Source organism: Columba livia, chromosome W (assembly GCF_036013475.1).
Source record: "Columba livia isolate bColLiv1 breed racing homer chromosome W, bColLiv1.pat.W.v2, whole genome shotgun sequence".
Taxonomy (NCBI): domain Eukaryota; kingdom Metazoa; phylum Chordata; class Aves; order Columbiformes; family Columbidae; genus Columba; species Columba livia.
The window spans coordinates 6,078,795-6,221,312 of record NC_088641.1 but is presented as its reverse complement, the minus strand read 5'-3'; the positions used below and the strand labels follow the sequence as shown (position 1 = coordinate 6,221,312).

General features: G+C 48.6%; 1 protein-coding gene and 1 long non-coding RNA gene across 15 annotated transcripts; one reads left to right on the top strand and one right to left on the bottom strand.

The window, feature by feature from the left end:
• The first annotated feature begins 82,955 nt into the window (after positions 1-82,955).
• LOC135577070 (uncharacterized) lies at positions 82,956-119,215 on the top strand. 12 transcript variants are annotated; one of them, XR_010468667.1, is made up of 3 exons: positions 83,164-83,483; positions 85,836-85,933; positions 89,435-119,215. It is a non-coding gene; the product is annotated as an uncharacterized LOC135577070 (long non-coding RNA). The 12 variants fall into 12 exon arrangements; XR_010468672.1 differs by lacking the exon at positions 85,836-85,933 and having other exon boundaries at positions 83,168-83,483; positions 89,435-89,522; positions 90,138-119,215; XR_010468666.1 differs by having other exon boundaries at positions 83,168-83,483; positions 85,836-85,947.
• LOC135577069 (dnaJ homolog subfamily A member 1-like) lies at positions 90,871-123,579 on the bottom strand. 3 transcript variants are annotated; one of them, XR_010468664.1, is made up of 3 exons: positions 123,047-123,214; positions 122,815-122,948; positions 90,871-91,257 (listed from the first exon to the last, which is right to left on the bottom strand). XR_010468664.1 is itself a non-coding variant. In XM_065044730.1 (3 exons), exons 2-3 carry the CDS (start codon positions 122,936-122,938, stop codon positions 122,147-122,149), a joined length of 366 nt encoding a protein of 121 aa, XP_064900802.1. In that variant the 5' UTR covers positions 122,939-122,948; positions 123,047-123,579; the 3' UTR covers positions 119,440-122,146. The 3 variants fall into 3 exon arrangements, 2 of the variants coding, with proteins under 2 accessions (XP_064900802.1, XP_064900801.1); XM_065044730.1 differs by lacking the exon at positions 90,871-91,257 and adding an exon at positions 119,440-122,388 and having other exon boundaries at positions 123,047-123,579; XM_065044729.1 differs by lacking the exon at positions 90,871-91,257 and adding an exon at positions 119,440-122,388 and having other exon boundaries at positions 123,212-123,349.
• Positions 123,580-142,518: the final 18,939 nt, after the last annotated feature.

The following is a 142,518-nucleotide window of genomic DNA, read 5'->3' as shown; positions in this document are numbered from 1 at the left end:
TACTCAAGGGGAGATCGCCGCCGCGCAGCCAGCTGCTGCGGAGGGAGAGCTCAAGGGAGCCTGATGGCTGCACGCATTTATAGCATAAAGCGGTTGACTCGTAGTCGGATGTTTCTGCCACGCTCACGCGGGTTCAGCCGCTTATCAGCCCGGTCTCCAGCCACACGGTTTTGTTGGATTTGGTGCTGGGTTCTCGCTGATAGCCTCACACAATAGGATTAACGTGTCCGGGCTTTGGCTTCTATGGTCACGGATCTACCTTTGAGAAGCCGGGTCTGTTGGGAGCTGATGGCTTCACCTGACCAGGTGGGGCAAGAGGGTCTTTGCCAACAAGCTGGCCAGACTGACAAGGAGGGCTTTAAACTAGACTCAGTGGGGGAAGAGGAGGGAGTTTTGAGCAACAGGGGCTGCTGACGCATTAGGAACCAACAGGGGAACAGCTGCGAAACGCCGCAAAGGAATTGGGGCTTGAAAGGTGAGAGGGTCGACAGCCCAACTGAAGCGCCTCCATACCCGTGCACGCAGCACAGGTAACGAACAGGAGGAGCTGGAAGCCACTGTGCAGCTGGAAAGCTATGGCCTAATCGCTATCACTGAAACTTGGTGGGATGACTCACGGGACTGGAGCGCTGCAGTCGACGGCTAGAAACTGTTCAGAAGGAAGCGGAGGTGGCGGGGAGATGCCCTCTGTGTAAAAAGAAAAAGAGAGAGCAGAAAAAAGGATTGATTCCACAGAGCTGGCTTGGAAAGACACGCGCTTTGGATTTGATTTTCTCCCAGGAGGCATGCAGCTTAGAGACATCTGCAGCTGAAGTGGGGCTTTCAGGGAACAGTTTAGAGCAAGCCCTGTTGGTTCTGCAAAATGCTCTGAAAAGTCAAGGCCTGCCCTGCCCTGGCAAAAGCAGTCCTTTGACTGGAGGGAAAAGCAGCACCAAAACGAGCCGCGAGCACGCTTGGGGTGGACTTGCTGCGGTAATAAACAACAGTAAAGAGTACTTGTAGCTACAGCAGCCTCTTCTGAGACCTCGTTGCCCGTCCTCCCGCCCACAGGGTCGCAGCACTACACGGCCCAGATCCCTCCGCGGCCCGAGCCCCCATGAGCACCAGGTCGACTAGGGCGGACCCGCCAAGGGGGGCGGGGACGAGGGCAAACGACAGACGAGACAGCCAATCGAGACGCGGGATCGGCCGGCGGCGATCTGACGGCCCAATGGGAGCCGCGGAGGGCCTGGCCGAGTGGAGGAAGCGACAACGGGCGTTGTCGTGGCTGCCGAGATTATTGGGGCGCTGGCGGCGTGGCGGCGCCATTACTGTCTTCGGCAAGGTCCCGGGCAAGGCGCTTCCCCGCCAACGTCGTCTACGAGGACGAGAAGGTAGCCGCGGCTTTGCTCTGTGCGCGTTTCTTCTTCGCTTCCCCCCCCGCGCTCGCAGGCCCCCTGAGCCGAGGACCCGTTGCGCGCTGCCCGGGAGCGCGGCGGGGCGGGTGGCGGCATTGCTGCGGGTGGGCGGAGGGACGGGCGACGGACGGGGCCTCTCTGGGTTGTGGCGCTCTCTACCGCACCATCCCTAAAACCTCGCGCTTCGTCGGTGTCCCGTCCCGTCCCCCGGCTGCCGCGGCGCCTACCGGGTTGCTGGTACTGTCCGGTTCGCCTCGGTTTCCAGCCCCCCCCACCCCCTCGCTCCGTGTCGTGTATGCGCGCGCGCAGAGAAGGGCCTCTGACGGTTACGCGCTGGGTGGCAGCCGCAGACGTTTGCCGCGTGATATCCCTTTGGCACTGCAAGTCGAGCAAAGTTTGCTGCCGAGGGACGGGAGCGGCCCTACCTCGTGTAGGATGGTAGTCTTGAAACCTTAGGTTAAGTACACGCAGTCAGTGTCCTCGGCGATTCCCGGTGTATGTACGTGAACAGTGAAGGTCCGCGAGGAGTTAGTTCCGCGTAGGAGAAAGGCAGGTCTTGATGTGCCTCGTAAGAGCATTATAGAGATTTTGCAGCTCTGCTGTGCTAGGTTTTGGTTCTGAACCCCCAAACTGGATTATTAAAGCAAAGAAGTACAACTGTTCTTGTTTTTCTTAAAAATAAAAACCAACTAAAACCACCAGTCTAGAAACGGGTCATCCCGCAGGCTGCCAAAGCTTCCCAGATCTTGTTTCTGTGGTGAAGTGGGACCACGATAACAGCATGCTTGCAACGTTCACGGGTGCTGGTGCGCCACAGTGTGCTAGTAACTAGAGTGAGCTGCTTAGACTGCGGGGAAAAAAAAACCTGCGGCCGTTACCTACATGATGTTAACTTTCAGTTAGTATCCTGTATAATTTTGTTATTAAAATGCTGAAGGTTAACGGTTAGGGACGTCTTCTGCTTTGGAAGGTAGGGTTTCGGTGCGGCATAGAAGGCGGACTCGCGCTATGCCCTTGCAGGCTTCCTGTGATCATGCTTTTGTTCAGTACTTGAGCTCCCTGTATGGCGGCAAACGAACGGCTGCTGATCTTGCGCTCTGCTGAATTCTTTGCCGATTCAGTTAAGCCGTTTGCCTCCCACCTCTGTGTGGACCGCATTGAATAGAAAAACTGCTTAGGAAATGATCAACCCAAATTAAACCATACTGGAGGTCGCTAATCTGAAGTACTGGCCCGTCTCGTTGCCCCTGTCATCTTGCGTGCTGAATCCCGCTTCTGGAGGGGGCTCTGTAAACATGTTGTATTTCGAGTACAGAAAGTATTAATATCGCGTGAGAAAAAAAAAAGAAAATAAACGTCTCGGCTTGCGTTTGGGGTCTCGGGTGATCTGCTTCTGTACGAGTCCAGCGGGGCGTATTGATTTGCTTAAGCTCTTACCTTTCTCTGAAGCCCGTTACGTTTCAGCTGTTTACTCTTCCTCCAGTGCCTTGCGTTCCGTGATCTTTCACCCCAAGCTGCGACGCTTTTCCTAGTCATGCCTAAGGAGCCGATTATCAGGTTATCTGAAGCTGAAGATTCCGGTGACTCTGTAAGTACTGTGGAAGCTTTCTGTACGCTGAAGAGTACCTGTAATTAGTTCCTAATTTAGTGGACTCTTTCCCAGCCCCTCTTTTCCTCTTGATAGGGCACAAGAGGCTATTCTGGGTTTTCTGGCGTGTAATCTGATAGCCTCTAGCTTGTAATGGAATTGAGCTTTTTGACTAACAGCGGCGATGTGAAGCAATGCTTGTCCCTGGGTATGTACTTCTGGTGCAAAATGCAGGGCTGTTTTGCTTTGGAGTGCGGTCTGATGCCTGTTGTCATGGTTTATAGAGTAAGAGGAGGAGTAGTAGTACTAGTTCTCCTTCTGATATGGAGAAGAGGGCTTGGGTTTTTGGCAGGTCGGGGCGAGGAAGGGCAAAGCTGGTTGAGAGGTGCTGGATGCTTCACTTTTAGCTATAAAAGTCGAGTTCAGAGACTCCGTAAAGCCACGCAAAAGGCAGCCTAAAGCTTATTTTGCACCAGAATTGCTTATGTTGCCTGGAGATATAAGGGGCTTTAACCCAGAGACAAACTTGCTTCCGTGGCCGTTTTGTAGTCGGGCAGTGTCTTGCTTGAAACTAATTGCATAGCTGCTTCCCCCCCTCCCCCATGGTGGTGTGCATAATAGGTCTTTGTAGCTTTGCCTGGCAAATGTCAGTTTCAGGCGGGCGGCAGACAGACGGTATTTGTAGCCCAGTGGTTGAATTGCTAGGAGTTGGCACGCTGGTTTCTCTGGGGGGTGGTCCTCTGCTCTCAGTCCTGCCCTTCCTGCCCTCTCCCCTCTTTGTATGTGGCTTTTTATTTTATTAATTTATGGGTTTGTACTTCCTTCTTCAGCTTCCCGGGCATTTAATGCTCGTTGGCCAAGAAGCGTGCTGCTCGCCTGGGTCTGACCAACGGATTCCGGATGGTTGTGGATGATGGGCCCGAGGGTGGGCAGTCTGTCTGTCACGTACGTCTACCTATTCGGGGTGGCCGTGAGTTGGGCTGTCCGCCCGGCTAAGATTTGTTTGCACCGCAAGAGTCGCTGGACGGGCACGAACCGCCTCTGAATGGATTTTTGTCTGTTGCCCGTCAGTCTAGCCACTGTTGAAGTCTAATTTTGTGTGACGTGTGTCTGTGGAAGGTACTAAAAGCTTTGAGCAGCAGTTGCACAATAAAGATTTAGCATGGGGATATCACCTCTGTCTTGTGCGTCTTACTCTGAGGGGAAAGAGTTGTGCAGGGCAAAAATGGTGTCTCCCCGGAGTGCAAGTATGTGGAACGTTTCAGTCCGTTCACAGCCTTCTCTAGACAGACAATGATTTGCCCAGTCATTTGAAGCGTGGCGCTGAAGCGCTTGGCAGTAGTCTCCCATGTGTGTGGCACGAAGCGAACTCGTAGCTTTTTGGAAGTGGTACGCAAATGTACGTAAAGCCAGCGTAGGCTGCTGCTGAAACTTGAGACGATACCGTACGTGACGCTACAGGCATGCCGTACGAGGGTGGTTTCGGCACAGTGCAACGTGTTGGAAGCGTCCAACTCCTGTTGGAGCGCTTGATCAATGGCTGTGTGCGTAAGGCCCCGTTGACGTCCCTTTTCTGGTGAGGAGGGATACGGCAGGAGAAAACGGTCGGCCTGAATGGCAGCTGCGGCGCTTCCGTAGCAGAGTGGAAATATCTCTTTTTGTCAGTTTGGGTCAGCTGTCCTGGCTCTGTCCCCTCCCAACCTCTTGCCCACCCCCAGCTCACTGGCCGGTGGGGGTGGTTGGAGAGACAGCCTCTGTGCCGTGGGAAGCACTGCTCAGCAGTAGCCAAAGCATCGGTGTGTTCTCAACACCCTTCTAGCTAGAGCTACAAAGCACAGCACTACGAGGGCTGCTGTGGGGAAAGTTCCCTCCGTCCCAGCCAGACCCAAACCAAAAGTACATCACAGGGAGACGGCCAACTTCATCTTTCTTTAACAGCTATTAAAAAAGGGAGATGGGTGTGGGAAAGCCAGGCCATCCTTTGTTGCCCTTGAACGCTATGTTACTGAGGCAGAGGCACCTGAGACGCCCGCTGGAAGGCGTCTATCATCTCTTCTGTATCCCCAAGCCATCAGGTGAAGTTTGGTGACACCCGAGGGCTTCACCTTTGTTTCATCTTCCCTGGGGAGGAGATGGAAATGATTTACCTGAAGTAGGTGAAACTGACAGGTGATGTTGCCTTGAAACTGCACTGGTGCAGTGTTTGCTTACTGACTGACTGAGCCAGGTAAGGTCTATTGTTCTGTCTGTGTAAACTCCCTAAGCATCTAGGAGGTGTTCCCGCTTCTGGGGGCAGGGGATTGTGAAGAAGCTAGGTATGGCTTATCCATTCAGAGAGACTTGGGTGAGTGATTACCAGAGGTTTTGGAGGTCTGTGGCGCCTGGTGGAACGTTGCGCCTCACCTCGCAGGCAAGGTTGCCGAAACTTTGCTCCAAACCGGAGAGAGGGTTATTAAAACAGTGATCCGCTGAAGAATTGTAGAATCCTAGAGCAGCCCGGGTGGGAAGGGACCTCAAAAGATGTCTGGTCCAACCTTTATCTAGCACCCTGTCCAATGGCCATCTTGAAAACCTCCAGCGATGGGGACCCTACCATGTCCCTGGGGAGGCTGTTCCGGTGGATGATTGGTCTCACTGGAAAAGAGGAGAGAGGGGGAAAAACAAAAAAAAAGAAAAAAGAGTCTGTCTTGTATCACCGTGAAACCCCTCTCCTGGTGCAAGTTGTCTGGGCGAAGGCCAGCTAGGCACCGGACTCACCGCGGGCCAAAGCTGAGCAACTCAGCGACGCTGGTGGCGCCCCTGTGAAAACACATTTAAGGAAGGGCAAAACGCTGTCCGGGGCAGGTAGTTCCCTGCTGCCCGCGGATCCGGCTGGTGGCTATTTCCCAGAGGAACTTCTTGTCCTGGTTTTTTTAAAACAAGACCGGTTCTCTTTTAGTGATTTTTTTTTTTTTCCTTTCAGCTCAGTTCTTCTCGGTGGCTGTACTTTCTGAGTTTTAGCCTGCATATTTTTCCTAGGATGCTGTACTCGGTGCTGATAAGAGACCAACGGAATGCTGAAGAAGCTCGTGTTTAGATTTATTACTATGGTAGCTAAGAAGACTGATAAGTTTTCCACGTTCCGTTTTGAGAGGGGAGGGGCGTGTTTGCGGAGGGGTGGATGGAACAGGTGACTAGAACTGACCAACGGAAGTATTCCATCCCATAATCGTCATACCCCCTATATAAGAGGGTGATCACGAGGGTCCGAGCTCTCGTGACCACGGCTGGCATCTAGAGAGGACCCCTGCTGTCTGCCTGTGATCTACAGGCCTCAGGCCCTGCATCCCTGCAACCAGGTTCGGTTTGCTTGTGAAGTCCCGCCCATGACCTTCCGGGGCCTGGCCTGCACCTGCTGGAGCCACCAGCTCGGCACACCCAGCTCCGCCGCTGCTGAGTGACGCCAGCTCACATCGAGCGCTTTGAGATTGGTTTTGTATAGTTTGTATCTATTCTCTATTTATTAGTAGCATAGTAAAACCCTTTAAAACTTTTCAACTTGAAGTCTCTCTTCCTTTCCCCTTATCTTTTTTATCATCTTTCCGATCTAAAGGAAAGGGGTGGCGTGAAATTGAGGGGATAACAGGAGCGTCTGCCACGGTTTATTGCCGCCTTGCCTTAAACCTTGACGCTTCTTCATCCTGTTTTCTTTCCCCCTGTCCTCTTGAGGGGGGGCAGTGAGAGAGAGGGCAGCTGGCTGGGCCCCTGGCAGCTGGCCAAGGTCAACCCATCACCAAGCCTAAAAGGCAGATTCCTCTGCGCAGAAGTTGAAGGGGGCTGGTGGTTTAAAGAACAACAGTGACTGGGGTAGGAACAGGACGTTTTGGAGATAAAAAACGTTGGGAAACGTCTGGAGAGCCTGTCACTTTGAGGGGGCAAATTCATGAGGAAAAGCCTTCTTTCTGAGCAATAAGAGGTTCGTGTGAGAAAAAAGGACCCGGTCTCCGTTTTTTCCTCGCTTGGTAATACAAGTGACAAAGAATACTGGAGGCCCTGCGCGCAAAGGGATGAAAATGTACGGGGCCCGTCGGATGCTCTTTGTGCGGGCGTTGGAAACCCGGGAACAGCTACAAAGAGGTCATGGAGTAGACTGTGAGCTTGGTTAACTCGGTCTCGCTAAACTCGATTAAAACAGAGCTTTAGAGAAGGCAACGCCCTGAGGATGCGAGGGAGAAAAGGACAATAAGAAAGGCTGAAGATGTAGTTCCTGACCCTTTTGTCAGGAAGGATTAGGACTGAATGTTGATTTGACTGAAGCGCAGGTAGCCATCGGTCTTCTGTAACTGAAATTTCAGTAGCAAAGGAGACCCAAAGCTGAGAATTGGGCACCAGTGATGCTTCTGATAGCGGCCGGGTGTCACAGGAGAAGAGTCAAGAGATCACTCAGATCTGATCTGGTCTAGTAGTTAGTTTACTGAGGTCTGATCAGTAATTTAGGTGCGTAAAATATTTAATAAGTACAGCTGGATGCTATTTACGACACCTAAAGTTAGTATGGGATACAAAGATTCTCGCGTAAGCTTACTATAGGCATCTTAAATGTCACACGCGTGCAAAAACGTGTCGCTTACCAGCCCGTCGATGCCTGGTGTCAGGTAAGGGATCTCTCAGCCTCAAGGGGAAACCTCGAGAGGCGTCCCTACTCAAGGGGAGATCGCCGCCGCGCAGCCAGCTGCTGCGGAGGGAGAGCTCAAGGGAGCCTGATGGCTGCACGCATTTATAGCATAAAGCGGTTGACTCGTAGTCGGATGTTTCTGCCACGCTCACGCGGGTTCAGCCGCTTATCAGCCCGGTCTCCAGCCACACGGTTTTGTTGGATTTGGTGCTGGGTTCTCGCTGATAGCCTCACACAATAGGATTAACGTGTCCGGGCTTTGGCTTCTATGGTCACGGATCTACCTTTGAGAAGCCGGGTCTGTTGGGAGCTGATGGCTTCACCTGACCAGGTGGGGCAAGAGGGTCTTTGCCAACAAGCTGGCCAGACTGACAAGGAGGGCTTTAAACTAGACTCAGTGGGGGAAGAGGAGGGAGTTTTGAGCAACAGGGGCTGCTGACGCATTAGGAACCAACAGGGGAACAGCTGCGAAACGCCGCAAAGGAATTGGGGCTTGAAAGGTGAGAGGGTCGACAGCCCAACTGAAGCGCCTCCATACCCGTGCACGCAGCACAGGTAACGAACAGGAGGAGCTGGAAGCCACTGTGCAGCTGGAAAGCTATGGCCTAATCGCTATCACTGAAACTTGGTGGGATGACTCACGGGACTGGAGCGCTGCAGTCGACGGCTAGAAACTGTTCAGAAGGAAGCGGAGGTGGCGGGGAGATGCCCTCTGTGTAAAAAGAAAAAGAGAGAGCAGAAAAAAGGATTGATTCCACAGAGCTGGCTTGGAAAGACACGCGCTTTGGATTTGATTTTCTCCCAGGAGGCATGCAGCTTAGAGACATCTGCAGCTGAAGTGGGGCTTTCAGGGAACAGTTTAGAGCAAGCCCTGTTGGTTCTGCAAAATGCTCTGAAAAGTCAAGGCCTGCCCTGCCCTGGCAAAAGCAGTCCTTTGACTGGAGGGAAAAGCAGCACCAAAACGAGCCGCGAGCACGCTTGGGGTGGACTTGCTGCGGTAATAAACAACAGTAAAGAGTACTTGTAGCTACAGCAGCCTCTTCTGAGACCTCGTTGCCCGTCCTCCCGCCCACAGGGTCGCAGCACTACACGGCCCAGATCCCTCCGCGGCCCGAGCCCCCATGAGCACCAGGTCGACTAGGGCGGACCCGCCAAGGGGGGCGGGGACGAGGGCAAACGACAGACGAGACAGCCAATCGAGACGCGGGATCGGCCGGCGGCGATCTGACGGCCCAATGGGAGCCGCGGAGGGCCTGGCCGAGTGGAGGAAGCGACAACGGGCGTTGTCGTGGCTGCCGAGATTATTGGGGCGCTGGCGGCGTGGCGGCGCCATTACTGTCTTCGGCAAGGTCCCGGGCAAGGCGCTTCCCCGCCAACGTCGTCTACGAGGACGAGAAGGTAGCCGCGGCTTTGCTCTGTGCGCGTTTCTTCTTCGCTTCCCCCCCCGCGCTCGCAGGCCCCCTGAGCCGAGGACCCGTTGCGCGCTGCCCGGGAGCGCGGCGGGGCGGGTGGCGGCATTGCTGCGGGTGGGCGGAGGGACGGGCGACGGACGGGGCCTCTCTGGGTTGTGGCGCTCTCTACCGCACCATCCCTAAAACCTCGCGCTTCGTCGGTGTCCCGTCCCGTCCCCCGGCTGCCGCGGCGCCTACCGGGTTGCTGGTACTGTCCGGTTCGCCTCGGTTTCCAGCCCCCCCCACCCCCTCGCTCCGTGTCGTGTATGCGCGCGCGCAGAGAAGGGCCTCTGACGGTTACGCGCTGGGCGGCAGCCGCAGACGTTTGCCGCGTGATATCCCTTTGGCACTGCAAGTCGAGCAAAGTTTGCTGCCGAGGGACGGGAGCGGCCCTACCTCGTGTAGGATGGTAGTCTTGAAACCTTAGGTTAAGTACACGCAGTCAGTGTCCTCGGCGATTCCCGGTGTATGTACGTGAACAGTGAAGGTCCGCGAGGAGTTAGTTCCGCGTAGGAGAAAGGCAGGTCTTGATGTGCCTCGTAAGAGCATTATAGAGATTTTGCAGCTCTGCTGTGCTAGGTTTTGGTTCTGAACCCCCAAACTGGATTATTAAAGCAAAGAAGTACAACTGTTCTTGTTTTTCTTAAAAATAAAAACCAACTAAAACCACCAGTCTAGAAACGGGTCATCCCGCAGGCTGCCAAAGCTTCCCAGATCTTGTTTCTGTGGTGAAGTGGGACCACGATAACAGCATGCTTGCAACGTTCACGGGTGCTGGTGCGCCACAGTGTGCTAGTAACTAGAGTGAGCTGCTTAGACTGCGGGGAAAAAAAAACCTGCGGCCGTTACCTACATGATGTTAACTTTCAGTTAGTATCCTGTATAATTTTGTTATTAAAATGCTGAAGGTTAACGGTTAGGGACGTCTTCTGCTTTGGAAGGTAGGGTTTCGGTGCGGCATAGAAGGCGGACTCGCGCTATGCCCTTGCAGGCTTCCTGTGATCATGCTTTTGTTCAGTACTTGAGCTCCCTGTATGGCGGCAAACGAACGGCTGCTGATCTTGCGCTCCGCTGAATTCTTTGCCGATTCAGTTAAGCCGTTTGCCTCCCACCTCTGTGTGGACCGCATTGAATAGAAAAACTGCTTAGGAAATGATCAACCCAAATTAAACCATACTGGAGGTCGCTAATCTGAAGTACTGGCCCGTCTCGTTGCCCCTGTCATCTTGCGTGCTGAATCCCGCTTCTGGAGGGGGCTCTGTAAACATGTTGTATTTCGAGTACAGAAAGTATTAATATCGCGTGAGAAAAAAAAAAGAAAATCAACGTCTCGGCTTGCGTTTGGGGTCTCGGGTGATCTGCTTCTGTACGAGTCCAGCGGGGCGTATTGATTTGCTTAAGCTCTTACCTTTCTCTGAAGCCCGTTACGTTTCAGCTGTTTACTCTTCCTCCAGTGCCTTGCGTTCCGTGATCTTTCACCCCAAGCTGCGACGCTTTTCCTAGTCATGCCTAAGGAGCCGATTATCAGGTTATCTGAAGCTGAAGATTCCGGTGACTCTGTAAGTACTGTGGAAGCTTTCTGTACGCTGAAGAGTACCTGTAATTAGTTCCTAATTTAGTGGACTCTTTCCCAGCCCCTCTTTTCCTCTTGATAGGGCACAAGAGGCTATTCTGGGTTTTCTGGCGCTGTAATCTTTTGCCTCTGGCTTGTAATGGAATTGAGCTTTTTGACTAACAGCGGCGATGTGAAGCAATGCTTGTCCCTGGGTATGTACTTCTGGTGCAAAATGCAGGGCTGTTTTGCTTTGGAGTGCGGTCTGATGCCCGTTGTCATGGTTTATAGAGTAAGAGGAGGAGTAGTAGTACTAGTTCTCCTTCTGATATGGAGAAGAGGGCTTGGGGTTTTTGGCAGGTCGGGGCGAGGAAGGGCAAAGCTGGTTGAGAGGTGCTGGATGCTTCACTTTTAGCTATAAAAGTCGAGTTCAGAGACTCCGTAAAGCCACGCAAAAGGCAGCCTAAAGCTTATTTTGCACCAGAATTGCTTATGTTGCCTGGAGATATAAGGGGGCTTTAACCCAGAGACAAACTTGGCTTCCGTGGCCGTTTTGTAGTCGGGCAGTGTCTTGCTTGAAACAAATTGCATAGCTGCTTCCCCCCCCTCCCCCATGGTGGTGTGCATAATAGGTCTTTGTAGCTTTGCCTGGCAAATGTCAGTTTCAGGCGGGCGGGCAGACAGACGGTAATTTGTAGCCCAGTGGTTGAATTGCTAGGAATTGGCACGCTGGTTTCTCTGGGGGGTGGTCCTCTGCTCTCAGTCCTGCCCTTCCTGCCCTCTCCCCTCTTTGTATGTGGCTTTTTATTTTATTAATTTATGGGTTTGTACTTCCTTCTCCAGCTTCCCGGGCATTTAATGCTTGTTGGCAAGAAGCGTGCTGCTCGCCTGGGTCTGACCAACGGATTCCGGATGGTTGTGGATGAAGGGCCCGAGGGTGGGCAGTCTGTCTGTCACGTACGTCTACCTATTCGGGGTGGCCGTGAGTTGGGCTGTCCGCCCGGCTAAGATTTGTTTGCACCGCAAGAGTCGCTGGACGGGCACGAACCGCCTCTGAATGGATTTTTGTCTGTTGCCCGTCAGTCTAGCCACTGTTGAAGTCTAATTTTGTGTGACGTGTGTCTGTGGAAGGTACTAAAAGCTTTGAGCAGCAGTTGCACAATAAAGATTTAGCATGGGGATATCACCTCTGTCTTGTGCGTCTTACTCTGAGGGGAAAGAGTTGTGCAGGGCAAAATGGTGTCTCCCCGGAGTGCAAGTATGTGGAACGTTTCAGTCCGTTCACAGCCTTCTCTAGACAGACAATGATTTGCCCAGTCATTTGAAGCGTGGCGCTGGAACCGCTTGGCAGTAGTCTCCCATGTGTGTGTCACGAAGCGAACTCGTAGCTTTTTGGAAGTGGTACGCAAATGTACGTAAAGCCAGCGTAGGCTGCTGCTGAAACTTGAGAAGATACCGTACGTGACGCTACAGGCATGCCGTACGAGGGTGGTTTCGGCACAGTGCAACGTGTTGGAAGCGTCCAACTCCTGTTGGAGCGCTTGATCAATGGCTGTGTGCGAAGGCCCCGTTGACGTCCCTTTTCTGGTGAGGAGGGATACGGCAGGAGAAAACGGTTGGCCTGAATGGCAGCTGCGGCGCTTCCGTAGCAGAGTGGAATATCTCTTTTTGTCAGTTTGGGTCAGCTGTCCTGGCTCTGTCCCCTCCCAACCTCTTGCCCACCCCCAGCTCACTGGCCGGTGGGGGTGGTTGGAGAGACAGCCTCTGTGCCGTGGGAGCACTGCTCAGCAGTAGCCAAAGCATCGGTGTGTTCTCAACACCCTTCTAGCTAGAGCTACAAAGCACAGCACTACGAGGGCTGCTGTGGGGAAAGTTCCCTCCGTCCCAGCCAGACCCAAACCAAAAGTACATCACAGGGAGACGGCCAACTTCATCTTTCTTTAACAGCTATTAAAAAAGGGAGATGGGTGTGGGAAAGCAGGGCCATCCTTTGTTGCCCTTGAACGCTATGTTACTGAGGCAGAGGCACCTGAGACGCCCGCTGGAAGGCGTCTATCATCTCTTCTGTATCCCCAAGCCATCAGGTGAAGTTTGGTGACACCCGAGGGCTTCACCTTTGTTTCATCTTCCCTGGGGAGGAGATGGAAATGATTTACCTGAAGTAGGTGGAAACTGACAGGTGATGTTGCCTTGAAACTGCACTGGTGCAGTGTTTGCTTACTGACTGACTGAGCCAGGTAAGGTCTATTGTTCTGTCTGTGTAAACTCCCTAAGGCATCTAGGAGGTGTTCCCGCTTCTGGGGGCAGGGGGATTGTGAAGAAGCTAGGTATGGCTTATCCATTCAGAGAGACTTGGGTGAGTGATTACCAGAGGTTTTGGAGGTCTGTGGCGCCTGGTGGAACGTTGCGCCTCACCTCGCAGGCAAGGTTGCCGATACTTTGCTCCAAACCGGAGAGAGGGTTATTAAACAGTGATCCGCTGAAGAATTGTAGAATCCTAGAGCAGCCCGGGTGGGAAGGGACCTCAAAAGATCGTCTGGTCCAACCTTTATCTAGCACCCTGTCCAATGGCATCTTGAAAACCTCCAGCGATGGGGACCCTACCATGTCCCTGGGGAGGCTGTTCCGGTGGATGATTGGTCTCACTGGAAAAGAGGAGAGAGGGGGGAAAAACAAAAAAAAAGAAAAAAGAGTCTGTCTTGTATCACCGTGAAACCCCTCTCCTGGTGCAAGTTGTCTGGGCAAGGCAGCTAGGCACCGGACTCACCGCGGGCCAAAGCTGAGCAACTCAGCGACGCTGGTGGCGCCCCTGTGAAAACACATTTAAGGAAGGGCAAAACGCTGTCCGGGGCAGGTAGTTCCCTGCTGCCCGCGGATCCGGCTGGTGGCTATTTCCCAGAGGAACTTCTTGTCCTGGTTTTGTTAAAAACAAGACCGGTTCTCTTTTAGTGATTTTTTTTTTTTTCCTTTCAGCTCAGTTCTTCTCGGTGGCTGTACTTTTCTGAGTTTTAGCCTGCATATTTTTCCTAGGATGCTGTACTCGGTGCTGATAAGAGACCAACGGAATGCTGAAGAAGCTCGTGTTTAGATTTATTACTATGGTAGCTAAGAAAGACTGATAAGTTTTCCCACGTTCCGTTTTGAGAGGGGAGGGGCGTGTTTGCGGAGGGGTGGATGGAACAGGTGACTAGAACTGACCAACGGAAGTATTCCATCCCATAATCGTCATACCCCCTATATAAGAGGGTGATCACGAGGGTCGAGCTCTCGTTGACCACGGCTGGCATCTAGAGAGGACCCTGCCTGTCTGCCTGTGATCTACAGGCCTCAGGCCCTGCATCCCTGCAACCAGGTTCCGGTTTGCTGTGAAGTCCCGCCCATGACTTCCGGGGGCCTGGCCTGCACCTGCTGGAGCCACCAGCTCGGCACACCCAGCTCCGCCGCTGCTGGAGTGACGCCAGCTCCACATCGAGCGCTTGAGATTGGTTTTGTATAGTTTGTATCTATTCTCTATTTATTAGTAGCATTAGTAAAACCCTTTAAAACTTTCCAACTTGAAGTCTCTCTTCCTTTCCCCTTATCTTTTTTATCATCTTTCCGATCTAAAGGAAAGGGGTGGCGTGAAAATGAGGGGATAACAGGGAGCGTCTGCCACGGTTTATTGCCGCCTTGCCTTAAACCTTGACGCTTCTTCATCCTGTTTTCTTTCCCCCTGTCCTCTTGAGGGGGGGCAGTGAGAGAGAGCAGCTGGCTGGGCCCCTGGCAGCTGGCCAAGGTCAACCCATCACCAAGCCTAAAAGGCAGATTCCTCTGCGCAGAAGTTGAAGGGGGCTGGTGGTTTAAAGAACAACAGTGACTGGGGTAGGAACAGGACGTTTTGGAGATAAAAAAAGTTGGGAAACGTCTGGAGAGCCTGTCACTTTGAGGGGGGCAAATTTCATGAGGAAAAGCCTTCTTTCTGAGCAATAAGAGGTTCGTGTGAGAAAAAAGGACCCGGTCTCCGTTTTTTCCTCGCTTGGTAATACAAGTGACAAAGAACTGGAGGCCCTGCGCGCAAAGGGATGAAAATGTACGGGGCCCGTCGGATGCTCTTTGTGCGGGCGTTGGAAACCCGGGAACAGCTACAAAGAGGTCATGGAGTAGACTGTGAGCTTGGTTAACTCGGTCTCGCTAAACTCGATTAAAACAGAGCTTTAGAGAAGGCAACGCCCTGAGGATGCGAGGGAGAAAAGGACAATAAGAAAGGCTGAAGATGTAGTTCCTGACCCTTTTGTCAGGAAGGATTAGGACTGAATGTTGATTTGACTGAAGCGCAGGTAGCCATCGGTCTTCTGTAACTGAAATTTCAGTAGCAAAGGAGACCCAAAGCTGAGAATTGGGCACCAGTGATGCTTCTGATAGCGGCCGGGTGTCACAGGAGAAGAGTCAAGAGATCACTCAGATCTGATCTGGTCTAGTAGTTAGTTTACTGAGGTCTGATCAGTAAATTTAGGTGCGTAAAATATTTAATAAGTACAGCTGGATGCTATTTACGACACCTAAAGTTAGTATGGGATACAAAGATTCTCGCGTAAGCTTACTATAGGCATCTTAAATGTCACACGCGTGCAAAAACGTGTCGCTTACCAGCCCGTCGATGCCTGGTGTCAGGTAAGGGATCTCTCAGCCTCAAGGGGAAACCTCGAGAGGCGTCCCTACTCAAGGGGAGATCGCCGCCGCGCAGCCAGCTGCTGCGGAGGGAGAGCTCAAGGGAGCCTGATGGCTGCACGCATTTATAGCATAAAGCGGTTGACTCGTAGTCGGATGTTTCTGCCACGCTCACGCGGGTTCGGCCGCTTATCAGCCCGGTCTCCAGCCACACGGTTTTGTTGGATTTGGTGCTGGGTTCTCGCTGATAGCCTCACACAATAGGATTAACGTGTCCGGGCTTTGGCTTCTATGGTCACGGATCTACCTTTGAGAAGCCGGGTCTGTTGGGAGCTGATGGCTTCACCTGACCAGGTGGGGCAAGAGGGTCTTTGCCAACAAGCTGGCCAGACTGACAAGGAGGGCTTTAAACTAGACTCAGTGGGGGAAGAGGAGGGAGTTTTGAGCAACAGGGGCTGCTGACGCATTAGGAACCAACAGGGGAACAGCTGCGAAACGCCGCAAAGGAATTGGGGCTTGAAAGGTGAGAGGGTCGACAGCCCAACTGAAGCGCCTCCATACCCGTGCACGCAGCACAGGTAACGAACAGGAGGAGCTGGAAGCCACTGTGCAGCTGGAAAGCTATGGCCTAATCGCTATCACTGAAACTTGGTGGGATGACTCACGGGACTGGAGCGCTGCAGTCGACGGCTAGAAACTGTTCAGAAGGAAGCGGAGGTGGCGGGGAGATGCCCTCTGTGTAAAAAGAAAAAGAGAGAGCAGAAAAAAGGATTGATTCCACAGAGCTGGCTTGGAAAGACACGCGCTTTGGATTTGATTTTCTCCCAGGAGGCATGCAGCTTAGAGACATCTGCAGCTGAAGTGGGGCTTTCAGGGAACAGTTTAGAGCAAGCCCTGTTGGTTCTGCAAAATGCTCTGAAAAGTCAAGGCCTGCCCTGCCCTGGCAAAAGCAGTCCTTTGACTGGAGGGAAAAGCAGCACCAAAACGAGCCGCGAGCACGCTTGGGGTGGACTTGCTGCGGTAATAAACAACAGTAAAGAGTACTTGTAGCTACAGCAGCCTCTTCTGAGACCTCGTTGCCCGTCCTCCCGCCCACAGGGTCGCAGCACTACACGGCCCAGATCCCTCCGCGGCCCGAGCCCCCATGAGCACCAGGTCGACTAGGGCGGACCCGCCAAGGGGGGCGGGGACGAGGGCAAACGACAGACGAGACAGCCAATCGAGACGCGGGATCGGCCGGCGGCGATCTGACGGCCCAATGGGAGCCGCGGAGGGCCTGGCCGAGTGGAGGAAGCGACAACGGGCGTTGTCGTGGCTGCCGAGATTATTGGGGCGCTGGCGGCGTGGCGGCGCCATTACTGTCTTCGGCAAGGTCCCGGGCAAGGCGCTTCCCCGCCAACGTCGTCTACGAGGACGAGAAGGTAGCCGCGGCTTTGCTCTGTGCGCGTTTCTTCTTCGCTTCCCCCCCCGCGCTCGCAGGCCCCCTGAGCCGAGGACCCGTTGCGCGCTGCCCGGGAGCGCGGCGGGGCGGGTGGCGGCATTGCTGCGGGTGGGCGGAGGGACGGGCGACGGACGGGGCCTCTCTGGGTTGTGGCGCTCTCTACCGCACCATCCCTAAAACCTCGCGCTTCGTCGGTGTCCCGTCCCGTCCCCCGGCTGCCGCGGCGCCTACCGGGTTGCTGGTACTGTCCGGTTCGCCTCGGTTTCCAGCCCCCCCCACCCCCTCGCTCCGTGTCGTGTATGCGCGCGCGCAGAGAAGGGCCTCTGACGGTTACGCGCTGGGTGGCAGCCGCAGACGTTTGCCGCGTGATATCCCTTTGGCACTGCAAGTCGAGCAAAGTTTGCTGCCGAGGGACGGGAGCGGCCCTACCTCGTGTAGGATGGTAGTCTTGAAACCTTAGGTTAAGTACACGCAGTCAGTGTCCTCGGCGATTCCCGGTGTATGTACGTGAACAGTGAAGGTCCGCGAGGAGTTAGTTCCGCGTAGGAGAAAGGCAGGTCTTGATGTGCCTCGTAAGAGCATTATAGAGATTTTGCAGCTCTGCTGTGCTAGGTTTTGGTTCTGAACCCCCAAACTGGATTATTAAAGCAAAGAAGTACAACTGTTCTTGTTTTTCTTAAAAATAAAAACCAACTAAAACCACCAGTCTAGAAACGGGTCATCCCGCAGGCTGCCAAAGCTTCCCAGATCTTGTTTCTGTGGTGAAGTGGGACCACGATAACAGCATGCTTGCAACGTTCACGGGTGCTGGTGCGCCACAGTGTGCTAGTAACTAGAGTGAGCTGCTTAGACTGCGGGGAAAAAAAAACCTGCGGCCGTTACCTACATGATGTTAACTTTCAGTTAGTATCCTGTATAATTTTGTTATTAAAATGCTGAAGGTTAACGGTTAGGGACGTCTTCTGCTTTGGAAGGTAGGGTTTCGGTGCGGCATAGAAGGCGGACTCGCGCTATGCCCTTGCAGGCTTCCTGTGATCATGCTTTTGTTCAGTACTTGAGCTCCCTGTATGGCGGCAAACGAACGGCTGCTGATCTTGCGCTCTGCTGAATTCTTTGCCGATTCAGTTAAGCCGTTTGCCTCCCACCTCTGTGTGGACCGCATTGAATAGAAAAACTGCTTAGGAAATGATCAACCCAAATTAAACCATACTGGAGGTCGCTAATCTGAAGTACTGGCCCGTCTCGTTGCCCCTGTCATCTTGCGTGCTGAATCCCGCTTCTGGAGGGGGCTCTGTAAACATGTTGTATTTCGAGTACAGAAAGTATTAATATCGCGTGAGAAAAAAAAAAGAAAATAAACGTCTCGGCTTGCGTTTGGGGTCTCGGGTGATCTGCTTCTGTACGAGTCCAGCGGGGCGTATTGATTTGCTTAAGCTCTTACCTTTCTCTGAAGCCCGTTACGTTTCAGCTGTTTACTCTTCCTCCAGTGCCTTGCGTTCCGTGATCTTTCACCCCAAGCTGCGACGCTTTTCCTAGTCATGCCTAAGGAGCCGATTATCAGGTTATCTGAAGCTGAAGATTCCGGTGACTCTGTAAGTACTGTGGAAGCTTTCTGTACGCTGAAGAGTACCTGTAATTAGTTCCTAATTTAGTGGACTCTTTCCCAGCCCCTCTTTTCCTCTTGATAGGGCACAAGAGGCTATTCTGGGTTTTCTGGCGCTGTAATCTTTTGCCTCTAGCTTGTAATGGAATTGAGCTTTTTGACTAACAGCGGCGATGTGAAGCAATGCTTGTCCCTGGGTATGTACTTCTGGTGCAAAATGCAGGGCTGTTTTGCTTTGGAGTGCGGTCTGATGCCTGTTGTCATGGTTTATAGAGTAAGAGGAGGAGTAGTAGTACTAGTTCTCCTTCTGATATGGAGAAGAGGGCTTGGGGTTTTTGGCAGGTCGGGGCGAGGAAGGGCAAAGCTGGTTGAGAGGTGCTGGATGCTTCACTTTTAGCTATAAAAGTCGAGTTCAGAGACTCCGTAAAGCCACGCAAAAGGCAGCCTAAAGCTTATTTTGCACCAGAATTGCTTATGTTGCCTGGAGATATAAGGGGGCTTTAACCCAGAGACAAACTTGGCTTCCGTGGCCATTTTGTAGTCGGGCAGTGTCTTGCTTGAAACAAATTGCATAGCTGCTTCCCCCCCCTCCCCCATGGTGGTGTGCATAATAGGTCTTTGTAGCTTTGCCTGGCAAATGTCAGTTTCAGGCGGGCGGGCAGACAGACGGTAATTTGTAGCCCAGTGGTTGAATTGCTAGGAGTTGGCACGCTGGTTTCTCTGGGGGGTGGTCCTCTGCTCTCAGTCCTGCCCTTCCTGCCCTCTCCCCTCTTTGTATGTGGCTTTTTATTTTATTAATTTATGGGTTTGTACTTCCTTCTTCAGCTTCCCGGGCATTTAATGCTCGTTGGCAAGAAGCGTGCTGCTCGCCTGGGTCTGACCAACGGATTCCGGATGGTTGTGGATGAAGGGCCCGAGGGTGGGCAGTCTGTCTGTCACGTACGTCTACCTATTCGGGGTGGCCGTGAGTTGGGCTGTCCGCCCGGCTAAGATTTGTTTGCACCGCAAGAGTCGCTGGACGGGCACGAACCGCCTCTGAATGGATTTTTGTCTGTTGCCCGTCAGTCTAGCCACTGTTGAAGTCTAATTTTGTGTGACGTGTGTCTGTGGAAGGTACTAAAAGCTTTGAGCAGCAGTTGCACAATAAAGATTTAGCATGGGGATATCACCTCTGTCTTGTGCGTCTTACTCTGAGGGGAAAGAGTTGTGCAGGGCAAAATGGTGTCTCCCCGGAGTGCAAGTATGTGGAACGTTTCAGTCCGTTCACAGCCTTCTCTAGACAGACAATGATTTGCCCAGTCATTTGAAGCGTGGCGCTGGAAGCGCTTGGCAGTAGTCTCCCATGTGTGTGTCACGAAGCGAACTCGTAGCTTTTTGGAAGTGGTACGCAAATGTACGTAAAGCCAGCGTAGGCTGCTGCTGAAACTTGAGACGATACCGTACGTGACGCTACAGGCATGCCGTACGAGGGTGGTTTCGGCACAGTGCAACGTGTTGGAAGCGTCCAACTCCTGTTGGAGCGCTTGATCAATGGCTGTGTGCGAAGGCCCCGTTGACGTCCCTTTTCTGGTGAGGAGGGATACGGCAGGAGAAAACGGTCGGCCTGAATGGCAGCTGCGGCGCTTCCGTAGCAGAGTGGAATATCTCTTTTTGTCAGTTTGGGTCAGCTGTCCTGGCTCTGTCCCCTCCCAACCTCTTGCCCACCCCCAGCTCACTGGCCGGTGGGGGTGGTTGGAGAGACAGCCTCTGTGCCGTGGGAGCACTGCTCAGCAGTAGCCAAAGCATCGGTGTGTTCTCAACACCCTTCTAGCTAGAGCTACAAAGCACAGCACTACGAGGGCTGCTGTGGGGAAAGTTCCCTCCGTCCCAGCCAGACCCAAACCAAAAGTACATCACAGGGAGACGGCCAACTTCATCTTTCTTTAACAGCTATTAAAAAAGGGAGATGGGTGTGGGAAAGCAGGGCCATCCTTTGTTGCCCTTGAACGCTATGTTACTGAGGCAGAGGCACCTGAGACGCCCGCTGGAAGGCGTCTATCATCTCTTCTGTATCCCCAAGCCATCAGGTGAAGTTTGGTGACACCCGAGGGCTTCACCTTTGTTTCATCTTCCCTGGGGAGGAGATGGAAATGATTTACCTGAAGTAGGTGGAAACTGACAGGTGATGTTGCCTTGAAACTGCACTGGTGCAGTGTTTGCTTACTGACTGACTGAGCCAGGTAAGGTCTATTGTTCTGTCTGTGTAAACTCCCTAAGGCATCTAGGAGGTGTTCCCGCTTCTGGGGGCAGGGGATTGTGAAGAAGCTAGGTATGGCTTATCCATTCAGAGAGACTTGGGTGAGTGATTACCAGAGGTTTTGGAGGTCTGTGGCGCCTGGTGGAACGTTGCGCCTCACCTCGCAGGCAAGGTTGCCGATACTTTGCTCCAAACCGGAGAGAGGGTTATTAAACAGTGATCCGCTGAAGAATTGTAGAATCCTAGAGCAGCCCGGGTGGGAAGGGACCTCAAAAGATCGTCTGGTCCAACCTTTATCTAGCACCCTGTCCAATGGCATCTTGAAAACCTCCAGCGATGGGGACCCTACCATGTCCCTGGGGAGGCTGTTCCGGTGGATGATTGGTCTCACTGGAAAAGAGGAGAGAGGGGGGAAAAACAAAAAAAAAAGAAAAAAGAGTTTGTCTTGTATCACCATGAAACCCCTCTCCTGGTGCGAGTTGTCTGGGCAAGGCAGCTAGGCACCGGACTCACCGCGGGCCAAAGCTGAGCAACTCAGCGATGCTGGTGGCGCCCCTGTGAAAACACATATAAGGAAGGGCAAAACGCTGTCCGGGGCAGGTAGTTCCCTGCTGCCCGCGGATCCGGCTGGTGGCTATTTCCCGGAGGAACTTCTTGTCCTGGTTTTGTTAAAAACAAGACCGGTTCTCTTTTAGTGATTTTTTTTTTTTTCTTTCAGCTCAGTTCTTCTCGGTGGCTGTACTTTTCTGAGTTTTAGCCTGCATATTTTTCCTAGGATGCTGTACTCGGTGCTGATAAGAGACCAACGGAATGCTGAAGAAGCTCGTGTTTAGATTTATTACTATGGTAGCTAAGAAAGACTGATAAGTTTTCCCACGTTCCGTTTTGAGAGGGGAGGGGCGTGTTTGAGGAGGGGTGGATGGAACAGGTGACTAGAACTGACCAACGGAAGTATTCCATCCCATAATCGTCATACCCCCTATATAAGAGGGTGATCACGAGGGTCGAGCTCTCGTTGACCACGGCTGGCATCTAGAGAGGACCCTGTCTGTCTGCCTGTGATCTACAGGCCTCGGGCCCTGCATCCCTGCAACCAGGTTCCGGTTTGCTGTGAAGTCCCGCCCATGACTTCCGGGGGCCTGGCCTGCACCTGCTGGAGCCACCAGCTCGGCACACCCAGCTCCGCCGCTGCTGGAGTGACGCCAGCTCCACATCGAGCGCTTGAGATTGGTTTTGTATAGTTTGTATCTATTCTCTATTTATTAGTAGCATTAGTAAAACCCTTTAAAACTTTTCAACTTGAAGTCTCTCTTCCTTTCCCCTTATCTTTTTTATCATCTTTCCGATCTAAAGGAAAGGGGTGGCGTGAAAATGAGGGGATAACAGGGAGCGTCTGCCACGGTTTATTGCCGCCTTGCCTTAAACCTTGACGCTTCTTCATCCTGTTTTCTTTCCCCCTGTCCTCTTGAGGGGGGGCAGTGAGAGAGAGCAGCTGGCTGGGCCCCTGGCAGCTGGCCAAGGTCAACCCATCACCAAGCCTAAAAGGCAGATTCCTCTGCGCAGAAGTTGAAGGGGGCTGGTGGTTTAAAGAACAACAGTGACTGGGGTAGGAACAGGACGTTTTGGAGATAAAAAAAGTTGGGAAACGTCTGGAGAGCCTGTCACTTTGAGGGGGGCAAATTTCATGAGGAAAAGCCTTCTTTCTGAGCAATAAGAGGTTCGTGTGAGAAAAAAGGACCCGGTCTCCGTTTTTTCCTCGCTTGGTAATACAAGTGACAAAGAACTGGAGGCCCTGCGCGCAAAGGGATGAAAATGTACGGGGCCCGTCGGATGCTCTTTGTGCGGGCGTTGGAAACCCGGGAACAGCTACAAAGAGGTCATGGAGTAGACTGTGAGCTTGGTTAACTCGGTCTCGCTAAACTCGATTAAAACAGAGCTTTAGAGAAGGCAACGCCCTGAGGATGCGAGGGAGAAAAGGACAATAAGAAAGGCTGAAGATGTAGTTCCTGACCCTTTTGTCAGGAAGGATTAGGACTGAATGTTGATTTGACTGAAGCGCAGGTAGCCATCGGTCTTCTGTAACTGAAATTTCAGTAGCAAAGGAGACCCAAAGCTGAGAATTGGGCACCAGTGATGCTTCTGATAGCGGCCGGGTGTCACAGGAGAAGAGTCAAGAGATCACTCAGATCTGATCTGGTCTAGTAGTTAGTTTACTGAGGTCTGATCAGTAAATTTAGGTGCGTAAAATATTTAATAAGTACAGCTGGATGCTATTTACGACACCTAAAGTTAGTATGGGATACAAAGATTCTCGCGTAAGCTTACTATAGGCATCTTAAATGTCACACGCGTGCAAAAACGTGTCGCTTACCAGCCCGTCGATGCCTGGTGTCAGGTAAGGGATCTCTCAGCCTCAAGGGGAAACCTCGAGAGGCGTCCCTACTCAAGGGGAGATCGCCGCCGCGCAGCCAGCTGCTGCGGAGGGAGAGCTCAAGGGAGCCTGATGGCTGCACGCATTTATAGCATAAAGCGGTTGACTCGTAGTCGGATGTTTCTGCCACGCTCACGCGGGTTCAGCCGCTTATCAGCCCGGTCTCCAGCCACACGGTTTTGTTGGATTTGGTGCTGGGTTCTCGCTGATAGCCTCACACAATAGGATTAACGTGTCCGGGCTTTGGCTTCTATGGTCACGGATCTACCTTTGAGAAGCCGGGTCTGTTGGGAGCTGATGGCTTCACCTGACCAGGTGGGGCAAGAGGGTCTTTGCCAACAAGCTGGCCAGACTGACAAGGAGGGCTTTAAACTAGACTCAGTGGGGGAAGAGGAGGGAGTTTTGAGCAACAGGGGCTGCTGACGCATTAGGAACCAACAGGGGAACAGCTGCGAAACGCCGCAAAGGAATTGGGGCTTGAAAGGTGAGAGGGTCGACAGCCCAACTGAAGCGCCTCCATACCCGTGCACGCAGCACAGGTAACGAACAGGAGGAGCTGGAAGCCACTGTGCAGCTGGAAAGCTATGGCCTAATCGCTATCACTGAAACTTGGTGGGATGACTCACGGGACTGGAGCGCTGCAGTCGACGGCTAGAAACTGTTCAGAAGGAAGCGGAGGTGGCGGGGAGATGCCCTCTGTGTAAAAAGAAAAAGAGAGAGCAGAAAAAAGGATTGATTCCACAGAGCTGGCTTGGAAAGACACGCGCTTTGGATTTGATTTTCTCCCAGGAGGCATGCAGCTTAGAGACATCTGCAGCTGAAGTGGGGCTTTCAGGGAACAGTTTAGAGCAAGCCCTGTTGGTTCTGCAAAATGCTCTGAAAAGTCAAGGCCTGCCCTGCCCTGGCAAAAGCAGTCCTTTGACTGGAGGGAAAAGCAGCACCAAAACGAGCCGCGAGCACGCTTGGGGTGGACTTGCTGCGGTAATAAACAACAGTAAAGAGTACTTGTAGCTACAGCAGCCTCTTCTGAGACCTCGTTGCCCGTCCTCCCGCCCACAGGGTCGCAGCACTACACGGCCCAGATCCCTCCGCGGCCCGAGCCCCCATGAGCACCAGGTCGACTAGGGCGGACCCGCCAAGGGGGGCGGGGACGAGGGCAAACGACAGACGAGACAGCCAATCGAGACGCGGGATCGGCCGGCGGCGATCTGACGGCCCAATGGGAGCCGCGGAGGGCCTGGCCGAGTGGAGGAAGCGACAACGGGCGTTGTCGTGGCTGCCGAGATTATTGGGGCGCTGGCGGCGTGGCGGCGCCATTACTGTCTTCGGCAAGGTCCCGGGCAAGGCGCTTCCCCGCCAACGTCGTCTACGAGGACGAGAAGGTAGCCGCGGCTTTGCTCTGTGCGCGTTTCTTCTTCGCTTCCCCCCCCGCGCTCGCAGGCCCCCTGAGCCGAGGACCCGTTGCGCGCTGCCCGGGAGCGCGGCGGGGCGGGTGGCGGCATTGCTGCGGGTGGGCGGAGGGACGGGCGACGGACGGGGCCTCTCTGGGTTGTGGCGCTCTCTACCGCACCATCCCTAAAACCTCGCGCTTCGTCGGTGTCCCGTCCCGTCCCCCGGCTGCCGCGGCGCCTACCGGGTTGCTGGTACTGTCCGGTTCGCCTCGGTTTCCAGCCCCCCCCACCCCCTCGCTCCGTGTCGTGTATGCGCGCGCGCAGAGAAGGGCCTCTGACGGTTACGCGCTGGGCGGCAGCCGCAGACGTTTGCCGCGTGATATCCCTTTGGCACTGCAAGTCGAGCAAAGTTTGCTGCCGAGGGACGGGAGCGGCCCTACCTCGTGTAGGATGGTAGTCTTGAAACCTTAGGTTAAGTACACGCAGTCAGTGTCCTCGGCGATTCCCGGTGTATGTACGTGAACAGTGAAGGTCCGCGAGGAGTTAGTTCCGCGTAGGAGAAAGGCAGGTCTTGATGTGCCTCGTAAGAGCATTATAGAGATTTTGCAGCTCTGCTGTGCTAGGTTTTGGTTCTGAACCCCCAAACTGGATTATTAAAGCAAAGAAGTACAACTGTTCTTGTTTTTCTTAAAAATAAAAACCAACTAAAACCACCAGTCTAGAAACGGGTCATCCCGCAGGCTGCCAAAGCTTCCCAGATCTTGTTTCTGTGGTGAAGTGGGACCACGATAACAGCATGCTTGCAACGTTCACGGGTGCTGGTGCGCCACAGTGTGCTAGTAACTAGAGTGAGCTGCTTAGACTGCGGGGAAAAAAAAACCTGCGGCCGTTACCTACATGATGTTAACTTTCAGTTAGTATCCTGTATAATTTTGTTATTAAAATGCTGAAGGTTAACGGTTAGGGACGTCTTCTGCTTTGGAAGGTAGGGTTTCGGTGCGGCATAGAAGGCGGACTCGCGCTATGCCCTTGCAGGCTTCCTGTGATCATGCTTTTGTTCAGTACTTGAGCTCCCTGTATGGCGGCAAACGAACGGCTGCTGATCTTGCGCTCCGCTGAATTCTTTGCCGATTCAGTTAAGCCGTTTGCCTCCCACCTCTGTGTGGACCGCATTGAATAGAAAAACTGCTTAGGAAATGATCAACCCAAATTAAACCATACTGGAGGTCGCTAATCTGAAGTACTGGCCCGTCTCGTTGCCCCTGTCATCTTGCGTGCTGAATCCCGCTTCTGGAGGGGGCTCTGTAAACATGTTGTATTTCGAGTACAGAAAGTATTAATATCGCGTGAGAAAAAAAAAAGAAAATCAACGTCTCGGCTTGCGTTTGGGGTCTCGGGTGATCTGCTTCTGTACGAGTCCAGCGGGGCGTATTGATTTGCTTAAGCTCTTACCTTTCTCTGAAGCCCGTTACGTTTCAGCTGTTTACTCTTCCTCCAGTGCCTTGCGTTCCGTGATCTTTCACCCCAAGCTGCGACGCTTTTCCTAGTCATGCCTAAGGAGCCGATTATCAGGTTATCTGAAGCTGAAGATTCCGGTGACTCTGTAAGTACTGTGGAAGCTTTCTGTACGCTGAAGAGTACCTGTAATTAGTTCCTAATTTAGTGGACTCTTTCCCAGCCCCTCTTTTCCTCTTGATAGGGCACAAGAGGCTATTCTGGGTTTTCTGGCGCTGTAATCTTTTGCCTCTGGCTTGTAATGGAATTGAGCTTTTTGACTAACAGCGGCGATGTGAAGCAATGCTTGTCCCTGGGTATGTACTTCTGGTGCAAAATGCAGGGCTGTTTTGCTTTGGAGTGCGGTCTGATGCCCGTTGTCATGGTTTATAGAGTAAGAGGAGGAGTAGTAGTACTAGTTCTCCTTCTGATATGGAGAAGAGGGCTTGGGGTTTTTGGCAGGTCGGGGCGAGGAAGGGCAAAGCTGGTTGAGAGGTGCTGGATGCTTCACTTTTAGCTATAAAAGTCGAGTTCAGAGACTCCGTAAAGCCACGCAAAAGGCAGCCTAAAGCTTATTTTGCACCAGAATTGCTTATGTTGCCTGGAGATATAAGGGGGCTTTAACCCAGAGACAAACTTGGCTTCCGTGGCCGTTTTGTAGTCGGGCAGTGTCTTGCTTGAAACAAATTGCATAGCTGCTTCCCCCCCCTCCCCCATGGTGGTGTGCATAATAGGTCTTTGTAGCTTTGCCTGGCAAATGTCAGTTTCAGGCGGGCGGGCAGACAGACGGTAATTTGTAGCCCAGTGGTTGAATTGCTAGGAATTGGCACGCTGGTTTCTCTGGGGGGTGGTCCTCTGCTCTCAGTCCTGCCCTTCCTGCCCTCTCCCCTCTTTGTATGTGGCTTTTTATTTTATTAATTTATGGGTTTGTACTTCCTTCTCCAGCTTCCCGGGCATTTAATGCTTGTTGGCAAGAAGCGTGCTGCTCGCCTGGGTCTGACCAACGGATTCCGGATGGTTGTGGATGAAGGGCCCGAGGGTGGGCAGTCTGTCTGTCACGTACGTCTACCTATTCGGGGTGGCCGTGAGTTGGGCTGTCCGCCCGGCTAAGATTTGTTTGCACCGCAAGAGTCGCTGGACGGGCACGAACCGCCTCTGAATGGATTTTTGTCTGTTGCCCGTCAGTCTAGCCACTGTTGAAGTCTAATTTTGTGTGACGTGTGTCTGTGGAAGGTACTAAAAGCTTTGAGCAGCAGTTGCACAATAAAGATTTAGCATGGGGATATCACCTCTGTCTTGTGCGTCTTACTCTGAGGGGAAAGAGTTGTGCAGGGCAAAATGGTGTCTCCCCGGAGTGCAAGTATGTGGAACGTTTCAGTCCGTTCACAGCCTTCTCTAGACAGACAATGATTTGCCCAGTCATTTGAAGCGTGGCGCTGGAACCGCTTGGCAGTAGTCTCCCATGTGTGTGTCACGAAGCGAACTCGTAGCTTTTTGGAAGTGGTACGCAAATGTACGTAAAGCCAGCGTAGGCTGCTGCTGAAACTTGAGAAGATACCGTACGTGACGCTACAGGCATGCCGTACGAGGGTGGTTTCGGCACAGTGCAACGTGTTGGAAGCGTCCAACTCCTGTTGGAGCGCTTGATCAATGGCTGTGTGCGAAGGCCCCGTTGACGTCCCTTTTCTGGTGAGGAGGGATACGGCAGGAGAAAACGGTTGGCCTGAATGGCAGCTGCGGCGCTTCCGTAGCAGAGTGGAATATCTCATTTTGTCAGTTTGGGTCAGCTGTCCTGGCTCTGTCCCCTCCCAACCTCTTGCCCACCCCCAGCTCACTGGCCGGTGGGGGTGGTTGGAGAGACAGCCTCTGTGCCGTGGGAGCACTGCTCAGCAGTAGCCAAAGCATCGGTGTGTTCTCAACACCCTTCTAGCTAGAGCTACAAAGCACAGCACTACGAGGGCTGCTGTGGGGAAAGTTCCCTCCGTCCCAGCCAGACCCAAACCAAAAGTACATCACAGGGAGACGGCCAACTTCATCTTTCTTTAACAGCTATTAAAAAAGGGAGATGGGTGTGGGAAAGCAGGGCCATCCTTTGTTGCCCTTGAACGCTATGTTACTGAGGCAGAGGCACCTGAGACGCCCGCTGGAAGGCGTCTATCATCTCTTCTGTATCCCCAAGCCATCAGGTGAAGTTTGGTGACACCCGAGGGCTTCACCTTTGTTTCATCTTCCCTGGGGAGGAGATGGAAATGATTTACCTGAAGTAGGTGGAAACTGACAGGTGATGTTGCCTTGAAACTGCACTGGTGCAGTGTTTGCTTACTGACTGACTGAGCCAGGTAAGGTCTATTGTTCTGTCTGTGTAAACTCCCTAAGGCATCTAGGAGGTGTTCCCGCTTCTGGGGGCAGGGGGATTGTGAAGAAGCTAGGTATGGCTTATCCATTCAGAGAGACTTGGGTGAGTGATTACCAGAGGTTTTGGAGGTCTGTGGCGCCTGGTGGAACGTTGCGCCTCACCTCGCAGGCAAGGTTGCCGATACTTTGCTCCAAACCGGAGAGAGGGTTATTAAACAGTGATCCGCTGAAGAATTGTAGAATCCTAGAGCAGCCCGGGTGGGAAGGGACCTCAAAAGATCGTCTGGTCCAACCTTTATCTAGCACCCTGTCCAATGGCATCTTGAAAACCTCCAGCGATGGGGACCCTACCATGTCCCTGGGGAGGCTGTTCCGGTGGATGATTGGTCTCACTGGAAAAGAGGAGAGAGGGGGGAAAAACAAAAAAAAAGAAAAAAGAGTCTGTCTTGTATCACCGTGAAACCCCTCTCCTGGTGCGAGTTGTCTGGGCAAGGCAGCTAGGCACCGGACTCACCGCGGGCCAAAGCTGAGCAACTCAGCGACGCTGGTGGCGCCCCTGTGAAAACACATTTAAGGAAGGGCAAAACGCTGTCCGGGGCAGGTAGTTCCCTGCTGCCCGCGGATCCGGCTGGTGGCTATTTCCCAGAGGAACTTCTTGTCCTGGTTTTGTTAAAAACAAGACCGGTTCTCTTTTAGTGATTTTTTTTTTTTTCCTTTCAGCTCAGTTCTTCTCGGTGGCTGTACTTTTCTGAGTTTTAGCCTGCATATTTTTCCTAGGATGCTGTACTCGGTGCTGATAAGAGACCAACGGAATGCTGAAGAAGCTCGTGTTTAGATTTATTACTATGGTAGCTAAGAAAGACTGATAAGTTTTCCCACGTTCCGTTTTGAGAGGGGAGGGGCGTGTTTGCGGAGGGGTGGATGGAACAGGTGACTAGAACTGACCAACGGAAGTATTCCATCCCATAATCGTCATACCCCCTATATAAGAGGGTGATCACGAGGGTCGAGCTCTCGTTGACCACGGCTGGCATCTAGAGAGGACCCTGCCTGTCTGCCTGTGATCTACAGGCCTCAGGCCCTGCATCCCTGCAACCAGGTTCCGGTTTGCTGTGAAGTCCCGCCCATGACTTCCGGGGGCCTGGCCTGCACCTGCTGGAGCCACCAGCTCGGCACACCCAGCTCCGCCGCTGCTGGAGTGACGCCAGCTCCACATCGAGCGCTTGAGATTGGTTTTGTATAGTTTGTATCTATTCTCTATTTATTAGTAGCATTAGTAAAACCCTTTAAAACTTTCCAACTTGAAGTCTCTCTTCCTTTCCCCTTATCTTTTTTATCATCTTTCCGATCTAAAGGAAAGGGGTGGCGTGAAAATGAGGGGATAACAGGGAGCGTCTGCCACGGTTTATTGCCGCCTTGCCTTAAACCTTGACGCTTCTTCATCCTGTTTTCTTTCCCCCTGTCCTCTTGAGGGGGGGCAGTGAGAGAGAGCAGCTGGCTGGGCCCCTGGCAGCTGGCCAAGGTCAACCCATCACCAAGCCTAAAAGGCAGATTCCTCTGCGCAGAAGTTGAAGGGGGCTGGTGGTTTAAAGAACAACAGTGACTGGGGTAGGAACAGGACGTTTTGGAGATAAAAAAAGTTGGGAAACGTCTGGAGAGCCTGTCACTTTGAGGGGGGCAAATTTCATGAGGAAAAGCCTTCTTTCTGAGCAATAAGAGGTTCGTGTGAGAAAAAAGGACCCGGTCTCCGTTTTTTCCTCGCTTGGTAATACAAGTGACAAAGAACTGGAGGCCCTGCGCGCAAAGGGATGAAAATGTACGGGGCCCGTCGGATGCTCTTTGTGCGGGCGTTGGAAACCCGGGAACAGCTACAAAGAGGTCATGGAGTAGACTGTGAGCTTGGTTAACTCGGTCTCGCTAAACTCGATTAAAACAGAGCTTTAGAGAAGGCAACGCCCTGAGGATGCGAGGGAGAAAAGGACAATAAGAAAGGCTGAAGATGTAGTTCCTGACCCTTTTGTCAGGAAGGATTAGGACTGAATGTTGATTTGACTGAAGCGCAGGTAGCCATCGGTCTTCTGTAACTGAAATTTCAGTAGCAAAGGAGACCCAAAGCTGAGAATTGGGCACCAGTGATGCTTCTGATAGCGGCCGGGTGTCACAGGAGAAGAGTCAAGAGATCACTCAGATCTGATCTGGTCTAGTAGTTAGTTTACTGAGGTCTGATCAGTAAATTTAGGTGCGTAAAATATTTAATAAGTACAGCTGGATGCTATTTACGACACCTAAAGTTAGTATGGGATACAAAGATTCTCGCGTAAGCTTACTATAGGCATCTTAAATGTCACACGCGTGCAAAAACGTGTCGCTTACCAGCCCGTCGATGCCTGGTGTCAGGTAAGGGATCTCTCAGCCTCAAGGGGAAACCTCGAGAGGCGTCCCTACTCAAGGGGAGATCGCCGCCGCGCAGCCAGCTGCTGCGGAGGGAGAGCTCAAGGGAGCCTGATGGCTGCACGCATTTATAGCATAAAGCGGTTGACTCGTAGTCGGATGTTTCTGCCACGCTCACGCGGGTTCGGCCGCTTATCAGCCCGGTCTCCAGCCACACGGTTTTGTTGGATTTGGTGCTGGGTTCTCGCTGATAGCCTCACACAATAGGATTAACGTGTCCGGGCTTTGGCTTCTATGGTCACGGATCTACCTTTGAGAAGCCGGGTCTGTTGGGAGCTGATGGCTTCACCTGACCAGGTGGGGCAAGAGGGTCTTTGCCAACAAGCTGGCCAGACTGACAAGGAGGGCTTTAAACTAGACTCAGTGGGGGAAGAGGAGGGAGTTTTGAGCAACAGGGGCTGCTGACGCATTAGGAACCAACAGGGGAACAGCTGCGAAACGCCGCAAAGGAATTGGGGCTTGAAAGGTGAGAGGGTCGACAGCCCAACTGAAGCGCCTCCATACCCGTGCACGCAGCACAGGTAACGAACAGGAGGAGCTGGAAGCCACTGTGCAGCTGGAAAGCTATGGCCTAATCGCTATCACTGAAACTTGGTGGGATGACTCACGGGACTGGAGCGCTGCAGTCGACGGCTAGAAACTGTTCAGAAGGAAGCGGAGGTGGCGGGGAGATGCCCTCTGTGTAAAAAGAAAAAGAGAGAGCAGAAAAAAGGATTGATTCCACAGAGCTGGCTTGGAAAGACACGCGCTTTGGATTTGATTTTCTCCCAGGAGGCATGCAGCTTAGAGACATCTGCAGCTGAAGTGGGGCTTTCAGGGAACAGTTTAGAGCAAGCCCTGTTGGTTCTGCAAAATGCTCTGAAAAGTCAAGGCCTGCCCTGCCCTGGCAAAAGCAGTCCTTTGACTGGAGGGAAAAGCAGCACCAAAACGAGCCGCGAGCACGCTTGGGGTGGACTTGCTGCGGTAATAAACAACAGTAAAGAGTACTTGTAGCTACAGCAGCCTCTTCTGAGACCTCGTTGCCCGTCCTCCCGCCCACAGGGTCGCAGCACTACACGGCCCAGATCCCTCCGCGGCCCGAGCCCCCATGAGCACCAGGTCGACTAGGGCGGACCCGCCAAGGGGGGCGGGGACGAGGGCAAACGACAGACGAGACAGCCAATCGAGACGCGGGATCGGCCGGCGGCGATCTGACGGCCCAATGGGAGCCGCGGAGGGCCTGGCCGAGTGGAGGAAGCGACAACGGGCGTTGTCGTGGCTGCCGAGATTATTGGGGCGCTGGCGGCGTGGCGGCGCCATTACTGTCTTCGGCAAGGTCCCGGGCAAGGCGCTTCCCCGCCAACGTCGTCTACGAGGACGAGAAGGTAGCCGCGGCTTTGCTCTGTGCGCGTTTCTTCTTCGCTTCCCCCCCCGCGCTCGCAGGCCCCCTGAGCCGAGGACCCGTTGCGCGCTGCCCGGGAGCGCGGCGGGGCGGGTGGCGGCATTGCTGCGGGTGGGCGGAGGGACGGGCGACGGACGGGGCCTCTCTGGGTTGTGGCGCTCTCTACCGCACCATCCCTAAAACCTCGCGCTTCGTCGGTGTCCCGTCCCGTCCCCCGGCTGCCGCGGCGCCTACCGGGTTGCTGGTACTGTCCGGTTCGCCTCGGTTTCCAGCCCCCCCCACCCCCTCGCTCCGTGTCGTGTATGCGCGCGCGCAGAGAAGGGCCTCTGACGGTTACGCGCTGGGCGGCAGCCGCAGACGTTTGCCGCGTGATATCCCTTTGGCACTGCAAGTCGAGCAAAGTTTGCTGCCGAGGGACGGGAGCGGCCCTACCTCGTGTAGGATGGTAGTCTTGAAACCTTAGGTTAAGTACACGCAGTCAGTGTCCTCGGCGATTCCCGGTGTATGTACGTGAACAGTGAAGGTCCGCGAGGAGTTAGTTCCGCGTAGGAGAAAGGCAGGTCTTGATGTGCCTCGTAAGAGCATTATAGAGATTTTGCAGCTCTGCTGTGCTAGGTTTTGGTTCTGAACCCCCAAACTGGATTATTAAAGCAAAGAAGTACACCTGTTCTTGTTTTTCTTAAAAATAAAAACCAACTAAAACCACCAGTCTAGAAACGGGTCATCCCGCAGGCTGCCAAAGCTTCCCAGATCTTGTTTCTGTGGTGAAGTGGGACCACGATAACAGCATGCTTGCAACGTTCACGGGTGCTGGTGCGCCACAGTGTGCTAGTAACTAGAGTGAGCTGCTTAGACTGCGGGGAAAAAAAAACCTGCGGCCGTTACCTACATGATGTTAACTTTCAGTTAGTATCCTGTATAATTTTGTTATTAAAATGCTGAAGGTTAACGGTTAGGGACGTCTTCTGCTTTGGAAGGTAGGGTTTCGGTGCGGCATAGAAGGCGGACTCGCGCTATGCCCTTGCAGGCTTCCTGTGATCATGCTTTTGTTCAGTACTTGAGCTCCCTGTATGGCGGCAAACGAACGGCCGCTGATCTTGCGCTCCGCTGAATTCTTTGCCGATTCAGTTAAGCCGTTTGCCTCCCACCTCTGTGTGGACCGCATTGAATAGAAAAACTGCTTAGGAAATGATCAACCCAAATTAAACCATACTGGAGGTCGCTAATCTGAAGTACTGGCCCGTCTCGTTGCCCCTGTCATCTTGCGTGCTGAATCCCGCTTCTGGAGGGGGCTCTGTAAACATGTTGTATTTCGAGTACAGAAAGTATTAATATCGCGTGAGAAAAAAAAAAGAAAATAAACGTCTCGGCTTGCGTTTGGGGTCTCGGGTGATCTGCTTCTGTACGAGTCCAGCGGGGCGTATTGATTTGCTTAAGCTCTTACCTTTCTCTGAAGCCCGTTACGTTTCAGCTGTTTACTCTTCCTCCAGTGCCTTGCGTTCCGTGATCTTTCACCCCAAGCTGCGACGCTTTTCCTAGTCATGCCTAAGGAGCCGATTATCAGGTTATCTGAAGCTGAAGATTCCGGTGACTCTGTAAGTACTGTGGAAGCTTTCTGTACGCTGAAGAGTACCTGTAATTAGTTCCTAATTTAGTGGACTCTTTCCCAGCCCCTCTTTTCCTCTTGATAGGGCACAAGAGGCTATTCTGGGTTTTCTGGCGCTGTAATCTTTTGCCTCTAGCTTGTAATGGAATTGAGCTTTTTGACTAACAGCGGCGATGTGAAGCAATGCTTGTCCCTGGGTATGTACTTCTGGTGCAAAATGCAGGGCTGTTTTGCTTTGGAGTGCGGTCTGATGCCCGTTGTCATGGTTTATAGAGTAAGAGGAGGAGTAGTAGTACTAGTTCTCCTTCTGATATGGAGAAGAGGGCTTGGGGTTTTTGGCAGGTCGGGGCGAGGAAGGGCAAAGCTGGTTGAGAGGTGCTGGATGCTTCACTTTTAGCTATAAAAGTCGAGTTCAGAGACTCCGTAAAGCCACGCAAAAGGCAGCCTAAAGCTTATTTTGCACCAGAATTGCTTATGTTGCCTGGAGATATAAGGGGGCTTTAACCCAGAGACAAACTTGGCTTCCGTGGCCGTTTTGTAGTCGGGCAGTGTCTTGCTTGAAACAAATTGCATAGCTGCTTCCCCCCCCTCCCCCATGGTGGTGTGCATAATAGGTCTTTGTAGCTTTGCCTGGCAAATGTCAGTTTCAGGCGGGCGGGCAGACAGACGGTAATTTGTAGCCCAGTGGTTGAATTGCTAGGAGTTGGCACGCTGGTTTCTCTGGGGGGTGGTCCTCTGCTCTCAGTCCTGCCCTTCCTGCCCTCTCCCCTCTTTGTATGTGGCTTTTTATTTTATTAATTTATGGGTTTGTACTTCCTTCTTCAGCTTCCCGGGCATTTAATGCTCGTTGGCAAGAAGCGTGCTGCTCGCCTGGGTCTGACCAACGGATTCCGGATGGTTGTGGATGAAGGGCCCGAGGGTGGGCAGTCTGTCTGTCACGTACGTCTACCTATTCGGGGTGGCCGTGAGTTGGGCTGTCCGCCCGGCTAAGATTTGTTTGCACCGCAAGAGTCGCTGGACGGGCACGAACCGCCTCTGAATGGATTTTTGTCTGTTGCCCGTCAGTCTAGCCACTGTTGAAGTCTAATTTTGTGTGACGTGTGTCTGTGGAAGGTACTAAAAGCTTTGAGCAGCAGTTGCACAATAAAGATTTAGCATGGGGATATCACCTCTGTCTTGTGCGTCTTACTCTGAGGGGAAAGAGTTGTGCAGGGCAAAATGGTGTCTCCCCGGAGTGCAAGTATGTGGAACGTTTCAGTCCGTTCACAGCCTTCTCTAGACAGACAATGATTTGCCCAGTCATTTGAAGCGTGGCGCTGGAAGCGCTTGGCAGTAGTCTCCCATGTGTGTGGCACGAAGCGAACTCGTAGCTTTTTGGAAGTGGTACGCAAATGTACGTAAAGCCAGCGTAGGCTGCTGCTGAAACTTGAGACGATACCGTACGTGACGCTACAGGCATGCCGTACGAGGGTGGTTTCGGCACAGTGCAACGTGTTGGAAGCGTCCAACTCCTGTTGGAGCGCTTGATCAATGGCTGTGTGCGAAGGCCCCGTTGACGTCCCTTTTCTGGTGAGGAGGGATACGGCAGGAGAAAACGGTCGGCCTGAATGGCAGCTGCGGCGCTTCCGTAGCAGAGTGGAATATCTCTTTTTGTCAGTTTGGGTCAGCTGTCCTGGCTCTGTCCCCTCCCAACCTCTTGCCCACCCCCAGCTCACTGGCCGGTGGGGGTGGTTGGAGAGACAGCCTCTGTGCCGTGGGAGCACTGCTCAGCAGTAGCCAAAGCATCGGTGTGTTCTCAACACCCTTCTAGCTAGAGCTACAAAGCACAGCACTACGAGGGCTGCTGTGGGGAAAGTTCCCTCCGTCCCAGCCAGACCCAAACCAAAAGTACATCACAGGGAGACGGCCAACTTCATCTTTCTTTAACAGCTATTAAAAAAGGGAGATGGGTGTGGGAAAGCAGGGCCATCCTTTGTTGCCCTTGAACGCTATGTTACTGAGGCAGAGGCACCTGAGACGCCCGCTGGAAGGCGTCTATCATCTCTTCTGTATCCCCAAGCCATCAGGTGAAGTTTGGTGACACCCGAGGGCTTCACCTTTGTTTCATCTTCCCTGGGGAGGAGATGGAAATGATTTACCTGAAGTAGGTGGAAACTGACAGGTGATGTTGCCTTGAAACTGCACTGGTGCAGTGTTTGCTTACTGACTGACTGAGCCAGGTAAGGTCTATTGTTCTGTCTGTGTAAACTCCCTAAGGCATCTAGGAGGTGTTCCCGCTTCTGGGGGCAGGGGATTGTGAAGAAGCTAGGTATGGCTTATCCATTCAGAGAGACTTGGGTGAGTGATTACCAGAGGTTTTGGAGGTCTGTGGCGCCTGGTGGAACGTTGCGCCTCACCTCGCAGGCAAGGTTGCCGATACTTTGCTCCAAACCGGAGAGAGGGTTATTAAACAGTGATCCGCTGAAGAATTGTAGAATCCTAGAGCAGCCCGGGTGGGAAGGGACCTCAAAAGATCGTCTGGTCCAACCTTTATCTAGCACCCTGTCCAATGGCATCTTGAAAACCTCCAGCGATGGGGACCCTACCATGTCCCTGGGGAGGCTGTTCCGGTGGATGATTGGTCTCACTGGAAAAGAGGAGAGAGGGGGGAAAAACAAAAAAAAAAGAAAAAAGAGTTTGTCTTGTATCACCATGAAACCCCTCTCCTGGTGCGAGTTGTCTGGGCAAGGCAGCTAGGCACCGGACTCACCGCGGGCCAAAGCTGAGCAACTCAGCGATGCTGGTGGCGCCCCTGTGAAAACACATATAAGGAAGGGCAAAACGCTGTCCGGGGCAGGTAGTTCCCTGCTGCCCGCGGATCCGGCTGGTGGCTATTTCCCGGAGGAACTTCTTGTCCTGGTTTTGTTAAAAACAAGACCGGTTCTCTTTTAGTGATTTTTTTTTTTTTCTTTCAGCTCAGTTCTTCTCGGTGGCTGTACTTTTCTGAGTTTTAGCCTGCATATTTTTCCTAGGATGCTGTACTCGGTGCTGATAAGAGACCAACGGAATGCTGAAGAAGCTCGTGTTTAGATTTATTACTATGGTAGCTAAGAAAGACTGATAAGTTTTCCCACGTTCCGTTTTGAGAGGGGAGGGGCGTGTTTGAGGAGGGGTGGATGGAACAGGTGACTAGAACTGACCAACGGAAGTATTCCATCCCATAATCGTCATACCCCCTATATAAGAGGGTGATCACGAGGGTCGAGCTCTCGTTGACCACGGCTGGCATCTAGAGAGGACCCTGTCTGTCTGCCTGTGATCTACAGGCCTCGGGCCCTGCATCCCTGCAACCAGGTTCCGGTTTGCTGTGAAGTCCCGCCCATGACTTCCGGGGGCCTGGCCTGCACCTGCTGGAGCCACCAGCTCGGCACACCCAGCTCCGCCGCTGCTGGAGTGACGCCAGCTCCACATCGAGCGCTTGAGATTGGTTTTGTATAGTTTGTATCTATTCTCTATTTATTAGTAGCATTAGTAAAACCCTTTAAAACTTTCCAACTTGAAGTCTCTCTTCCTTTCCCCTTATCTTTTTTATCATCTTTCCGATCTAAAGGAAAGGGGTGGCATGAAAATGAGGGGATAACAGGGAGCGTCTGCCACGGTTTATTGCCGCCTTGCCTTAAACCTTGACGCTTCTTCATCCTGTTTTCTTTCCCCCTGTCCTCTTGAGGGGGGGCAGTGAGAGAGAGCAGCTGGCTGGGCCCCTGGCAGCTGGCCAAGGTCAACCCATCACCAAGCCTAAAAGGCAGATTCCTCTGCGCAGAAGTTGAAGGGGGCTGGTGGTTTAAAGAACAACAGTGACTGGGGTAGGAACAGGACGTTTTGGAGATAAAAAAAGTTGGGAAACGTCTGGAGAGCCTGTCACTTTGAGGGGGGCAAATTTCATGAGGAAAAGCCTTCTTTCTGAGCAATAAGAGGTTCGTGTGAGAAAAAAGGACCCGGTCTCCGTTTTTTCCTCGCTTGGTAATACAAGTGACAAAGAACTGGAGGCCCTGCGCGCAAAGGGATGAAAATGTACGGGGCCCGTCGGATGCTCTTTGTGCGGGCGTTGGAAACCCGGGAACAGCTACAAAGAGGTCATGGAGTAGACTGTGAGCTTGGTTAACTCGGTCTCGCTAAACTCGATTAAAACAGAGCTTTAGAGAAGGCAACGCCCTGAGGATGCGAGGGAGGAAAGGACAATAAGAAAGGCTGAAGATGTAGTTCCTGACCCTTTTGTCAGGAAGGATTAGGACTGAATGTTGATTTGACTGAAGCGCAGGTAGCCATCGGTCTTCTGTAACTGAAATTTCAGTAGCAAAGGAGACCCAAAGCTGAGAATTGGGCACCAGTGATGCTTCTGATAGCGGCCGGGTGTCACAGGAGAAGAGTCAAGAGATCACTCAGATCTGATCTGGTCTAGTAGTTAGTTTACTGAGGTCTGATCAGTAAATTTAGGTGCGTAAAATATTTAATAAGTACAGCTGGATGCTATTTACGACACCTAAAGTTAGTATGGGATACAAAGATTCTCGCGTAAGCTTACTATAGGCATCTTAAATGTCACACGCGTGCAAAAACGTGTCGCTTACCAGCCCGTCGATGCCTGGTGTCAGGTAAGGGATCTCTCAGCCTCAAGGGGAAACCTCGAGAGGCGTCCCTACTCAAGGGGAGATCGCCGCCGCGCAGCCAGCTGCTGCGGAGGGAGAGCTCAAGGGAGCCTGATGGCTGCACGCATTTATAGCATAAAGCGGTTGACTCGTAGTCGGATGTTTCTGCCACGCTCACGTGGGTTCGGCCGCTTATCAGCCCGGTCTCCAGCCACACGGTTTTGTTGGATTTGGTGCTGGGTTCTCGCTGATAGCCTCACACAATAGGATTAACGTGTCCGGGCTTTGGCTTCTATGGTCACGGATCTACCTTTGAGAAGCCGGGTCTGTTGGGAGCTGATGGCTTCACCTGACCAGGTGGGGCAAGAGGGTCTTTGCCAACAAGCTGGCCAGACTGACAAGGAGGGCTTTAAACTAGACTCAGTGGGGGAAGAGGAGGGAGTTTTGAGCAACAGGGGCTGCTGACGCATTAGGAACCAACAGGGGAACAGCTGCGAAACGCCGCAAAGGAATTGGGGCTTGAAAGGTGAGAGGGTCGACAGCCCAACTGAAGCGCCTCCATACCCGTGCACGCAGCACAGGTAACGAACAGGAGGAGCTGGAAGCCACTGTGCAGCTGGAAAGCTATGGCCTAATCGCTATCACTGAAACTTGGTGGGATGACTCACGGGACTGGAGCGCTGCAGTCGACGGCTAGAAACTGTTCAGAAGGAAGCGGAGGTGGCGGGGAGATGCCCTCTGTGTAAAAAGAAAAAGAGAGAGCAGAAAAAAGGATTGATTCCACAGAGCTGGCTTGGAAAGACACGCGCTTTGGATTTGATTTTCTCCCAGGAGGCATGCAGCTTAGAGACATCTGCAGCTGAAGTGGGGCTTTCAGGGAACAGTTTAGAGCAAGCCCTGTTGGTTCTGCAAAATGCTCTGAAAAGTCAAGGCCTGCCCTGCCCTGGCAAAAGCAGTCCTTTGACTGGAGCAAAAGCAGCACCAAAACGAGCCGCGAGCACGCTTGGGGTGGACTTGCTGCGGTAATAAACAACAGTAAAGAGTACTTGTAGCTACAGCAGCCTCTTCTGAGACCTCGTTGCCCGCCCTCCCGCCCACAGGGTCGCAGCACTACACGGCCCAGATCCCTCCGCGGCCCGAGCCCCCATGAGCACCAGGTCGACTAGGGCGGACCCGCCAAGGGGGGCGGGGACGAGGGCAAACGACAGACGAGACAGCCAATCGAGACGCGGGGTCGGCCGGCGGCGATCTGACGGCCCAATGGGAGCCGCGGAGGGCCTGGCCGAGTGGAGGAAGCGACAACGGGCGTTGTCGTGGCTGCCGAGATTATTGGGGCGCGGGCGGCGTGGCGGCGCCATTACTGTCTTCGGCAAGGTCCCTGGCAAGGCGCTTCCCCGCCAACGTCGTCTACGAGGACGAGAAGGTAGCCGCGGCTTTGCTCTGTGCGCGTTTCTTCTTCGCTTCCCCCCCCGCGCTCGCAGGCCCCCTGAGCCGAGGACCCGTTGCGCGCTGCCCGGGAGCGCGGCGGGGTGGGTGGCGGCATTGCTGCGGGTGGGCGGAGGGACGGGCGACGGACGGGGCCTCTCTGGGTTGTGGCGCTCTCTACCGCACCATCCCTAAAACCTCGCGCTTCGTCGGTGTCCCGTCCCGTCCCCCGGCTGCCGCGGCGCCTACCGGGTTGCTGGTACTGTCCGGTTCGCCTCGGTTTCCAGCCCCCCCCACCCCCTCGCTCCGTGTCGTGTATGCGCGCGCGCAGAGAAGGGCCTCTGACGGTTACGCGCTGGGCGGCAGCCGCAGACGTTTGCCGCGTGATATCCCTTTGGCACTGCAAGTCGAGCAAAGTTTGCTGCCGAGGGACGGGAGCGGCCCTACCTCGTGTAGGATGGTAGTCTTGAAACCTTAGGTTAAGTACACGCAGTCAGTGTCCTCGGCGATTCCCGGTGTATGTACGTGAACAGTGAAGGTCCGCGAGGAGTTAGTTCCACGTAGGAGAAAGGCAGGTCTTGATGTGCCTCGTAAGAGCATTATAGAGATTTTGCAGCTCTGCTGTGCTAGGTTTTGGTTCTGAACCCCCAAACTGGATTATTAAAGCAAAGAAGTACACCTGTTCTTGTTTTTCTTAAAAATAAAAACCAACTAAAACCACCAGTCTAGAAACGGGTCATCCCGCAGGCTGCCAAAGCTTCCCAGATCTTGTTTCTGTGGTGAAGTGGGACCACGATAACAGCATGCTTGCAACGTTCACGGGTGCTGGTGCGCCACAGTGTGCTAGTAACTAGAGTGAGCTGCTTAGACTGCGGGGAAAAAAAAACCTGCGGCCGTTACCTACATGATGTTAACTTTCAGTTAGTATCCTGTATAATTTTGTTATTAAAATGCTGAAGGTTAACGGTTAGGGACGTCTTCTGCTTTGGAAGGTAGGGTTTCGGTGCGGCATAGAAGGCGGACTTGCGCTATGCCCTTGCAGGCTTCCTGTGATCATGCTTTTGTTCAGTACTTGAGCTCCCTGTATGGCGGCAAACGAACGGCTGCTGATCTTGCGCTCCGCTGAATTCTTTGCCAATTCAGTTAAGCCGTTTGCCTCCCACCTCTGTGTGGACCGCATTGAATAGAAAAACTGCTTAGGAAATGATCAACCCAAATTAAACCATACTGGAGGTCGCTAATCTGAAGTACTGGCCCGTCTCGTTGCCCCTGTCATCTTGCGTGCTGAATCCCGCTTCTGGAGGGGGCTCTGTAAACATGTTGTATTTCGAGTACAGAAAGTATTAATATCGCGTGAGAAAAAAAAAAGAAAATCAACGTCTCGGCTTGCGTTTGGGGTCTCGGGTGATCTGCTTCTGTACGAGTCCAGCGGGGCGTATTGATTTGCTTAAGCTCTTACCTTTCTCTGAAGCCCGTTACGTTTCAGCTGTTTACTCTTCCTCCAGTGCCTTGCGTTCCGTGATCTTTCACCCCAAGCTGCGACGCTTTTCCTAGTCATGCCTAAGGAGCCGATTATCAGGTTATCTGAAGCTGAAGATTCCGGTGACTCTGTAAGTACTGTGGAAGCTTTCTGTACGCTGAAGAGTACCTGTAATTAGTTCCTAATTTAGTGGACTCTTTCCCAGCCCCTCTTTTCCTCTTGATAGGGCACAAGAGGCTATTCTGGGTTTTCTGGCGCTGTAATCTTTTGCCTCTGGCTTGTAATGGAATTGAGCTTTTTGACTAACAGCGGCGATGTGAAGCAATGCTTGTCCCTGGGTATGTACTTCTGGTGCAAAATGCAGGGCTGTTTTGCTTTGGAGTGCGGTCTGATGCCCGTTGTCATGGTTTATAGAGTAAGAGGAGGAGTAGTAGTACTAGTTCTCCTTCTGATATGGAGAAGAGGGCTTGGGGTTTTTGGCAGGTCGGGGCGAGGAAGGGCAAAGCTGGTTGAGAGGTGCTGGATGCTTCACTTTTAGCTATAAAAGTCGAGTTCAGAGACTCCGTAAAGCCACGCAAAAGGCAGCCTAAAGCTTATTTTGCACCAGAATTGCTTATGTTGCCTGGAGATATAAGGGGGCTTTAACCCAGAGACAAACTTGGCTTCCGTGGCCGTTTTGTAGTCGGGCAGTGTCTTGCTTGAAACAAATTGCATAGCTGCTTCCCCCCCCTCCCCCATGGTGGTGTGCATAATAGGTCTTTGTAGCTTTGCCTGGCAAATGTCAGTTTCAGGCGGGCGGGCAGACAGACGGTAATTTGTAGCCCAGTGGTTGAATTGCTAGGAATTGGCACGCTGGTTTCTCTGGGGGGTGGTCCTCTGCTCTCAGTCCTGCCCTTCCTGCCCTCTCCCCTCTTTGTATGTGGCTTTTTATTTTATTAATTTATGGGTTTGTACTTCCTTCTCCAGCTTCCCGGGCATTTAATGCTTGTTGGCAAGAAGCGTGCTGCTCGCCTGGGTCTGACCAACGGATTCCGGATGGTTGTGGATGAAGGGCCCGAGGGTGGGCAGTCTGTCTGTCACGTACGTCTACCTATTCGGGGTGGCCGTGAGTTGGGCTGTCCGCCCGGCTAAGATTTGTTTGCACCGCAAGAGTCGCTGGACGGGCACGAACCGCCTCTGAATGGATTTTTGTCTGTTGCCCGTCAGTCTAGCCACTGTTGAAGTCTAATTTTGTGTGACGTGTGTCTGTGGAAGGTACTAAAAGCTTTGAGCAGCAGTTGCACAATAAAGATTTAGCATGGGGATATCACCTCTGTCTTGTGCGTCTTACTCTGAGGGGAAAGAGTTGTGCAGGGCAAAATGGTGTCTCCCCGGAGTGCAAGTATGTGGAACGTTTCAGTCCGTTCACAGCCTTCTCTAGACAGACAATGATTTGCCCAGTCATTTGAAGCGTGGCGCTGGAAGCGCTTGGCAGTAGTCTCCCATGTGTGTGTCACGAAGCGAACTCGTAGCTTTTTGGAAGTGGTACGCAAATGTACGTAAAGCCAGCGTAGGCTGCTGCTGAAACTTGAGAAGATACCGTACGTGACGCTACAGGCATGCCGTACGAGGGTGGTTTCGGCACAGTGCAACGTGTTGGAAGCGTCCAACTCCTGTTGGAGCGCTTGATCAATGGCTGTGTGCGAAGGCCCCGTTGACGTCCCTTTTCTGGTGAGGAGGGATACGGCAGGAGAAAACGGTTGGCCTGAATGGCAGCTGCGGCGCTTCCGTAGCAGAGTGGAATATCTCTTTTTGTCAGTTTGGGTCAGCTGTCCTGGCTCTGTCCCCTCCCAACCTCTTGCCCACCCCCAGCTCACTGGCCGGTGGGGGTGGTTGGAGAGACAGCCTCTGTGCCGTGGGAGCACTGCTCAGCAGTAGCCAAAGCATCGGTGTGTTCTCAACACCCTTCTAGCTAGAGCTACAAAGCACAGCACTACGAGGGCTGCTGTGGGGAAAGTTCCCTCCGTCCCAGCCAGACCCAAACCAAAAGTACATCACAGGGAGACGGCCAACTTCATCTTTCTTTAACAGCTATTAAAAAAGGGAGATGGGTGTGGGAAAGCAGGGCCATCCTTTGTTGCCCTTGAACGCTATGTTACTGAGGCAGAGGCACCTGAGACGCCCGCTGGAAGGCGTCTATCATCTCTTCTGTATCCCCAAGCCATCAGGTGAAGTTTGGTGACACCCGAGGGCTTCACCTTTGTTTCATCTTCCCTGGGGAGGAGATGGAAATGATTTACCTGAAGTAGGTGGAAACTGACAGGTGATGTTGCCTTGAAACTGCACTGGTGCAGTGTTTGCTTACTGACTGACTGAGCCAGGTAAGGTCTATTGTTCTGTCTGTGTAAACTCCCTAAGGCATCTAGGAGGTGTTCCCGCTTCTGGGGGCAGGGGGATTGTGAAGAAGCTAGGTATGGCTTATCCATTCAGAGAGACTTGGGTGAGTGATTACCAGAGGTTTTGGAGGTCTGTGGCGCCTGGTGGAACGTTGCGCCTCACCTCGCAGGCAAGGTTGCCGATACTTTGCTCCAAACCGGAGAGAGGGTTATTAAACAGTGATCCGCTGAAGAATTGTAGAATCCTAGAGCAGCCCGGGTGGGAAGGGACCTCAAAAGATCGTCTGGTCCAACCTTTATCTAGCACCCTGTCCAATGGCATCTTGAAAACCTCCAGCGATGGGGACCCTACCATGTCCCTGGGGAGGCTGTTCCGGTGGATGATTGGTCTCACTGGAAAAGAGGAGAGAGGGGGGAAAAACAAAAAAAAAAGAAAAAAGAGTTTGTCTTGTATCACCATGAAACCCCTCTCCTGGTGCGAGTTGTCTGGGCAAGGCAGCTAGGCACCGGACTCACCGCGGGCCAAAGCTGAGCAACTCAGCGATGCTGGTGGCGCCCCTGTGAAAACACATATAAGGAAGGGCAAAACGCTGTCCGGGGCAGGTAGTTCCCTGCTGCCCGCGGATCCGGCTGGTGGCTATTTCCCGGAGGAACTTCTTGTCCTGGTTTTGTTAAAAACAAGACCGGTTCTCTTTTAGTGATTTTTTTTTTTTTTTCTTTCAGCTCAGTTCTTCTCGGTGGCTGTACTTTTCTGAGTTTTAGCCTGCATATTTTTCCTAGGATGCTGTACTCGGTGCTGATAAGAGACCAACGGAATGCTGAAGAAGCTCGTGTTTAGATTTATTACTATGGTAGCTAAGAAAGACTGATAAGTTTTCCCACGTTCCGTTTTGAGAGGGGAGGGGCGTGTTTGCGGAGGGGTGGATGGAACAGGTGACTAGAACTGACCAACGGAAGTATTCCATCCCATAATCGTCATACCCCCTATATAAGAGGGTGATCACGAGGGTCGAGCTCTCGTTGACCACGGCTGGCATCTAGAGAGGACCCTGCCTGTCTGCCTGTGATCTACAGGCCTCAGGCCCTGCATCCCTGCAACCAGGTTCCGGTTTGCTGTGAAGTCCCGCCCATGACTTCCGGGGGCCTGGCCTGCACCTGCTGGAGCCACCAGCTCGGCACACCCAGCTCCGCCGCTGCTGGAGTGACGCCAGCTCCACATCGAGCGCTTGAGATTGGTTTTGTATAGTTTGTATCTATTCTCTATTTATTAGTAGCATTAGTAAAACCCTTTAAAACTTTCCAACTTGAAGTCTCTCTTCCTTTCCCCTTATCTTTTTTATCATCTTTCCGATCTAAAGGAAAGGGGTGGCGTGAAAATGAGGGGATAACAGGGAGCGTCTGCCACGGTTTATTGCCGCCTTGCCTTAAACCTTGACGCTTCTTCATCCTGTTTTCTTTCCCCCTGTCCTCTTGAGGGGGGGCAGTGAGAGAGAGCAGCTGGCTGGGCCCCTGGCAGCTGGCCAAGGTCAACCCATCACCAAGCCTAAAAGGCAGATTCCTCTGCGCAGAAGTTGAAGGGGGCTGGTGGTTTAAAGAACAACAGTGACTGGGGTAGGAACAGGACGTTTTGGAGATAAAAAAAGTTGGGAAACGTCTGGAGAGCCTGTCACTTTGAGGGGGGCAAATTTCATGAGGAAAAGCCTTCTTTCTGAGCAATAAGAGGTTCGTGTGAGAAAAAAGGACCCGGTCTCCGTTTTTTCCTCGCTTGGTAATACAAGTGACAAAGAACTGGAGGCCCTGCGCGCAAAGGGATGAAAATGTACGGGGCCCGTCGGATGCTCTTTGTGCGGGCGTTGGAAACCCGGGAACAGCTACAAAGAGGTCATGGAGTAGACTGTGAGCTTGGTTAACTCGGTCTCGCTAAACTCGATTAAAACAGAGCTTTAGAGAAGGCAACGCCCTGAGGATGCGAGGGAGAAAAGGACAATAAGAAAGGCTGAAGATGTAGTTCCTGACCCTTTTGTCAGGAAGGATTAGGACTGAATGTTGATTTGACTGAAGCGCAGGTAGCCATCGGTCTTCTGTAACTGAAATTTCAGTAGCAAAGGAGACCCAAAGCTGAGAATTGGGCACCAGTGATGCTTCTGATAGCGGCCGGGTGTCACAGGAGAAGAGTCAAGAGATCACTCAGATCTGATCTGGTCTAGTAGTTAGTTTACTGAGGTCTGATCAGTAAATTTAGGTGCGTAAAATATTTAATAAGTACAGCTGGATGCTATTTACGACACCTAAAGTTAGTATGGGATACAAAGATTCTCGCGTAAGCTTACTATAGGCATCTTAAATGTCACACGCGTGCAAAAACGTGTCGCTTACCAGCCCGTCGATGCCTGGTGTCAGGTAAGGGATCTCTCAGCCTCAAGGGGAAACCTCGAGAGGCGTCCCTACTCAAGGGGAGATCGCCGCCGCGCAGCCAGCTGCTGCGGAGGGAGAGCTCAAGGGAGCCTGATGGCTGCACGCATTTATAGCATAAAGCGGTTGACTCGTAGTCGGATGTTTCTGCCACGCTCACGCGGGTTCGGCCGCTTATCAGCCCGGTCTCCAGCCACACGGTTTTGTTGGATTTGGTGCTGGGTTCTCGCTGATAGCCTCACACAATAGGATTAACGTGTCCGGGCTTTGGCTTCTATGGTCACGGATCTACCTTTGAGAAGCCGGGTCTGTTGGGAGCTGATGGCTTCACCTGACCAGGTGGGGCAAGAGGGTCTTTGCCAACAAGCTGGCCAGACTGACAAGGAGGGCTTTAAACTAGACTCAGTGGGGGAAGAGGAGGGAGTTTTGAGCAACAGGGGCTGCTGACGCATTAGGAACCAACAGGGGAACAGCTGCGAAACGCCGCAAAGGAATTGGGGCTTGAAAGGTGAGAGGGTCGACAGCCCAACTGAAGCGCCTCCATACCCGTGCACGCAGCACAGGTAACGAACAGGAGGAGCTGGAAGCCACTGTGCAGCTGGAAAGCTATGGCCTAATCGCTATCACTGAAACTTGGTGGGATGACTCACGGGACTGGAGCGCTGCAGTCGACGGCTAGAAACTGTTCAGAAGGAAGCGGAGGTGGCGGGGAGATGCCCTCTGTGTAAAAAGAAAAAGAGAGAGCAGAAAAAAGGATTGATTCCACAGAGCTGGCTTGGAAAGACACGCGCTTTGGATTTGATTTTCTCCCAGGAGGCATGCAGCTTAGAGACATCTGCAGCTGAAGTGGGGCTTTCAGGGAACAGTTTAGAGCAAGCCCTGTTGGTTCTGCAAAATGCTCTGAAAAGTCAAGGCCTGCCCTGCCCTGGCAAAAGCAGTCCTTTGACTGGAGGGAAAAGCAGCACCAAAACGAGCCGCGAGCACGCTTGGGGTGGACTTGCTGCGGTAATAAACAACAGTAAAGAGTACTTGTAGCTACAGCAGCCTCTTCTGAGACCTCGTTGCCCGCCCTCCCGCCCACAGGGTCGCAGCACTACACGGCCCAGATCCCTCCGCGGCCCGAGCCCCCATGAGCACCAGGTCGACTAGGGCGGACCCGCCAAGGGGGGCGGGGACGAGGGCAAACGACAGACGAGACAGCCAATCGAGACGCGGGATCGGCCGGCGGCGATCTGACGGCCCAATGGGAGCCGCGGAGGGCCTGGCCGAGTGGAGGAAGCGACAACGGGCGTTGTCGTGGCTGCCGAGATTATTGGGGCGCTGGCGGCGTGGCGGCGCCATTACTGTCTTCGGCAAGGTCCCGGGCAAGGCGCTTCCCCGCCAACGTCGTCTACGAGGACGAGAAGGTAGCCGCGGCTTTGCTCTGTGCGCGTTTCTTCTTCGCTTCCCCCCACGCGCTCGCAGGCCCCCTGAGCCGAGGACCCGTTGCGCGCTGCCCGGGAGCGCGGCGGGGCGGGTGGCGGCATTGCTGCGGGTGGGCGGAGGGACGGGCGACGGACGGGGCCTCTCTGGGTTGTGGCGCTCTCTACCGCACCATCCCTAAAACCTCGCGCTTCGTCGGTGTCCCGTCCCGTCCCCCGGCTGCCGCGGCGCCTACCGGGTTGCTGGTACTGTCCGGTTCGCCTCGGTTTCCAGCCCCCCCCACCCCCTCGCTCCGTGTCGTGTATGCGCGCGCGCAGAGAAGGGCCTCTGACGGTTACGCGCTGGGCGGCAGCCGCAGACGTTTGCCGCGTGATATCCCTTTGGCACTGCAAGTCGAGCAAAGTTTGCTGCCGAGGGACGGGAGCGGCCCTACCTCGTGTAGGATGGTAGTCTTGAAACCTTAGGTTAAGTACACGCAGTCAGTGTCCTCGGCGATTCCCGGTGTATGTACGTGAACAGTGAAGGTCCGCGAGGAGTTAGTTCCGCGTAGGAGAAAGGCAGGTCTTGATGTGCCTCGTAAGAGCATTATAGAGATTTTGCAGCTCTGCTGTGCTAGGTTTTGGTTCTGAACCCCCAAACTGGATTATTAAAGCAAAGAAGTACACCTGTTCTTGTTTTTCTTAAAAATAAAAACCAACTAAAACCACCAGTCTAGAAACGGGTCATCCCGCAGGCTGCCAAAGCTTCCCAGATCTTGTTTCTGTGGTGAAGTGGGACCACGATAACAGCATGCTTGCAACGTTCACGGGTGCTGGTGCGCCACAGTGTGCTAGTAACTAGAGTGAGCTGCTTAGACTGCGGGGAAAAAAAAACCTGCGGCCGTTACCTACATGATGTTAACTTTCAGTTAGTATCCTGTATAATTTTGTTATTAAAATGCTGAAGGTTAACGGTTAGGGACGTCTTCTGCTTTGGAAGGTAGGGTTTCGGTGCGGCATAGAAGGCGGACTTGCGCTATGCCCTTGCAGGCTTCCTGTGATCATGCTTTTGTTCAGTACTTGAGCTCCCTGTATGGCGGCAAACGAACGGCTGCTGATCTTGCGCTCCGCTGAATTCTTTGCCGATTCAGTTAAGCCGTTTGCCTCCCACCTCTGTGTGGACCGCATTGAATAGAAAAACTGCTTAGGAAATGATCAACCCAAATTAAACCATACTGGAGGTCGCTAATCTGAAGTACTGGCCCGTCTCGTTGCCCCTGTCATCTTGCGTGCTGAATCCCGCTTCTGGAGGGGGCTCTGTAAACATGTTGTATTTCGAGTACAGAAAGTATTAATATCGCGTGAGAAAAAAAAAAGAAAATCAACGTCTCGGCTTGCGTTTGGGGTCTCGGGTGATCTGCTTCTGTACGAGTCCAGCGGGGCGTATTGATTTGCTTAAGCTCTTACCTTTCTCTGAAGCCCGTTACGTTTCAGCTGTTTACTCTTCCTCCAGTGCCTTGCGTTCCGTGATCTTTCACCCCAAGCTGCGACGCTTTTCCTAGTCATGCCTAAGGAGCCGATTATCAGGTTATCTGAAGCTGAAGATTCCGGTGACTCTGTAAGTACTGTGGAAGCTTTCTGTACGCTGAAGAGTACCTGTAATTAGTTCCTAATTTAGTGGACTCTTTCCCAGCCCCTCTTTTCCTCTTGATAGGGCACAGGAGGCTATTCTGGGTTTTCTGGCGCTGTAGTCTTTTGCCTCTGGCTTGTAATGGAATTGAGCTTTTTGACTAACAGCGGCGATGTGAAGCAATGCTTGTCCCTGGGTATGTACTTCTGGTGCAAAATGCAGGGCTGTTTTGCTTTGGAGTGCGGTCTGATGCCCGTTGTCATGGTTTATAGAGTAAGAGGAGGAGTAGTAGTACTAGTTCTCCTTCTGATATGGAGAAGAGGGCTTGGGGTTTTTGGCAGGTCGGGGCGAGGAAGGGCAAAGCTGGTTGAGAGGTGCTGGATGCTTCACTTTTAGCTATAAAAGTCGAGTTCAGAGACTCCGTAAAGCCACGCAAAAGGCAGCCTAAAGCTTATTTTGCACCAGAATTGCTTATGTTGCCTGGAGATATAAGGGGGCTTTAACCCAGAGACAAACTTGGCTTCCGTGGCCGTTTTGTAGTCGGGCAGTGTCTTGCTTGAAACAAATTGCATAGCTGCTTCCCCCCCCTCCCCCATGGTGGTGTGCATAATAGGTCTTTGTAGCTTTGCCTGGCAAATGTCAGTTTCAGGCGGGCGGGCAGACAGACGGTAATTTGTAGCCCAGTGGTTGAATTGCTAGGAATTGGCACGCTGGTTTCTCTGGGGGGTGGTCCTCTGCTCTCAGTCCTGCCCTTCCTGCCCTCTCCCCTCTTTGTATGTGGCTTTTTATTTTATTAATTTATGGGTTTGTACTTCCTTCTCCAGCTTCCCGGGCATTTAATGCTTGTTGGCAAGAAGCGTGCTGCTCGCCTGGGTCTGACCAACGGATTCCGGATGGTTGTGGATGAAGGGCCCGAGGGTGGGCAGTCTGTCTGTCACGTACGTCTACCTATTCGGGGTGGCCGTGAGTTGGGCTGTCCGCCCGGCTAAGATTTGTTTGCACCGCAAGAGTCGCTGGACGGGCACGAACCGCCTCTGAATGGATTTTTGTCTGTTGCCCGTCAGTCTAGCCACTGTTGAAGTCTAATTTTGTGTGACGTGTGTCTGTGGAAGGTACTAAAAGCTTTGAGCAGCAGTTGCACAATAAAGATTTAGCATGGGGATATCACCTCTGTCTTGTGCGTCTTACTCTGAGGGGAAAGAGTTGTGCAGGGCAAAATGGTGTCTCCCTGGAGTGCAAGTATGTGGAACGTTTCAGTCCGTTCACAGCCTTCTCTAGACAGACAATGATTTGCCCAGTCATTTGAAGCGTGGCGCTGGAAGCGCTTGGCAGTAGTCTCCCATGTGTGTGGCACGAAGCGAACTCGTAGCTTTTTGGAAGTGGTACGCAAATGTACGTAAAGCCAGCGTAGGCTGCTGCTGAAACTTGAGAAGATACCGTACGTGACGCTACAGGCATGCCGTACGAGGGTGGTTTCGGCACAGTGCAACGTGTTGGAAGCGTCCAACTCCTGTTGGAGCGCTTGATCAATGGCTGTGTGCGAAGGCCCCGTTGACGTCCCTTTTCTGGTGAGGAGGGATACGGCAGGAGAAAACGGTCGGCCTGAATGGCAGCTGCGGCGCTTCCGTAGCAGAGTGGAATATCTCATTTTGTCAGTTTGGGTCAGCTGTCCTGGCTCTGTCCCCTCCCAACCTCTTGCCCACCCCCAGCTCACTGGCCGGTGGGGGTGGTTGGAGAGACAGCCTCTGTGCCGTGGGAGCACTGCTCAGCAGTAGCCAAAGCATCGGTGTGTTCTCAACACCCTTCTAGCTAGAGCTACAAAGCACAGCACTACGAGGGCTGCTGTGGGGAAAGTTCCCTCCGTCCCAGCCAGACCCAAACCAAAAGTACATCACAGGGAGACGGCCAACTTCATCTTTCTTTAACAGCTATTAAAAAAGGGAGATGGGTGTGGGAAAGCAGGGCCATCCTTTGTTGCCCTTGAACGCTATGTTACTGAGGCAGAGGCACCTGAGACGCCCGCTGGAAGGCGTCTATCATCTCTTCTGTATCCCCAAGCCATCAGGTGAAGTTTGGTGACACCCGAGGGCTTCACCTTTGTTTCATCTTCCCTGGGGAGGAGATGGAAATGATTTACCTGAAGTAGGTGGAAACTGACAGGTGATGTTGCCTTGAAACTGCACTGGTGCAGTGTTTGCTTACTGACTGACTGAGCCAGGTAAGGTCTATTGTTCTGTCTGTGTAAACTCCCTAAGGCATCTAGGAGGTGTTCCCGCTTCTGGGGGCAGGGGGATTGTGAAGAAGCTAGGTATGGCTTATCCATTCAGAGAGACTTGGGTGAGTGATTACCAGAGGTTTTGGAGGTCTGTGGCGCCTGGTGGAACGTTGCGCCTCACCTCGCAGGCAAGGTTGCCGATACTTTGCTCCAAACCGGAGAGAGGGTTATTAAACAGTGATCCGCTGAAGAATTGTAGAATCCTAGAGCAGCCCGGGTGGGAAGGGACCTCAAAAGATCGTCTGGTCCAACCTTTATCTAGCACCCTGTCCAATGGCATCTTGAAAACCTCCAGCGATGGGGACCCTACCATGTCCCTGGGGAGGCTGTTCCGGTGGATGATTGGTCTCACTGGAAAAGAGGAGAGAGGGGGGAAAAACAAAAAAAAAAGAAAAAAGAGTTTGTCTTGTATCACCATGAAACCCCTCTCCTGGTGCGAGTTGTCTGGGCAAGGCAGCTAGGCACCGGACTCACCGCGGGCCAAAGCTGAGCAACTCAGCGATGCTGGTGGCGCCCCTGTGAAAACACATATAAGGAAGGGCAAAACGCTGTCCGGGGCAGGTAGTTCCCTGCTGCCCGCGGATCCGGCTGGTGGCTATTTCCCGGAGGAACTTCTTGTCCTGGTTTTGTTAAAAACAAGACCGGTTCTCTTTTAGTGATTTTTTTTTTTTTCTTTCAGCTCAGTTCTTCTCGGTGGCTGTACTTTTCTGAGTTTTAGCCTGCATATTTTTCCTAGGATGCTGTACTCGGTGCTGATAAGAGACCAACGGAATGCTGAAGAAGCTCGTGTTTAGATTTATTACTATGGTAGCTAAGAAAGACTGATAAGTTTTCCCACGTTCCGTTTTGAGAGGGGAGGGGCGTGTTTGCGGAGGGGTGGATGGAACAGGTGACTAGAACTGACCAACGGAAGTATTCCATCCCATAATCGTCATACCCCCTATATAAGAGGGTGATCACGAGGGTCGAGCTCTCGTTGACCACGGCTGGCATCTAGAGAGGACCCTGCCTGTCTGCCTGTGATCTACAGGCCTCAGGCCCTGCATCCCTGCAACCAGGTTCCGGTTTGCTGTGAAGTCCCGCCCATGACTTCCGGGGGCCTGGCCTGCACCTGCTGGAGCCACCAGCTCGGCACACCCAGCTCCGCCGCTGCTGGAGTGACGCCAGCTCCACATCGAGCGCTTGAGATTGGTTTTGTATAGTTTGTATCTATTCTCTATTTATTAGTAGCATTAGTAAAACCCTTTAAAACTTTCCAACTTGAAGTCTCTCTTCCTTTCCCCTTATCTTTTTTATCATCTTTCCGATCTAAAGGAAAGGGGTGGCGTGAAAATGAGGGGATAACAGGGAGCGTCTGCCACGGTTTATTGCCGCCTTGCCTTAAACCTTGACGCTTCTTCATCCTGTTTTCTTTCCCCCTGTCCTCTTGAGGGGGGGCAGTGAGAGAGAGCAGCTGGCTGGGCCCCTGGCAGCTGGCCAAGGTCAACCCATCACCAAGCCTAAAAGGCAGATTCCTCTGCGCAGAAGTTGAAGGGGGCTGGTGGTTTAAAGAACAACAGTGACTGGGGTAGGAACAGGACGTTTTGGAGATAAAAAAAGTTGGGAAACGTCTGGAGAGCCTGTCACTTTGAGGGGGGCAAATTTCATGAGGAAAAGCCTTCTTTCTGAGCAATAAGAGGTTCGTGTGAGAAAAAAGGACCCGGTCTCCGTTTTTTCCTCGCTTGGTAATACAAGTGACAAAGAACTGGAGGCCCTGCGCGCAAAGGGATGAAAATGTACGGGGCCCGTCGGATGCTCTTTGTGCGGGCGTTGGAAACCCGGGAACAGCTACAAAGAGGTCATGGAGTAGACTGTGAGCTTGGTTAACTCGGTCTCGCTAAACTCGATTAAAACAGAGCTTTAGAGAAGGCAACGCCCTGAGGATGCGAGGGAGAAAAGGACAATAAGAAAGGCTGAAGATGTAGTTCCTGACCCTTTTGTCAGGAAGGATTAGGACTGAATGTTGATTTGACTGAAGCGCAGGTAGCCATCGGTCTTCTGTAACTGAAATTTCAGTAGCAAAGGAGACCCAAAGCTGAGAATTGGGCACCAGTGATGCTTCTGATAGCGGCCGGGTGTCACAGGAGAAGAGTCAAGAGATCACTCAGATCTGATCTGGTCTAGTAGTTAGTTTACTGAGGTCTGATCAGTAAATTTAGGTGCGTAAAATATTTAATAAGTACAGCTGGATGCTATTTACGACACCTAAAGTTAGTATGGGATACAAAGATTCTCGCGTAAGCTTACTATAGGCATCTTAAATGTCACACGCGTGCAAAAACGTGTCGCTTACCAGCCCGTCGATGCCTGGTGTCAGGTAAGGGATCTCTCAGCCTCAAGGGGAAACCTCGAGAGGCGTCCCTACTCAAGGGGAGATCGCCGCCGCGCAGCCAGCTGCTGCGGAGGGAGAGCTCAAGGGAGCCTGATGGCTGCACGCATTTATAGCATAAAGCGGTTGACTCGTAGTCGGATGTTTCTGCCACGCTCACGCGGGTTCGGCCGCTTATCAGCCCGGTCTCCAGCCACACGGTTTTGTTGGATTTGGTGCTGGGTTCTCGCTGATAGCCTCACACAATAGGATTAACGTGTCCGGGCTTTGGCTTCTATGGTCACGGATCTACCTTTGAGAAGCCGGGTCTGTTGGGAGCTGATGGCTTCACCTGACCAGGTGGGGCAAGAGGGTCTTTGCCAACAAGCTGGCCAGACTGACAAGGAGGGCTTTAAACTAGACTCAGTGGGGGAAGAGGAGGGAGTTTTGAGCAACAGGGGCTGCTGACGCATTAGGAACCAACAGGGGAACAGCTGCGAAACGCCGCAAAGGAATTGGGGCTTGAAAGGTGAGAGGGTCGACAGCCCAACTGAAGCGCCTCTATACCCGTGCACGCAGCACAGGTAACGAACAGGAGGAGCTGGAAGCCACTGTGCAGCTGGAAAGCTATGGCCTAATCGCTATCACTGAAACTTGGTGGGATGACTCACGGGACTGGAGCGCTGCAGTCGACGGCTAGAAACTGTTCAGAAGGAAGCGGAGGTGGCGGGGAGATGCCCTCTGTGTAAAAAGAAAAAGAGAGAGCAGAAAAAAGGATTGATTCCACAGAGCTGGCTTGGAAAGACACGCGCTTTGGATTTGATTTTCTCCCAGGAGGCATGCAGCTTAGAGACATCTGCAGCTGAAGTGGGGCTTTCAGGGAACAGTTTAGAGCAAGCCCTGTTGGTTCTGCAAAATGCTCTGAAAAGTCAAGGCCTGCCCTGCCCTGGCAAAAGCAGTCCTTTGACTGGAGGGAAAAGCAGCACCAAAACGAGCCGCGAGCACGCTTGGGGTGGACTTGCTGCGGTAATAAACAACAGTAAAGAGTACTTGTAGCTACAGCAGCCTCTTCTGAGACCTCGTTGCCCGCCCTCCCGCCCACAGGGTCGCAGCACTACACGGCCCAGATCCCTCCGCGGCCCGAGCCCCCATGAGCACCAGGTCGACTAGGGCGGACCCGCCAAGGGGGGCGGGGACGAGGGCAAACGACAGACGAGACAGCCAATCGAGACGCGGGATCGGCCGGCGGCGATCTGACGGCCCAATGGGAGCCGCGGAGGGCCTGGCCGAGTGGAGGAAGCGACAACGGGCATTGTCGTGGCTGCCGAGATTATTGGGGCGCGGGCGGCGTAGCGGCGCCATTACTGTCTTCGGCAAGGTCCCTGGCAAGGCGCTTCCCCGCCAACGTCGTCTACGAGGACGAGAAGGTAGCCGCGGCTTTGCTCTGTGCGCGTTTCTTCTTCGCTTCCCCCCACGCGCTCGCAGGCCCCCTGAGCCGAGGACCCGTTGCGCGCTGCCCGGGAGCGCGGCGGGGCGGGTGGCGGCATTGCTGCGGGTGGGCGGAGGGACGGGCGACGGACGGGGCCTCTCTGGGTTGTGGCGCTCTCTACCGCACCATCCCTAAAACCTCGCGCTTCGTCGGTGTCCCGTCCCGTCCCCCGGCTGCCGCGGCGCCTACCGGGTTGCTGGTACTGTCCGGTTCGCCTCGGTTTCCAGCCCCCCCCACCCCCTCGCTCCGTGTCGTGTATGCGCGCGCGCAGAGAAGGGCCTCTGACGGTTACGCGCTGGGCGGCAGCCGCAGACGTTTGCCGCGTGATATCCCTTTGGCACTGCAAGTCGAGCAAAGTTTGCTGCCGAGGGACGGGAGCGGCCCTACCTCGTGTAGGATGGTAGTCTTGAAACCTTAGGTTAAGTACACGCAGTCAGTGTCCTCGGCGATTCCCGGTGTATGTACGTGAACAGTGAAGGTCCGCGAGGAGTTAGTTCCGCGTAGGAGAAAGGCAGGTCTTGATGTGCCTCGTAAGAGCATTATAGAGATTTTGCAGCTCTGCTGTGCTAGGTTTTGGTTCTGAACCCCCAAACTGGATTATTAAAGCAAAGAAGTACACCTGTTCTTGTTTTTCTTAAAAATAAAAACCAACTAAAACCACCAGTCTAGAAACGGGTCATCCCGCAGGCTGCCAAAGCTTCCCAGATCTTGTTTCTGTGGTGAAGTGGGACCACGATAACAGCATGCTTGCAACGTTCACGGGTGCTGGTGCGCCACAGTGTGCTAGTAACTAGAGTGAGCTGCTTAGACTGCGGGGAAAAAAAAACCTGCGGCCGTTACCTACATGATGTTAACTTTCAGTTAGTATCCTGTATAATTTTGTTATTAAAATGCTGAAGGTTAACGGTTAGGGACGTCTTCTGCTTTGGAAGGTAGGGTTTCGGTGCGGCATAGAAGGCGGACTTGCGCTATGCCCTTGCAGGCTTCCTGTGATCATGCTTTTGTTCAGTACTTGAGCTCCCTGTATGGCGGCAAACGAACGGCTGCTGATCTTGCGCTCCGCTGAATTCTTTGCCGATTCAGTTAAGCCGTTTGCCTCCCACCTCTGTGTGGACCGCATTGAATAGAAAAACTGCTTAGGAAATGATCAACCCAAATTAAACCATACTGGAGGTCGCTAATCTGAAGTACTGGCCCGTCTCGTTGCCCCTGTCATCTTGCGTGCTGAATCCCGCTTCTGGAGGGGGCTCTGTAAACATGTTGTATTTCGAGTACAGAAAGTATTAATATCGCGTGAGAAAAAAAAAAGAAAATCAACGTCTCGGCTTGCGTTTGGGGTCTCGGGTGATCTGCTTCTGTACGAGTCCAGCGGGGCGTATTGATTTGCTTAAGCTCTTACCTTTCTCTGAAGCCCGTTACGTTTCAGCTGTTTACTCTTCCTCCAGTGCCTTGCGTTCCGTGATCTTTCACCCCAAGCTGCGACGCTTTTCCTAGTCATGCCTAAGGAGCCGATTATCAGGTTATCTGAAGCTGAAGATTCCGGTGACTCTGTAAGTACTGTGGAAGCTTTCTGTACGCTGAAGAGTACCTGTAATTAGTTCCTAATTTAGTGGACTCTTTCCCAGCCCCTCTTTTCCTCTTGATAGGGCACAGGAGGCTATTCTGGGTTTTCTGGCGCTGTAGTCTTTTGCCTCTGGCTTGTAATGGAATTGAGCTTTTTGACTAACAGCGGCGATGTGAAGCAATGCTTGTCCCTGGGTATGTACTTCTGGTGCAAAATGCAGGGCTGTTTTGCTTTGGAGTGCGGTCTGATGCCCGTTGTCATGGTTTATAGAGTAAGAGGAGGAGTAGTAGTACTAGTTCTCCTTCTGATATGGAGAAGAGGGCTTGGGGTTTTTGGCAGGTCGGGGCGAGGAAGGGCAAAGCTGGTTGAGAGGTGCTGGATGCTTCACTTTTAGCTATAAAAGTCGAGTTCAGAGACTCCGTAAAGCCACGCAAAAGGCAGCCTAAAGCTTATTTTGCACCAGAATTGCTTATGTTGCCTGGAGATATAAGGGGGCTTTAACCCAGAGACAAACTTGGCTTCCGTGGCCGTTTTGTAGTCGGGCAGTGTCTTGCTTGAAACAAATTGCATAGCTGCTTCCCCCCCCTCCCCCATGGTGGTGTGCATAATAGGTCTTTGTAGCTTTGCCTGGCAAATGTCAGTTTCAGGCGGGCGGGCAGACAGACGGTAATTTGTAGCCCAGTGGTTGAATTGCTAGGAATTGGCACGCTGGTTTCTCTGGGGGGTGGTCCTCTGCTCTCAGTCCTGCCCTTCCTGCCCTCTCCCCTCTTTGTATGTGGCTTTTTATTTTATTAATTTATGGGTTTGTACTTCCTTCTCCAGCTTCCCGGGCATTTAATGCTTGTTGGCAAGAAGCGTGCTGCTCGCCTGGGTCTGACCAACGGATTCCGGATGGTTGTGGATGAAGGGCCCGAGGGTGGGCAGTCTGTCTGTCACGTACGTCTACCTATTCGGGGTGGCCGTGAGTTGGGCTGTCCGCCCGGCTAAGATTTGTTTGCACCGCAAGAGTCGCTGGACGGGCACGAACCGCCTCTGAATGGATTTTTGTCTGTTGCCCGTCAGTCTAGCCACTGTTGAAGTCTAATTTTGTGTGACGTGTGTCTGTGGAAGGTACTAAAAGCTTTGAGCAGCAGTTGCACAATAAAGATTTAGCATGGGGATATCACCTCTGTCTTGTGCGTCTTACTCTGAGGGGAAAGAGTTGTGCAGGGCAAAATGGTGTCTCCCCGGAGTGCAAGTATGTGGAACGTTTCAGTCCGTTCACAGCCTTCTCTAGACAGACAATGATTTGCCCAGTCATTTGAAGCGTGGCGCTGGAACCGCTTGGCAGTAGTCTCCCATGTGTGTGTCACGAGGCGAACTCGTAGCTTTTTGGAAGTGGTACGCAAATGTACGTAAAGCCAGCGTAGGCTGCTGCTGAAACTTGAGAAGATACCGTACGTGACGCTACAGGCATGCCGTACGAGGGTGGTTTCGTCACAGTGCAACGTGTTGGAAGCGTCCAACTCCTGTTGGAGCGCTTGATCAATGGCTGTGTGCGAAGGCCCCGTTGACGTCCCTTTTCTGGTGAGGAGGGATACGGCAGGAGAAAACGGTCGGCCTGAATGGCAGCTGCGGCGCTTCCGTAGCAGAGTGGAATATCTCATTTTGTCAGTTTGGGTCAGCTGTCCTGGCTCTGTCCCCTCCCAACCTCTTGCCCACCCCCAGCTCACTGGCCGGTGGGGGTGGTTGGAGAGACAGCCTCTGTGCCGTGGGAGCACTGCTCAGCAGTAGCCAAAGCATCGGTGTGTTCTCAACACCCTTCTAGCTAGAGCTACAAAGCACAGCACTACGAGGGCTGCTGTGGGGAAAGTTCCCTCCGTCCCAGCCAGACCCAAACCAAAAGTACATCACAGGGAGACGGCCAACTTCATCTTTCTTTAACAGCTATTAAAAAAGGGAGATGGGTGTGGGAAAGCAGGGCCATCCTTTGTTGCCCTTGAACGCTATGTTACTGAGGCAGAGGCACCTGAGACGCCCGCTGGAAGGCGTCTATCATCTCTTCTGTATCCCCAAGCCATCAGGTGAAGTTTGGTGACACCCGAGGGCTTCACCTTTGTTTCATCTTCCCTGGGGAGGAGATGGAAATGATTTACCTGAAGTAGGTGGAAACTGACAGGTGATGTTGCCTTGAAACTGCACTGGTGCAGTGTTTGCTTACTGACTGACTGAGCCAGGTAAGGTCTATTGTTCTGTCTGTGTAAACTCCCTAAGGCATCTAGGAGGTGTTCCCGCTTCTGGGAGCAGGGGATTGTGAAGAAGCTAGGTATGGCTTATCCATTCAGAGAGACTTGGGTGAGTGATTACCAGAGGTTTTGGAGGTCTGTGGCGCCTGGTGGAACGTTGCGCCTCACCTCGCAGGCAAGGTTGCCGATACTTTGCTCCAAACCGGAGAGAGGGTTATTAAACAGTGATCCGCTGAAGAATTGTAGAATCCTAGAGCAGCCCGGGTGGGAAGGGACCTCAAAAGATCGTCTGGTCCAACCTTTATCTAGCACCCTGTCCAATGGCATCTTGAAAACCTCCAGCGATGGGGACCCTACCATGTCCCTGGGGAGGCTGTTCCGGTGGATGATTGGTCTCACTGGAAAAGAGGAGAGAGGGGGGAAAAACAAAAAAAAAGAAAAAAGAGTCTGTCTTGTATCACCGTGAAACCCCTCTCCTGGTGCGAGTTGTCTGGGCAAGGCAGCTAGGCACCGGACTCACCGCGGGCCAAAGCTGAGCAACTCAGTGACGCTGGTGGCGCCCCTGTGAAAACACATTTAAGGAAGGGCAAAACGCTGTCCGGGGCAGGTAGTTCCCTGCTGCCCGCGGATCCGGCTGGTGGCTATTTCCCAGAGGAACTTCTTGTCCTGGTTTTGTTAAAAACAAGACCGGTTCTCTTTTAGTGATTTTTTTTTTTTTCTTTCAGCTCAGTTCTTCTCGGTGGCTGTACTTTTCTGAGTTTTAGCCTGCATATTTTTCCTAGGATGCTGTACTCGGTGCTGATAAGAGACCAACGGAATGCTGAAGAAGCTCGTGTTTAGATTTATTACTATGGTAGCTAAGAAAGACTGATAAGTTTTCCCACGTTCCGTTTTGAGAGGGGAGGGGCGTGTTTGAGGAGGGGTGGATGGAACAGGTGACTAGAACTGACCAACGGAAGTATTCCATCCCATAATCGTCATACCCCCTATATAAGAGGGTGATCACGAGGGTCGAGCTCTCGTTGACCACGGCTGGCATCTAGAGAGGACCCTGCCTGTCTGCCTGTGATCTACAGGCCTCAGGCCCTGCATCCCTGCAACCAGGTTCCGGTTTGCTGTGAAGTCCCGCCCATGACTTCCGGGGGCCTGGCCTGCACCTGCTGGAGCCACCAGCTCGGCACACCCAGCTCCGCCGCTGCTGGAGTGACGCCAGCTCCACATCGAGCGCTTGAGATTGGTTTTGTATAGTTTGTATCTATTCTCTATTTATTAGTAGCATTAGTAAAACCCTTTAAAACTTTCCAACTTGAAGTCTCTCTTCCTTTCCCCTTATCTTTTTTATCATCTTTCCGATCTAAAGGAAAGGGGTGGCGTGAAAATGAGGGGATAACAGGGAGCGTCTGCCACGGTTTATTGCCGCCTTGCCTTAAACCTTGACGCTTCTTCATCCTGTTTTCTTTCCCCCTGTCCTCTTGAGGGGGGGCAGTGAGAGAGAGCAGCTGGCTGGGTCCCTGGCAGCTGGCCAAGGTCAACCCATCACCAAGCCTAAAAGGCAGATTCCTCTGCGCAGAAGTTGAAGGGGGCTGGTGGTTTAAAGAACAACAGTGACTGGGGTAGGAACAGGACGTTTTGGAGATAAAAAAAGGCGGGAAACGTCTGGAGAGCCTGTCACTTTGAGGGGGGCAAATTTCATGAGGAAAAGCCTTCTTTCTGAGCAATAAGAGGTTCGTGTGAGAAAAAAGGACCCGGTCTCCGTTTTTTCCTCGCTTGGTAATACAAGTGACAAAGAACTGGAGGCCCTGCGCGCAAAGGGATGAAAATGTACGGGGCCCGTCGGATGCTCTTTGTGCGGGCGTTGGAAACCCGGGAACAGCTACAAAGAGGTCATGGAGTAGACTGTGAGCTTGGTTAACTCGGTCTCGCTAAACTCGATTAAAACAGAGCTTTAGAGAAGGCAACGCCCTGAGGATGCGAGGGAGAAAAGGACAATAAGAAAGGCTGAAGATGTAGTTCCTGACCCTTTTGTCAGGAAGGATTAGGACTGAATGTTGATTTGACTGAAGCGCAGGTAGCCATCGGTCTTCTGTAACTGAAATTTCAGTAGCAAAGGAGACCCAAAGCTGAGAATTGGGCACCAGTGATGCTTCTGATAGCGGCCGGGTGTCACAGGAGAAGAGTCAAGAGATCACTCAGATCTGATCTGGTCTAGTAGTTAGTTTACTGAGGTCTGATCAGTAAATTTAGGTGCGTAAAATATTTAATAAGTACAGCTGGATGCTATTTACGACACCTAAAGTTAGTATGGGATACAAAGATTCTCGCGTAAGCTTACTATAGGCATCTTAAATGTCACACGCGTGCAAAAACGTGTCGCTTACCAGCCCGTCGATGCCTGGTGTCAGGTAAGGGATCTCTCAGCCTCAAGGGGAAACCTCGAGAGGCGTCCCTACTCAAGGGGAGATCGCCGCCGCGCAGCCAGCTGCTGCGGAGGGAGAGCTCAAGGGAGCCTGATGGCTGCACGCATTTATAGCATAAAGCGGTTGACTCGTAGTCGGATGTTTCTGCCACGCTCACGCGGGTTCGGCCGCTTATCAGCCCGGTCTCCAGCCACACGGTTTTGTTGGATTTGGTGCTGGGTTCTCGCTGATAGCCTCACACAATAGGATTAACGTGTCCGGGCTTTGGCTTCTATGGTCACGGATCTACCTTTGAGAAGCCGGGTCTGTTGGGAGCTGATGGCTTCACCTGACCAGGTGGGGCAAGAGGGTCTTTGCCAACAAGCTGGCCAGACTGACAAGGAGGGCTTTAAACTAGACTCAGTGGGGGAAGAGGAGGGAGTTTTGAGCAACAGGGGCTGCTGACGCATTAGGAACCAACAGGGGAACAGCTGCGAAACGCCGCAAAGGAATTGGGGCTTGAAAGGTGAGAGGGTCGACAGCCCAACTGAAGCGCCTCCATACCCGTGCACGCAGCACAGGTAACGAACAGGAGGAGCTGGAAGCCACTGTGCAGCTGGAAAGCTATGGCCTAATCGCTATCACTGAAACTTGGTGGGATGACTCACGGGACTGGAGCGCTGCAGTCGACGGCTAGAAACTGTTCAGAAGGAAGCGGAGGTGGCGGGGAGATGCCCTCTGTGTAAAAAGAAAAAGAGAGAGCAGAAAAAAGGATTGATTCCACAGAGCTGGCTTGGAAAGACACGCGCTTTGGATTTGATTTTCTCCCAGGAGGCATGCAGCTTAGAGACATCTGCAGCTGAAGTGGGGCTTTCAGGGAACAGTTTAGAGCAAGCCCTGTTGGTTCTGCAAAATGCTCTGAAAAGTCAAGGCCTGCCCTGCCCTGGCAAAAGCAGTCCTTTGACTGGAGGGAAAAGCAGCACCAAAACGAGCCGCGAGCACGCTTGGGGTGGACTTGCTGCGGTAATAAACAACAGTAAAGAGTACTTGTAGCTACAGCAGCCTCTTCTGAGACCTCGTTGCCCGTCCTCCCGCCCACAGGGTCGCAGCACTACACGGCCCAGATCCCTCCGCGGCCCGAGCCCCCATGAGCACCAGGTCGACTAGGGCGGACCCGCCAAGGGGGGCGGGGACGAGGGCAAACGACAGACGAGACAGCCAATCGAGACGCGGGATCGGCCGGCGGCGATCTGACGGCCCAATGGGAGCCGCGGAGGGCCTGGCCGAGTGGAGGAAGCGACAACGGGCGTTGTCGTGGCTGCCGAGATTATTGGGGCGCGGGCGGCGTGGCGGCGCCATTACTGTCTTCGGCAAGGTCCCTGGCAAGGCGCTTCCCCGCCAACGTCGTCTACGAGGACGAGAAGGTAGCCGCGGCTTTGCTCTGTGCGCGTTTCTTCTTCGCTTCCCCCCCCGCGCTCGCAGGCCCCCTGAGCCGAGGACCCGTTGCGCGCTGCCCGGGAGCGCGGCGGGGCGGGTGGCGGCATTGCTGCGGGTGGGCGGAGGGACGGGCGACGGACGGGGCCTCTCTGGGTTGTGGCGCTCTCTACCGCACCATCCCTAAAACCTCGCGCTTCGTCGGTGTCCCGTCCCGTCCCCCGGCTGCCGCGGCGCCTACCGGGTTGCTGGTACTGTCCGGTTCGCCTCGGTTTCCAGCCCCCCCCACCCCCTCGCTCCGTGTCGTGTATGCGCGCGCGCAGAGAAGGGCCTCTGACGGTTACGCGCTGGGCGGCAGCCGCAGACGTTTGCCGCGTGATATCCCTTTGGCACTGCAAGTCGAGCAAAGTTTGCTGCCGAGGGACGGGAGCGGCCCTACCTCGTGTAGGATGGTAGTCTTGAAACCTTAGGTTAAGTACACGCAGTCAGTGTCCTCGGCGATTCCCGGTGTATGTACGTGAACAGTGAAGGTCCGCGAGGAGTTAGTTCCGCGTAGGAGAAAGGCAGGTCTTGATGTGCCTCGTAAGAGCATTATAGAGATTTTGCAGCTCTGCTGTGCTAGGTTTTGGTTCTGAACCCCCAAACTGGATTATTAAAGCAAAGAAGTACACCTGTTCTTGTTTTTCTTAAAAATAAAAACCAACTAAAACCACCAGTCTAGAAACGGGTCATCCCGCAGGCTGCCAAAGCTTCCCAGATCTTGTTTCTGTGGTGAAGTGGGACCACGATAACAGCATGCTTGCAACGTTCACGGGTGCTGGTGCGCCACAGTGTGCTAGTAACTAGAGTGAGCTGCTTAGACTGCGGGGAAAAAAAAACCTGCGGCCGTTACCTACATGATGTTAACTTTCAGTTAGTATCCTGTATAATTTTGTTATTAAAATGCTGAAGGTTAACGGTTAGGGACGTCTTCTGCTTTGGAAGGTAGGGTTTCGGTGCGGCATAGAAGGCGGACTTGCGCTATGCCCTTGCAGGCTTCCTGTGATCATGCTTTTGTTCAGTACTTGAGCTCCCTGTATGGCGGCAAACGAACGGCTGCTGATCTTGCGCTCCGCTGAATTCTTTGCCGATTCAGTTAAGCCGTTTGCCTCCCACCTCTGTGTGGACCGCATTGAATAGAAAAACTGCTTAGGAAATGATCAACCCAAATTAAACCATACTGGAGGTCGCTAATCTGAAGTACTGGCCCGTCTCGTTGCCCCTGTCATCTTGCGTGCTGAATCCCGCTTCTGGAGGGGGCTCTGTAAACATGTTGTATTTCGAGTACAGAAAGTATTAATATCGCGTGAGAAAAAAAAAAGAAAATCAACGTCTCGGCTTGCGTTTGGGGTCTCGGGTGATCTGCTTCTGTACGAGTCCAGCGGGGCGTATTGATTTGCTTAAGCTCTTACCTTTCTCTGAAGCCCGTTACGTTTCAGCTGTTTACTCTTCCTCCAGTGCCTTGCGTTCCGTGATCTTTCACCCCAAGCTGCGACGCTTTTCCTAGTCATGCCTAAGGAGCCGATTATCAGGTTATCTGAAGCTGAAGATTCCGGTGACTCTGTAAGTACTGTGGAAGCTTTCTGTACGCTGAAGAGTACCTGTAATTAGTTCCTAATTTAGTGGACTCTTTCCCAGCCCCTCTTTTCCTCTTGATAGGGCACAGGAGGCTATTCTGGGTTTTCTGGCGCTGTAGTCTTTTGCCTCTGGCTTGTAATGGAATTGAGCTTTTTGACTAACAGCGGCGATGTGAAGCAATGCTTGTCCCTGGGTATGTACTTCTGGTGCAAAATGCAGGGCTGTTTTGCTTTGGAGTGCGGTCTGATGCCCGTTGTCATGGTTTATAGAGTAAGAGGAGGAGTAGTAGTACTAGTTCTCCTTCTGATATGGAGAAGAGGGCTTGGGGTTTTTGGCAGGTCGGGGCGAGGAAGGGCAAAGCTGGTTGAGAGGTGCTGGATGCTTCACTTTTAGCTATAAAAGTCGAGTTCAGAGACTCCGTAAAGCCACGCAAAAGGCAGCCTAAAGCTTATTTTGCACCAGAATTGCTTATGTTGCCTGGAGATATAAGGGGGCTTTAACCCAGAGACAAACTTGGCTTCCGTGGCCGTTTTGTAGTCGGGCAGTGTCTTGCTTGAAACAAATTGCATAGCTGCTTCCCCCCCCTCCCCCATGGTGGTGTGCATAATAGGTCTTTGTAGCTTTGCCTGGCAAATGTCAGTTTCAGGCGGGCGGGCAGACAGACGGTAATTTGTAGCCCAGTGGTTGAATTGCTAGGAATTGGCACGCTGGTTTCTCTGGGGGGTGGTCCTCTGCTCTCAGTCCTGCCCTTCCTGCCCTCTCCCCTCTTTGTATGTGGCTTTTTATTTTATTAATTTATGGGTTTGTACTTCCTTCTCCAGCTTCCCGGGCATTTAATGCTTGTTGGCAAGAAGCGTGCTGCTCGCCTGGGTCTGACCAACGGATTCCGGATGGTTGTGGATGAAGGGCCCGAGGGTGGGCAGTCTGTCTGTCACGTACGTCTACCTATTCGGGGTGGCCGTGAGTTGGGCTGTCCGCCCGGCTAAGATTTGTTTGCACCGCAAGAGTCGCTGGACGGGCACGAACCGCCTCTGAATGGATTTTTGTCTGTTGCCCGTCAGTCTAGCCACTGTTGAAGTCTAATTTTGTGTGACGTGTGTCTGTGGAAGGTACTAAAAGCTTTGAGCAGCAGTTGCACAATAAAGATTTAGCATGGGGATATCACCTCTGTCTTGTGCGTGTTACTCTGAGGGGAAAGAGTTGTGCAGGGCAAAATGGTGTCTCCCCGGAGTGCAAGTATGTGGAACGTTTCAGTCCGTTCACAGCCTTCTCTAGACAGACAATGATTTGCCCAGTCATTTGAAGCGTGGCGCTGGAACCGCTTGGCAGTAGTCTCCCATGTGTGTGTCACGAAGCGAACTCGTAGCTTTTTGGAAGTGGTACGCAAATGTACGTAAAGCCAGCGTAGGCTGCTGCTGAAACTTGAGAAGATACCGTACGTGACGCTACAGGCATGCCGTACGAGGGTGGTTTCGGCACAGTGCAACGTGTTGGAAGCGTCCAACTCCTGTTGGAGCGCTTGATCAATGGCTGTGTGCGAAGGCCCCGTTGACGTCCCTTTTCTGGTGAGGAGGGATACGGCAGGAGAAAACGGTCGGCCTGAATGGCAGCTGCGGCGCTTCCGTAGCAGAGTGGAATATCTCTTTTTGTCAGTTTGGGTCAGCTGTCCTGGCTCTGTCCCCTCCCAACCTCTTGCCCACCCCCAGCTCACTGGCCGGTGGGGGTGGTTGGAGAGACAGCCTCTGTGCCGTGGGAGCACTGCTCAGCAGTAGCCAAAGCATCGGTGTGTTCTCAACACCCTTCTAGCTAGAGCTACAAAGCACAGCACTACGAGGGCTGCTGTGGGGAAAGTTCCCTCCGTCCCAGCCAGACCCAAACCAAAAGTACATCACAGGGAGACGGCCAACTTCATCTTTCTTTAACAGCTATTAAAAAAGGGAGATGGGTGTGGGAAAGCAGGGCCATCCTTTGTTGCCCTTGAACGCTATGTTACTGAGGCAGAGGCACCTGAGACGCCCGCTGGAAGGCGTCTATCATCTCTTCTGTATCCCCAAGCCATCAGGTGAAGTTTGGTGACACCCGAGGGCTTCACCTTTGTTTCATCTTCCCTGGGGAGGAGATGGAAATGATTTACCTGAAGTAGGTGGAAACTGACAGGTGATGTTGCCTTGAAACTGCACTGGTGCAGTGTTTGCTTACTGACTGACTGAGCCAGGTAAGGTCTATTGTTCTGTCTGTGTAAACTCCCTAAGGCATCTAGGAGGTGTTCCCGCTTCTGGGGGCAGGGGATTGTGAAGAAGCTAGGTATGGCTTATCCATTCAGAGAGACTTGGGTGAGTGATTACCAGAGGTTTTGGAGGTCTGTGGCGCCTGGTGGAACGTTGCGCCTCACCTCGCAGGCAAGGTTGCCGATACTTTGCTCCAAACCGGAGAGAGGGTTATTAAACAGTGATCCGCTGAAGAATTGTAGAATCCTAGAGCAGCCCGGGTGGGAAGGGACCTCAAAAGATCGTCTGGTCCAACCTTTATCTAGCACCCTGTCCAATGGCATCTTGAAAACCTCCAGCGATGGGGACCCTACCATGTCCCTGGGGAGGCTGTTCCGGTGGATGATTGGTCTCACTGGAAAAGAGGAGAGAGGGGGGAAAAACAAAAAAAAAGAAAAAAGAGTCTGTCTTGTATCACCGTGAAACCCCTCTCCTGGTGCGAGTTGTCTGGGCAAGGCAGCTAGGCACCGGACTCACCGCGGGCCAAAGCTGAGCAACTCAGCGATGCTGGTGGCGCCCATGTGAAAACACATTTAAGGAAGGGCAAAACGCTGTCCGGGGCAGGTAGTTCCCTGCTGCCCGCGGATCCGGCTGGTGGCTATTTCCCAGAGGAACTTCTTGTCCTGGTTTTGTTAAAAACAAGACCGGTTCTCTTTTAGTGATTTTTTTTTTTTTCTTTCAGCTCAGTTCTTCTCGGTGGCTGTACTTTTCTGAGTTTTAGCCTGCATATTTTTCCTAGGATGCTGTACTCGGTGCTGATAAGAGACCAACGGAATGCTGAAGAAGCTCGTGTTTAGATTTATTACTATGGTAGCTAAGAAAGACTGATAAGTTTTCCCACGTTCCGTTTTGAGAGGGGAGGGGCGTGTTTGAGGAGGGGTGGATGGAACAGGTGACTAGAACTGACCAACGGAAGTATTCCATCCCATAATCGTCATACCCCCTATATAAGAGGGTGATCACGAGGGTCGAGCTCTCGTTGACCACGGCTGGCATCTAGAGAGGACCCTGCCTGTCTGCCTGTGATCTACAGGCCTCAGGCCCTGCATCCCTGCAACCAGGTTCCGGTTTGCTGTGAAGTCCCGCCCATGACTTCCGGGGGCCTGGCCTGCACCTGCTGGAGCCACCAGCTCGGCACACCCAGCTCCGCCGCTGCTGGAGTGACGCCAGCTCCACATCGAGCGCTTGAGATTGGTTTTGTATAGTTTGTATCTATTCTCTATTTATTAGTAGCATTAGTAAAACCCTTTAAAACTTTCCAAATTGAAGTCTCTCTTCCTTTCCCCTTATCTTTTTTATCATCTTTCCGATCTAAAGGAAAGGGGTGGCGTGAAAATGAGGGGATAACAGGGAGCGTCTGCCACGGTTTATTGCCGCCTTGCCTTAAACCTTGACGCTTCTTCATCCTGTTTTCTTTCCCCCTGTCCTCTTGAGGGGGGGCAGTGAGAGAGAGCAGCTGGCTGGGCCCCTGGCAGCTGGCCAAGGTCAACCCATCACCAAGCCTAAAAGGCAGATTCCTCTGCGCAGAAGTTGAAGGGGGCTGGTGGTTTAAAGAACAACAGTGACTGGGGTAGGAACAGGACGTTTTGGAGATAAAAAAAGTTGGGAAACGTCTGGAGAGCCTGTCACTTTGAGGGGGGCAAATTTCATGAGGAAAAGCCTTCTTTCTGAGCAATAAGAGGTTCATGTGAGAAAAAAGGACCCGGTCTCCGTTTTTTCCTCGCTTGGTAATACAAGTGACAAAGAACTGGAGGCCCTGCGCGCAAAGGGATGAAAATGTACGGGGCCCGTCGGATGCTCTTTGTGCGGGCGTTGGAAACCCGGGAACAGCTACAAAGAGGTCATGGAGTAGACTGTGAGCTTGGTTAACTCGGTCTCGCTAAACTCGATTAAAACAGAGCTTTAGAGAAGGCAACGCCCTGAGGATGCGAGGGAGAAAAGGACAATAAGAAAGGCTGAAGATGTAGTTCCTGACCCTTTTGTCAGGAAGGATTAGGACTGAATGTTGATTTGACTGAAGCGCAGGTAGCCATCGGTCTTCTGTAACTGAAATTTCAGTAGCAAAGGAGACCCAAAGCTGAGAATTGGGCACCAGTGATGCTTCTGATAGCGGCCGGGTGTCACAGGAGAAGAGTCAAGAGATCACTCAGATCTGATCTGGTCTAGTAGTTAGTTTACTGAGGTCTGATCAGTAAATTTAGGTGCGTAAAATATTTAATAAGTACAGCTGGATGCTATTTACGACACCTAAAGTTAGTATGGGATACAAAGATTCTCGCGTAAGCTTACTATAGGCATCTTAAATGTCACACGCGTGCAAAAACGTGTCGCTTACCAGCCCGTCGATGCCTGGTGTCAGGTAAGGGATCTCTCAGCCTCAAGGGGAAACCTCGAGAGGCGTCCCTACTCAAGGGGAGATCGCCGCCGCGCAGCCAGCTGCTGCGGAGGGAGAGCTCAAGGGAGCCTGATGGCTGCACGCATTTATAGCATAAAGCGGTTGACTCGTAGTCGGATGTTTCTGCCACGCTCACGCGGGTTCGGCCGCTTATCAGCCCGGTCTCCAGCCACACGGTTTTGTTGGATTTGGTGCTGGGTTCTCGCTGATAGCCTCACACAATAGGATTAACGTGTCCGGGCTTTGGCTTCTATGGTCACGGATCTACCTTTGAGAAGCCGGGTCTGTTGGGAGCTGATGGCTTCACCTGACCAGGTGGGGCAAGAGGGTCTTTGCCAACAAGCTGGCCAGACTGACAAGGAGGGCTTTAAACTAGACTCAGTGGGGGAAGAGGAGGGAGTTTTGAGCAACAGGGGCTGCTGACGCATTAGGAACCAACAGGGGAACAGCTGCGAAACGCCGCAAAGGAATTGGGGCTTGAAAGGTGAGAGGGTCGACAGCCCAACTGAAGCGCCTCTATACCCGTGCACGCAGCACAGGTAACGAACAGGAGGAGCTGGAAGCCACTGTGCAGCTGGAAAGCTATGGCCTAATTGCTATCACTGAAACTTGGTGGGATGACTCACGGGACTGGAGCGCTGCAGTCGACGGCTAGAAACTGTTCAGAAGGAAGCGGAGGTGGCGGGGAGATGCCCTCTGTGTAAAAAGAAAAAGAGAGAGCAGAAAAAAGGATTGATTCCACAGAGCTGGCTTGGAAAGACACGCGCTTTGGATTTGATTTTCTCCCAGGAGGCATGCAGCTTAGAGACATCTGCAGCTGAAGTGGGGCTTTCAGGGAACAGTTTAGAGCAAGCCCTGTTGGTTCTGCAAAATGCTCTGAAAAGTCAAGGCCTGCCCTGCCCTGGCAAAAGCAGTCCTTTGACTGGAGGGAAAAGCAGCACCAAAACGAGCCGCGAGCACGCTTGGGGTGGACTTGCTGCGGTAATAAACAACAGTAAAGAGTACTTGTAGCTACAGCAGCCTCTTCTGAGACCTCGTTGCCCGCCCTCCCGCCCACAGGGTCGCAGCATTACACGGCCCAGATCCCTCCGCGGCCCGAGCCCCCATGAGCACCAGGTCGACTAGGGCGGACCCGCCAAGGGGGGCGGGGACGAGGGCAAACGACAGACGAGACAGCCAATCGAGACGCGGGATCGGCCGGCGGCGATCTGACGGCCCAATGGGAGCCGCGGAGGGCCTGGCCGAGTGGAGGAAGCGACAACGGGCATTGTCGTGGCTGCCGAGATTATTGGGGCGCGGGCGGCGTAGCGGCGCCATTACTGTCTTCGGCAAGGTCCCTGGCAAGGCGCTTCCCCGCCAACGTCGTCTACGAGGACGAGAAGGTAGCCGCGGCTTTGCTCTGTGCGCGTTTCTTCTTCGCTTCCCCCCACGCGCTCGCAGGCCCCCTGAGCCGAGGACCCGTTGCGCGCTGCCCGGGAGCGCGGCGGGGCGGGTGGCGGCATTGCTGCGGGTGGGCGGAGGGACGGGCGACGGACGGGGCCTCTCTGGGTTGTGGCGCTCTCTACCGCACCATCCCTAAAACCTCGCGCTTCGTCGGTGTCCCGTCCCGTCCCCCGGCTGCCGCGGCGCCTACCGGGTTGCTGGTACTGTCCGGTTCGCCTCGGTTTCCAGCCCCCCCCACCCCCTCGCTCCGTGTCGTGTATGCGCGCGCGCAGAGAAGGGCCTCTGACGGTTACGCGCTGGGCGGCAGCCGCAGACGTTTGCCGCGTGATATCCCTTTGGCACTGCAAGTCGAGCAAAGTTTGCTGCCGAGGGACGGGAGCGGCCCTACCTCGTGTAGGATGGTAGTCTTGAAACCTTAGGTTAAGTACACGCAGTCAGTGTCCTCGGCGATTCCCGGTGTATGTACGTGAACAGTGAAGGTCCGCGAGGAGTTAGTTCCGCGTAGGAGAAAGGCAGGTCTTGATGTGCCTCGTAAGAGCATTATAGAGATTTTGCAGCTCTGCTGTGCTAGGTTTTGGTTCTGAACCCCCAAACTGGATTATTAAAGCAAAGAAGTACACCTGTTCTTGTTTTTCTTAAAAATAAAAACCAACTAAAACCACCAGTCTAGAAACGGGTCATCCCGCAGGCTGCCAAAGCTTCCCAGATCTTGTTTCTGTGGTGAAGTGGGACCACGATAACAGCATGCTTGCAACGTTCACGGGTGCTGGTGCGCCACAGTGTGCTAGTAACTAGAGTGAGCTGCTTAGACTGCGGGGAAAAAAAAACCTGCGGCCGTTACCTACATGATGTTAACTTTCAGTTAGTATCCTGTATAATTTTGTTATTAAAATGCTGAAGGTTAACGGTTAGGGACGTCTTCTGCTTTGGAAGGTAGGGTTTCGGTGCGGCATAGAAGGCGGACTTGCGCTATGCCCTTGCAGGCTTCCTGTGATCATGCTTTTGTTCAGTACTTGAGCTCCCTGTATGGCGGCAAACGAACGGCTGCTGATCTTGCGCTCCGCTGAATTCTTTGCCGATTCAGTTAAGCCGTTTGCCTCCCACCTCTGTGTGGACCGCATTGAATAGAAAAACTGCTTAGGAAATGATCAACCCAAATTAAACCATACTGGAGGTCGCTAATCTGAAGTACTGGCCCGTCTCGTTGCCCCTGTCATCTTGCGTGCTGAATCCCGCTTCTGGAGGGGGCTCTGTAAACATGTTGTATTTCGAGTACAGAAAGTATTAATATCGCGTGAGAAAAAAAAAAGAAAATCAACGTCTCGGCTTGCGTTTGGGGTCTCGGGTGATCTGCTTCTGTACGAGTCCAGCGGGGCGTATTGATTTGCTTAAGCTCTTACCTTTCTCTGAAGCCCGTTACGTTTCAGCTGTTTACTCTTCCTCCAGTGCCTTGCGTTCCGTGATCTTTCACCCCAAGCTGCGACGCTTTTCCTAGTCATGCCTAAGGAGCCGATTATCAGGTTATCTGAAGCTGAAGATTCCGGTGACTCTGTAAGTACTGTGGAAGCTTTCTGTACGCTGAAGAGTACCTGTAATTAGTTCCTAATTTAGTGGACTCTTTCCCAGCCCCTCTTTTCCTCTTGATAGGGCACAGGAGGCTATTCTGGGTTTTCTGGCGCTGTAGTCTTTTGCCTCTGGCTTGTAATGGAATTGAGCTTTTTGACTAACAGCGGCGATGTGAAGCAATGCTTGTCCCTGGGTATGTACTTCTGGTGCAAAATGCAGGGCTGTTTTGCTTTGGAGTGCGGTCTGATGCCCGTTGTCATGGTTTATAGAGTAAGAGGAGGAGTAGTAGTACTAGTTCTCCTTCTGATATGGAGAAGAGGGCTTGGGGTTTTTGGCAGGTCGGGGCGAGGAAGGGCAAAGCTGGTTGAGAGGTGCTGGATGCTTCACTTTTAGCTATAAAAGTCGAGTTCAGAGACTCCGTAAAGCCACGCAAAAGGCAGCCTAAAGCTTATTTTGCACCAGAATTGCTTATGTTGCCTGGAGATATAAGGGGGCTTTAACCCAGAGACAAACTTGGCTTCCGTGGCCGTTTTGTAGTCGGGCAGTGTCTTGCTTGAAACAAATTGCATAGCTGCTTCCCCCCCCTCCCCCATGGTGGTGTGCATAATAGGTCTTTGTAGCTTTGCCTGGCAAATGTCAGTTTCAGGCGGGCGGGCAGACAGACGGTAATTTGTAGCCCAGTGGTTGAATTGCTAGGAATTGGCACGCTGGTTTCTCTGGGGGGTGGTCCTCTGCTCTCAGTCCTGCCCTTCCTGCCCTCTCCCCTCTTTGTATGTGGCTTTTTATTTTATTAATTTATGGGTTTGTACTTCCTTCTCCAGCTTCCCGGGCATTTAATGCTTGTTGGCAAGAAGCGTGCTGCTCGCCTGGGTCTGACCAACGGATTCCGGATGGTTGTGGATGAAGGGCCCGAGGGTGGGCAGTCTGTCTGTCACGTACGTCTACCTATTCGGGGTGGCCGTGAGTTGGGCTGTCCGCCCGGCTAAGATTTGTTTGCACCGCAAGAGTCGCTGGACGGGCACGAACCGCCTCTGAATGGATTTTTGTCTGTTGCCCGTCAGTCTAGCCACTGTTGAAGTCTAATTTTGTGTGACGTGTGTCTGTGGAAGGTACTAAAAGCTTTGAGCAGCAGTTGCACAATAAAGATTTAGCATGGGGATATCACCTCTGTCTTGTGCGTCTTACTCTGAGGGGAAAGAGTTGTGCAGGGCAAAATGGTGTCTCCCCGGAGTGCAAGTATGTGGAACGTTTCAGTCCGTTCACAGCCTTCTCTAGACAGACAATGATTTGCCCAGTCATTTGAAGCGTGGCGCTGGAAGCGCTTGGCAGTAGTCTCCCATGTGTGTGGCACGAAGCGAACTCGTAGCTTTTTGGAAGTGGTACGCAAATGTACGTAAAGCCAGCGTAGGTTGCTGCTGAAACTTGAGAAGATACCGTACGTGACGCTACAGGCATGCCGTACGAGGGTGGTTTCGGCACAGTGCAACGTGTTGGAAGCGTCCAACTCCTGTTGGAGCGCTTGATCAATGGCTGTGTGCGAAGGCCCCGTTGACGTCCCTTTTCTGGTGAGGAGGGATACGGCAGGAGAAAACGGTCGGCCTGAATGGCAGCTGCGGCGCTTCCGTAGCAGAGTGGAATATCTCATTTTGTCAGTTTGGGTCAGCTGTCCTGGCTCTGTCCCCTCCCAACCTCTTGCCCACCCCCAGCTCACTGGCCGGTGGGGGTGGTTGGAGAGACAGCCTCTGTGCCGTGGGAGCACTGCTCAGCAGTAGCCAAAGCATCGGTGTGTTCTCAACACCCTTCTAGCTAGAGCTACAAAGCACAGCACTACGAGGGCTGCTGTGGGGAAAGTTCCCTCCGTCCCAGCCAGACCCAAACCAAAAGTACATCACAGGGAGACGGCCAACTTCATCTTTCTTTAACAGCTATTAAAAAAGGGAGATGGGTGTGGGAAAGCAGGGCCATCCTTTGTTGCCCTTGAACGCTATGTTACTGAGGCAGAGGCACCTGAGACGCCCGCTGGAAGGCGTCTATCATCTCTTCTGTATCCCCAAGCCATCAGGTGAAGTTTGGTGACACCCGAGGGCTTCACCTTTGTTTCATCTTCCCTGGGGAGGAGATGGAAATGATTTACCTGAAGTAGGTGGAAACTGACAGGTGATGTTGCCTTGAAACTGCACTGGTGCAGTGTTTGCTTACTGACTGACTGAGCCAGGTAAGGTCTATTGTTCTGTCTGTGTAAACTCCCTAAGGCATCTAGGAGGTGTTCCCGCTTCTGGGGGCAGGGGGATTGTGAAGAAGCTAGGTATGGCTTATCCATTCAGAGAGACTTGGGTGAGTGATTACCAGAGGTTTTGGAGGTCTGTGGCGCCTGGTGGAACGTTGCGCCTCACCTCGCAGGCAAGGTTGCCGATACTTTGCTCCAAACCGGAGAGAGGGTTATTAAACAGTGATCCGCTGAAGAATTGTAGAATCCTAGAGCAGCCCGGGTGGGAAGGGACCTCAAAAGATCGTCTGGTCCAACCTTTATCTAGCACCCTGTCCAATGGCATCTTGAAAACCTCCAGCGATGGGGACCCTACCATGTCCCTGGGGAGGCTGTTCCGGTGGATGATTGGTCTCACTGGAAAAGAGGAGAGAGGGGGGAAAAACAAAAAAAAAAGAAAAAAGAGTTTGTCTTGTATCACCATGAAACCCCTCTCCTGGTGCGAGTTGTCTGGGCAAGGCAGCTAGGCACCGGACTCACCGCGGGCCAAAGCTGAGCAACTCAGCGATGCTGGTGGCGCCCCTGTGAAAACACATATAGGGAAGGGCAAAACGCTGTCCGGGGCAGGTAGTTCCCTGCTGCCCGCGGATCCGGCTGGTGGCTATTTCCCGGAGGAACTTCTTGTCCTGGTTTTGTTAAAAACAAGACCGGTTCTCTTTTAGTGATTTTTTTTTTTTTTCTTTCAGCTCAGTTCTTCTCGGTGGCTGTACTTTTCTGAGTTTTAGCCTGCATATTTTTCCTAGGATGCTGTACTCGGTGCTGATAAGAGACCAACGGAATGCTGAAGAAGCTCGTGTTTAGATTTATTACTATGGTAGCTAAGAAAGACTGATAAGTTTTCCCACGTTCCGTTTTGAGAGGGGAGGGGCGTGTTTGAGGAGGGGTGGATGGAACAGGTGACTAGAACTGACCAACGGAAGTATTCCATCCCATAATCGTCATACCCCCTATATAAGAGGGTGATCACGAGGGTCGAGCTCTCGTTGACCACGGCTGGCATCTAGAGAGGACCCTGTCTGTCTGCCTGTGATCTACAGGCCTCAGGCCCTGCATCCCTGCAACCAGGTTCCGGTTTGCTGTGAAGTCCCGCCCATGACTTCCGGGGGCCTGGCCTGCACCTGCTGGAGCCACCAGCTCGGCACACCCAGCTCCGCCGCTGCTGGAGTGACGCCAGCTCCACATCGAGCGCTTGAGATTGGTTTTGTATAGTTTGTATCTATTCTCTATTTATTAGTAGCATTAGTAAAACCCTTTAAAACTTTCCAACTTGAAGTCTCTCTTCCTTTCCCCTTATCTTTTTTATCATCTTTCCGATCTAAAGGAAAGGGGTGGCATGAAAATGAGGGGATAACAGGGAGCGTCTGCCACGGTTTATTGCCGCCTTGCCTTAAACCTTGACGCTTCTTCATCCTGTTTTCTTTCCCCCTGTCCTCTTGAGGGGGGGCAGTGAGAGAGAGCAGCTGGCTGGGCCCCTGGCAGCTGGCCAAGGTCAACCCATCACCAAGCCTAAAAGGCAGATTCCTCTGCGCAGAAGTTGAAGGGGGCTGGTGGTTTAAAGAACAACAGTGACTGGGGTAGGAACAGGACGTTTTGGAGATAAAAAAAGTTGGGAAACGTCTGGAGAGCCTGTCACTTTGAGGGGGGCAAATTTCATGAGGAAAAGCCTTCTTTCTGAGCAATAAGAGGTTCGTGTGAGAAAAAAGGACCCGGTCTCCGTTTTTTCCTCGCTTGGTAATACAAGTGACAAAGAACTGGAGGCCCTGCGCGCAAAGGGATGAAAATGTACGGGGCCCGTCGGATGCTCTTTGTGCGGGCGTTGGAAACCCGGGAACAGCTACAAAGAGGTCATGGAGTAGACTGTGAGCTTGGTTAACTCGGTCTCGCTAAACTCGATTAAAACAGAGCTTTAGAGAAGGCAACGCCCTGAGGATGCGAGGGAGGAAAGGACAATAAGAAAGGCTGAAGATGTAGTTCCTGACCCTTTTGTCAGGAAGGATTAGGACTGAATGTTGATTTGACTGAAGCGCAGGTAGCCATCGGTCTTCTGTAACTGAAATTTCAGTAGCAAAGGAGACCCAAAGCTGAGAATTGGGCACCAGTGATGCTTCTGATAGCGGCCGGGTGTCACAGGAGAAGAGTCAAGAGATCACTCAGATCTGATCTGGTCTAGTAGTTAGTTTACTGAGGTCTGATCAGTAAATTTAGGTGCGTAAAATATTTAATAAGTACAGCTGGATGCTATTTACGACACCTAAAGTTAGTATGGGATACAAAGATTCTCGCGTAAGCTTACTATAGGCATCTTAAATGTCACACGCGTGCAAAAACGTGTCGCTTACCAGCCCGTCGATGCCTGGTGTCAGGTAAGGGATCTCTCAGCCTCAAGGGGAAACCTCGAGAGGCGTCCCTACTCAAGGGGAGATCGCCGCCGCGCAGCCAGCTGCTGCGGAGGGAGAGCTCAAGGGAGCCTGATGGCTGCACGCATTTATAGCATAAAGCGGTTGACTCGTAGTCGGATGTTTCTGCCACGCTCACGCGGGTTCGGCCGCTTATCAGCCCGGTCTCCAGCCACACGGTTTTGTTGGATTTGGTGCTGGGTTCTCGCTGATAGCCTCACACAATAGGATTAACGTGTCCGGGCTTTGGCTTCTATGGTCACGGATCTACCTTTGAGAAGCCGGGTCTGTTGGGAGCTGATGGCTTCACCTGACCAGGTGGGGCAAGAGGGTCTTTGCCAACAAGCTGGCCAGACTGACAAGGAGGGCTTTAAACTAGACTCAGTGGGGGAAGAGGAGGGAGTTTTGAGCAACAGGGGCTGCTGACGCATTAGGAACCAACAGGGGAACAGCTGCGAAACGCCGCAAAGGAATTGGGGCTTGAAAGGTGAGAGGGTCGACAGCCCAACTGAAGCGCCTCCATACCCGTGCACGCAGCACAGGTAACGAACAGGAGGAGCTGGAAGCCACTGTGCAGCTGGAAAGCTATGGCCTAATCGCTATCACTGAAACTTGGTGGGATGACTCACGGGACTGGAGCGCTGCAGTCGACGGCTAGAAACTGTTCAGAAGGAAGCGGAGGTGGCGGGGAGATGCCCTCTGTGTAAAAAGAAAAAGAGAGAGCAGAAAAAAGGATTGATTCCACAGAGCTGGCTTGGAAAGACACGCGCTTTGGATTTGATTTTCTCCCAGGAGGCATGCAGCTTAGAGACATCTGCAGCTGAAGTGGGGCTTTCAGGGAACAGTTTAGAGCAAGCCCTGTTGGTTCTGCAAAATGCTCTGAAAAGTCAAGGCCTGCCCTGCCCTGGCAAAAGCAGTCCTTTGACTGGAGGGAAAAGCAGCACCAAAACGAGCCGCGAGCACGCTTGGGGTGGACTTGCTGCGGTAATAAACAACAGTAAAGAGTACTTGTAGCTACAGCAGCCTCTTCTGAGACCTCGTTGCCCGTCCTCCCGCCCACAGGGTCGCAGCACTACACGGCCCAGATCCCTCCGCGGCCCGAGCCCCCATGAGCAGCAGTTCGACTAGGGCGGACCCGCCAAGGGGGGCGGGGACGAGGGCAAACGACAGACGAGACAGCCAATCGAGACGCGGGGTCGGCCGGCGGCGATCTGACGGCCCAATGGGAGCCGCGGAGGGCCTGGCCGAGTGGAGGAAGCGACAACGGGCGTTGTCGTGGCTGCCGAGATTATTGGGGCGCTGGCGGCGTGGCGGCGCCATTACTGTCTTCGGCAAGGTCCCTGGCAAGGCGCTTCCCCGCCAACGTCGTCTACGAGGACGAGAAGGTAGCCGCGGCTTTGCTCTGTGCGCGTTTCTTCTTCGCTTCCCCCCCCGCGCTCGCAGGCCCCCTGAGCCGAGGACCCGTTGCGCGCTGCCCGGGAGCGCGGCGGGGCGGGTGGCGGCATTGCTGCGGGTGGGCGGAGGGACGGGCGACGGACGGGGCCTCTCTGGGTTGTGGCGCTCTCTACCGCACCATCCCTAAAACCTCGCGCTTAGTCGGTGTCCCGTCCCGTCCCCCGGCTGCCGCGGCGCCTACCGGGTTGCTGGTACTGTCCGGTTCGCCTCGGTTTCCAGCCCCCCCCACCCCCTCGCTCCGTGTCGTGTATGCGCGCGCGCAGAGAAGGGCCTCTGACGGTTACGCGCTGGGCGGCAGCCGCAGACGTTTGCCGCGTGATATCCCTTTGGCACTGCAAGTCGAGCAAAGTTTGCTGCCGAGGGACGGGAGCGGCCCTACCTCGTGTAGGATGGTAGTCTTGAAACCTTAGGTTAAGTACACGCAGTCAGTGTCCTCGGCGATTCCCGGTGTATGTACGTGAACAGTGAAGGTCCGCGAGGAGTTAGTTCCGCGTAGGAGAAAGGCAGGTCTTGATGTGCCTCGTAAGAGCATTATAGAGATTTTGCAGCTCTGCTGTGCTAGGTTTTGGTTCTGAACCCCCAAACTGGATTATTAAAGCAAAGAAGTACACCTGTTCTTGTTTTTCTTAAAAATAAAAACCAACTAAAACCACCAGTCTAGAAACGGGTCATCCCGCAGGCTGCCAAAGCTTCCCAGATCTTGTTTCTGTGGTGAAGTGGGACCACGATAACAGCATGCTTGCAACGTTCACGGGTGCTGGTGCGCCACAGTGTGCTAGTAACTAGAGTGAGCTGCTTAGACTGCGGGGAAAAAAAAACCTGCGGCCGTTACCTACATGATGTTAACTTTCAGTTAGTATCCTGTATAATTTTGTTATTAAAATGCTGAAGGTTAACGGTTAGGGACGTCTTCTGCTTTGGAAGGTAGGGTTTCGGTGCGGCATAGAAGGCGGACTTGCGCTATGCCCTTGCAGGCTTCCTGTGATCATGCTTTTGTTCAGTACTTGAGCTCCCTGTATGGCGGCAAACGAACGGCTGCTGATCTTGCGCTCCGCTGAATTCTTTGCCGATTCAGTTAAGCCGTTTGCCTCCCGCCTCTGTGTGGACCGCATTGAATAGAAAAACTGCTTAGGAAATGATCAACCCAAATTAAACCATACTGGAGGTCGCTAATCTGAAGTACTGGCCCGTCTCGTTGCCCCTGTCATCTTGCGTGCTGAATCCCGCTTCTGGAGGGGGCTCTGTAAACATGTTGTATTTCGAGTACAGAAAGTATTAATATCGCGTGAGAAAAAAAAAAGAAAATCAACGTCTCGGCTTGCGTTTGGGGTCTCGGGTGATCTGCTTCTGTACGAGTCCAGCGGGGCGTATTGATTTGCTTAAGCTCTTACCTTTCTCTGAAGCCCGTTACGTTTCAGCTGTTTACTCTTCCTCCAGTGCCTTGCGTTCCGTGATCTTTCACCCCAAGCTGCGACGCTTTTCCTAGTCATGCCTAAGGAGCCGATTATCAGGTTATCTGAAGCTGAAGATTCCGGTGACTCTGTAAGTACTGTGGAAGCTTTCTGTACGCTGAAGAGTACCTGTAATTAGTTCCTAATTTAGTGGACTCTTTCCCAGCCCCTCTTTTCCTCTTGATAGGGCACAAGAGGCTATTCTGGGTTTTCTGGCGCTGTAATCTTTTGCCTCTGGCTTGTAATGGAATTGAGCTTTTTGACTAACAGCGGCGATGTGAAGCAATGCTTGTCCCTGGGTATGTACTTCTGGTGCAAAATGCAGGGCTGTTTTGCTTTGGAGTGCGGTCTGATGCCCGTTGTCATGGTTTATAGAGTAAGAGGAGGAGTAGTAGTACTAGTTCTCCTTCTGATATGGAGAAGAGGGCTTGGGGTTTTTGGCAGGTCGGGGCGAGGAAGGGCAAAGCTGGTTGAGAGGTGCTGGATGCTTCACTTTTAGCTATAAAAGTCGAGTTCAGAGACTCCGTAAAGCCACGCAAAAGGCAGCCTAAAGCTTATTTTGCACCAGAATTGCTTATGTTGCCTGGAGATATAAGGGGGCTTTAACCCAGAGACAAACTTGGCTTCCGTGGCCGTTTTGTAGTCGGGCAGTGTCTTGCTTGAAACAAATTGCATAGCTGCTTCCCCCCCCTCCCCCATGGTGGTGTGCATAATAGGTCTTTGTAGCTTTGCCTGGCAAATGTCAGTTTCAGGCGGGCGGGCAGACAGACGGTAATTTGTAGCCCAGTGGTTGAATTGTTAGGAGTTGGCACGCTGGTTTCTCTGGGGGGTGGTCCTCTGCTCTCAGTCCTGCCCTTCCTGCCCTCTCCCCTCTTTGTATGTGGCTTTTTATTTTATTAATTTATGGGTTTGTACTTCCTTCTCCAGCTTCCCGGGCATTTAATGCTTGTTGGCAAGAAGCGTGCTGCTCGCCTGGGTCTGACCAACGGATTCCGGATGGTTGTGGATGAAGGGCCCGAGGGTGGGCAGTCTGTCTGTCACGTACGTCTACCTATTCGGGGTGGCCGTGAGTTGGGCTGTCCGCCCGGCTAAGATTTGTTTGCACCGCAAGAGTCGCTGGACGGGCACGAACCGCCTCTGAATGGATTTTTGTCTGTTGCCCGTCAGTCTAGCCACTGTTGAAGTCTAATTTTGTGTGACGTGTGTCTGTGGAAGGTACTAAAAGCTTTGAGCAGCAGTTGCACAATAAAGATTTAGCATGGGGATATCACCTCTGTCTTGTGCGTCTTACTCTGAGGGGAAAGAGTTGTGCAGGGCAAAATGGTGTTTCCCCGGAGTGCAAGTATGTGGAACGTTTCAGTCCGTTCACAGCCTTCTCTAGACAGACAATGATTTGCCCAGTCATTTGAAGCGTGGCGCTGGAACCGCTTGGCAGTAGTCTCCCATGTGTGTGTCACGAGGCGAACTCGTAGCTTTTTGGAAGTGGTACGCAAATGTACGTAAAGCCAGCGTAGGCTGCTGCTGAAACTTGAGAAGATACCGTACGTGACGCTACAGGCATGCCGTACGAGGGTGGTTTCGGCACAGTGCAACGTGTTGGAAGCGTCCAACTCCTGTTGGAGCGCTTGATCAATGGCTGTGTGCGAAGGCCCCGTTGACGTCCCTTTTCTGGTGAGGAGGGATACGGCAGGAGAAAACGGTCGGCCTGAATGGCAGCTGCGGCGCTTCCGTAGCAGAGTGGAATATCTCATTTTGTCAGTTTGGGTCAGCTGTCCTGGCTCTGTCCCCTCCCAACCTCTTGCCCACCCCCAGCTCACTGGCCGGTGGGGGTGGTTGGAGAGACAGCCTCTGTGCCGTGGGAGCACTGCTCAGCAGTAGCCAAAGCATCGGTGTGTTCTCAACACCCTTCTAGCTAGAGCTACAAAGCACAGCACTACGAGGGCTGCTGTGGGGAAAGTTCCCTCCGTCCCAGCCAGACCCAAACCAAAAGTACATCACAGGGAGACGGCCAACTTCATCTTTCTTTAACAGCTATTAAAAAAGGGAGATGGGTGTGGGAAAGCAGGGCCATCCTTTGTTGCCCTTGAACGCTATGTTACTGAGGCAGAGGCACCTGAGACGCCCGCTGGAAGGCGTCTATCATCTCTTCTGTATCCCCAAGCCATCAGGTGAAGTTTGGTGACACCCGAGGGCTTCACCTTTGTTTCATCTTCCCTGGGGAGGAGATGGAAATGATTTACCTGAAGTAGGTGGAAACTGACAGGTGATGTTGCCTTGAAACTGCACTGGTGCAGTGTTTGCTTACTGACTGACTGAGCCAGGTAAGGTCTATTGTTCTGTCTGTGTAAACTCCCTAAGGCATCTAGGAGGTGTTCCCGCTTCTGGGGGCAGGGGATTGTGAAGAAGCTAGGTATGGCTTATCCATTCAGAGAGACTTGGGTGAGTGATTACCAGAGGTTTTGGAGGTCTGTGGCGCCTGGTGGAACGTTGCGCCTCACCTCGCAGGCAAGGTTGCCGATACTTTGCTCCAAACTGGAGAGAGGGTTATTAAACAGTGATCCGCTGAAGAATTGTAGAATCCTAGAGCAGCCCGGGTGGGAAGGGACCTCAAAAGATCGTCTGGTCCAACCTTTATCTAGCACCCTGTCCAATGGCATCTTGAAAACCTCCAGCGATGGGGACCCTACCATGTCCCTGGGGAGGCTGTTCCGGTGGATGATTGGTCTCACTGGAAAAGAGGAGAGAGGGGGGAAAAACAAAAAAAAAAAGAAAGGGGCAAGAGGGTCTTTGCCAACAAGCTGGCCAGACTGACAAGGAGGGCTTTAAACTAGACTCAGTGGGGGAAGAGGAGGGAGTTTTGAGCAACAGGGGCTGCTGACGCATTAGGAACCAACGAACACCTGCGAAACGCCGCAAAGGAATTGGGGCTTGAAAGGTGAGAGGGTCGACAGCCCAACTGAAGCGCCTCCATACCCGTGCACGCAGCACAGGTAACGAACAGGAGGAGTTGGAAGCCACTGTGCAGCTGGAAAGCTATGGGCTAATCGCTATCACTGAAACTTGGTGGGATGACTCACGGGACTGGAGCGCTGCAGTCGACAGCTAGAAACTCTTCAGAAGGAAGCGGAGGTGGCGGGGCAGGGTGGGGTGGGGGGAACGCCCTCTATGTAAAAAGAAAAAGAGAGAGCAGAAAAAAGGATTGATTCCACAGAGCTGGCTTGGAAAGACACGCGCTTTGGATTTGATTTTCTCCCAGGAGGCATGCAGCTTAGAGACATCTGCAGCTGAAGTGGGGCTTTCAGGGAACAGTTTAGAGCAAGCCCTGTTGGTTCTGCGAAATGCTCTGAAAAGTCAAGGCCTGCCCTGCCCTGGCAAAAGCAGTCCTTTGACTGGAGGGAAAAGCAGCACCAAAACGAGCCGCGAGCACGCTTGGGGTGGACTTGCTGCGGTAATAAACAACAGTAAAGAGTACTTGTAGCTACAGCAGCCTCTTCTGAGACCTCGTTGCCCTCCCGCCCGCCCGCCCACAGGGTCGCAGCACTACACGGCCCAGATCCCTTCGCGGCCCGAGCGCACGCAAACTGCCCGAGCCCCCGTGAGCACCAGGTCGACGAGGGCGGACCCGCCAAGGGGGGCGGGGACGAGGGCAAACGACAGACGAGACAGCCAATCGAGACGCGGGGTCGGCCGGCGGCGATCTGACGGCCCAATGGGAGCCGCGGAGGGCCTGGCCGAGTGGAGGAAGCGACAACGGGCGTTGTCGTGGCTGCCGAGATTATTGGGGCGCGGGCGGCGTGGCGGCGCCATTACTGTCTTCGGCAAGGTCCCTGGCAAGGCGCTTCCCCGCCAACGTCGTCTACGAGGACGAGAAGGTAGCCGCGGCTTTGCTCTGTGCGCGTTTCTTCTTCGCTTCCCCCCCCGCGCTCGCAGGCCCCCTGAGCCGAGGACCCGTTGCGCGCTGCCTGGGAGCTGAGGGTGATCACGAGGGTCAAGCTCTCTTCTACCATGGCCCGCAAGTAGAGAGGACCCTGTCTGTCTGCCTGAGATCTACAGTCCTCAGGCCCTGCATCCCTGCAACCAGGTTCTGGTTTGCTGTGAAGTCCCACCCATGACTTCCAGGGGCCTGGCCTGCACCTGCTGGAGGCATGCCAGCTCCACACACCCAGCTCCACCACTGCTGGAGTGACGCCAAATCCACATTGAGCATGCGAGATTGGTTTTGTATATTTTGTATCTATTCTCTATTTATTAGTAGCATTAGTAAAACCCCTTTAAAACCTTGACATCAGCACAGAAAGCTGAGCCGATTGCTTTGACCAGAGCCTAAGAATTGTCACAAGATAAGTGACTTAATTTATATACAGACTTGAAATATGCTTTTGGAATTGTATGTGCATATGGGGCAATATGAAAAGAAAGAGGACTTGTGACTTCATGAGCATCACCTCTCAGACACGGGCAAGAAATATTGAAGCTATTAGAAGCTGTTCTAAAACCTAAAGAGGTGTCAATAATGCACTGTAAGTCTCACCAATTTGGACAATCCGAAATTATGAGTGTCATGGTCCATTCGGTGGTGGACTTGTGATGGTTCGTTTACCTTGATTTCGAAGTGCAAAATTAAGGCAACCAAAAATCCAAGGGGTTATAATTCAATCAAACAGTGTTACTTTATTATTTTACCTGTAGAGCGGCATGCGATAGAAAGAGAGTAGAGAAAAGGTGAAAGGAAGAAGAAAACGAAAATGTGGGAATGAGGATTGGTTTACCACCAGACAAGTTCCAGAGGCGTCCCTCTGGTCTCCAGTCCCATAGAATCCTGCCGGTCCTCCGTTGTGGTTCAGGATCCTCTGGTGGGAAGATCTTAACAGTGTCCATTCGGGAGTCATCTCTTATGCTTCTTCACCCCCCCCTTGCTCCCATTGTTTTGAGGCCAGACTCTGCATTTGTTTCACAACCCAGGCTTAAACTGTGCAGGCTCGAAAAGTCCTCGCTTCTCTTGCCAGGACCCGTCTGCGCTTGCGTGACCTCACATTCAGGGGTCTCCTTCTGGTCCATTGGGTGACCTCAGGACCCTTGGCGAGCTTCTGGGCATGCTCTTCTTTGTTGGCCATTGTTTGAGGGAGGAGGTGGGGGACAGGTGTGACTGAGGCTGCAGGTGAGAATCCATCTTCTGGACAGCAGCTATTGTCCCTGGGTCAGAAAGACCCGCATAACAATCCCTTTTAGGAGGCGGGGGCTAGCTTGGCTGAGGCAGCAGGCGAAGTCCATACAGCAGCCATTGTTAGCAGTAGCCCCCTTGGTCAGAGAGACCTGTGCAACACAATTCGTCACCTCAGGCCTCTCTCCAAGTCATTGTTCATGCGTTCTTTCTGTCAGGGCCTCAGTTCTCCTAGTCCCTGATGACAATGTTTCAGGCAAACACTGTTCCATCTTCAGACTGACTCTTACAATGAGGTAATTGTAAAGCTGATAAAACTGCAAAGAAAGTGGTCAATGGAGCGACAATGTGTGCCCTGATTCCACAAAAAAAACATATGAGAGCAGGTGCTATGATAGCAAATCTTAAAAGATATGTAGTTGGACCTAAAATGCAAAGTTGTGCTAATCAAATAGTGAAAAAAATGTGTGATATGTTGTAAAATTAATTGTAAGATAGGGTTAAAGCTTCCATCTGGAGAGGTAAAAAGAGGGAATTTTCCAGGAGAATATTGGCAAATTGATTTTTCTGAATTACTCAAATGTAATAATTAAAAATATCTTTTGGTATTAGTAGATACCTTTTCTGGATGGCCTGAAGCTTTCCCATGCCAGACCAACAAAGCTAGGGAAGTAGCAAAGAAGTTATTAAATTAAATCATACCAAGGTTTGGCTGTTGCACAGACCATTTCTACTCTTCTGGGGGTAAGATGGGATTTACATAACCCTTGGAGACCTCAATCTAGTGGAAAGGTAGAAAGAAGGAACCAATCCACAAAAAGGCAATTAGCTAAATTCTGTCAGGAAACTCATGTAAAATGGACAGATGTATTGCCAGTTGCTTTACTGAGAATTCGCATTACCCCAAGAGTAAGAGAAAAAGTAAGTCCTTTTGAAATATTGTATGGGAGACCCTATTCAGTAAAACTTACAGGAAGAGTTGATCAAATGCATATTTTTGGGGAACCAAATGCTCACTGAATATATGTTGTCTTTGGGAAAAAACTTTCTTATCATTACATAGGAGAAAGCACCCGTAGCATTGGATGTGTCAGTACCTCCCTTCTGACCTGGAGATCAAGTCTGTCCTTGGACCTGGAAGGATGAACCTTTGAAAGAGAGGTGGAAAGGACCCTGTATGGTATTGTTAGTAACTAACACAGCTGTGAAACTTAAGGGAGTAATTTCCTGGATCCACTATGCTAGATTAAAGTACAGAGACTCGGTAGAAATCAAAAGAGATCACTTCTTTAACACTAAAACTTAATGAACTGCACTTGGACTGAAATAGAATCTTATATAGAATTTGATTGCATTCAAGGAGGTTTGTTAATATTCAATGTAGCATTAATATTAGCCTGTTTTCTTTGTAGATATCTGTTTAAATATGTATTAGAGTTACATATGTCTTTGCCCGTTATATGGTACAGTAAGTTCACAGACTGTTAAATCAGGAGAATCCATGAACCCAAAATGTACATTTTATGATGTTCCAGAAGACCATGCATATAGCTGCCAAGACCAATTGCTGGGTATGCACACATTTCACAGAATATTCAAATAAAGGGATTCCTATATTAAGAATACCTCTTCCTATTAATATAACTTGACCACTTTGGGGAAAACACTTCATTTGAATGTTGATCAATCTAAAATAATTATGACTGAGTTAGAGGAGATTTGGAAACATACTACCATTTTGCATGAGGTACAGAAAAACAATACCTCTTAAGGATTTCAAGAAGTTTGGACATAATTGATGTCCTGAATTCCTGATTTACAGATGTGGATTAAGAAGTTGATTGTATTTATTGTAATAGCAATTGCTATATTTGTATATTTGTATGTTATGTTGCAATGTGTAATGAAGTGTTGTGTTGCAGTCACTCACTAAAAGAGTTTAGAAAAGGTAGGACTTATTCGATATATAGATGCATACAAATAAGTCCTAAAGGAGGGAATTGTTATTACCACTTAAAAGAATGAATCCCATCTGCAATTGCTAACCTAAAGATATGTAAATCCTTTTAGTTTTATGTCAGTCTATTCATATAACAAAGAGTGACTTGCAAAACAATTAGTTGAGTCTTGCTTTAACACATATCTCGAGACTGTTGGATAAAGTGTCCTTTAGCTGAACATTGCACATTATATGCTAAAAGGATTATGTAATGTGATATGCAAATGTGTGACCAGTTGACTCTTTAGTACTGCCCTGAGTAGTGATAAGATTTTGTATATAATGCCTATTATTTTCTTTCTGGTGTGCTGCCTTTATTCCAGCATCCAGGCTTGTGCAACTCTGTAACAAACAATCTCTCATCTCTGTGTGCTACAGTTTGGCTCATTTGTATGGACACTGGGTGACAGAACCTTGTTTTTGGGACAGCATGGGGTCAATGCTTTTTTCATGCTGCAAGTAGCAAAGTTAGCACTGTTGATACAAGTCATTAGGGCAGTAGTATCAATACCTGATCTCCTGACTTGAGTGTGACTCACATAGCAGTATGGGCACAGGCTAGGTACTGAGTTTTCACATTTATGGCATTTACTGAGTTTGCATATCTGGGTTGAGGTACTTTTCTAACGCATTTTTAGCTCAAGTCTGTAATAATGTAGTCCTGTAATACAGTATTGCTATTTCTAGTAACAGTCCATAAGCTTTATACTGAGTTTGCAAGGCCTCAGGACAGGTGTGTCAGGCCTCCTCTGCCTGAAATTTTTTTGACATGGCTACAGCTTTGTATTACTTAGTTTAGCTGTGACAGCCATTTATCTAAATAACTACATGTCTGTGACCAAATTTTTACTTTTATCTTTGTGTGATACAACCATAGTTTTATATAGATAGCAATAAGAATCAGTTGTTCTAGGTAGAATGAGATATTTACAACTAACACAATAATGTAGAGAAATATAGGCCCAGTATGACAGCAGAGGCCTCCAAGAAGTGGAGACAGAGGATGCAGCATAGATGTATACATGCATGGCATGATAAAATATGGGGCATACGCCGGCATAGGAGATCCCACAGCTATAAAAAAGTCACCTGTGGTCACTTAAAAAAACCCGTGGACCTAGAGCTGGACAAAACTAGTTCCAGGGGTAACAAAACAAACAAAGAAATAATATCTAACATACATAAGTGGCAAGATATATGCCCTGTTTCCCCAAAAATAAGTCCTAGCATGATTTTTCAGGATTTTTGAGGATGCTCGAAATATAAGCCCTACTTCAAAATTATGCCCTAGTTACAGTTCACAAAAAAAGTCAATTTAAACAGTGTCCAGGCAGCTATACATATAAAAAAGTAATAGGTTTTGGAGCAAAAATTAATAGAAGACCCTGTCTTATTGTCAGGGTTTAAAGCAAAGCAACAATAAACCATGACAGATGCTGTTACCCCCTCACCCTCTCCCCACCCTCTCCTTTAGATAGGAAAGATGATAAGGAAGATAAGGAGGAAGGAAGAGAGACTTAGACTTCAAGTTGGAAGGGTTTTAAAGGTTTTACTAATGCTACTAATAAATAGAGAAAATATACAAAATATACAAAACCAAACTTGAATGCCTGATATGGAGTTGGTGTCACTCCAGCAGCAGCAGAGCTAGTATCTGGCTTGGATCCAGCAGCTGCAGGGCAGGCACCTGGAAGTCATGGACGGGACTTCACAGCAAACCGGAAACTGGATTTCAGGGATGCAGGGCCTCGGGCTTATAGATCACAGGCAGACAGGTAGGGTACTCTTCAGATGCCGGCCACGGTTGAAGAGAGCGAGACCCTCGTGATCCTCCTCTTATATAGAATGTATGACAATTATGGGATGGAATACTTGGTCAGTTTTAGTCACCTGTTCCGTCCACCCCTCCTGCAAATATGTCCCGTTATCAGTTAACCTTGGTTACCATAGTAATAAATCTAAACATGAGCTTCTTCAGCATTCCGTTGGTCATCTTATCAGCATTGAGTACAGTGTCCGAGAAAAAAATGTGCAGCTAACTTCAGGAAAGTGCAGTTACTTGGAAGAACTTAGCTGAAAGGAAAAATTCACTAAAAGAGAAACTGGTCTTGTTTTTAACAAAACCAGGACACTTATTTTTGGGGAAACAGGGTACTAATTTTAGATGTAACCTGGAGCTTCAGAGCAATGAAGAAGGAGTAAGGTATAAAAACATGTTAGCAAACAAGTGACTATAAGGGGATACTAGAGGGAGGAAGAAGAAACCATCAACATGAACATCATATTTCTCCTGGCAAAGGACTCCAGCTGCTGACAGCTTACTGTAACTCCCCCCTTCCCACCACCAACACCAGAATCTGACCCTAGGGCTCAGAGAAGCAATGAAAGGGTGAGCATAACACCAAGAAGAGGTGTAGAAACTATGTGTGTGTATGTGCACATGTGTGTGTTGCATTTAGTACTCTATCTGCATTTATTATTCTCTTTTTTCCTGTAATAATTAGATCTAGACTAATGATAATGGTTCAATTAGACTGTTAAGATTTCCATTATACTAAGTTATTACATTTACATAATTTAAATAAAAGTATTATATATTAAACATATTCATAACTAATATATATATATATATATGAAAATTGAAGTTGTGCTTCCTCTTTTAGCCGTAGACAAGATTTTGAATGTAACAAGGCCAAGAGCTAGAAATTGCATTCTATTCCCCTGCCCGAAGAGAATTGTCCCACTGATAAGGTAAATGCACCTATCAGTCTCATGGATGTAGCTGACTATAAACTCATCAATGGTAATTTGGAAAAGAAATTTGTCTTGCAAAATTTTATTCCAACCAGGTGGAATATGCAGAGAGTTCTTTTGAATTCATCTATATTTTGACCTCTAATCTGTAAGAACCCAAAATAAGAATTCCACTTGAGACAAGGATCATGTAAATAGTTGCTTTCATAAAATAAAGGCCATAACACTTATGGGAAGAACTAGCCCAGGGATTCTGTTCCAAGAGTTCCTTTCTTGACTAACCCATTTTTCTCAATATTCAGGGATTCTTAAAGGGGAGGAAAGCATTGTAATAGGAAAGCAGACACTGCTTCTCAAGACCAATAATAGACCAGGACTAAACTACTGTACTTGAGGTTAATATTGGACCGGTCTTTTAGCATGGTCTATAAAATAGCATATTTGTACTAGTATTAGCAGTCTAGAGCTGAGTTTTCTTAAACTGAAAACTGGTCTAAGAAAAGCAACATTGAAAAAATGTTAAAATTACATTTAAATTTTTCATCTACAATGATTAGAACATTCAGACAGAACCAAGTTAAAATAATACTTCTCTACTTTTCTCCTCTACAGGCTCACTTATTCCTATGACATCTGCTACTGCTTTACTTAACACATCGCTATAGATGACATGATTTCAATACTGAAGGTGGAAGTCAAGTTTCACATGGCAATAGGTCAAGACAGATTCCATATTTTAGTCATGAACAACCTACTTTGGTTATAAGCAGCATAACACACAGTATTTAAGTAGCAGTTGGTTACAAACAAAAAGTTTTACAACTAGCTCACTGCATCAGGACTAAAGCTGGGAGACCAAGAAACTATTAATTCTTAAATAAACTGGTAAATCACACAAGTTTAATGGACATGAAAAATATTAAATTTGTGTCAGGTTCACATACTACACATTTGCACTACAGAGAAAGTTCTGATTTGACAAACAGCAGTGCAAATCCAAAAACTGTAGATATATCTTAATGTATATTAGAAATATTTGTGCATCATTCAGTAAACCACAGCTCTACAGAGCACCAAGAACACTACAGAATCTTAGTCTAAGACCAGGCACTTGAACACAAATATAAGAGTTACAGCTTTAGTCAAGAAAACTATTCCAGACTGCTTGTCTGACAGTGTTTGTGATCAACTTCACAGAATCACAGAATGTTAGGGATTGGAAGGGACCTCAAAAGATCATCTAGTCCAATCCCCCTGCCAGAGCAGGAACACTTAGATGAGGCTACACAGGAAGATGTCCAGGTGGGATTTGCATCCTGGAGCTTTATACAAATTGCAAAGTCAGTTTTCATATCACCATTTTAATTTATTTATGCTTTTTAAATGAACTATAGCTGAATTTAACAGCAACAGCAACAACAAAATATCAGGAAGTGAAGGTGAATCACCTGTAGTCCTTCACTTGTCTACTGACACACAAAAAAAATGGTATCACAGTGGTTAACTGGCCCTTTTAAGAAGTCTGACATTGAACACCACCTCCAAGGTGATGCTCATCATCTTCATAGGCTTCTCCATTATAGCAATGTCTTCTAACTTGAGCCGGATGAAAGTCCATTAAATCCACTTGTTCCATTTCCCCAGTTTCTTCTACTTCTTGCCTTGCAGGTAGCAATTTTTCCAGCAAATACAACTTATCTGAGGAGAGGAAGCCACTACCTGGGAAGTTCACCTGAAATAAATAGCTGCAGTTACTGAATTTGGCTTTAACTGGCATCTCACTCACTACAGGTCAATTACGTGCCAGCATCAGCTTCATAATTACAGAGGACTTGAAAACCCATTGATAAGGAAACAGGTCACTTGCCAGTCTTTCACATCTGCCAAAAGTGCATTTTTACTATATTTGGCAACTTTACTGTCTTGGATAGTTCAGTCTTTTTTTTTTTTTTTTTTTTTTTTTTCTCTATACCAAACTGCCATATTGAAAGGGCTAAAAAAACCCAACCAACCAACCAAACAAGATATCCTCAGCTAAAGCCAGAGTAGGGGGACACAGCAGTTAGAGATTAGCCTGATTCCCCTCCCATCAGTACCCTGTTTCCCCAAAAATAAGACAGGGTGTTATATTAATTTTTGCTCCAAAACTTATTATTTTTTTACATGTATAGCTGCCTGGACACTACTTAAATTGACTTGTTTTATGAACTGTAACTAAGGCTTATTTTTGGAGTAGTGCTTATATTTCAAGCATCCTCAAAAATCCTGAAAAATCACGCTGAGGCTTATTTTCGGGGAAACAGGGTAGCAATTATACTTCTTCCTCTGACAGGTTTTTTTTTAATGGAGGAAATACAGAATGGCACCTTTGCTACCTTCTTCCATGATGTTTCCTCCTCCATTACAATAACGTTTCAGTATCTTGAACATCCTTGGGTATTAAAATACTTTTATTGGTATTTCTTAGGAGCTTCACTTTTGAACAGCTTGTGGGACTATGGTGGATCCGTGGATTCCCTGATGGAGGGCATGGGAACAGAAATTAGCCTTGAAGATATTAAGGCCTACCCATGAGAAAGATGGGAGTAAAGGAGTATCCGGAGATGTTAAGGATGTACCCGTGAGAGAGAAGGGAGTAGAAGAGTAACATTGATGATAGCAAAAATAGCCAATGAGATGTTACTGCTGTAACTTGTAACCAATAGTGAAGAGACACGTGAATTGGTAAAACTGTATAAAAATGCACTTGTGGCAATAAATGGCATCTACTACTTTCATCCTGGAAGAACTTGGTCTATGTCGTTTGTCCGTCTCAGCCATGACAACAGCTACAGGACCCTGATGAAGTGATAGAATATTTAACAGGAAAATGCTGTGGGTACTCCAAAGAAGCACAACTTACTGCATTGTGCTGGGTCCTAGCCCCAGCCAATATCTACGAAGCACTGCTCAATATTATGCTGCATCCCCAGGGCAAAAGAGGGAAAACAGACCAACAGCACTGTGGCTACTCAAACCCAGACGACAGGCACTGTAGCTGAACCAGAGAACCAACCCATGTCTGTATCAGTCTCCCCTATACAGAAAAAGAAATATGCAAAAAAGAAAATCAGTTTGTTCAGTGTGGGATGATGATGAAGTAGGGTCATCTTGAGAACAGGAAGAAGAGGTAGAACCAGAGATAATCACCCGATCCCTATCCCTGAGTGAGCTGTGAGGTATGCAAAAAGATTTCAGCCACCATCTCGGCAAGCACGTTGTTGTCTGGTTGCTCCAATGCTGAGATAATGGGGCCAGTAACTTGGAATTAGAGGGTAGGGAAGCCAAGCAGCTGGGATCCCTGTCTAGTGAAGGGGGCATTGACAAGGCAATTGGGAAAAAAACCACAAGCCCTCAGCCTCTGAAGGCAACTTCTGTCTGGCGTGAAGGTATCTCTTCAAGGAAGATGTTACCCATCACCCAGGCAAGTGGACCACCATAGAGAGAGGTATCCAGTACCTGAGGGAATTACCCATGCTGGAGGCAATTTATAATGACCATAATCATATGCTAACTCATTGGCAGTAACGTCTTCAAAAGAAGGCAAGGGACAAATGGTGGAGGAATTGGCTGGCCAACTCAGCAGTACGAAGAAATCTCTCTTCCTCCCTATGGGCCTGCATCTTGGCTGTGGAGAAACTGCCAGACATGCTAGCTGAGAAAATGTTCTGAGAGTTCCAGCAATCTGAGGTCAAGTTCTGCTCCCCACAAACTAGTGTACAAACTAGTACAAACTAGTATCTGAGCTATTATGAGTAAGTGTTTCTTGGCTCAAGAAAGAGGAAATAAAGGGTACACACCATGAGGCACCCTGTGGTTTTACCTGCATGACCATGGAGAGGACATGAGGAAGTGGGATGCAAAACCTACCTCGACCCTAGAAGCACAGGTACATGAGTTGCAAGGAAAAACAATCACAAAAGGGGATTATACCAGGAAAAATGATGTTCCAGTTTGCAGCAGGCAGTTCCCCAGACAGAGTAGAAGGGTTGATCTTACCTCTAACCCTCTTGAAGGGACTTCTGATTCATTTTTACAATAAACAAGTAGTGCATACTATGATCAGGACTAGAGGGGCCCTGCCTCCAGCCAGGTGGAGCAAAGTGACAACCAGGATTACTGGACTGTATGGATTCCATGGCCTGCCACATCAGACCCACAAGAGTACAAGGCTCTAGTGGACACCGGTGCACAAGGTACCCTAATTCCATCAAACTATGAAGGGGTAGAACCCATCTGTCCTTCTGGAGTGACCGGGGAATCTCAATAGTTGACTGTATTAGAAGCTGAAGTGAGACTAGCTAGGAAAGAGTAGCGAAAACACCCCCTATTGACTGGCCCAGTAGCTCTGTGCATCCTTGGCACAGACTAACTCAGAAGAAGATATTTTAAGGACCCAAAAGGGTACTGGTGGACTTTGGGCATAGCAGCCATGGAGACAGAGGGCATTAAATAGCTTTCTGCCTTGCCTGGTCTCTCAGAGGACCCTTCTGTTGTGGGGTTGCTGAGGGTCAAAGAACTAACAGGTGCCAATTGCTACCACGATGATGCACCGGCAGCAATATCGCACCAACCAAGACTCCCTGATCCACATCCATAAGTTGATTCATCAACTGGGGACTCAAGGAGTGATCAGTAAGACTCACTCTCCCTTTAACACTCCCATATAGCCAGTGTAAAAATCTAATGGAGAGTGGAGACTAACAGTAGGCTATTGTGGCCTGAATGAAGTCACGCCACCATTAAGTGTTGCCATGCGAGAACTGCAATATGAACTGGTGTCAAAGGCAGCCAAGTGGTATAGCATAAGTGATATTGCTAATGTGTTTTTTCTCAATCCCTTTGGTAGCAGAGTGTAGGCCACAGTTTGCTTTCACTTGGAGGGGCATCCAGCACACTTGGAATGGACTGCCTCAGAGGTGGAAATGCAGCCCTACCATTTGCCATGGGCTGATCCAGACTGCACTGGAACAGGGCAAAGCTCCGAAACACCTGCAATACATTGATGACATCATTGTATGGGGCAACACAGGAAAAAAAAAATCTGAGAAAAGGTTGAAAACCCAAATTCTTCCAAAAGCTGGTTTTGCTATAAAACACAGTAAGGTCAAGGGACCTGCACATGAGATCCAGTTTTTACAAATAAAATGGCAAGATGGACATCATCAGATCTCAATGGATGTGATCAACAAGATAACAGCTATGTCTCCACCAACTAGCAAAAAGGAAACACAAGCTTCCTTGTGCATTGTGGGTTTTTAGAGAATGCACATTCCAAGCCACAGTCTGATTGTAAGCTATCAAGTGACCTGGAAGAAGAACAATTTCAAGTGGGACCCTGAGCCTTTGAACAAATTGAACAGGAGACAGTTCATGCAGTAGCCCTCAGGGCAGTCTGGGCAGGACAAGATGTTAAAGATGTGCTCTACATTGTAGCTGGGGAGAATGGCCCTACCTGGATTCTTTGGCACAAAGCATCAGGGGAGACTTGAGGTCAACCCTTAGGGTTTTAGAGTTGGGGATACAGAAGATGTGGGTTGTTCTATACTCCAACTGAAAAAGAGATACTAGCAACGTATGAAGGGGTTCGAACTGCTTCAAAAGTGATTGGTACTGAAGCACGGTTCCTCCTGGCACCTTAACTTCCAGTGCTGGGCTGGATGTTCAAAGGCAAGGTCCCCTCTACACATCATGCAAATGATTACTACATGAAATAAGTGGGTCACAAACATCACACAATGGCCTCAAATAGGAAAGCCCAGTCACCCAGGGATCTTGGAAGTGATCATGGACTGGCCAAAAGAATAACACCAGAGAAGGAGGTAACATATGCTGGAGAGGCTCCACTATATAATAAATGAGAAGCAATATGCTCTTTTCACTGATGGGTCCTGCCGCATTGCAGGAAAGCATTGGAGGTGGAAGGCTGCTGTATGAAGTCCTGTACGACAAGTCACAGAAGCTGCTGAATGAGGTGAATTGAGCCAGTTTACAGAGGTGAAAGCCATCCAGCTGGCTGCAGAGATTACTGAATGAGAAAAATGGCTAGTGCTCTATCTCTACACTGACTCATGGATGGTGGTAAATGCCCTGTGCGGGTGATTGCAGCAATGGAAGAGGAGCAACTGACAGTGCAAAGGCAAACCCATCTGGGCTGCCCCATTGCCCCATTGTGGCAAGATATCGCTCTCCTATTGAACTGTCTTTATCTCAACTCACAAGTTTTGCCTTTTGCCTTTTTTTTTTTTTTTGACTCTACTCCCCATCCCACCAGGGGGGACCACGACAGTCTGTTATATTTCAGTTTTTCCTAAGACATGTTGGAGGCCAAAAGCATGTCAAACATGAAAATTCACAGGATATCCAAACAAGTTAGTTTATTAATTAGTATATTCTCAGTAAAGAGCTATTTAGAAATGTCATGGTTTAATCCCAGTTGGCAGCTAAGCACCACACAGCTGCTCACTCACTTGCCCACACTCAGAGGGAGGGAGGAGAGAATCGGAAGGGTAAAAGTGAGAAAACTTGTGGACTGAGATAAGGACAGGTTAATAGGCAAAGTAAAAGATGCATGCACAAGCAAAGCAAAATAGGAATTAATTCACTGCTTCCCATTGGCAGGCAGGTGTTTAGCCATTTCCAGGAAAGCAGAGCATCAGCACACATAACAGTTACTTGGGAAGACAAATGCCATAACTCCGAATCTCCTTCCTCTCAGCTTTTATTGTTGAGCATGACATCACATGGTATCAAATATCCCTTTGGTCAGTTGAGTCAGCTGTCCTGACTGTGTCCCCTCCCAAGTTCTTGGGCATCTCCAGCCTATTTGCTAGCAGGGCAGTGTGAGAAGCAGAAAAGGCCTTGATACTGTGTAAGCACTGCTCAGCAATAACTAAAACAACATTGTGTTATCAACAGTATTTTCAGCACAAATCCAAAACATAATCCCATACAGGCTACTATGAAGAAAATTATCTCAGACAAAACCAGTACAAGAAAGAATTGGATATGTTCTGATAATAGCCTTGTGCATTGCGTTAGGTTATCTGACCACACTGCAAGAAACAGACTAAATGAGACACTCAACAATTAGGGTCTCTTCTTGCTTGAGTTATTAGTTAATGTTCTACATGTTCAGTGTTAAGCTGTACCATGGAAGCTTATTCACTTACCTTGAACTCTATGATTAGACATCCTTTTTCATATGGCCTATGATATATTGGCATGCCTTCATTCAGCACACATTTAATATCCCCATGTTTGACAGTCTGGCCTTAAGTGAATAAAAAACAACAACAACAAAAACAAACAAACAAAAAAAAACCACACCAAAACAAAACAAAAAAACTCCAGGCAGGCAAAACAAGCAATTTTAGTTTCAATGTCTTTCAGGATGTATTTGTACAGCTCTGTAAGCTGTGTTTCAACAACTATACTGATATCCAGTAGTCTCATAGGGACCTACTACCTGATCACTTTTGCATAGGAGAACATGTGCACATCTATGCTATATTCTACCATTTTGTATGCTTCTCAAAGGGAGCATACCTATGAATGTAAAGTATTCCAGGAAATCCAAATCTGAAAAATTCATCTTCGGAGACCTTGAGTATCCTCAGGATATCAGCACATCCATGAAGTAAAATTTGTTACTGTATCATAAAAAGAAACACATAGTTACTGTTGCCCACTAAGCAAAATTTTTATTTATTTAACGCTCTCTGCTGTAAAAACTTGGGGGGGGAGGAGGGAAAATGTCAGGGATTGGCTCAAGGAGCGTGGACATGAGTCCACTGAGCAACTGTACGAGCAGAGCCCATTTTAGTTGACATAAGTAGGCCTCAGTTAGCTTTTCTATTAGGCCATGGGAAAGGGGAAAATGGAAAAGTACTGACTAAAGCAGGGTCAGGATATCCTTGAAGAGATAAGAGTCAAAAGAATGCGGGATGCGCATAGCTAGCTAAACCCAAGTAGGTGGAGTAAGTAAATGTAACCTTTTAGTGCTTAGCCTATCAGATAGAGACAAGTATGCATAATTATGGTATTTGGTATAAATACACGCTATCTTGGGCAATAAAGTTGAATCATGCTTTATCACTCACATTGAGTCGGCCTGCATGTTTTTCTCAGCCGCGTACTCGCAAGTGGCGCCCGAACAGGGACTCTCGAAGGAGCGGCTGAAGCAGAGGGGCACCGGGAAGCAGCGACCGGGGGGTCAAGAGCGACCGAACACTGCGTGCGTCGGTGTGTCATCTTCGAGGACCTGAACTGAATTTAGGAGTTCGCCATCTGCATGGGCTACAGGGCAAGGGCTGCAGGTGGTACCAGGTTTACAAGGTACCAAGGATTATAGGGTAAGGCGCCTTTCTTTTGCCTAAGGGCAGGTATCAGGATTTCTTTTGCCTAAGGGCAGGTATCAGGATTTTTTTTTGCCTAAGGGCAGGTATCAGGATTTTTTTTTTTTTGCCTAAGGGCAGGTATCAGGATATGGATAAAGGAACTATGGATTTAGAAGTAGCCCAAGATTTATTACAGCGCTTTCTAGAAAAGCGGGGGGGGGGGGGGTTGAGTGTATCAAGCATCTAGCTGGTCTAGTTGCAGTAGGTCGAGTGAAAGGGTGTTTTTCGAATACTGATTCGCTCTTTGATGTGTCGGAATGGAGAAAATTAGGAGACATACTATGGGATATGGTTATAGATGATGATAAATCAGCGAAAAACCTCAAAAGACTATTAACTTGGTGCAGAGGCAATAGGTATCCTGCTGACCTGTCAGGAGTTTTTCGAATAGAGACTTGGAAAAAGATGGGAACTGTGTTGTGGAAGGCAATTAGTCACCATGAAAAATATATTCTCGGCCTTGTAACCATATGGAAACTGATAAATACTACAGTGAAGCAATGAAAACCTGAAAAGACTTTTACGAGCATTAGTGACTCAAAACTTAAACTTGAACTTTGGGACAGAGCATTAACTGATAACACGCAGGTCACAGTAAACTTGCTGAAGTCTGCACAATGTTTTCCTTATTAGCCTGTTTTCTTTGTGGGTATCTGTTTAAGCATGTTGCAATTTTGGTAGGTCTTTGTTATATGGTACAGTAAGCTCACAGACTGTTAAATCATGAGAATCGGTTGACTCAAAAGGTGCGTTTTGTGATAGTACAAAAGATCATGAGTAATTTAGTTCCTTACTGCGTGAACGTGATGTTAAGATTTTATGTGTAGTAGCTGTTATATTTTTTTCTAGCGTACTAGCTTTATTCCAATATCCAGACTTGCGCAACTCTGTGACAGGCTGTCTCTCATCTCGGTGCACTAAATTTGGCCTTTTTGTATGCACATCAAGTAAAGAATCCTGGTTTTAGAATAACAGTTGTAGCGCACCAGATGAGACACTAATAAAAGGCCTTGCCCAGTCCAGCTCACTGCGGCGGCGGGGGGGCGGGTGCCAAATGGGCCTCCTGCGCGCACTGACCCATTTTGTCAGGGAGACCCAGAGGTACCTCCACCTGGCTGAGCAGTAAGCGGTTCAAAGGTGCAATGCAAAAAATTGAGATATTGTCTTAAATTGGTGTAAGTGTGATCCATCTGCTTATTTGAACTTGGTATATGGTTTTCATATCTGAGCTCAGTATTTTAGTTTGCATATTCATATTTGGTACCAAAAGAATCTTGTTTGGGGAGAGAATTACAAAATGGGAACTGGTTCCACTGCTAAAATTCCACCTTGCTCCCCCTTAGGATGCACCCTTACACATTAGAGTAATCGCTTATATTGTTAGAAAAGCATTTAAATTGTTAAAATACTATGATAGATGTGAACTTGGGGTATTGTATGAAGTTATGAAGTTGTATTTAAAGGTTGCTGGAATGTGAACTGATTTGGATCTAGGACAATAGAATAATGGATTTATGTTTATTATACTGGTTTATACTGTTTTTTGACATCTCTAAATTGTAAAAGGTAAATGGAGCTAAGGAATGTAACTATTGCTGAGCTACTTGAAATTGCATATAAAGTGTAGTTGGAATGAAATGGGAAAACAAAAGAGCAAAATATCCCAGGCCTGTGTGCAGCTCATTGTAACTGAGAAGTTTCCCAGAGCCTCCTACTTCGTACCAGCCAGTATGCCAGCTGCGTGACCTTGGTTATATCTACACTGCAAAGAAAGAAAAAACAACTGGAAAAACCTGGCTGCCCGCTTTTAAAGCAGTGAAAGGGGGGTTCTCTCTCCCCCCACTGCAGCGATGTAATACTGAATGGAGCAGTCCGAGGGTGAAGTTTAAAGGCATCCTGAGCAGACCCGTAGTTCTAATGAAACTGGAAAATTAAACCAAAAATTTGTTGATAGACTTATCCTGTGGTAACTAGTTGTAAGAGACTTCTTAGTAAATTCACCATGCTATTTTTTTGAGGTCATGGGAGACAACGAAAGAAAGGCCGTTTTTTGAGACCAATGGAATGCCAGATTTGGAACAAAGTTTTAATACATGAATTCTTGTATTTGCCCAAAAGTCCTATACCTCTCTTGGGTCAGGATTTGTTAAGTAAATTGTAAGCTCAAATAATGTTTTCTGAGAATTCTGTTTAGTTGCATGTCCTACAAGAAGCTGCTTGGATGGTGCAGATCTGCTTGTGCAAGTGAGAAATCTTCAAGGAACTTTTGAATGCTGTATTTCCAATAGTATTAACAGCCAATGTTTTGATAAAGCAAATACTACACTGATAGATCTGAAACAGGACTTCGATCCAGTAAGGGAAAACAATATCCAATAAATATGACAGCCAAAATGCAGTTGGAAACTTTGAGGAATGAATTTATGACAACTTTACAGGCTGACTGCATTTGATTGGACTTGCAGATTTGTCTATGAAACAACCTGTGGCTATTGTGGGACAGTATGATGAGAATGCTAACAGACTGATATACCAATTGTCACTCTAATCAAGAAAATGCAGGGAATGAATTTAAGTCTTAATAGGCCATGATCCTTTTGTCATATATGTACCATTTGTGAAATTTAATTCTGATTTTTTTTTTCCTTATTTGTAATCTATGTCTTTGTAAATTGCACTAGCTGGTTTTCTTAACAGCACAGCTTTTAGTATGCATAAATGTAAATTGCTGCAGAACCTGCAAGTCTTTAACATCAGGTCATAGGCCATACTTGTATTTGGTCTGATCCTACATACTTGCATAGTTTTTGTTGATGGTTCAGAGAAGTCTCATGAAGCTGTAGTGGCTTAGCGTGAAGATAGCGATTAGCATCATTCTGTGAAAATTATTGAAAGTTCAACCCAATTAGCAGAACTTGGCACAGATTTAAATTATTTAGAGATTTTTAAGGAGAAACCTCTAAATTTGATTTGCGATTTTGAGTACGTAGTCAAGATCCAACGCACGTATCTGATTCTGAACTGTGTTTTTGTTTTGTTTTGGTTTGTTTTTTTTTTTTTTTTTAAACAAAAAGGGGGGAGAAGTAGGGAAAACATCACAAAACCAATTGTCAAAAGGATTGTATGTGATGAATCACTTATATCTAAGTGGTGCAGCCTAAATTTGCCCTGTGATGAAACACTTTGTAAGTATGACCCAAAACCATGCTAAATCAGAAAAAACCTACATTAGTTATGGTCAAATCACTAGTTAACGGTCAATGGAAAAGGCCACACCAATTGATAACCTGGGGGAGAGGTTATGCTTGTGTTTTTACAGATCAAGGGCCGCAATGGTTGCCAGCACGAAATGTGAAACCTGTGTTATCTTCCTGACAATGATTGTTGCTGCTGCTGTGTTTTGGATGCCTGCACAGACAAAGACTAACATGTGGATTACTTTAGCCAACATGACTGACCAGGACTCTATATGCCTAACTACGATGTCTCTGGAAAAAACGTTCCACACATGCTTGGTTGGTGTCTTCCTTGATGACTACAGCAGCATCACACGACTGTTTCAAATAGTGGTCGATGCAGAGGCATTGCAACGAACTGTAATAATACTAACATGGCACTTTGGATTAATTGCCTTCTGGAAGCAGACATCGAACCACAGGAACTGGAATTGCTGGCATCTATGCCCATGGATGCTTGTATCCAGCTGGTTTGTGAAAAGTGTCAGAACAGTATACAAGAACATGAATGGATAAAACTGCAAAATGTTAATGCTACCCTTGGTGACTACAGAAATGAAACTCGATGGTGTAATGCTTCACAGAAGAATCCAAGGGATGTCATTGATAATGTGGGACAGCGACCCCAAAACCTCCTGTATGGTGTATTCTTGATCTGTGAAGATAGAGCCTGACCAGGAATTCCTTCTAATGCTGTTGGAGGACTGTGTATTTTGGGACTATTAACTCTCTTAATGCCCAGTGTATCTATGATAATAGATCACAGAAGAGCAAGACGAGAAAAACACTTTTTGCATGTGTATGAGTCAAAATGTGATGATAATGTAGATTTTTGAGGATCAGGGTTAAGGGTTTTAGGATCTCTTTTATCTAGTGATGGCACAACTGAAGCTTTAAATACTTTAGAAAAATTAGGATGCTGGCTAGTTAAGCAAACAAACAGAACTTCTAAGGCTTTAAGTGGACTTTTGTTAGATGTAGATTCTGTAAGACATGCTACACTGCAGAATACAGTCACAGGAGACTTTTGTTATTAGCCCATGGCCATGGATGTGAGGAATTTGACGGAATGTGCTGTATGGATTTACAGGATAAGTCCATCCACAAGGAGATTAAACAACTTACGGACCATTCACAGACGATCAGAGAGGATATGGGCCTCTTTGGCTTAGAGGGCCTCACGAACTGGTTTGGTCTAGGAGGCTGGGTAAAAGGGCTTTTGCAGAGTGCTCTGGCTCTCTTAATGATAGTAGTAGTTGTATTAATATGCTTGAGCTGTGCTATATCATGTATTAAGAAGATTTTAGAGCAGACACTTGGGCAGGCTCTGCTCGTAAAAAAAAAAAAAAAAAGAAAAGAGGGGAGATGTCAGGGATTGGCTCAAGGAGCATGGACATGAGTCCACCGAGCAACTGTACGAGCAGAGCCCATTTTAGTTGACATAAGTAGGCCTCAGTTAGCTTTTCTATTAGGCCATGGGAAAGGGGAAAATGGAAAAGTACTGACTAAAGCAGGGTCAGGATATCCTTGAAGAGATAAGAGTCAGAAGAATGCGGGATGCGCATAGCTAGCTAAACCCAAGTAGGTGGAGTAAGTAAATGTAACCTTTTAGTGCTTAGCCTATTAGATAGAGACAAGTATGCATAATTATGGTATTTGGTATAAATACACGCTATCTTGGGCAATAAAGTTGAATCATGCTTTATCACTCACATTGAGTCAGCCTGCATGTTTTCCTCAGTCGCGTACTCGCAGGAAAAGAAGTAGTATTTTAAGGATCAATCCTTTCTGCTCCCCTATGCTAATTGCTTGCTTTTCAGCTTGCATTTGCTGGATGCACAGATTTTTAGCACAAAGCAAACCAACACTTACCAGGATGAGAACTAATAATTATATTTCTGTTATCCAGTGTTGCAATAGGCTTTTGAAAGCCACACAGTGCTTCAACCAGCTGTATATCCCCTCACCTATTGTAGAACCAAGCAACAATAGTCAGGGGTGCAATGAGGGAATAGGAAGAGTGAGAAGGACCATGCCTAAACTCAAGTATTAAATTCGGTGCAGAAAATAAATTTGGAAACTTAATACTAAGAAGCCTGACCAGTAAAATAGAGAACATTAACTATTAACTAAGCCAACTACTTCAGGGATAATACCTGTGATAAGAGCCATTTACTACTCAAGGACAGTTATTCAAAAGCTAACCCCCCCAAACCATACCATGCACAACAGCATTCAGTTTCATTTCACTGTGCTTTCCTCCTTCTGAGAAAAGGTCTGTCTCAGCCTCCAAACTTCTGCTGTTGAGACAATTAACCCCTTTAACAGTCCAAATTAAAAAAAAATAATTGCATAATACTGTCATATATCAGCACAATCATCTAAAGAAACAAGATGCAGCGACACTTTTTTAATCACTCTTTTTTATTCTTCTCCAACATCATGTTTGGCTTTCAAATGTTGTGGGCAACACTAGGGATCTAATGTGATTTTGTACCTTCTTAGTTACATCATTAGGGGAGACTAACTCCCCTGAGATCATACTGCTGCCCTAATCTGGTAAAGCTGATCTTTTTTGACTAATTTAAATATCCTCACTTCAAAAGTAGATGCCTAGGGAAGAGTACAAGAGTAAGGTAAGCAGATGACACTGCCCCAGAATACACTCAGCATCCAGCCCTTATCAAGCACAAGGACTTTAACTGGGAAGTGTATTTTTTTTCCCTCCCTTTCACAAAATCTATTGATGGCTATTGACCACTGACAGCATCTTACACCAATCATTTTCATATCCACATACAAAGTGCTACTTCCAGTTCTGAACCTCATACAACCACAGAATGGCTGTAGTTGGAAGGAACTTCCAGAGGTCATCTGGTCCAGCTCCTCTGCCCAAGCAGATTCACCTGGAGCAGGCTGCCCAGGACCACATCCAAACAGTTTATTAATATCTCCAAGGAGGGAGATTTCACAGCCCCTCTGGGCAACCTGTTCCAGTGCTTGGTCACCCTCCCAGTGAAAAAGTTTCCCTACATTCAGACAGAATCACCTGTGCTTCAGTTTGTGCCCACTGCCCCTTGTCCTGTTGGTAACAGTAACTGTAATATCTCAAGTGATTCAAAGAGACAGACAACAGTTGCTCCTACACAAATTCTCCCTACACAAATTCTTCCTCTTCCTTCCTCCTCTCTTTTCTCCAAGGAAGGATCTACTTAAAAAAAAAAAAAAATCACTCTCCACATAGAAGCTATTCCATCTTTTCCTCATTACCTTCTGTATCTTTGTGTATGGGGTCTGGCTGGGATGGAGTTAACTTCATTTTATAGCAGCCCATGTGGTACTGTGTTTTAAATTTGTGACTGACTTATTGAACTGTCTTTATTTCACCCCACAAGTTTTCTTGCTTTTGCTCTTCCTATTCTCTCCCCCAGGATGCTGGGGAGGGGGTGGGAGGGTAAATAAGCAAGCAAATCTGTGGCTTTCTGCCTGGGGTCAACCCACTACACTTTTAAATGTAAAATCTGCATTACATGCAGTATTCAAGGTACAGGCACACCACAGATTTTTATATAGACAGCAATTAGTTTTGTCGTCATCCCATGTCCTCCCCCCCCCAAATTCCTAACATTTTATTTGCTTCTTAGCATTGAGATGATCTATTAATAGATCTGTTACAACCAACATTTTGGCACTGCTGAGATCCCACTATGTGCAAGTATTAAAGTTTATGCACTTCATTTTACATTTAACATTCAACTGAAATTTTCATGTTTGTTGCATTATATAATGCAATCATTCTGCAACTCTAATCAACTTCCATCTTCCTTAACCTGTAAAAGTTCTGTATCATCAAATCATCACCTCAGATTTTAAATGAAATTAAAGGTCCCCAGTGCAGGTCTTTTTAGGATTCATTTGGGGTCTCATCATCTTTCTTTATCAGAGGGAATTATATTCTTACCTGGTTTCCTACTTTTTAGCCTGTAATCCATGTAATATTCCCTTCCACTCCTTAGTAGTTTAGTATATTCAAAAACTCTTTGCTGAAAAATTTCATTCAATGCCATTTCAGCAATTCAGTGGTTCACTTGGATCTCCCTAACCTGCAGTAAACACCACTGCAAGTGTGAAAGCTTGAGCATTTCTGATTAAAGAAATCTTAACTTGAAACACTTCAGCCAAACAAAGAGTTAATATTTTCTGCTATTAAAAATAATAACCTGAAGGTTACTGTAGATAAAGTAGATACGGTAATTTTAGTGAGACTGAAAACAAAATGCAGAGCTCAGAACTTTTATTTCAAAAGAAGTCAGAAACAACTCTTGACTACACTAATCAGTTTAAAAATCAGAAATTTTAACATGGAGAAGGGAACAGCCTGAACACTTAAGAACACTCAATCCTGTGTTGTAAGGGGGCCTTTTAAATGCAGCTGGATAAATTATCAAAGAATCATGGAATAGGTGAGGTTGGAAGGGACCCTTCGGAGGTCTCTAGTCCAACCCTCTTTGTCAGCTAGAGCAGGTTGGTCAGGGCCACATCCAGTCAGATTTTGAATAACTGTAAGGATGGAAACCCCACAGCTTCTCTGGGCAACCCATTCCAGTGTTTGACACCACTCCCCCAAATTAAAAAAAAAAAAAAAAAAGCTTTTTCTTAAGTGGAATTTCCTATATTTTATTTCATGTCCATATGTACCTTAGATGCTAAACACTTTGCAATGCTTTTTAAATTAAGATAGCTGTGGGACAGTATTCTCATCTGGACTACAGTAAACAAAAATATGGAGCAAGAAATTAGTTAACCAGTTGGCCTTGAAGGCTGATGTCCAACTGGGGATTGATCAATACAAAATTCTAGGTCACATACTCGAAGACTAAAACCTTAATATATGCAGCAAGCTCAGCTAGAGATGATTAAGTGTAAAGGTAGCAATGAAATTGCTATGTCAACTGTTCCACTCACAAAAATTATTTCCAGCAGAAATAAGAAAGTATTTGTGCCACTGAACAAGACTGTAGCAAAATTCAAAGTCTCATACATTTCTATTCAGCTACATTAGATGACAAGTCAAGTAAAACTCCCTCCTCAACACTAGACAAGCTTGATTTGCAAAACTGAGGGAATGCAATTGCTTATAGATACTGTATACTATATTAAGGAAGACAGTCATATACATTTATTGTATACATTGATGTACACAGGCAGGTACAAGTTAGCTGCAATAAGTTAAGCTTGATAATTAACTTGAATATATTTAGGTATCAACATCCTCAAAGAACCTTCCAAATGGAATCAAAAGAACAAAACAGGACTTGGCTTTATGAGCAGTGTAAAGCCAGAGACTTGAAATTGCCCTAAGGTAGTAAATTAGAACAGCTACTACCAAGTACACAACAAAATATATCCAGTAACAAACAGCTAGGTTTTAAGACAGGACTGAAAGAAGTCTCTAAGTGAATTGTCTCTCCTACACTTCAGTTGCCTCTGATACCTGTATTTCTGAATATTAAGATATTAGAGGACACATATAGCTTAGAAAGATTTTATAGGACACGGATAGCTTAGAAAAATGTTGCTGATTGCTAGGGCTCTAGTGACCTTTAAAGGCTAACCAAAGGTTTGTAACATAACTAGCCACACAAAGTTCCTTGTGTAAGCAGATCACGTAGTAGAGATTTACGACATATTCTTTAGGAACAGGATGTTGAAGTAATAATTAATTAGAGAAAACACAGGTGTTGCTCAAAGAATAGCTTATGTAAGTAGGTATCTACTGCACTTGCTCGAGGAGTTGCCAATGAGGAGAGGTCATTTGCCAGACACGAGAGAAGACCCTTGAAGATGGAAGTTGCAACCGCTGAACAGACTGTAAGAGGCTACAATACCAGCTAAAGAATGTTAGATGGCAGCAAAGATCGTGAAATAACTAACTTAATGTTTATGTAATCATTTCTTAGTATAGGTGCATCGTATGTTAAAAATTTCCAGAATTGTAAATATATGTAATTTTTCTGTCAATATAAGCAAAGCAAAAATGATCAGTCTTTGGCACACTCATGGTGGATCATCCCCAGTGTGTCTCAGCACTGAATAAAAGGAATGCTACTTTTAAAACCTTAAAATGTGGTTTTGAGAGTTATTAATTTGCCATTTTTTACAGTATCACCTCCTTCAGAGTCTCCTACACTCCCTTCTGAAGGTCTGGTGGTAACGAAGTTTAGAAAGCAACTCTGAGTCACTCTGAAAGGAACTTCTAGATGAAACCTGGATGCATCCAGTTAAGTCAGAACTGAAAATTAAAGAAGTTACATTAAAGTCAGCACAAATGATGTCTGCATGTACTGGTTTATTCAGGAGTTTAGTTTAAGGGCACCTCAAACCTATTAAAATAACTTGGACTTGTTAAAAAGGACAAATTTAAAGGTGTCTAGAAAGAGACTTGCCTGGAAAGTAGGGACAGGAGGTACATTCTGTCTGCCCCAGAAGTGGCATTACCTCAGCATAACCCCACAAAACTACTGATATCAAGGAACATCTAACAAGGCTAAAGCTCAAGCCAGTGCAGGGGGTTGGACACCAATACTCCAGTACAATCAAAACTTCAAGTCCCAGGCAACATCATAAATGCATGGACCAGACAGACCCTTTGACACAACTGATTCAATACCTGGTTTCACTGGAAGCTGGGTAGACAAAATTGCTCATCACTAGCCTGCCAAATGCCATAAAAGTTCCAATTCTTTTATCTGCAAGCTCAATGCTGGAAGCTGTTAACAGTAGTGTTCCATCTGTCCTGCCTCAGCACAAAGTTTTGGCATCAGCTTCTGGAGTTAAGCACCATACAAGGCTGCTGATTGGACTGACTACAGGCTATACTAGAGCCTTAGACCTATATTATTCCTACTTACAGGGACAAAGGGATGAGCTGGTAGACTAAGTGCCCTCATGTTAAGAGACCAATGCCTTCCCAAATTCATTGTTCCCCTCATGAATGCTCTGATCAACAGTTAGTTACACTTGGTACCTACTGCTCATCCTCTAGAGCAGGGGTGTCAAACTCATTTTCACCAGGGGCCACATCAGCCTCACGGTTGCCTTCAAAGGGTCAAATGTAATTTTAGGACTGTATAAATGTAGGAGTAATTACCTCTGCTCTAGAGATTGCTAAAGTGCTGCTTTCTCCACATGACAGACTCATTTCACAAAGTAACTTGAAACAATGGACTTTAACACAAAGCAACATTGTCAGGCAATGTGAAGTACTTGACTAACACAGTTGACACTACCCAGTTGTTTCGATTCCACAGATTACCAGTCCTCTCCATTCCTCATGTTACCCAATGCATTCAGGCAAGAAAAACACATAGGAGGTAGATCACCTTGATATTATGCATATAGGATGCACACTTCTGACTGTAAGGTGTCCATAAAGAGGATCCTGAGAAATAGCACAAGCACTGAAGCACAATCCTGAGAAATAGGCACAGGCACTCCAAGGCAGAAGAAACGACATAACAAGCAGTTGCCTATGCTAGATCAGTGTTTAGTATTGGAGGGCTTTCACAGAAGGAGGCAAGAACAAGAAATTAGTAAGGCAAGAACTGCTACAGATATTCACAGCTATTAAGAAACAATTATTTTCCAATATTGTTAGTCCTTTGAAGTTTGTGAATTCCCAATATCTATAACTCCCATAGGTTTGTCTTGCTTCCTCTCCCACCCCCAGAGAAAGAAGAAAAACTCACTTCAAACAACCCAAAAAATAAACCATACAACCACAAACCTTGTACATTTAGAGCATCAACTGCTTTGACTAGTTCTACCAGTATTTCTAGAAATATGTCAATATCTGACAGCCCAGACCAACTCACAAGCGAGCTCTAGACATATAGTTCTATCTGACAATATTCCAGTTACTAAAAAAAGCCAGTGTTAACAGAGAAAGCTTAAAGACAAGCATCTGAGGAGCATGCATAAAGACTCACGGAATTTACCTCATAAGTGTAGGGTGCTCTTTTTGATCTAAGACAATAATTACATCCCCTGGCTCTAGTCCTGGCTCTTGGTCCCCTTCACCACGGAATGTTATTTTCTGACCATCCTTCATTCCTATTGCAGAGACCACATATTTCAGCTTTTTTTTTTTTTCTTTCCTCTCAAATGTAACAATGTGAAATATTTTAATAGGCACTAGCTTGTACTATGATATTACTGAACTTTGAGTTTGCAACATTAGGACCTTTGCTTGAAGCAAGTATCTTACCAACTCATCTTTCCAAAACATGTTAGTACTACAAACTTGAGCTATGTTTCATAAGCATGAAATCCCATTCTAGTAGAAATTAGTCACATGCCAAGACAAAAATCCTTGAGGGAAGTACTATCAAGATGGTTTCTATCATATGCACAACCACTACAGAAGAGACATAGAAGAAATGTTGCACACAAAGCTTGCTTTAAGAAGTTGATAAGTCTCTTAAGTCTGTGGCAGAACTACTTGAGAGAAAAGATCTCAATGCCTTCAGTTTAGGAAGCACTCTTCTTAGGAGTGTGACTATCACTCAAGAAAGCAACTTCACCTACAGAAGGGTTATTGCACTATTAATTCTAGCAGCCTGTCACGGAGGCACCCCGAGGTTAGTTTAAGGGACAACAGGGTCCAAAACAACTTTTATTAAACCAGTGAGAAACAGGGTTTTAGCACTCCAAAAGTGACTTAAATACATGTTCGGATATCAGTTGAGGAAAATTATTAAGGGGCAGCAACTAATACAACAGGCGGTCCACAGAGTGCATGCACATGGCTTCACCCAAAACAATGCCAGAGCTGTCTCTGAGTCTGGGAGGAGTACACACTTGCCTGTACACAGTGTGGGATTATTTTAAAGAGATACACGTACTCGTAGTGAGTACGGAAAGTGTACACTCACGATTGTGCGAGGGTAAATTTATAATACACTCGCAATCCTGCGAGGAGAAATTTTACTCACACACGTGGCGGCAAGGCAAGCGGAGTCTCCATCCCGGGGGGACTCTCGGCGGCAGCATCTCGCTCGTGCTCCGAGAGACCCGCGACAATGGGCGGAGTCTCGATGAGAATCCCGTTTTTTATAGGCTGATCAGATCTGACTGTAGGCATTCTAGAAGCTTCTCTGCACCCCCACACTGGCTGTGGGGTGCCCCTGAAGCTTCCAAACATCCCCCACACTGGCCGTGGGCACCCAGCAGCTCCCTGGTGCCTCGGCACTCCCTTCTCCTAACGGCCCTGGCCAGGGTGCTCTGGGGCTAAACAAAAGAAGCTGTTAGCCTCAAACAGCAGAGACAAAGAGGGAGATGTGTCTACTCCTTCCATTTTGAAGGAGGGAGGGGGAGAGAGGGGGGTTTGCATCCTGCCACACAGCCTCATGCTACCCGGTAGAAAACCAGAATCACTACAATAGTCAAAATTTTGCTCTTTTCAGTAACTTTTAAAGCAGTGTTTAAAAATATCAGTGATATACTCTTGCCAAGCTTTAAGTTTAGTGTTACTATGATATTCTTCCTCTTAAAGATGAGACATTACATAAAGCACACTTAAGCAGAGATGCAAAGCAGTTACTGATTACTGTTAGGTACAAGTCTATTGTAAGCCACGTACTTGTCAATGCATTTTACCTTTCAACTCCAACTCCTCCAAAGACCACTCCCACCTACTTTTGAGCAGCCTACTCTGAAGAAAACTGTTTGCTGCTAAATAGCCTTACATTCCCTTATTATTCTGGGGATTAAAATTCTGAATTAAGTTTTGTCAGACATAAAGGACACAGACCAGAACATCTGTACTGCACAATGTCATCAGGGTGACATAAAAAATGAATTCTAAGCATTATAGGCTTAGCAATGTCTTCACACTTCAGGAGACCTGGTCCTCCCCTTCACAGTAAAATGCCATAAAAATTATCAGATTATGTAGGGTCTCCAAAATGTCAAGATAATAGTTAAATTTGATTAATAAACTAAGTGATACGCTTTTTATCAATCCAATTAACTGGTCAGCATCTTTGTTTCTGAACCTGCTCTTATTAGTTTACTACTTGCATTGTTATAGTTGAATTGAATTTTGTGGGCTGTGTTTTGATTCTGTAGACCGTATCCAAGATTCTTAGCTTTGATACTGTATCCAGGTTCAGAATGTGCATTCAAGCATGATTTTATATAGCCATACCCTATTCCTGAAATTGACATAGATTTATGACATATTCTTTAGAACAGGTAACTTAAAACATACCCTATTCTTAAGATTGATATAGATTTATGATATATTCTTTAAAACAGGTAACTTAGAAATAACTGATAAACATGCGAATGTTACTTAGCATTGCTTAGATAGATAATTGGTGTTAGAATAGGTGTGGAATATGCTAATGGTTGTCAAGAATTGTAATGCATATGTATGTGATCAAATTGTATAAATATGGTGTAAACTGAATCAGTGGCTGAAGCCAGCTTTGGGTGCGAACCCCTGGTTTCCCAGCGCTGAAATAAAGCACCGCATATAACTGCACCTGTGGTTATGTGTCTTGAATGCTAACATTTTTGGCGACCCAGATGGGACCTCGCGAGCATTGCTGAGGCGGATCGCGTCTTGATCCTGCTCCAGCTAGCACCGAGGTATTCTTGGGGAGCGCATCGGACGCGACCGACCCTCTGCTGCTCACGACGGACCTCTGACTGGTAAGAAGGTGCTTTATCTGGATTGTTGGGTACCCACTTGGTCTGGTTCTGGTCTGGTAGCCTGCTGGTCAGGCATCTGGTAGCCTGCCGGTCAGACGCGGCGAAAGCCACGCTCGGTTGGGCAGGGAGCTCCCGTGGTATTGCCTAGGCAGCCGTCCGTCAGACAGAGGGAAACCTCTGCAGGTTCGGCATCTGGTCTGGTTATTTGTGCCGCAGGCTCGGCACCTGGTCTGGTTATTTGTGCCGCAGGCTCGGCACCTGGTCTGGTTATTTGTGCGCACCTGGTCTGGTTATTTGTGCTACTCAGCACCTGGTCTGTAGTTCTGGTGATTTAATCTGTATTTACTGTTGAAACCGGTGATTTGATCCTGTTTACTGTTGTTCTGGTAAAGTTACTGTGTTATCTTTCTGTGTTAGTTATCTGTATCCTTCTCTGTTGATATGTCCAATTCAAACGTATCGCCGTCAAATTGCTTTCTGAAACATTAGAAGAAGGCTGGGTTTGGACAGTTTATGCATAAAAGAAGTGTGATTGTGATCTGTTTGCATATTTGAACTCGGTATTCGGTTTGCATGTCTGAGCTCAGTATTTTAGTTTGTATGTTTGTATTTGGTACCAAAAGGATTTGTTTGGGCAAATAATTACAAAATAAGAACCGTTTCTGTTACTAAAGTGCCACCTTGCTCCCCCTTCAGATGCATCTTTACACATGAAAGTAAATTGAGTTAGCTGTATTGCAGTTAGTGTTGTTTTGTGGATAGACTGATTTGGATTTGGATCTAAAATTAATGTCAGGGATTGATGTTTAGTATGCTGTTTATTGACATCTGTAAGAAGTTACAAAAGGCAGGAGCTGAGGGATGTAACTATTGTTCAGCTAATTGGAATTACATATAAAGTTTATAATCACAGGAATTAAATGAAGAGAGAAAAAGGGCAAAAGGAGCCCAAACCTGTGCCCGGCAGCTTCTCCTTGATAAGCTGCAGAGAGAAGGAAAAAAAAAAAAAAAAAAAAAGGTGAAAAGCTGACTGTCTGCTAAAGCGGTGGGAAAGGGGGGGGGGGGAGCGGCGGCTGCTAAGGCTGAAGCTGCAGCTCCTCTCCTCCAAGCTCGCCGCCCGCGGGGGATCATCCAACGTAATAGCACCCCTGCGGTAGGCAGTAGGTGTTGGGGGGGGGAACCAGTCTATGTAAAAGTCCCGTTTTCGCCGCGGGATTTAGTGATCTGGAAGCAGTCGGCTGGTCCTTATCGGGAAAACCCAGATAAGGTTGCAAAAGTGATTAAGATGATAATTAAGACGCAGAATCCTGATTGGGATGATTTACAAGTCATTTTAGATACATTAATGGACTCTACAGAAAAATATGTGGTTATACAGGTTGCGAGGGATAAGGTGAGAGAAGATATTCGGAATGGGAAAGTAGAGGCTAACGTTGACAAGAACTTTCCAAAAGAAGATCCCCAATAATACCGGAGATACAGACAATACAGGAGGCGGGTTAAGCCGTCTCCGGAGGTATCAGGATTGGTTATTGATTAGCGTTTAAACTGCTATGCCGAAGCAAATGAATTGGTCAAAATTGTATGATGTGATGCAGGAAAACAATGAGTCTCCCTCGGCCTTTTTAGAAAGATTAAAAGAAGCTGCCAAAACCGGGATGTAAAATTTTTAGTAGACACAGGGGCTATTTATAGTCTCTACTGAATTCCTTACAGGGGGCGGTAGGTCACCGAGCTACAACAATTGTTGGTGCCACGGGGAAGGAGGAAGTACGGCCATTCCTGCAACCTTTGGATTTGTGTTTTGGAGAAAAGGAGCTAACCCACGAGTTCTTATATGTTCCAGATTGTCCAGTTTCTCTTTTAGGACGAGATTTGCTGACCAAATTAGATGCCACAATAACATTTGAGGATGGAAATTTGGTAATGAAAGTTCCGGAGTCAAAGGTAGGACAAATTTTACTATTAAAGGAAAATCCAATTGTGAAAATACCACAGGCAATAGAAGATGCAGTGATTCCCACGGTATGGGAAACTGACATACCTGGGAAGTCAAAGGCAGCTAAACCTGTGAAAGTAGCGCTGAAGGAAGGTGCTGAACCAGTACGATTAAGACACTACCCATTGAAATTGGAAGCCAGATTAGGAATAGTATCTTTAATTGAGAAATTTTTGAAATATGGAATTCTAGAAGAATGTGAATCAGAATACAATACTCCAATTTTTCCAGTAAAGAAACCTGATGGTAGCTATCGACTAGTCCAAGACTTACGAGCAATAAACCAGATCACTAAGGACATACATCCAGTAGTTGCAAATCCGTATACCTTGTTAACATCTGTGAAAGAGAAATATAAATGGTTTACAGTACTTGATTTAAAAGATGCCTTCTTCTGCATACCCCTTGACCAGGAAAGCAAAAGCTATTCGCTTTTGAATGGGAGAACCCACACAACGGGAGAAAAGCCCAATTAACCTGGACATGCCTTCCACAAGGATTTAAGAATAGTCCAACTATCTTCGGAAATCAACTAGCCAAAGAACTTGAGGAGTGGACTACGAGAGGCTATATCAGAATTCCTCGACAATGGTATTTGTTGCTGCAATATGTGGATGATATTCTGATTGCTGCTGAGACCCAAGAACTTTGCATTCAGGTAACAATTGAAATATTGAATCAATTAGGAATGAATGGATATAAAGTGTCAAAAATAAAGCTCAGATTGCATCCACAACTGTGATCTATCTAGGATGCGAGCTTTCTCAAGGACAGCGAAGACTGAGTATAAACCGTGTACATGCTATCTGTGCGATCTCAGAACCGTGTAACTTACATGAATTAAGATCTTTTCTAGGAATGGCAGGATGGTGCAGGCTCTGGATCATGGACTATGGACTTATTGCCAAACCTTTATACGAGGCACAGAAGAATAAGACCTTGGTGTGGGAAAGACCACAACAAGAAGCTTTTCAAAAATTGAAACAGGCCTTAATGCAAGCGCCTGCTTTGGGCCTACCTGATCTGAGTAAAGACTTTCAGTTGTTTGTACATGAATGACAGAGACTTGCTCTAGGGGTATTAAACCAACGGCTGGGATCTTGGAAAAGGCCCGTCAGTTATTTCTCTAAACAACTTGACCCGGTAAGTGCTGGATGGCCGGCGTGCTTGCGGGCGGTGGCTGCTACCGTGACATTAATTCAGGAAGTCCGGAAACTGACTATGGGGAAAAGGATCGAAGTGTTTGTATCCCATATGGTGACTACTGTATTGGAACAAAAGGGGGGCCATTGGCTTTCCCCAAGTAGGATGATGAAATATCAGGCAATTTTAACAGAGCAGGATGATGTTATCCTAAAAACAACTAACCTAATGAATCCAGCTGTGTTTTTAAGTGCAGAGACTGAAGAAGAAAATCTGGAACATGATTGTGTGGAGGTCATTGAATATACCCACGCAAGTCGACCTGACCTGAAAGATACCCCATTGGAGAAGACGGATTGGGAGCTTTTTACTGACGGCAGTAGTTTTGTGGAAAGCGGAGTGCGGTATGCAGGATACGCGATTACTACTGCCAAAACAGTAATTGAAGCTAAATCCCTACCACCAAACACATCAGCACAGAAAGCTGAGTTGATAGCCCTAACTAGGGCATTAGAGCTCAGTGAGGACAACAGGGTCAATATTTGGACTGACTCAAAATATGCATTCGGGGTTGTTCATGTACATGGAGCTCTTTGGAAAGAGCGTGGACTACTCTCCTTCCAAGGAACAAACATCAAGTACCAAAAAGAAATATTGAACTTGATTAATGCCGTTCAAAAGCCATCACTAGTTGCCATCATGCACTGTAAAGCTCATCAGAGTGGGACATCAACAATTATTGAAGGAAACCGACTTGCTGATCAAACAGCCCGATCAGTGGCATGACGAGTCTGGATGATGGTGGGTCTTGTCTCCCAAAAGGTAAGAGCAATTGATTTATTACCTACACCTTCAGAGGCACCTGAATATTCTACAGAAGATGAGAAATTGGCAAGACTAGTAAAAGCCGTCAAGGATAATTCTGGATGGTATGTAACCACCAACGGACAAATTGTGGTCCCGATCACAATTATGAGAGGGATACTTCAGGCGGAGCACCAGAAGTGTCATTGGGGTGCAGAAGCATTGGTAACTTATCTAAGAAAACAAATTATCTCGGTCCAGATGTTAACAATGGCAAAATCTTTCACAGCTAAGTGTGAAATTTGCTTGAGAAATAAGCCTTTAGTTCGAAGAAAAGTAGATATGGGAAAAATTAGGACAGGTGTACAACCAGGGGATTGTTGGCAGATAGATTATGTGGAACTCCCCAAAACTCGAGGATTCAGATATCTGCTAGTTGGGGTATGCACCTTTTCAGGATGGCCAGAAGCCTTCCCTTGTCGCACCAACCAGGCACAAGAAACTGTAAAATGGTTACTGAAGGAAATAATTCCTAGATTTGGAGTACCATTGGGAATATCATCTGATAGGGGACCGCATTTTGTTGCTCAAGTGGTAAAGGAAGTCAGTAGATGTTTGGGAATTAAATGGGAATTACATACCCCATGGAGACCCCAGTCTAGTGGCCAGGTGGAGAAAATGAATCAGACGTTAAAACGACAACTTAGCAAAATTTGCCAGGAAGCAAAAATTCAGTGGCCCCAGGCCTTACCAATAGCGTTATTGCGAATTAGGATTAAACCTAGGAGTGGAATGTCCGTAAGCCCATACGAAATTCTGTATGGCAGACCATATGAAGCACCTGATCCGAATCCAAGTGTACATGTAAAAGGTAATCAGGATGTGTACAATTATGTGTTGTCTCTCGGCAGGACATTGAATCGACTCAGATCTGTACTAGTGTGGAATCGCCCACTAGCACTTGAGAATCCGGTACATGATATAGAACCTGGAGACACAGTGTATATAAAGACTTGGAGAGAAGATCCTTTAAAAGAACGTTGGGACGGACCTTATCAAGTACTTTTAACTACATTTACCGCAATCAAGGTTGCTGAAATAGACTCCTGGATACATTACACCCGAGTGAAGAAAGTCCCAAAACTGTGGCAATCACGATTAGTGGGTCCAACCACACTTAAAATCACAACGCAGGATGTCTAACTTTTGTTACCGTTTTGTTTTTATAGTAGTTTATGTACCCAGACTGTATGCCACACTGATTTGCAAAGTCACTGGAGAACAATTATGTAAAACACGAAGGGCTATAGGAGATAGTGACGATACTCAAATGCCACAAGTAGTACAGAGTGTACAGAATCAGGCAGAGAATCTGATGATAGGACTAATTCGAGATTTTGCACAAACCCAAAATGTCAGTAGCATCACTGCTTGTCTTCCCATCCCAAAATCAGCTGAAGATCCGGTACAGTGGGGAATAATATCTACGACCTTACCAGAAGTAAATAAGACTGGTAAGATAGTGTGTGAGTCCCATACTAAAATAGAGCAAGTACCAATTGAACAACGGACAAAAGAGCTTGTTAAGAATGCCATGATAAAAAGAGGTGACTGCTTAAAGTTGCCAGGAGCAGAATTTGTAAAGATATGATGATTTCATAATATTGGGTATTGCACGTATGAAAAGTGGACCACCAAAACAGTATATGAAAAGGTTGAGCGAGCCTATTGGGAATGTAAAGATCAGGATAATCAGAACATAACTGAATCATGGGATAACATGTGGACGTTGAGTATAGTACAGCAATATCAATATAGCGAAGCATTTCCATGGTGTATACGATGGACCAATGTAACAAGAGGAGTAACAGTACCGTGGTGGAATTGCTCTCAAGTAATGACCTGCCAGACAGATGTGAAAGAAATACCTCTGTCCATCATTAAAGTTGCAGTAATCGCAGGTTGCATTTGTCAGAAACAATTGGATCCAAAGGAAGCAATCAAAATAGGCATTGATGGAGATAAGATAGATTGTAGAGGAACTATAGGTAGTGTGGGACATTTGGTTTGGGCCTTAAGTGATGGAACCTGGACAACACATTTACTGATAGCAGGACCAGTAAGGGAGGTTACTTTGGGGTTACCAACCCTATGTCCCATTTGGAAAAGGTCACCCTTGAAGAATAGGCAAGAACTCCTACAAGTTAGGTACAAACGAGAGATAGATGAAGATGATGTGTGGCATGAACCATTGGGTAGTGTTAAATTCGGCTGGGCATTAGAATCTTTCTTTGCACCAATCGCAGCCTATAGAAACAGAGAAATGATTGACAGATTAATTGGACAGATGGATCGATTGGCAAGGGTAACCAAAAAGGGTTTTCGAGAATTCAATATACAATTGCAAGCTACGACCAAAATGACTTTGCAGAACAGAATGGCACTTGACATAATGTTGCTAAAAGAAAATGGGGTTTGTGGATATTTAAAAGATAGGGTTGATCATTGCTGCATTCATATCCCAAACGTAACCTCTGAAGTGGAAAAAGATATTTCCCAATTAACCCAAACAGAAAAAGAACTGCAAGCGGAAAAACAAGATGTAGAGCAGAGCTGGGTTGGGGCCTTGCTAGGCAAATTGAACCTGAACCTGGGAGGATGGGTACATTAGTTATTGGAGAGTTTATTTTTGCTTGCCATTATAGTTGCTCTTTTCTTTTTGCTTTATGCTTGTATTAAGCATCAAATAAGTCAATCAAAGGCAAGGAACGACCGCATCTTTACTGTCCTTAGCAGATCCACTTTTGACAACCCTCCAGCTTATAAGGAAAATATAATGTAGTGAAAATGCATTGTCTAGGAATAGAAAAGCATTTTCAAAGGGGGGAAATGTTATAGTTGAATTGAATTTTGTGGGCTGTGTTTTGATTCTGTAGACCGTATCCAAGATTCTTAGCTTTGATACTGTATCCAGGTTCAGAATGTGCATTCAAGCATGATTTTATATAGCCATACCCTATTCCTGAAATTGACATAGATTTATGACATATTCTTTAGAACAGGTAACTTAAAACATACCCTATTCTTAAGATTGATATAGATTTATGATATATTCTTTAAAACAGGTAACTTAGAAATAACTGATAAACATGCGAATGTTACTTAGCATTGCTTAGATAGATAATTGGTGTTAGAATAGGTGTGGAATATGCTAATGGTTGTCAAGAATTGTAATGCATATGTATGTGATCAAATTGTATAAATATGGTGTAAACTGAATCAGTGGCTGAAGCCAGCTTTGGGTGCGAACCCCTGGTTTCCCAGCGCTGAAATAAAGCACCGCATATAACTGCACCTGTGGTTATGTGTCTTGAATGCTAACAGCATCATTACAAGATTTGTGATTAACACTTAGTAATGTATATAGTAATTGGGCACTAATACACAAGTAATCACTCTTGCTTAAAGGCAAGTTTACCCTCTTTAAAAATAGGAACAGGCTATTGTACTGAATGCATATCCAACAGCATTACTCATTGTAAGAAGTGATCATCAACACTGAAATAAATAACTTACGCTTTTTCTATGGATAAACAACATTTAATCCAATTCCTTGTATTCCTTAAACATGTGTTCATTAGAGCATAAGCAAAACAGCGCTGGGTGCGTGGGGGATTCACTCCGCCCAACACGCACACCTTTAAACAATAAGAAGTGTGCTTAAATACAGTAAGATATTACATATTCATAATGACCCCAGGAACGCCTATACATATTCATAACCTTTCCCTGCTTCTGATTAAAATGAGTCTCAGATAACCATTTCCATAGACGCTCCCCTGTTGCGCCTGCGCAGTGCCACTTGGTGAATTTGAGGAGGGGTCTTTGGGGGTCTTTGGATGAAGGCTCCTTCAGCTTCATCACAGTGGACTTTTTACCTTTGGCTCATTATGTTGAATTGACTGGGACCCAAGCTGCCAAGTTGAATGAAACCAGACTGGCGCCCCCTTTTGCTGTAAATCTTTGTTATCTTGTCTCCTCAAGTTTACAGCTAGGTGCAGTAAAACTTCTTATCTTGGCATTCGATGGGGTTCTGTTCTTCTTAACATAAAGCTCTAAACTAAGCATTTATTGTGTGACTAAGCCTTAAAGTGTTAGTTCGTTAGTAGGCACCCATTATAAGTTTAGTTAACCCTTAAAATGTTAGTTCGCTCTATCAATATAACTTCCTAAACAAGTTTCATAACTTTTTACATAGAACTTAACCACCTTTCCCTTTTCCAAGTTCAGAGTCCGTGCCTCATTTGGTTATACCTGTAAACATTAAACATCTTAGCATGAATCACAACTGCATTTTTCACAAACACCATGCATTTGCTGAAGCTCCTGTTTTAGTGCTAAAAAAAACCCCACAAACCACCAACCCCAATGAACACCTATTTAAATATAATATTCAGAGTTAGTAAAACCCTTACCTTTGTCAATGTGAACTTCTAGAATCTTCTTCTCTCTAACAATGTCCGCCTGAATCTTCTCTCTAACATGTCCGCCTGGACATGTTCCTGTGCGACCTCACCTAGGCGTTCCTGCTCCAGCAGGGGGATTGGACTAGATGATCTATTGAGGTCCCTTCCAATCCCAAACATACTGTGATACTGTAATACTGTGATACTGTGATACTGTAATTTTTCTGTCAGTGCAGTTCTTGCACCAGTCCTTGGGGCTGATACGCTCCCCATGCCCCTGACACTCCATACATATAGAATGCATCCATTGCACCATTCCTGGACCAATCTGGTGAATTCTGATTTGCATGCCTGTGCCTCTGCAATTAGGACAGCATTCTATTGCACCCTTCCTACCACCACAACCTGATGACAGAGCAAGAATCAAACAGTTATATTTCCAGAAGAAAATAGAAGGTCAAAATACATTTGGAACTTCAGAAATAACTAATGTCTAGTTTTAGTGTTGAAGTTACCTTCACATTTGTCACAGATTACATTATTTTGCAAAGCCAGCTTTCTTGTTGCACCATTATACAGATCTTCTAAGCTTATTGACAACTGATGAACAACATTTTTGTCTATAAGGGAAGAGGAGGGAGGGGGGAGAGTATATTTATTCAAATTTGATAGGTTGAACTCAAAATTATGTTTTACGTGTTACTATGTTCAAGTTGCATTAGAATAAGTCTTTAAAAGCTTTAACACTTCCTATTTATTTACTTCTGCTGTTATCAATAGCTTTTTCCTATTTAATCTTACAATTATATAAAAATTAACACTGCTTTCTTAGTAATGTTTTTCAGAAGGAGCCAGAAGACTCCTCTGTGAAAGTATAAGCAATAATAAGAAGAACAAAATACACTGAGATACAGGTTTAAGATTTTAACTTTGTCTAAAGGGTGAAAATAGACAGGTATGTTTGGATAACTACAGGGAAGTAGGAGATAGTTCCTATAGCCGATGAAATACTACCACCACCCCTACCCCCCATGAGTTTCCCAAAACAGTCAAACAACTGGATTTTTACAATCAAGTTTTTGCCAAGTAAAATTCTAATCAAATCCATTTTAAGGGTAACAAGCTCTTGCTTACTAAAAATGTTCTGCTACATGAAGTTGTATAATATTTTGATAGAAAACTTTTTTTTCATTTACCAGCACTGCATATGAACTAAGAAGTGATATAGCCAGCACTACTCTTAAACACAGTTTTTAAATTAATATTGACATCTTGGCTGATACTATTGGTTTGAACTTCAATTTGGATTGGCATTTTAGCTTTACTGCAGCTTTAACCCAATTCTGCTGGACAGTACAGAAGAACAAGGTGATCTCATTAAAAACAAAACCAAAAACAACCACAAACCTGCTTTGTTCACTTTATTTATATGTTGTTACTTCTAACTAAGGTCTTTCAGCTAGAAGTGATCTAAAAACTCAGATTTTGACAGTACACTTGCAGTACCTTACTTACCAAGTAAGATACTTTACCATCCCATTCTTGTTCTATTTTATTAAAAGCTAGGCTTATCCTTAGATAAAGGCTTCCTAAATGCAGAGTCTAGCTAGGTATTAAATTAACATAAGACAACTCACAGATCTAAATAACCAGTGTATGAAATGAGTACCATTCGTTACACAGGCATCCCTTTCCCTACTCATGTTAGGCGTTAAAGGCTAACAACAGTTTTATATGGTTTCTGGAATACAGCTGTAAGATCATTTTAATAGCCTCAATGCAGTCTTGCAAGCCACACTGCATTCACCTGAGGCAAACTTCAGCACTCTTTGATGTACAACGGCCATACTGTTAAGTCTAGGGCAGCATCAGAAGTAGGAACGTTACCTCGCCTCTCCTTTTGCATCGTCCCACCACCTCCAAAGAACAAGTCAAATACATCCATGGGTGATCCAAAACTACTACTGGAGCCACCCTCTTTGACAGCCTGCTCACCACCTTTATCATACACATCTCTCTTCTTCTGGTCAGACAGTATCTCATAGGCTTGGGAAATCTGAACTGTGAAAAATGCACATTAAGCCTCAGACCCCAATCCTTAAGCAGCAGCTCCCCCAGGAGTCCATTCCCCCCACTCTCCCTCTCCCTCTCTCCCCCCCGGCAGGTCCAGCCAGAGCTCCTCTCTCCACCAGTGGCTCTCATTCCTACCAACCTCCCCCACAGGCTCCTTCAATTTACTATTAGACCCCCTCCCCACTCCAACCAGGCCCAAGCAAGAGAACAGTTCCCTCTCCACAGACAATAGGGTCCCCCCAAAACAAACCTCTCCCCTCCAAAAGAAGCAACGACATCTGGAAGGGTCTTTATAATCTCTCCATCCAACCCCCTAGCTCCAGTCAGCCCCTAGGCAAAAATCACGGGTGACTCCCCCCCAACCCCTCAGCAACTTCAGTCCAGCTCCCACTCCCTCAACACTAGCCTTCTCACCCTCATTGGGGTTCTTGTCAGGGTGATATTTTAAGGCCAGCTTGCGGTACGCCTTCTTCAGCTCCTCAGCAGAGGCACTGGGCTTCACCTCCAGCACATCATAATACAGTGTCTCCTTCACCATGGCGACAGACCTACAAGAACACTAAGCAATTAATGCAAACATACGGACACACCAACCCCCTCATCAAAGAAAAAACTCAAACGGCACTACACAAAATCTAGAACTTACAAGTCACAACCTTTCTGGAAAATTCCAAACTAACATCCACATCCAGGGAATTTTCAACCGACGAAAACCCACTCCTGGAACCCCCACCCTCTTAATTGTTCGGGGGGGGGGAATCAAAGAGAGGAGACCCAGTAACCGGCTACGAGTCAGTCATGCTGCGATTACCTCATTAGCCTACAGTTCCCGGCAAACATTGCGATCCACTCAAAACTGCAACTCCCAAAACACACTGGCCCTCAGTCACCCCCTGGGTATGCAAAACTATGAATGGCCCCTAGGCTATTAGCGGACTATAGTTCCCAGCATGCATGGGGAACAGCTTCGTCGCAATGCTGGCTCTATTCAAGTCTTTAGTGATTTATTTCCAGGGCATGGTAGCGGTTCAGTTCCGATTCCCTCTATTAAACGTCCTTTTTTGTTGGTTTGAAAATTCAGTGAATGGATATTGACACTGGGCTTTAAGCCCAGTTTTATATAAAACAAATCAGTTTTAGATTGGTGAGCATTAAAACTTTCATCTTTAATGTTTGTCCAGTTGTCATCCCACAACTTAGCTAACTCACCAGCTTGTGCCTGTTTGGACAAAAGGGGATTTTTTTTTTCTATCAGTTGATGACAGTATGACTAAAAACTTTATGCTTTATGACTAAACACTTTGGTATTTGTGCAAGACTAGGAAATAGTAAACAGCTTATATGGGTGTCGTGGTTTAACCTGAGCTAGCAATACAACCACGACAGCTGCTTGCTCACCCCCTCCCCCACCAGGGGAGAGAATCAAAAGGGAAGGGAGAAAACTTGGATTGAGATAAACACAGTTTAATAAAATAACAAAATACTAATACACTACTAGTGAATACATATATACAATAGAAATAAAAGATGCTCAAAGCAATTCCTCACGAACTCCATCCACAACTGAGCAGCCAGTCTCAGCAAGCCACACCTGGCCCTAAAGCAAATCTCAGAGAGAGAAAAAGAGAGGAAAAAAGGCAGAAAGGCTCAGAGGCCTCTGCAAAATGGCAAAAGCCAGACTAAATGTCCTGCAACAAAGACTCCCCCGTCTCTGACAAAAAGAGCGAAGAGAAGAAAAATAACGCGCACAAGAGAAAGCGCCCGAGAAGCCAGAAAGTAAAAGCAGAAAAGACAAACTCCTTAAATATGGAGCATGACAACAATGGGATGGAATATTCTTATTGATCAGTCTGGATGTCAGTCAAGGTCTGCCCCATCTTGTAATAGACTTAACGATATATTTGTTAATCAAACCGGTCTAAATGGATATGTTATCAGTGGCTGTGAAACCCGAGCACGTAACATGATATTAGTACATGCTGCCATTAAACAATGCAACCTGTATGCAGTCTTTGTAAAAAACTTGTTCCACAGATATGTGTAAAAGCCTAATTTAGCGTACCCTGCAGAACATTCAGTAAGAGACTGACAGAGATAAGGGCCCAGTTGCATCTTTGTGTGAACGATATAACGGGGGTCTTCAGCACAAAGCGGGAGGAAAACTAGCTCAAGCCGTTGGAGCCTTGGCCAAACCCAGCGTGCTAGGCCAAAGATGAGAAGTGCATGACAAGATAGACTGCAGCCTTCATCCAAAAGACCCCCGCCCGTGACCACCCGGAGACACTGCGCAGGCGCAACAGGAAAGAGCCAAAGGTGATGACTATAGATATAATTCCTTGGAACTCATTTTAATAAGGACGGCCTTTTCGAGGAAAAAGTTATGAATATGTATAGGCGTTCCTGGAATAACCATGAATATGTAATCCTTTACCACATTTAACCAAGCTTGCTGCTACTGGAATGGCGCGCCGTGGTGGAGTGCAGACTCCCTGGCCACCCAGCGCTGTTTTGCCTGCTTGCCGCTTGCTGCAATAAATTCTAAGCAATTTGTTCCGACGAGTGCATGCTATTTATCGTGATCGTCTATAACAATCTCTGCCCCCCCTTCTTCACACCTGTGGGCAGAGCACTCAGAAAATGTCATTGGCTCTCAGACCAGAGCAATTAAAAACATTATTTCTGTGCTGGGGTGTTATCTGTTTGTTCTCAAACTAAGTCCAAACAATGAACGTGCTAGCAATGAAAAAGAAAGGTTTCTAACTGCATGAAGAAAATTAACCCATTTTGAGTAAAACCAGCACAGTGGGCTATAAGACAGATAGGAGTAAATCTTGATATTCCCATTCAACTGAAAACAATTATTGTCTCAATGACGAGAAGGAAGTTATATTAGCCTGTTTTAATTGTCCACATGGAAGTGCACAACCATAAGTGACCCATGTAGTTGGTAAAACAATATAAACTTGCAAAATTCTTTCAATTCAAAAAATAAATCTGTTCTTCAATTATCTCTGCTTTTTCCAAAATGATCACAGAAATATATTTTTAAAATGAAATAAATAACAGTCCTCTACAACTATATCTACTTTAAAGGTATGTGGAAGGAGAATGTCTGCTCCTTTAAGGGTATCTGGTCAAAAAAGTCAAAAACAAGAACATACAGAGACAAACCTGAACAACAAATGACAAGTGGTGATGAGAACAAATCTGGTCAGTCACAATGAGCTATCAAGAAAGGCAGGCAAATCAGGACTTTGCAACCTGAAGGTCCAGGATGTTGGAGGGGTGCAGTGGGACTATGCCAACTGATAAGGGAATGTTCAGGGGAAGGGAACTGGGGAGGAACAAAGTGGGGACAGGCAGAAAGGAGTATAAAAGGGGCCAGAAAGGAGTATAAAAGGGGCCAGTTGCCTGTAAATTGGGGTTGGTCAGTACACTTTTCTGGCTGAGCCCTGTGTCTGATCACCACAGTCTGTTCTATCTTTTTATTAAGTCTTTTTGTAACTATCTCCCTGCATAATCTCACTCTCTAGCCTGTGTGCATGTGTGCTGCAAGGTGCCAGCTACTGGTGAGACCTCTGTGTGTAGATTTGATGCCAGCAGCTAGAATCCAACTGGGGGTGTAGTTGCTCTAGGCCTGTGGTGTCAGCTACTGGAGCAAGTGGGGTTCTCAGTGTCAGCTACTGGAGCAGGTGGGGGTCTTGGCAGCCAGCCACTGGGGTGGGAACAGTGTGTGTCCCAAAAAGCAGATACTGGGGGAAACCAGCATGAGTAAGGGTCTCAGCACCAGTAGCTAGTGGGGATATGGATCACAGCCTATGTGCCTGGTGCCATCTGCTGGGGGGTCCAAGGTCTGTATCTTCCCCAAACGGTGTGCATTGGGAGTGTGCACGTTATTTACTAGCAAACTTCAAACTGGACTAGCTGGTAAAGAGTCAGGTGGGCAGAGGGTCTGTGCTGGTATGTGGGGGAACTTGCAAGTGTGAGGTGCCTGTGGGATGGGTGTGTGAGTGCTGTGTATTTGCTAGTGAGCATCAAGCTGCACCAGCCAGCAAATAGGGGACCTGTGGTATTGGATGGACAGAGGGGCCATGCCAATACTCAGGTATTTCACACGTGTGTGTGAACCTATGAAACAAAGACTTAAACTTAGCAGCAGAGTCAGTTATACTGTTAAGTGGCATTCTTTATTTTATTAGTGCTGGGGAACACTGGGGATCATCCTCCATAAGTGCTCCAAAGACTGGATGCTCTTGCGTTGTTTATATTCACATAATTATTACATATGCATTACAATTTTTGAAAATTTTGACATACGATACATTTATACTAAGAAATAATTGATTATGTTAGTTATAATTGTTTAGTTTCTTACTTACAATACATCTATTAAATATTAGTTAAATATAAACTAAGCACTCTGCTTCTAAACAATGTATCACTTAATCTTCTGTCTCCCTCTTGTAATGCAGAAGGATCTAAAACTTGAAAAATATCCCCTCGTTTTGCAGTTGGTTAGAAAGCATTTCTCATGTTAATTGGTTAATGATGGGTACGTCTTTTATAACTTAATCACAGTATACATTAATTTGGCAGCTTCTCTTCAATCCCCCCTTTTCAATATACTTGCAAATTCTTTTGCAATATAGGTTTACAAAATATTATCATCTCATGTTGTGGTACGGCATAATTATCTGTTACCCGATAGCAGTACCAAATAGAACATTGTAGCATAATGCAAGTAAAAATTATTGGCACTAAAATTAGAGTCACAAAATGTATCGTTTTTTGTGACTTCATGTAATACTTCAGTTTATTACCAAAAGGATTTGCAATTACTCATATTTCAATACCATGTAAGACTATTTCAAGACTATAATTATCACCAATAATGCCAACAAGGGATATTTTGCAGTTTCAGATTTGACCTGTGCAGACATTTCTTTTAGTTCATTTTAGGCTATAATAGTTTTCGCTAAACATTCATGTAAAAGCTAACTAGGAGTAAAAGCATTTGTTACTGCAGTTATACTTTTAGAATCATTAAGATCACCGCTGGAAAAACTGTGAAGCAGTAGGTCTACTGGTTCTGAAATCTGTTTCTTATCTGGTGTTTTCTTCACTCTTGAATAGTGAATCCAGGCAGGTTGCTCTTTAATCTTGATTGCAGTAAAGGCCATAAGCAACACCTGGAATGGTCCATTCCACTTCTCTTCTAAAGGTGGACTGCGAGGGCAAAAAATCATGGACTCCACACAATCCAATATGAATTCAAGTGAAGCCATTTATTACAGAAACAAGCCTCCTTATATATGCAGTTATTTCCTGATCATGCATCCACGCTCCAAGCATGCATTAGCTGATTGGATATTGTCTATGTTCACGAGCTGTCCACATGCCCGAGTCTCACTGCTAATAGGTCTGTTGATTTACATCTTGTTGAGGCCCTGTTATTGTAGAACTGCCTCACTCCCACAGAAGGTCCTGTTTTCAGCTTTCCGAGGTGGCCTTGAAATTCCTTTGGGCCTGGCTAGTTTAATAACAAATCTCCATCTAATAGAAACCCATCCACACATTAACTTCAAGAAAATCCCTCAAATCTCCCACAATTCCCCCTTTTTGTTTTTGAACCAGCCAGGCCTCTTGTGGCAGGATGCAAACCCCTCTCTCTCCCCCTCCCTCCTTCAGTATGGAAGGAATAGGCACATCTCGCTCGCTCTCTGCTGTTTGAGGCTAACAGCTTCTTTTGTTTGGCCCCAGAGCACCCTAGGAGAAGGGAGTGCTGAGGTGCCAGTGAGCCGCTGAGTGCCTGCGGCCAGTGTGGGGGTGCAGAGAAGCTTCTAGAATGCCTACAGTCAGATCTGATCAGCCAATATAAAAAACGGGACTCTCGTCGAGACTCCGCCCATTGTTGCGGGTCTCTCGGAGCACGAGCAAATGCTGCTGCGAAGAGCCCCCCTCCCCGGGATGGAGACTCCACTTGCCTTGCCGCCACGGGTGTGAGTAAAACTTCTTGCAGGATTGCGAGTATATTTATACTTTCCGTGCACATATGCATGTGTAACTTTCCGTGCTCAATATGAGGACGTGTAAAATTAATCCTCACATAATCGGGGGTGTATTTTCCTCCCGTGCTTCTACATAAGCACGTGTAACTTTCCATGCACATTTGCATGCATACTTTCCATGCTTAATACAAGCACGTGTAACTTTCCGTGCTCAATACAAGCACGTGTATAAATTATTTCCTCGCACAATCGTGAGTGTATTTTCCTCCCGTGCTTCCACATAAGCACGTGTAATATTCCGTGCACATTTGCACGTGTAAGTAAATTTACCCTCGCAGGATTACATAATAAGATCAAACAACTACCCACCTATTTCCAAGCTTTTAAACCATTTGTCAAACCCTAATTCTACTATGACAATCTTATTAACATGCTGTTTTATTTTGTCTACAGTATAATGAATAGATTCAGAAGGATCAGACAAGTTAATACAACATATTCTCTCAAATTCTTCACAACCATGACCTAGTGTTAAAAGATCTATAACTGTGTGATTTTGTAGAGTAGCATGCCTAATACCATCAACATCTACTATTAATTGAGTTAGTATCTCAGAAGTTAGATTAGCCTGTTTAAAAGACCAGTAGCTTAACTTTGATATGTCTCCTAAAGCTTTACCATCTGCTAGATCAGGGAGAAAGAGTGCAGTAGATATTATGGTAGGAATGTCTCATAATTTTACCTCATTTTTGCATTGACTATCTAAGTTTAATATTGCCCTTTTGGCTCTCCTGCTGCTTGTTCAAATTGCCATTCTCCACAGAAGGTACACCACCTGCTTGCTAATAGGCTTCTAGACCACCAGGTCTGTGAGCAACTTTTTGAATCATGCTATACCTCCCTCCTCTGTCAGAGCAGTGGAAAAACTCTTCCGTGTTCCAGATCCACTGTCTCAGAAACCAAAGTTTTTGTATCAGGATCCCCTGCACAACAGTCAGTGGCAAGGGCCTTTAGAGTTAATCACCTGGGAAAGGGGATATGCATGTGTTCTTCTTTCAATAGGACCAAAGTGGCTTCCTGCGAAATATGTTAAATCTTACTATGAACTGAAGAAACATGACACAGAACCCAATGCCAGAGATGCAATGTCTGTCCCTGCAGCAGAGGGCAATGAAGAAATGGAAGACCGAAGGAAGAGGTCAGTGATGTTACCTGGGGGCAGTTGAAGAAGTTATAAGAAACCGCAAGTACTATGATGGCAGCAGCAGGCCCCCTCACCCCTATTAACACCTTCTTAGCCTATTTGGCTATTATCTCCTGCAACAGTGCAATAAGTTTTTGTTTTGTGATGATCAGTTTTGGCATGATTTCAACTGTAAAGGGAAAGCATGTATATTAGGCTTACCTCTTTTTACACCTATAACATGGTGGGATCCTGAAGTTCCTCTCTCCAACAACGACACACACTGGGCAGATGGTGTATGGATAGCACCAGCAAGTCAGTTGCTGGAAAACAAGGATTGGAATAAATTTAATCAAATGCAACAGTATTTTGTTGAGACCCCTCCTGTATGTGCTTCTAACAAGACAATTGACAAATGTTTAAGGATGTCAGAGAAGTTTCACTTGTTTTATCAACGAGAGGATAGAGGGGTGGTTCAAGGCAATTTAACTTTTATTTATCTCAGGTCTTGAACACCAAGATGTAAGTCACAATTCTACTTTGAAACCCCCCACTGACATTCCAACCTGCAAGGTATCTAAAGTAACCACAGGAGATGTTTCAGATTTGTACTGGGCCCCCTGTAAATTAGAGGCACCAGCATATCAGGATGGTACAGATTTACATTATTTGGACTGGTGACTAACTGGTGAAAAAAATTTCAATGCATTTGTTTTCCTCATCAGGATGGCTAACCAGCCTCCTCCAATATTTGATAATAATTGTAACTGTTGCAATTTGCACTATTCTATTGTTTATTAGTAGATTGATTTGTAATGATAATGTATAACAGGAAAATGACATATAAGGTATGATGATCCACAGTGGGAATTAAAACTCACCAACAGTGTACCCCCTTTTGACTTTGGAGGCAAGAGGTGACTGCACCACTGACTGTGAGAGTCGGCCCAAAGATGGAGCAGTATTTGCCTGAACATGGCCATCAAGAACTTAGAGAACTGAAGCTGAGACCAAAAGAACAGATGGACAATGACTTGGAGAGAGGCCCGAGGAGAAGCATTGTGTTGCACTGTTTCTCCGATATGGGGGGGCTTCTGCTAACAATGGCTGTTGTGTGGACTTTGCCTGCTTCTCCAGCCAAACCAGCCCCCGCCTCCTGAAAGCTGTTGTTATGAGGGTCTCTTCGACCCAGGAACAATAGCCGCCATCCAGAAGAATGTGTTTTCACCTGCAGCCTCAGTTACACGTGTCCCTCACCTGTTCCCTCAAACAATGGCCAACGAAAAGGAGCATGCCCAGAAGCTCGCCAAGGGTCCTGAGGTCACCCAATGGACCAGAGAAAGACCCCTGAATGCTGGACACGTAAGTGTTGGCAAAAGAAAGCGTGAATCTTTCGATCTTTCGAGCCTGTGCAGTACGAGCCTGGGTTGCGGAGTCTAGGCGGAGACTGGCCTAAAACAATGGGAGCAAGGGGGGGATGAAGAAGCATAAAAGGTGACTCCAGAATGCACACCATTGAAGATCTTCCCACCAGAGGATCCTGAACCACGACAGAGGACCAGACGGACTCTACAGGACCCGGAGACCAGAGGGACGCTTCTGGAACTGGACTGGTGATAAACACAACCTCATTTCTCATCTTTTCCTCTACTTTTCCCCGTTTCTATCCCCTTTCTTTTCTTTCTTTCTCTCTCTCTATCGCGTGCCGCTTTATGGGAAAATTAATAAAGTAACACTGCTTGACTGAATTATAACCCCTTGGCATTTTGGTCACCTTAATTTTGCGCTCTGAGATCAAGGTAAAAGAACCATCACGAGTCCATCGCCGAACGGACCGTGACACACTCCAAAGCAGCCTGTCAGATGACTGTTGTCATGGGGTGGATTGTGTGGCAGTTGCACATTCCCCTGAGATCTGGAGCCTTCAATGGGGCAGTTGATGGCTCCTTAGCACCTTTTGTGCCCCACTGTGCCTGTCCCAACATACACACCTAGGGTGGTACCAAGGGCTGACAGTCAGATCCTCTCCTGTCCCAGGGCAGGGTGACTTCACCTCCACCAAATGGTAGGGCAGGAGGGGTGGGACCCTTGGTCAATTGACAGGGTCCTCAACAAAGGAGATGCCCAGAGTAGCTGCGAAGCTTCTGGGCTATGTTGTAATGCCACAGCCAGATCTGACCAGGCTATAAAATGGGGTCTCCAACGAAGACCCCCTTGACCCCCTTTGAGTGGTCTTCTCAGAGCAGCAGGTCTGTGATCTGGAGCCTTCCTCTTAGACTGGGACACCATCTAAGGAGACTTCCCGAGATTGAGAGCACCTCACCTCTTCACTTGGGTGAGTAGTTATTTACTGGATATATCCTTGAATGAGTCTTTGCCTAACCCAGGTGAGTGATTATTCCTTGTGGGTACCCTGGAGTCAGAGGCCTATGGTTTTGTTTCATGTGAGTGAATACGTGCACATTGTGGATCCTCATTATTCTTATGCTGTTGTACCCCAATAATCTCCTGAACTGATATCCGAAGCTGTATTTTATGTTGTTGGAGTGCTAAATAACTGTATAAGTCCTGTTTCTAGTTGGTTTATTTGCTACACTTTTCTGGCTAAAATAAGTCTGTTTTGGAACTTGTTGTCTGCCTAAAACTGACTTTGGGGTGCCTCTGTGACACAGATAAAGAAGAAGTCAAACTACTTTCTGTAAAGACAACTTCTGCTGAGACTGGAGAGTACTCATCTAAGGGAAGAAAAAAACTCGACAACTCTTCACATTTCTGCAATAAATATATGTGAAGCAGCCCTGTTGTGGATAGATGGACAGAACACTTTGGCTACCAGAATAAAACCGCACTGTGATTGGGAATATACTCAAAAGAATTTATATGTAACACCATTGAAATGGAATTATAGTGTTTATGAGTGGAGTCAAGTGAAACAACATCTCCAGAGAGCATTCTCAGGTAATGTGCAAGGCCTGGTTCAGGATTTAGCCAATACCCTGCAAAAGCAATTGCATTATTTGCAAGAATTAACACTGCAAGACATAATGGATGACATTTTCTAATAACGTAAAGTGGTTAGACCCAAAAGCATGGTTTTCAGGCCTCAACCTGCATATATGGGTTTTTGTGGGAATTGGATGTGCTTGTGTAATATTTTTTCTTGTAGTTCTCCAAATCATCTGTAGAATGATACAGAATGTAAAGAAGAATAAAGCCAGGGTCCTTGCTGCACTCACTGTGAACCCAATGTTCAAAAACAAAAAAGGGGGAGATTACAAAAGATTGACAAGTCTCGGGACATGTTGAAGGGTCTCAGTTTTTCCCTTTGTGCCATGCTGGGCATGTCAGAAGATGGAGTTATGTGCCCTCCAGCACATCCCTCACCTCCTGTATCAGCCAGCTGGCCTTGTCTGAAGCTGTTAGCTTGTTGTTGATATGTAAATTGCAATTCACCTTATATTGAATGTCCCATCTCCTGTGGCTGGATGAACTGGTTTTGCCACAATGTTTGAGCCATTATCTTTATCAGTCTCTGACAGGTGGGGTAGTCACAGGAGAGACTCTCCTTTTGTGCCAGGCAGGAACATACTGCCATTGCCCCCTAACCCTTGAGTCACTAGGTTCTACCATGCAGAGAGATGATAGTGAGTCCTCTGTACCATGCACCCCATCTACCTGCTGGGCCTACCTCAAGGAAGATAGGGTGCAACTGTAGTAGTCTATTTCCCTCTTGCATACCCTGATACTCCTCAACCTACTCACCCTCTCCCGGAGCTCTGTCACTAAGCAAAAGAGTTCCTCTACCTGGACACACAGGTAGTGCTCACTGCTGCCATCTGGTATTGGTGTAAGAGCAGGGCACACCCTGCAGCCTGACACCTGGGTGGCAGTGTCTTCCCACCAGATCTTGGTCTTGGCAGCTGCATCACTTGTGGTGGGTGCTGACCTTACAGAGGCCATGGCTTTCTGTCAGGTGTATGCCATTAATCCCCTGGTTGAGCTGGCATTCTCCACCCTTCCCACACACCTTTCTGCACAAACTGCCGTGCCACGCTGTTTGCATGCTCTGTTTGCAGCACTCCTGGTCGCTAGCGCTCCCTGGGCTGCTTTTTATAGGCATGGTCACCATTGCCCTGGCAACACCTAAGTCTCGTCAGAGACTCCTGCAAGAGAGCTGCCAGCTCCTGGTGGGTCTCACCACTTCCCTGGCATTCCTCTGCCTCAGGAAAACCCTCCCTGCACCACAATCTGCCGCTTCGCTGCAGACCGGGTTGACTCCAGAGCAGCTCCCCTCGGTGAATGACTGACTCAACCAGCTCTCCTGCACCCCTCTTATCTCCAAGGCTGTATCCTATGGGATTCTTCCTACTCATTGGGTCTGGCCGGGATGGAGTTAATTTTCTTCATAGCAGCCCATATGATGCTGTGCTTTGAATTTGTGACCAAAACAGTGTTGATAACACACCAATGCTTTGGCTACTGTTGAACTATTCTTGTGCAGCATCATGGCCTTTTCTTTGTTTCTCACTCGGTTCCCTGCAGCGAGTAGGCTGGGGGTGGGCTGAATGGACCATGACATTTAATTGGTGACGAGGATGGGATTCTGGGAAAACAGAGGGGTGTAGGTAGTATGTGGTCTGCACCAGGGGAAGGATGTTTCGTCTCAGCCACACCTAGCCTTACACTGATTTATCAGTGATAAGTGACTAGAACGCAAGGGAGGCGATTCAGATTTCCCGCACACCATACATGCCTTGGCGTAGAGCACCCCAAACTCATATTGAGGGTTCTGTTTCCCGGAATGTAACACAAAAGATCTCAAAGTGCAAAAGGGGTGTTGTTCTCATGATGATGAGTATTGTCTGCTAGGGAGAGTGAAGGGGCAATCTTGTGTGTCTGTATGGTTAAGTTTGGTCCTCTCATAGCAGATTTCTAGGCCTCTTCAACCACTCGGGAAAGAGAAGGGTGACACAGTTGTTGCTACGGTTTTTGTAACTAAGTTGTGCCTTCCTAGAGTGTGTACCACCCCTTCATAGTAAAAATGACTGAAAAAGCTGACAATCAAGATTTTTGGTTAGCAAAAGACCAGGACTCATTCTACACGCTCTTAGCAAAGTATGGAGCCCGACCCTGTGTACCCGGGGAAGACTGGGCTTGTGACAATTGGACTAATTTGCAAAGTGTAGTGGACAGACTGATTTCTTTACAGACCAAGTCTAAGTTTAGATCAAATAAGGATAAAACTGTTGTCTGCGCTGTTCTAGGAGCCAGCCTAGTAGCAGCGATTGAAGATTGCTTTATGCGACGCAGTAATGAAAGTAAAATAATAGAATCCCTTGAAAATCTGGTGCAGGTTTTACAAAAAACAACCTCCAATTTAGAACAACAATTAGAAAACTGCTTCCAACAGTTAGAAAAGGAGAGGGAAGAAAACCGCTCATTGAAAGACACTGAAAGAAAACACGGGGGGGTGGAGGGAGCGGGAGTTAGAGGAGAAAAATATCCGACACATGAATCAAATCTACCCTCGGAAAGAATTGGAGGACTCGGGAAAACGTTACGACGAATTCCCACATGTGAGACCCTTAGTTAAAACAGAATACTTTTATGCAAATGAGGAGGACATTGACCCTCACATTACAACTAAGAAAACAACTTACACTGCCACAGAGCTGGCCAAACTTAAAAAAGAATATGGTCACCTCCCTAAAGAATCTGAAACCGAATACGTGTGGCATGTATCCCTGACAGTGTTGATAACACACCAATGCTTTGGCTATTGTTGAACTATGGTTGTGCAGCATCATGGCCTTTTCTTTGTTTCTCATTCGGTTCCCTGCAGTGAGTAGACTGGGGGTGGGCAAGAGGCTGGGAGGGGACACAGCCAAAACAGCTGACCCAAACTGACCAAAGGGATATTCCATGCCTTATAACATCATGATCAGCAATAAAACTGGGGGTTAGTCTTTCCAAGGTGGCTGTCACTCAGAGAATGTCTGAGCATCAGTCTGCTGGTGGGAGGTGGAGTGACTACCTTTGCATCACTGTCTGAGTACTCTAGGAACCATCTCATGGAGACAATGAACAATTACACTTTTCTTTTCCTCCTCAAGACAATTTGTGGGGGAAATGAAGAATGGCACCTGCACCACCTTGTCCTCCAGGACAGATGTCTACTGTCTTGTTGCATTGACCCTTCATTTTCTTGAACATTCTTGTATAATCCAAATGTTCAAACCGGTGTGTGCCGTGAATCTGATTTTGACTGTTTGTAAGGTTAACCATCTGTTTGGGAACGCCACACAAGAATGTGCCCTGAGGCAGTCTGGTCACGGAGGCAAGGTGCATGGAAGAATTTGGGCAGGTGCCTAGAGTGATTTTCACCTCCGTTGATCTGGGAAGTCACACATGAACAAGTGCAGAATCCTGTTGAAGTGGCAGAACACTTGAAGATGCCTTGTCTATACCAAAGAGATGGAAAGACTAGCCACGTGCTGGGGTCTGGCCTACATTTACTGAGCCTCTGTTCAGCACTCTCAAGGGCCAAGAGGGTTTCTGAATCCGAGGACATACAAACAGACTGCGGTGATGGAGAACAACACACATGGAGACACGGACAGAGACACACACACAGTCAGAGGTTGTGTCAGTAGGGAGAGCAGAGCCAGGCAGAGCTGAGGCGAACCTTGATTAACAGTTCTCGCTTTATACATTTACAGATATGAGCCTGGACCAAGAGGTTAGACAGGATGTTTTTTTAAATAATTGTTATGCCAAACTCACTACACTCATGTTGTGAATGTTCCCAGTTACGTTCCCATGCATATTTTGTGGGCAGCGTTCCAACCCACTCATTCACATGCTCAGGCCCAACATTTATACATCATACATACTGGGGGCGGTTTTCCGGCCGAAGATATCATCCTCACTGGCCTGGGCTATCACTTCTTACACTCATAAAAAGCATACTTCTGTACAACCTGTCCAAGGCCTTTTATGTTTTGACTAATTAGTGTAATTTAATCATGTTAGTATTATTTGTCCAGATGATCATGTTAGTATTGATCTTCCTTTATCATCCAGGTGGCTGGAACTGTACATCCTGCCATTCCCACATTTGACTAATCCAGTGTCATGGTTTAACCCAAGCTAGCAATACAAGCACGATAGCTGCTCACTCACCCCCTCCCCCTCCACACCAATAGGGGAGAGAATCAAAAGAGAAGGGAGAAACCTGGATTGAGATAAACACAGTTTAATAAAATAACAAAATACTAATACACTACTAGTATATATAAAATAGAAATAAAAGATCACAGAATCACAGAATGTTAGGGATTGGAAGGGACCTCAAAAGATCATCTAGTCCAATCCCCCTGCCGGAGCAGAAACACTTAGATGAGGTTACACAGTAAGGCATCCAGGCGGGTTTTGAATGTCTCCAGAGAAGGAGACTCCACAACCTCCCTGGGCAGCCTATTCCAATGTTCTGTCACCCTCACTGAGAAGAAGTTTCCTCTCAAATTCAAGTGGAACCTCTTGTGTTCCAGTTTGAACCCATTACCCCTTGTCCTATCATTGGTTGTCACCGAGAAGAGCCTGGCTCCATCCTCATGACACTCACCTTTTATATATTTGTAAACATTAATAAGGTCACCCCTCAGTCTCCTCCAAGCTAAAGAGACCCAGCTCCCTCAGCCTTTCCTCATAAGGGAGATGCTACACTCCCTTAATCATCTTTGTTGCCCTGTGCTGGACTCTCTCCCTGTCCTTCTTGAACTGAGGGGCCCAGAACTGGACACAATATTCCAGGTGTGGTCTCACCAGGGCAGAGCAGAGGGAAAGGAGAACCTCTCTCGACCTACTAACCAACCCCCCTTCTAATACACCCCAGGATGCCATTGGCCTTCCTGGCCACAAGGGCACAGTGCTGGCTCATGGTCATCCTGCTGTCCACCAGGACGCCCCCAGGTCCCTTTCCCCTACGCTGCTCTCCAATAGGTCATTCCCCAACTTATACTGGAACCTGGGGTTGTTCCTACCCAGATGGAATACTCTACACTTTCCCTTGTTATATTTCATTAAATTTTTCCCCGCCCAACTCTCCAGCCTGTCCAGGTCTCAGTGGATGGTGGCACAGCCTTCTGGCATGTCAGCCACTCCTCCTAGCTTGGTGTCATCAGCAAACTTGCTGATAGTACACTCTATTCCCTCGTCCAAATCGTTGATGAATATATTGAATAATACAGGCCCCAGTACTGACCCCTGAGGCACTCCACTAGATACAGTCCTCCAACTAGACTCCGCCCTATTGGCCATGACTCTCTGGCTTCTACCCTTCAGCCATTTCGCAGTCCACCTCACTACCCGATCATCCAGACCGCACTCCCTCAGTTTAGGTGGGCGCGGTGGTGTGTGTCTGTTGTCCCAGCTATGTCAGGAGGCAGAGTCTGTCAGATCACTTGAGCCCAGGGTTCGAGTCCCAGAGCCTCAGCGCTAAGGCTGCCGGTGTTGTGTTCGGTGTGAAACCCTGGAGGGGTGGGGCCGGGGGCACTGGTGTATAACTGAGATACTCAAGGCAAGTCACAGTATCACAGTATCACAGTATGTTTGGGATTGGAAGGGACCTCAAAAGATCATCTAGTCCAATCCCCCTGCTGGAGCAGGAACGCCTAGGTGAGGTCGCACAGGAACATGTCCAGGCGGGTTTTGAATGTCTCCAGAGAAGAAGACTCCACAACCTCCCTGGGCAGCCTGTTCCAGTGCTCTGTCACCCTCACTGAGAAGAAGTTTTTTCTCAAATTTAAGCGGAACCTCTTGTGTTCCAGCTTGATCCCATTACCCCTTGTCCTATCATTGTTGGCCACCGAGAAGAGCCTGGCTCCATCCTCATGGCACTCACCCTTTATATATTTATAAACATTAATGAGGTCCCCCCTTATTCTCCTCTTCTCCAAACTAAAGAGCCCCAGCTCCCTCAGCCTTTCTTCATAAGGGAGGTGCTCCACTCCCTTAATCATGTTGGTTGCCCTACGCTGGACCCTCTCCAGCAGTTCCCTGTCCTTCTTGAACTGAGGGGCCCAGAACTGGACACAATATTCCAGGTGTGGTCTCACCAGGGCAGAGCAGAGGGAAAGGAGGACCTCTCTCGATCTACTAGCCACCCCCCTTCTAATACACCCCAGGATGCCATTGGCCTTCCTGGCCACAAGGGCACAGTGCTGGCTCATGGTCATCCTGTTGTCCACCAGGACCCCCAGGTCCCTTTCCCCTACGCTGCTCTCTAATATGTAATATCCCAACCTATACTGGAACCTGGGGTTGTTCCTGCCCAGATGCAGGACTCTACACTTTCCCTTGTTAAATTTCATCAGGTTATTCCCCGCCCAACTCTCCAGCCTGTCCAGGTCCCGCTGGATGGCAGCACAGCTTTCTGGCGTGTCAGCCACACCTCCCAGCTTAGTGTCATCAGCAAACTTGCTGATAGTACACTCTATTCCCTCGTCTAAATCGTTAATGAATATATTGAATAATATTGGCCCCAGCACTGACCCCTGAGGCACTCCACTAGATACTGGCCTCCAACAAGACTGCGCACCATTGACTACCACTCTCAGGCTTCTCTCCTTAAGCCAGTTTGCAACCCACCTCACTACTCTATTGTCTAGACCACACCTCCTCAACTTAGCTGTGAGGATGCTGTGGGAGACTGTGTCAAAGGCTTTACTGAAGTCAAGGTAGACCACATCCACCGCTTTGCCATCATCCATCCACCTTGTTACATTCTCATAAAAGGCTATGAGGTTGGTCAAGCATGACTTACCCTTGGTAAAGCCATGCTGACTGCCCCTAATAACCCTCTTATCCTTGATATGCCTTGAGATGGCACCAAGGATTAGCTGTTCCATTACTTTCCCAGGGACAGAGGTGAGGCTGACCGGTCTATAATTACCCGGGTCCTCCTTCTTGCCCTTTTTGAAGAATGGAGTGACATTTGCTTTCCTCCAATCCTCGGGCACCTCCCCCGTTTCCCAAGACTTGGCAAAGATGATGGAGAGCGGTCCAGCAATGACTTCAGCCAGCTCCCTCAGCACCCGCGGATGCATCCCATCTGGACCCATGGATTTATGGATGTCCAGACTATTTAATTGCTCCCTAACCCAGTCCTCATCGACTAAAGCAAACTCCTCCATTGACCTGGCTTCATCCGGGGTCTCAGGGGTACAGGGCTCCCCAGGACAGCCTCCGGCAGAGTAGACAGAGACAAAGAAGGCATTCAGTAATTCTGCCTTCTCTGTATCTTCTGCCACCAGGGCACCCACCCCGTTCATCAGTGGGCCTACATTGCCTCTGGTGTTAGTTTTATCTGCTATGCATTTGAAGAAGTTCTTTTTGCTGTCCTTGACCCCTCTCGCCAGCTGTAATTCTAAGGAGGTCTTGGCTATCCTAGCTGCCTTCCTACATCCTCTAACAGCAGCCTTATATTCTTCCCAAGTGGCCAGCCCCTGCTTCCACGACCTGTAAACTCTCCTCTTCTGCTTGAGCATACCCAACAGATCCCTATTCAACCACGCAGGCTTCCTGGCTCCCTTCCTTGACTTCCTTCGTGTGGGGACGCTCTGATCCTGAGCGTGGAAGAAGCAATCTCTGAATGCAATCCAGCTATCTTGGGCCCCTTTTCCTTCAAGCAGTCTTGCCCATGGGATTTCCCCCAGCAATTGCTTGAAAAGGCCAAAGTTAGCCCTGCTAATGTCCAGGGTTGCAATTCTACTTGCTATTCTTTTCCTGCCACCCAAGATGCTGAACTCCACCATCTCGTGGTCACTGCAACCCAGGCAGCCCTCAACCTTTACTGCTTCGACCAGACCCTCCTCATTAGTGAGGATGAGATCCAGCAGTGCACCTCTCCTAGTCGGCTCCTCCACCATCTGCATGAGGAAGTTATCATCAATGCACTGGAGGAACCTCCTGGACTGTGGCTGGCTGGCTGAATGGTCCTTCCAGCAAACATCAGGGAAGTTAAAATCCCCCACAACAACCAGGGCCTGTGACTGTGAGGCCACTCTCAACTGCCCATAGAAGGCCTCATCAACTTCCTCAGCCTGATCTGGTGGCCTGTAACAGACGCCCACAACAGTGTCACCCCTGCCAGCCTGCCCCTTGATCCTGACCCATACACTCTCAACTCGCTCGTCATCCACTCCTGGGCAGAATTTAGTACATTGTAGTTGCTCTCTCACATAGAGAGCAACTCCACCACCACGCTTGGCTGGCCTGTCTTTCCTGAAAAGGGCATAGCCATCCATGACCACATTCCAGTCATGTGAACTGTCCCACCATGTTTCCGTAATTGCCACCAGATCATAATCTCCCGACTGAACATAGGATTCTAAGTCCTCACGAACTTCATCCACAAGCAGCCAGTCCCAGGAAGAAACACCCTGGTCCTGATCCCAAAGAGAAGAAAAAAGAAAAAAGGAAGAAAAGCCCAGGGGCTGCTGCAAAATGGCAAAAAGCTGAACTAAACGTCCCATGACAAAACTCCCCCAGCTCCACGTGAGAAAACGCCCCAGAGAACAAGCAAGAGCAAGAACCCTGAAAGAGCGAGAGAGAGCGCGGAAGGTCCCCCTCTCCTTAAATATGAAGCATGACGCTAATGGGATGGAATACTCTTATTGATCAGTCTGAATGTCAGTCAAGGTCTGCCCCATCCATGCCCCCCTTTCTTCACACCTGTGGGCAGAGCACTCAGAATGTCCTTGGCCCTCAGACCAGAGCAATTAAAAACATTAGCTCTGTGCTGGGGTGTTATCTCTTGTTCTCAAACTAAGTCCAAATAATGGGCATGCTAGCTATGAAAAAGAAAGGTTTCTAACTGCATGAAGAAAATTAACCCATTTTCAGTCAAACCACCACAGCCAGAGACCCAACCCTCGACTTTAACAGTCGCTCCTGTAGTCAAGAAGAAACAACGGAAGTGAAAGTCATCTCAGTTAAAAAGGGAGGAAGAAGCTTCTCATAAGAGGGAGCAGGAAGAAGACTCAGAAGAGGCAGCATTTTCTGCAGCAGAACAACCACAAAACCAGAGGTGAATAGACAGAAACCATAAATGAGTCAGAAACCACCTAGTCCCTAACCCTAGGCAAACTTTGAGATATGTGGAAAGATTACAGCTGCCAGCCAGTAGAGTGGATTGCTACCTGATTGCTGTGACAGATTTGGTGGCCTTCTACAATGGGATTACAGTGTTGATGGATAAGGGAAGAGCAACTGACGTCATCTAGCTGGAGTTGTGCAAAGCATTTGACACTGTCCTGCACAACATCCTTGTCTCTAAATTGGAGAGACATGGATTTGACAGATGGACCACTCGATGGATAAGGAATTGGCTGGATATTCACACTCAAAGAGTTGCGGTCAATGGCTCTATGTCCAAGTGGAGACCAGTGACAAGTCACGTTCCTCAGGGGTTGGTATTGGGACCAGCGCTGTTTAACATCTTTGTCAACAACAGGGACAGTGGGACTGAGGGAACCCTCAGCAAGTTTGCCTATGACAACAAGCTGTGTGGTGTAGTCAACACACTGGAGGGAAGGGATGCCATCCAGAGGGACCTTGACAGACTTGAGAGGTGGACCCATGCAAACTTCATGAAGTTCAACAAGGCCAAGTGAAAGGTCCTGCACATGGGTGGGGGCAATCCCAATCCCAAATACAGGCTGGGAAGAGAATGGATTGAAAGCAGGCCTGAGGAGAAGGGCTTGGGGGTGTTAGTTGATGAGAAGCTCAACATGACAGGCAATGTGCACTTGCAGCCCAGAAAGCTAACCATATCCTGGGCTGCATAAAAAGAAGCGTGGCCAGCAGGTTGAGGGAGGTGATTCGGCCCCTCTGCTCTTGTGAGACCCCACCTGGAGTACTGCATTC

Bases quoted from the DNA above. Each gene is read 5' to 3' on its own strand.
- LOC135577069 (XM_065044729.1), bottom strand. From the start codon at position 123,240: ATGTTTGCCGGGAACTGTAGGCTAATGAG. The intron at 122,949-123,211 runs GTAATCGCAGCA...GTGTTCTTGTAG, and splicing joins GGGAACTGTAGGCTAATGAG to GTCTGTCGCCATGGTGAAGG. The intron at 122,389-122,814 runs GTGAGAAGGCTA...CATTTTTCACAG, and splicing joins TGACAAGAACCCCAATGAGG to TTCAGATTTCCCAAGCCTAT.